The 102908-nt window shown below is 38.9% G+C and overlaps 6 protein-coding genes across 9 annotated transcripts; 1 reads left to right on the top strand and 5 right to left on the bottom strand.

Annotated features, from left to right (window-relative positions):
• Positions 1-22423: 22423 nt before the first annotated feature.
• Positions 22424-42256, bottom strand: tgfb1a (transforming growth factor, beta 1a). Of its 2 annotated transcripts, XM_059331020.1 has the most exons (7): positions 41882-42256; positions 40167-40844; positions 29888-30166; positions 28665-28896; positions 27151-27301; positions 23826-23936; positions 22424-23709 (listed from the first exon to the last, which is right to left on the bottom strand). In XM_059331020.1, exons 2-7 carry the CDS (start codon positions 40495-40497, stop codon positions 23662-23664), a joined length of 1152 nt encoding a protein of 383 aa, XP_059187003.1. In that variant the 5' UTR covers positions 40498-40844; positions 41882-42256; the 3' UTR covers positions 22424-23661. The 2 variants fall into 2 exon arrangements, with proteins under 2 accessions (XP_059187003.1, XP_059187002.1); XM_059331019.1 differs by having other exon boundaries at positions 40167-42256.
• A 3996-nt stretch (positions 42257-46252) lies between these two features.
• LOC131969596 (cyclin-dependent kinase-like 1) lies at positions 46253-65377 on the top strand. Of its 3 annotated transcripts, XM_059330670.1 has the most exons (11): positions 46253-46677; positions 49019-49207; positions 49651-49772; positions 54374-54446; positions 56933-57023; positions 57389-57589; positions 59167-59249; positions 59347-59403; positions 60522-60542; positions 60599-60671; positions 61987-65377. In XM_059330670.1, the coding sequence occupies exons 1-10, from the start codon at positions 46651-46653 to the stop codon at positions 60641-60643; spliced, it is 909 nt and encodes a 302-aa protein (XP_059186653.1). In that variant the 5' UTR covers positions 46253-46650; the 3' UTR covers positions 60644-60671; positions 61987-65377. The 3 variants fall into 3 exon arrangements, with proteins under 3 accessions (XP_059186653.1, XP_059186652.1, XP_059186651.1); XM_059330669.1 differs by having other exon boundaries at positions 57392-57589; positions 60522-60671; XM_059330668.1 differs by having other exon boundaries at positions 60522-60671.
• A 1287-nt stretch (positions 65378-66664) lies between these two features.
• Positions 66665-76501, bottom strand: LOC131969595 (cytochrome P450 2G1-like). The gene is made up of 9 exons (XM_059330667.1): positions 76259-76501; positions 75280-75442; positions 73978-74127; positions 72102-72262; positions 71097-71273; positions 70069-70210; positions 69023-69210; positions 68787-68928; positions 66665-68038 (listed from the first exon to the last, which is right to left on the bottom strand). The coding sequence occupies exons 1-9, from the start codon at positions 76418-76420 to the stop codon at positions 67857-67859; spliced, it is 1467 nt and encodes a 488-aa protein (XP_059186650.1). The 5' UTR covers positions 76421-76501; the 3' UTR covers positions 66665-67856.
• A 1633-nt stretch (positions 76502-78134) lies between these two features.
• LOC131969614 (cytochrome P450 2G1-like) lies at positions 78135-83661 on the bottom strand. The gene is made up of 9 exons (XM_059330706.1): positions 83440-83661; positions 83103-83265; positions 82863-83012; positions 81833-81993; positions 81506-81682; positions 81129-81270; positions 79625-79812; positions 79386-79527; positions 78135-78751 (listed from the first exon to the last, which is right to left on the bottom strand). The coding sequence occupies exons 1-9, from the start codon at positions 83608-83610 to the stop codon at positions 78570-78572; spliced, it is 1476 nt and encodes a 491-aa protein (XP_059186689.1). The 5' UTR covers positions 83611-83661; the 3' UTR covers positions 78135-78569.
• A 3059-nt stretch (positions 83662-86720) lies between these two features.
• On the bottom strand, positions 86721-92161 carry LOC131969613 (cytochrome P450 2C23-like). The gene is made up of 9 exons (XM_059330705.1): positions 91946-92161; positions 91602-91764; positions 91360-91509; positions 90921-91081; positions 90594-90770; positions 90242-90383; positions 88304-88491; positions 88067-88208; positions 86721-87370 (listed from the first exon to the last, which is right to left on the bottom strand). The coding sequence occupies exons 1-9, from the start codon at positions 92114-92116 to the stop codon at positions 87189-87191; spliced, it is 1476 nt and encodes a 491-aa protein (XP_059186688.1). The 5' UTR covers positions 92117-92161; the 3' UTR covers positions 86721-87188.
• A 4614-nt stretch (positions 92162-96775) lies between these two features.
• si:ch1073-83n3.2 (uncharacterized) lies at positions 96776-102599 on the bottom strand. The gene is made up of 4 exons (XM_059330708.1): positions 102592-102599; positions 101272-101305; positions 100268-100454; positions 96776-98594 (listed from the first exon to the last, which is right to left on the bottom strand). Exons 3-4 carry the CDS (start codon positions 100446-100448, stop codon positions 98239-98241), a joined length of 537 nt encoding a protein of 178 aa, XP_059186691.1. The 5' UTR covers positions 100449-100454; positions 101272-101305; positions 102592-102599; the 3' UTR covers positions 96776-98238.
• Between the last annotated feature and the right edge of the window lie 309 nt (positions 102600-102908).

Genomic DNA, 102908 nt, shown 5'->3' with positions numbered 1-102908 from the left:
TGTAGAAAATATCAAGTAAGACTGTATGTCCATTTGAGGACTTTTAGTTGATTAACCAGCAGGGGTCAGTATAGATCTTCTCTGATATAACCATGAAATTAGGCAGCATAGGTTTGTAGGAAACCATACTGCTGATTGAGGGAATTATGTTCAAGTGAGGTTAACCAGAAAAATGTTCAGTTGGTGAGTAATGTGTTACAAAGGAATCATTAGTGAAAGATTAGGTAAATGATTCACGCGGGAGCCAGTTTTCCCTGCCTTATCAGGAAGTATGACTTTAATTTTGAGGGATAGTCCGTCCTCATATCTCTTCCTCTATGACTGCTGCAAAAATATTCCAGCTAAAATTTGTGTTTATGTAACACAAAAGTACAGCCTCAGTCAGAGTCCTTTTGGCCGTAATCCAGATCCCTTAAGGCTCGAGGATGTTGGAGTGGAAGTTTACTGTCATCTGAATGCAGCAATGTAGGCCTCCGGGCAAACCACAGATATGGCAATAAGGGGACAAATGTGGCACAGGTGCACGTCGCCACAACTTTACTCACTTGCACAAGGCTTGACGCACCCCAGCCTCAAATGACTGGCTTGCAAAAACATCACGCAACCTTAAGCAGAAACACAGCCAAGCTAAAACACCTTTCCTTGGCCAAAAACTCAGTGGAGTTAGGAGGGGTGTCTGTGTTGTGTACCCAAGTGGCAACCTCCGGGCCTGTAAAACTGAAGCTAATCTGAAAGCACCTTAAATCTGCATTCTTCTGAATAAGCAGCAGGTGGCGATACCACTGTTTGCATAAAGACGTTTACATGCACAGTTTAATCGAGCTATGCTTAAAAATCGACATTGGCGTCTAATAGGACTTCTGTCCTTGTCCCAGTTTACATGCAACTGAGAAAATCAAATAACTGACGGGATCATGTCCTCCTCCTCAACACTAGGTGGAGATATGCATCGTTTCAGCGGGTTAATATGGCGCCCTTTATGGTTGACCTCAGTTCGACACTTTGTGCCGTCGCTTCTGACAGGTGACCGGCTAATGCGACTGGCTACTGGCGACTGACTAATGTGCGACTGGCATGCGACTGGCTAATGTGCGACTGGCTAATGTGACTGGCTAATGTGCGACTGGCTAATGCAACCGGCTAACGCGACTGGCTAATGCGCGCCTGGCTAATGCGACTGGCTAATGTGCGACCGGCTAATGTGCGACCGGCTAACGCGACTGGCTAATGCGAGACTGGCTAATGCACGCCCGGCTAATGCGACCGGCTAATGTGCGACTGGCTAATGCGACCGGCTAATGTGCGACTGGCTAATGTGACTGGCTAATGTGCGACTGGCTAATGTGACTGGCTAATGTGCGACTGGCTAATGCAACCGGCTAACACGACTGGCTAATGCGCGTCCGGCTAATGCGACCGGCTAATGCGACTGGCTAATGTGCGACCGGCTAACGCGACTGGCTAATGTGCGACCGGCTAATGTGCGACCGGCTAACGCGACTGGCTAATGCGCGACTGGCTAATGCACGCCCGGCTAATGCGACCGGCTAATGTGCGACCACTTAATGCACAACCGGCAAATGCGACGAGCTTTCTTGGATGTTTTTGTTCCGGGGTCATACTCCAGCGTGGGGGGTGGACATGCGTTGTCTTGTCATACATGCCAGCGAAAACCCTAACCCTATTCCAATCGCATTATCTGGGTGTCCTAATCAGTCGGACTAACACATTTACATGCACTTTAGTTGTCCAGTTATAGTCAGATTAAGGAATTAATTTGTTTTTTCAAGTGTCATGTAAACGTACTGTATAAGAAAATAAACCCGACTTCTCAATTGCGTTATTGCCTTTAATACAACATGATAATTTTGTAAACTATGGTCCACTTTAGAACAAAGCAGAAGATAAAGCAGACTATATCATCCTTTGGCAACCTTTAAGTCGCTACTACTGCAATGTGTCAATAAGGATTAATTCAGTTGTACTAAAATTAAAACTATTTATTTCTAGCAAGAACATTTTGTTTAAAGCTTGTTTTAAAAAAAACTAAATTAGAATCCCAATTCATATCATAGTTAATGTAAAGTAAGGTAGTTAGCTAGCTAGCTTGTGCTAACTTGGCCTTTGCAACCCTGCCAGGCTGATTACGTCTGTAACCTCCCACTCTTCATCCTCATGTTCAAATATGACACTTTTGGCTCTGAAAAAACCAAGATGGCAACTGCCAAAATGCCAAATTCAAGGCTTCAAAACAGGAATCCACAAACCGATGGCTGACGTCTCAGTGGCTTCACCCACGTCTTTTATACAGCACCAGAAAGGAAAAGTCAACCCTTTGACATATTATTCTGAATGAGCAGCAGGTGGCGATACTATTGTTTGCATAAAGAAGTCCAATTGCAGAAAAGTCAATGAGAAAATAAACCCGGCTTCTCAATTGCTTTATTGCCTCCGTAAACATTTTCTTAAATAGTTTACGGTCACAATCAATAACTTCAAGTGCTCTTTAATACAATATTATGTTAATTTAGTAAATTATGGTCCACTTTAGAACAAAGCAGAAGATAAAGCAGACTATATCATGCTTTGGCAACATTTAAGTCGCTACTACTGCAATGTGTCAATAAGGATTAATTCATCTGTACTAAAATTACAACTGTATATTACAACTGTTTTTTTACCTAAATTAGAATCCCAATTCATATCAGAGTTAATGTAAAGTAAGGTAGTTAGCTAGCTTGTGCTAACTTGGCCTTTGCAGTGCTAACTGTGTCTGGCTCTGCCAGGCTGATTACGTCTGTAACCTCCCACTCTTCATCCTCATGTTCAAATATAGACACTTTTGGCTCCGAAAAAACCAAGATGGCGACTGCCAAAATGCCAAATTCAAGGCTTCAAAACAGGAATCCACAAACCGATGGCTGACGTCTCAGTGGCTTCGCCCACGTCTTTTATACAGCACCAGAAAGGAAAAGTCAACCCTTTGACATATAGGCTTGTGGTTTGGTGTGTTTGGGTTTAAGATGGTTCGGGTTAGAAGTTCAACAGAGTGAGAGGCGTTCAAGAGAAGCATGTGACACAGAGGATACAGCCCAGTCCAGTCTACCGCTCTGACTCACAAGCGACATCCCGCAGTGAAGAGTAAGAGGCCTGGCAGTCGGGTGACTCACTGTGACCCCTGTCGAACACTTATAACATCAGAGTGAATTCACTTTCTCTTAGCAGGAGCACCTATGAGTCGTCTTTTTCTCTGAGCAATAGCACGTCTAGCTCTGTGATGGTTTTACTAGTAGCGCTGGAGGGAGGGAAAAAAAAATAAAACACCACGATGAGATTGAGTGAGAACCAGCTGACGTTTCAGCCTCAGCCCCACATGAGAGTAAACGCAGACAGTGAGTGGGAGAGACAGTGTGGGAGGGAGAGAGGTAGAGAAAAGCTGGCTTGAGGAGGGAAATTGCTGTCCTCTTGGGTGTACGATGCATGAGCGTGGGCCTTGGAGGGGTCCTGAGAAAGTTAAAACAAACACGAATAGAAGAGCTCAGAGATATACGAGCAACCAGAGAAAGAGACACATGAAGGCCAGGGGGAATGTGAGTGACATTCCAGGGTCGCGAGCCAATGAATGATGGGGCCTCGGAGCAGCCGAGTGTATGTTACACAGGCCTCATCCAGACCTTCCTACTAGTTATTATCCTGTACAGCATGGGTCTCAAACTCGCGGCCTGCGGGCCAATTGCGGCCCTCGTGACGATGTTTTGTGGCCCCCACCTTGATATGAAAGTTGAATGTGAGTTTTATATGAATGGAACTTTACCGTGTTGTGTGTGGAAGGTCCCTATAATTATTTGTCTTTTTTTGGTAATTTTGTGTCCTTTTTTAGTAATTTTGTGTCTTTTTTCAAATAATTTTGTCTTTTTTTGGTAATTTTGTGTCTTTTTAAAGTCATTTTGTGTCTTTTTGGGGTCATTTTGTTTCTTCTTTAAGTAATTTAGTTTTTTTCTGTCATTTTCTGTCATTTTTGGTCATTTTGTGTCTTTTTGGGGTCATTTCGTGTCCTTTTTAAATAATTTTGTGTCTTTTTTGGTCATTTTGTGTCTTTTTTAAATTATGTTGTTTCTTTTTTGGGTCATTTTGTTTCTTCTTTAAGTAGTTTAGTTTTTTTCTGTCATTTTGTGTCTTTTTTTGGTAATTTTATGTCTTTTTGTGGTAATTTTGTGTCTTTTTTTAAATGTTTTTGTCTTCTTTGGTCATTTTAGGGTTTTCTTTGGTCATTTTGTGTATTTTTTTTTGTTTGAGACCCCTGCTGTAGCATGTTAGACCATTGTGTAGAAACAGTTTTTAACACCCCATTCTAGATTCCACCTCTTTAACCATCATGTCAGACCTTGCCAGCATTTTGTAGAAGCTGAAATAGCAACAGTTTCGTTTCCCCTCCTCTGCTCCACTCGGTCCAAATAATTCACTAATGAGAGCTGGACTCCAGGGGGTCTGTGGGGGGTCGCACTTATTTGAACCATATGTTTTTCTAGCGGGCAGGGCAAAGGACTTCAAGCGAAATTGAAGATAAATTGGGGGAAAAAAAACTCATCCTCTTGAGCTCCACCCTTCCTCCTTTTTTCTTATTTCCCTCTATCTTGCCTGTGCTTGGTTTAGACGTTTAGTTCCTCTGTAAGCTGGCATTTTTAGCCGATTTAGTCTCTTGAGTCAGCCACAAATCGCAGGGATTGCTCACATTATACGACAGCATTACACAGACTTTTCCTCCATGTACCAGTGGAATAACCTCCTGTTGATCGTGTGTAAATTAACATCCTGCAATGACACATTCCATGTTCACTCAAGTTATTTGCGCTACAGGGGAGTGAGGAGTTGGAAATTTTTATGCAATTGGAAAAAGAAACATGATGCATACCTGCCTGAAAAGTCTGCTGCTGTCTTTACCTTTCCACATTAAATCCCCGTCTGTTCCCCCCTGTGTTTCTTGGACTTGTAACCAGGCTGGTTTGAGGTGGGACTGGAGGAGGGTATAGAAAGCAATTATGTTTATATTTTCCTGAGCGTCTGTTTATATTTCTTGTAGGGCTGTATAAAGTATAAAGTAATGTTGTTATCTTCAGTGCCTGCAATGAAATCAGCTGCAGTGGAAGTCCTGGTGGGAAAATATTTCAAGAATGTGAATCCACACTAACTAAATATGTGGTAATATTAATAATACATTTTAGACAACTATGAAGTTATTCAATATATCTTTAGTTTAAAAGTAGATGAACTTGAAGTTGGGTTGAACAACCCTAAATTAGAGAGTTGGGCTACGCTGCCATGCTGGCTGAAGGAGTTGAAGTAGCAGCAATAGAATATAAAAGCAAGAAGTGTGTGTGTGTGTGTGTGTGTGTGTGTGTGTGTGTGTGTGTGTGTTTGTGTGTGTGTGTGTATGTGTGTATGTGTGTGTGTTCTTGTACTTCCTACATAGTAAGGACCAGAACACGTTTTTAACCAACAGAGTGGGGCATTTTTGCAAAGTGAGGACATTTCGGCCGGTCCTCACTTCTTTAAAGGCTTTTTTGAGATTTCAGACTTTGTTTTAAGGGTTAAAGGTTACATGATAATAATCATTACCTGACACTGTATTGTGTGTCTACAAAACTAACTTATATTATAGTGAAGATGTCCTTCGTTTTCGTCTTTGTCAACTTATATAATGAAGATGGATAAAACAAAGGAAATAAAGGGAGAATTTACTGTGACCTCTTTTAATCTCCCACCCAACAAATACCCCATTACAAAAAACACTAAGACTAATAAAAACTAAACTAAAACTAGCAAACTCACTCTAAAATCTCATTAAAACTAAATGAATTTGAAAACAAAAATTCACAACAAAATTAAAACTAAAACTAATGAAAAATCCAAACCTATTATAACCTTGTAAGGGAATTTACTATTACAATGAGGGCCCTCACAAAGATAGAAGTACAAGAATGTGTGTGTATGTGTGTGTGTGTGTGTGTGAGTGTGTGTGTGTGTCTAGTTCATATCTCTCTGACCGTTAGTCAGACTGACCTTAGATTTTGTATGTGTCTTGCGCATGCGTGCATCCTCGATTTTGAAGATTTTTGAATTCATTTTTTAAAATATCATTATTGACGTAGGACGTGTTGCAGCATATCACTGTTTCCGATCGGACGCCTTTTAGGGGAGCTCCGCCCCATTGTGTGATAGACCTACACCTGGTCAGTAACACAATTCACTCTGGATTTCCACCCTGACTCATCTCATCTGGAAGTCTATTTAGCCTACCTATCTTTAGGAGTTTTAAAGTGGCTGCAAGGTTCGATTTTCCAATAATATTCAAATAGTTTCCAGCGAATATCAATGTTCAATGTGTATGTGCTGGATGGTGTGGTACCTTATGAAAAGTAAGTGTTTTATGGAGTTGCAGACGAATACATACTTTCTATGGGCACTGCACTAGTCTGATAAACACGAATGTTGTAAAAGGGACCAAAAAAGACACAAATTACCAAAAAAAGACACAAAATGACTAAGAAAAGACACAAAATGACCATAAAAAGATACAAAATGCCAAAAAAATACACAAAATTACACAAAAGGACCAAAAAAAAGACACAAAATGACAAAAAATAACACAAAATGACAAAAAAGACACACAAAAGGACCAAAAAGAGACACAAAATGACAAAAAAAGACACAAAGTGACTAAAAAAAGACAAAATGACAAAAAAATGTCACAAAATGACCAAAAAAAGACACAAAATGACTAAAAAAAGACACAAAATGAAAATGAAATAACTATTTCTGTGTCTTTTTATATCTCAATGTACATCCATGTATTACCCAATATACACTGTATATTAACACTACGCAAGAGTATCACACCTCATTGTACAGCCAGAATTGAAAAATCTACTTAATCTCCCACTATACGAATACATACTTTCTACGGGCACTGCACTAGTTAATATGAATGTTAGTTTAAAGTTGACTATTACCAACAATGTAAACAAAATGTGGAATATATTAATAGGGAACATTTAAGGTTTGAATGGAGTTTCTTGCTGAAAACATGAGTAAGTAATCAATGCATGAAAAAGGGCCAAAAGAGTAAAATGTTTGTGTGTTTATTTCGGAAATCATGAAAGATATGAATGGAAAAAAATACACCAGCACATGTCCTAGTTGAGCTGCATATTTTGATGTTAGAATGAAGTTTCTATGATGAAAAAAAAAGTGGAAGTAGAAAATAATCAAAAATGCTGCAGAAAAAAACACATGAAATAATATTTTTTAGGAGTAGAATAACAAGATGTTCAGCTGATTCTTCACCATTAACTCTCTTTTCAATTGAGGAGTAACAAAATGTTGAAAGGTTTTATATCATTTTTGCGGGAAATAAATGTTTCCAGTCGTGCTGGCTGTTTTCGAGCAAATACATGGTCGAAACAAGTCAAATTATCTGCCAGTGCAGTAAGTAATTTTTTCTTTGTAAGAATTCTTTAAATAAGTAAAATATCTAGGCACTGGAAAAACCAATGATGTCTTAAAATAAAAACAAATACACTTATTTTGAGCAATTGTGGCTTGAAAAGCCCGACTGTGGTAACATTAAAATAAGCAGCAATACTTGAAACGAGCACATTTTGGTGGATAGAAAATGCTTTTGAAGTAGCATTCAAACTACATGCAACTAAAACTCTCAACTGCACTGCAGAAAAGGTGTGTCTAAAAACAAGACAAAAACACTAAATCTGAGGGAAATGATCTTGCTGCATGGACAGATAATTTACCTTGACAAGATTTCTTAAATTAATATTATTAAATATAGAAATAAGCATGTTGAATGCTTAAAATTGGAAATTAACTCTTAAAACCAGATAAATTAAAGCTGCAAGCAGCAATGAACTGGCCCGAGCAGAGTGACCTGACAATCATTTGTTTCTTACCAAGATTTTAAAAAAACTTTAGATTTCAAAGTGTTAGATAATTTATCTTGTTTTAAGAGTTAATTTCTTATTTTAAGCGTTCAACATGCTTATTTATAGATTTAATCATCTTCATTTAAGAAATCTTGTCAAGTGAAATTATTTGTCCATACAGCAAGATCATTTCCCTCAGATTTAGTGTTTTTATCTTGTTTTTAGACACACCTTTTTTCCCGTGTGGAACCAATATTTTAGGTAAAAACTCACCATATTTAACAGTTGAATAGCTTGAAAAGCATGAAAAAGCTCACAATGTCAATCCTAAAAACAAGTCTTTCAACAATAAAATAATTAAATAAGCACATAAAGCTATAGTCAGTAGGTAAATTATACTCAAACCAATATAATTAAGATACCATTGCTAGATATAAGAAGAACATACTTGGTAAGCTTCATGTTTTTTACAATAAGGAGTTGCATTAGCGTCTGAAACCACGGCTCCATACCCATGTGGGTGTCAGCCCACACACAGCCTGACTGGAATCACTCCTTTACGGTGGGAGGGTGGTTGGTTTTTTTTTAATGGCTCCTACCCAGCAGCCACCCCCAGGATCGACTGGCACCACAGCCTTGTTAAAGGAAATTTAGAAAATGACCGACTAAACAGATAATTAGAATAAATAAAAACAAATTGCTATGGGGAGTGAAAGCAGCCCAGAATCCTTGAAAATTAGATTAGGATGAGAAACGATTTTGCAGTAGAAACTCAGCATTTGGACTTTTGAGTCAGGCCTTATTTGGCCATATCTGTGGGTATCATGATAATTACCCACTTTGTGTCCTTACTCCCTTTTTCATTTTCCTTTGTGTCATCAGTAAGAATTTTTCCACTTTTTTTCACTGTGCTCACACCCTGATTATCTCCACACACACACACACACACACAAATCCTTGGCCCATTGACATATTTTACCATAATTCCTTCATTTATATGCCTTTTGTGTGTCCTCCTTTTTGTCTCTTTCTCTCATCTGAGCAGCACAAGTGTTTGATGTGTGCTGGGCACGAGAACAAGGGATCGGATACACACCCCAAACAGGAAATGAGAAATTCAAGCAGAGAGACCCATGTCTGTCTGTGTGCCTCGAAGAGAAAGACAGAAGAATGTAGATAGATAGAGCAGAGGGCAGACGGTGGAGGAAGTGAAATAGACACACTGAATCAAGAGTCTGCAAATGTTGGAGGTGAAAAGGTTGTTACTTTACGTGGGTGTGAGGAAAGAGAGAGGAGGAACACCCCGAGTATAATATTTATAGACAGTGACCACCCCAGATGCTGCTCTACATCGCCCTGTGACATCAGCCCTCCTACTGAACTCTCCATGCTTCAAAAACTTTCATCTCATGTTATTTTGATGTTCTGCAATGCAAAAACTGAAATCTAAGTAAGATTAAATATCTTAGATTAAGGGGATGTGTGCTTATTTTTTGTCCAATAAGATAGTTCTTAGTCAGCAGTTTTTATTTTAGACTGTTTCACTTGTTTGATATAAAGATTCCACAGCTTTTGCCTTATTTCAAGAATTTTAAGAAAAATATTCTACATACAAATAAAAATCTTTGTAGCTGTATCAAGAAAAGTCACCATGGTCTCTAGAAATATAATGCCTATGCATATCATTATGTCAAGATGATGGCTCTAGAATTTACTTATTATTAATTCAAGAATATTTTTCAACATATTGAGAAAATAGGTCACGTGTATTTCATTAGAATCAAGAAAAATGCACTTGTTATTAGTTAGAATACACTAATTCTAATGTTTTTGTGGGTTCATTGAGATTAGATATTTTTACTTGTTTTGGAAAGTCAAATTTTCTTGTTTCATTGGCAGATAATTTTGCTATTTTAAAGCAAAATACACCTAATTCTTGTATTTTTCCCCTTGTTTTTTAGAGCTGACTTTTTGCAGTGTGGGTCCCCGTTTATAAGCTACTGATAGCTTTTGGGGTTACCCTTCTTACAAGACCATGTTTTGCTGTATATTATGATTTGAAATTTTCATTTTGGATTTTAAAATGATTTGTAAATAAATAAATGAAATTTTTATTTAAAACTATGATAACCAAGAACTCTGCCTTTCACTGTTGCTGTTTTTAATGTTTTTGCATGTGTTTTGTCTGTTCTGTTTCGTGTTTTCTCTGTACTCTCGGCATCATTGTAAATGAGGGGTTGCCCTCAATGATTCCTCAAGAAAATAAATAAAAGATAAATGAAATGAAATGAAATCTAGCTGTCCATGTGATCTCGCCCCGGTTCAAAGTACACCTTATTTGTCTGAAAAACACATTTTCAGTGCTCATTTCAGACTGTGGAGGACACCAGCAGCTCTCTTGGAGTCAGACAGAGCAGTGTTTGTTTGCTCATTTCACCTGGAGCTTTGTGACAGGTTCTGCATCACACCCACATCCCACAGTGGTACTAATGTGCTAGACAGCAACCTTTTAGCAGTTGAGCTCATAAAAACAAGAAAGAGCTCTGGAATTATCTATCAAAGCGACAAGCAGAGCCGTTCTGTGCGACCCGCTGCAGCCCTTTCATCTGCCACTGTGGTTGTTGTTTTCACGCTAGTTAACGGTAGCAACGACATGTTGTGGCAGCCAGTTTATTTTACATCGCAGGCTCTGCTCCTACTGTTTATGAGCAATGAACGATCGAGCACAGCACACATGGTCAAGCTTTCCCACACAAGGGAACCCGCATCATAAGTGACTCAGGATGTCTGGGTGCTCACACTCTGACCATTGGATGACTGTGGGACTTAAAAGGGAAGGAAGACTTCCATTGGGCTCTGCAAACAAGGTGGAAAACCAACCCAGCCTCTCAAAGCACGGCTAAATTGTCACAAGTGGCGTGAATAGCTGGGATCTGATGTGGCGAGACAGCAATAACAAACAAGCAAGGCAGCAGACAGACAACCGTGTCACAAGTGTTGGAGGCAAAGTGTAAATATCATCAACATTACTTCCTAACCGCTGCATAATAGTGGGCACACACAAAGTGGAACACAGATGTTTTTAAGGTTGCTAATGAGACACGCTAATAAAACTTTGCCATGTCAATACCAGCTGTGAAGCACAAATACAGACTCAAAAACCTTGCTCAGTGTCTGAAAATATCCAGTCACACATACGCAAGCCATCCAGGATGTGAAGGGGGAGAGTTTCCTCTTCCTGTTGCTCTTTCTGTTGGACTTTCCTGTCAGTTAGCATTAACTACTGACAGACCTTTGGGTGCCTTCCAGACTCATCCCTGAGCCTTTTTTTTTTATCTCTAGGGAGTACGATTCCTCACTGTAAGTATTAGTTCACATCCTGTACACTTGGGTGGCCGAGCAGGAGAGGCAGCATCAATTTTAGATGCTCTTTGGAGCAGCTTGGCACCTATTTGAGACCAGCGGGTATATGTAAAATAAAAGGAGGACCAGACTGAGGCTCAGTCACAGGAGGTCGCCAGGTGGTTTGAACCAAACATCAACCAAAGATATCATCTGCTCAACTCTCACTGGACCCCACTGGAATGTAGCCGACTTTATGACCTCCCTCTTTATCATCACTGTGGTCAAAAAGATGATCACACTAAATTAATTTTGTCAAAGATTGCTCAGATGCCACTAGGGAAGGCGTGCTGTGTTCAGAGTATTGAGCCTTTATGACTCAGCGTGCCAGAGGGCCGGACTGAAGCGCCGAGGCTAAGATACTGTAGAATGGCTTGAATTAGTGCCGTTTTGAAGTCTGGGTTTGGTTATACCTGCCCACCCATACCTCTTTTTTGTTAGTGTTTTGTGCATATGTGTTTATATGTACACTGTAGGTGTGTGCCATTCGTTGTCAAGTCTAATTTATCTGTTTGGAAATGTAAAATGGAGGCAGGAGCGGGAGTCAACTGAGAAAGAAGACCAACATGAAAATTAGCCGTGTTTCCTTTAGGGGGAAGGGTGGCCACCGGGAAAGTCTCAGGCCACACCCTCTCAAATGTCCTCTTACTCTGCGTGTCTCCATTGCAAAAAGGCCTCCAGAGGGATTTAGAGACTCTGGAGGTGACGTATGGTTTTCGATCGCCGCAACAGATTAATCACGGGGAGACGCAACTGTGGCCGCCGTTGCTAACTGTGCACAACGTCAGCAGCTGATCATAAAGAAAGCAGCATGGCTAATTATGCACAGCGTCTCCGCTGATCATAAACATAGTGATCGTGAATTAACCGGCATCTTTAACTGTGCACAGTTAGTGTGTCCGGTGCTTGTTGTAAACAAACAGAGATCGCTAAGTGAACACCTCCTGCAGCAGCAGCACATACACACTGTACTGCTACAGAGCTAACTGTTAGCCTGTTAGCAATTTGCAGACTGGACGCTAAGGGGTTAAGATCCCCTCCAGCTCTGCAGCTGGGAGAGACTGCTGCAGGAGGACTGTGCCAATTCTACTCGTTCTTACTCTTCTTAACGAGCAGCCGGCCCCCGCTGCGAGTACCACATCACATCCTGCTTAGCGTTCTATCCAATCAGTCACCGGACGAAAAAAGTCCTGTCAAAAGTCCTGTCAAAAGTCTGCTCCGGACGGCTTGTATTAAAATTAGGGGCATTACTGTGAGTGAGACCCGCCTCATTCTGGGTATTGGCCGGTAGTGGAAACAGCCCTCATCACTTACAGTAAATAAAAATTAGCTATATAACAATTTCAAAATATTCCATGGCAATTACAAGTCCTGTGTTCAAAATATTAAAGGAATACTATACATGACTTGTTGAATACCTTTCAACATGGTGTCGGCTTTTTTTGTAACTTCATTCCCAAAGACAAACAAAAAAAATAAAAAAGTGCAAAAACAGCATATCAGATGTAGCTGTAGTAAAGCTTGTATCTCACTGACTGCATAGGTATAACTTCATGTATATGCAAGAGCACGTGTGCATTTATAAATACTTCACATGTGTGCACCAGTGTGTTTGAACATGTTCTCATGGGTGCACATGCATAATGTGATTGCATGTGAGAGTGCATGGAATGGGAGGAGAAATGAGGAGAGATTGCATAAACCAAACACATCATTTCACCCTGCTGTCCGCTCCCAAAGTGCCCGATCACAGGAAATGGGTGTAAAGGAATGATTCAGCTCGCTTTGACCTCCACGACCCCCAACTCCCTGACACCCCCACCCTCTCCTCCAGGGCTGCTTTAATTAGAAAAGCAACTCGTTTGTTTTTCTTCGTCTCAACACCCGGTCTGCCCCTCAGTCTCTGCCTCTTAAAAACCAGCGCATCCCAAGTTTGGTGATGACTCATAGCTTTCTCCTCCACCCATCACTCTCATGCACTCTCCGTCTCTCTGTGTAATTCAATTGGCCCAGATTCCACCTCTGATGTATGAAAACAGCTGTCACACAGATGTATGCCCTCATCGTACCTGCTCAGGTGTGTCCCATCCACTGAACACTCACAACTCGCTCAAAACACACATTGCAGCTTTGATAGTGTCATGCTGAAACGTTTATGTTTTCACCGAGGCTCAGTTGCTCAGGGCTAACACACACACACACACACGCACGCACGCACGCACGCACGCACACACACACACACACACACACAAACACACACACATTCGTGCACCCGTGCTCATGCACGTACACAAACACTTACATGCTGCTTCAAAGGATGGCGTGTCATAAACAGAGGGACTGGGAAGGAGGAATGTGTTGTTCATTGGGGAATTCAGAGCCAGTGGGGAGAGGAAGGAGGGGTGGGGGCACGCTGACCTAATGTCCCTCTGAGTGGAGGCAGTGGAGCAACAGGCTGCCGAGCCGTTCTCTCCGCTGTCATAACCCTTGTACGCCCATCAATACAGCTGAGAGCCCCACTGACACAGGAGGCCGCGGATCACGACTGACTAATCTAAAACAGACCCTGTACCAAGCCAACACCTCCCTAACCTCCCATTTATCCAATAAGAAGAGTCGGGTTACCATGTGATGCAGACAATATGTGTTTTTATATGTGTGTGTATGAGCTTTCACAGTGCGGGTGGATGATATTTCTTCCTGTCCACTCTGTCGCTATAACGTCAGTGTGTGTGATTTGTGACTTTAGTCACACCTCTCTTGATTGGAGTCAGCAGCGTTGCCCCTGCTTTACTATGTGTGTGTGTGTGTGTGTGTGTGTGTGCGTAAGTGTGTGTGAGTGGACGTAGGAGGCAGTGGGATGAGTAATAGAGTGTGATTGAACTGAAGTTTACTCCCACTGGTGAGGGTCACAGCCTCAGGTCAGCCAAGCTCACTGAGGGGTTAATGGATAGCTGAAGCCCCGCCCACATCCCAGCATGTCTCTTTTCCACTTGTTTCTGTAACTACATGGTTGTGTCCAAAATCTCTCACTATTTGCCATAAAGTGCACTACATTGTGTGCCATTATGGAGTGCACTTTATGGCAAATAGTGTAAAGTTAGCATTATTATATTCTATACTGGCAATAACAATGATCTTCTTATATCTAGCAATAGTATCTTAATTTTCTTCTTATATCTAGCAATAGTAATCTTAATTATATTGTTTTGAGTATAATTTACCTACTGACCATAGCTTTATGTGCTTATTTAATTATCTTATTGTTTAAAGACTTCTTTTTAGGATTGACATTGTGAGCTTTTTTTATGCTTTTCAAGCTATTCAACTGTTGAATATGGTAAGTTTTTACCTAAAATATTGGTTCCAATTGAGAGTTTTAGTTACATGTAGTTCGAATGTTATTTCAAAAGCATTTTAAAGGAAGTTTAGCAGTTTGGTCTCATAACTTTGACCCTTTCACTGTATTTTCACTTACACATTTTACTCACACTTGTTCATAAAAAATGTCTTGTTCAGCGTTTGGTTGGACTAACGCCTGGATTCCACTGGATGCGTAACGGCTGCAGATCCGTCGTCGGAGCCGTTACGCACCCATTATAATCAATGTGTGAGATTCCACCGACTGCAGATCCGCTGCGTAATGAGTCCGACAACGCATGGCCCATCCGACTGCCCTCGCAACAGTTGCGCAGAGCTTCTATTTTTGTCGGACGACGGAGCACTACGCATAAATTCAGCACAGAGCAGATCGTTCGGGACAGGAAGTCTTGCACAGACACAAAATAAAACACCGGTATATTTTCAAAATAAAATACCTCGGGTTCGCTAACGAGGTCGGCCGGCTCGTTAACAAGCCGGCCGACCTCGTTAGCGCTCGTTAAGACGGAGTCGCTGGATTTGTCTCCAGTCATTAACGAGGAGATGTTGATTATCTTCCAGTTATATCAATTGATTAGGCGTGAATTCGCGAGATCTCGTGCGTCCTCGGGACTCTGCTGTCCGCAACAGCTCCGACACAGACGGATCCGGTGGGTGCTGACGGACTGCGTAGATACGCAGCCGTTGCGGACAGACCCCTGTCGGAGTCGTTACGCATCCAGTGGAATCCAGGCGTAACAGACACTCCAAGGAGTTGCTGCTCAGTTTTCTGAGGTCAGTAACATACTTTTTTTTTTTTTGCCAAAACTAACATTTAACACTGGATTATGCTCCAGTTAATGCTAACATGAGTCAGTCAGGTTGAGGTGTAGAGAGGCTGTAGTCAGTGATCAGATCCCTCTCCTCCTCCATAGTCCAGATATGGTCTGCTCCCCGTATCGGAAACAAGATGGAGACGAGTGTAACTCTGAACTGATGCTTTCAACGGGCCACAAACCAACGGGTGACGTCACGGTGACTACATCCATTATTTATATACAGTCTATGATCTAAAGCTACAGCTCAAAATTCCTGTAAGCATTCAAAAAAAGTTCCTGGAGTGGATGCTCCTGGATGGTGGAGAACAAAACAGAGGTAAAAGGAGAATGTTTAGCTTACTGAAGACTATAAGGCGATCACATATCAAGGCCATCTGTTTTTCAGCTTGTTTTAAAATCAAGGTTCGTACACTTTTTGAGTGGTGAAATTCAAGCAATTTTCAAGGACTTTCAAGGTCCATTTTCAAGCTTTTCCAGGACCTTACAACAGTTGTAAGTTGCATGTTTTAGATGAGTACTTACATGCTAAAAGGGGTAATTTCACTCAACCATACCGACAGTGGTAACAACCAAAAGTACAGTTCGCTAATCTTAATATTCAATTTAATATTTTTTTCATTGAACATGTGATTATCTATAGACAGATTGCATGAAAAATACAGTAAGAATTTCAAGCATTTTCAAACACGTTATCCAAAATCCAAGCACTTTTCAAACATTAAAAATACAAAATTAAAATTTAAGCATTTTCAAGGATTTCAAGCACCCGTACGAACCCTGTAGAATGATTCTGTACCCATGTTACATGTGTATTTAACATTCTTGTCACGTTCAAAGTTTACAAGCCAGTACTGTAAGCATTTCGTTTTTTAATGTAGAGAGGAATCCCAATAATATCTTTTTAGAAAATAATGCTGAAAGAAACCCTTTCTTAAACAGTATGAGTGAGTTACAGATGCTAGTGTAGCGGCTTAGTACTTTCTCTTTGCGTTGTGTTATTAAGTCGACCAGGACATCGAGTTGGCATCCAGCCATTTATTCTGACGAAATAAAACAAGTGCATCCCACGTTTATCCCACAAGGTCTGAATGCCTTGAAATACAATAACATGAAATACAACAAACATGAAATACAAAAATCATACCTGACGAAATAAAACAAGTGCATCCCACTGAAAGATATAAAATTAAAAGACACGTTAAGTTTCTACTAAAATAAAATAAAATAAAATGAATATATTAAAGAAAAAAGACGGAGCTCCTAGCCCGTAACCTTACCGTTTATCCCACAAGGTCTGAATGCAGCTGCCCCCGGGGTGCACGACACTAAACCCCAGGGGTGCTGCGTTCAATACCTGTGGGCTTTTTTAAAGATGGCAAGTGGAATCCTAATACCTGATTAACTATGTTACACTAGTGCAATAGAGGCTATCAAGGGGTTTCTTTCAGTTTTTTATGGGACCCTCAAACGTCACCAGTTCAGTCCCTCACAGTCACCATCCTCCACTGGGAATATGTTCTCTCTGTGAAATTAAACTGTTATTTAGAGGCTGTCTCTCCTCTGGGTGTAGAGTCTACATGGCCAATGTTGTCTTTTCAGACCCCAGAGTCAGATCATCTCCTCTGTTTATTATCCTGGGAGATGGTAACTGTTTATAGGGCCGATATGTCCCTCTGTGTCCAGGGACAGAGAGACAGAGAGAGAAAGAGGGAGAGAGAGAGAGAAACTCTGAGAAGGAAGGAAGCGGAGGGGCGGTACCGTGAGAAGGAGCCAGTCCAGCGATGTAATTGGTACCTTTCCTTTTTTAGAAAACGTTTCTTACTTACTGAGGTCCAGCAAATGAGTCAGGGCGCCGCATGCTTCATAACCACACTCAGACACTCTCACATGGTTTATCATACTTTCCCTTTGTAGTTTTCACTTTGAAGAGGCTTTTAGTTATTCTCTGTCTTTGATCCTCCGTGTTTTAAGCTATGATGTTAGCTACTGGTTATGTGCGTGACAAAAGAGTGCAGCCACCATCTGGTGAAAAGGAAATGGGAAATTCTCATTTGTGAATATGTTGGGATTTTTTACCCTGTTTAATTATCATTTTCTCGGCATTAGTGCTAAAACATTTCAGCTATAAAAGGCAAGAGGGCAGAGGTGTGTGGTCTTTTATTCTGTCTTTTCTCATTCATTCACTCACCTACATCTGTTTTCTTCCCCTATCACTCGCCTTGTTTAGTTCAGGTGATAACTCCAAATGGCAAAGGGAGACTTCAAAGAGCCAGAAGGGGTTAACATAAAGATGAGAGAGGCAAAGAAGAGAAAAGAAGAAGAGACGGGGCAAGAGATATGGTCGGCTGACTCAGACTGTGATAAACATCTTTGCTTAAACTGCAGGTGTGAAGTGAGAGGGATGGCGGTAAAGGCAAGACAGGTGGAGAGGGGGAAACCTGTAAACTCACCACTAACCTTTCGCATATTCAGCAGTTCTGCCTTCACACAATCCATCTCCATACTCAAAAAGTGTGTGTGAGAGTTCCTGTACTTCTATCTGTGTGGGGACCATCTTACGAGTGACATTTTCTGAGGTCCTCAGTTTGTCAAAGGGGTTTTTGAGGATTAACTTTTTTAATTAAGAGGTTTAAGTTCATGGTTCTTTACAAACATAGAAGTATTTAAATGTGTGTGTGTGCTTTTGTATGATTACTTTAATGCTAATAAGGGTGTTTCCACTACAGCCCAATACCTCTCTCTCGCCAAAACGCCCCTAATTTGAATATGAGCCATCCAGATCGGCTTTTTGACAGGACTTTTTTAGTCCCTGTAGAAGAGCAGGGACGTTTTTCTCCCCTGAAAAAAGCCTGGTTACTGATTGGATAGAACGCTAAGCACTGTTGCCAACTTAGCGACTTTGTTGCTATATTTAGCGAATTTTCAGACCCCCTTAGCGACTACTTTTCCAAAAAGTGACTGACGACAAATCCAGCGACTTTTTGTGGTGTTATTGGAGACTTTTGGAGACTTGTTCTTACTCTTTTTAATGAGCTGCCGGGGCCGGCGGCTCGTTAAGAAGAGTAAGAACGAGTCGAAGTGGCACAGTCCTCCTGCAGCAGTCTCTCCCAGCTGCAGAGCCGGAGGGGATGTTAACCCCTTAGCGTCTGGTCTGCAAATTGCTAATAGACTAACAGTTAGCTCTGTAGCAGTACAGTGTGTATGTGCTGCTGCAGGAGGTGTTCACTTAGCGATCTCTGTTTGTTTACAACAAGCACCAGACACTCTGTGTACAGTTAGCGAAGCCGGTTAATTCACCATCACTATGTTTATGATCGGCGGAGACGCTGTGCATAATTAGCCATGCTGCTTTGTTTATAATCAGCTGCTGACGTTGTGCACAGTTAGCGACGGTGGCCACAGTTGCGTCGTACGTGTTTAATCCGTTGCGATGGTCGAAAACCATACGTCACCTCCAGAGTCTCTAAATCCCTCTGGGGGCCTTTTTGTAGTGGAAACACTCAGAGTGAGCGGACATTTGAGAGGCCGTGGTCTGAGACTTTCCCGGTGGCCACTTTTCCCCCTAGTGGAAACACGACTAGTCAAGCATATGATAGTACGTATGCAATTAAGTAATCTTAATAACTAAAATCTTCTTTAAAATAAACTTAGAGACTATAATTGATTTGGTCACTATAGAAAATTTAAATTTGATTAAATAAAATATGGTACACCTAAATAAAGCACATAAATAAAATTACAGTGAAAAAAAAACATGAATATTCCTCAAATTTAAGTCATCGCTTACTATTCCACCAGAACCCTTCTATTAATATACTGTCAAACAATAAAATCTTTACAATGAAAATAAAGTACAGCAATGTAAAATAGTTGTATTATCATTTTAAAGAAATTGACTTCATTAATAAAGAATGCTGTAAAGTAATCACACAACATTACTTTTTAATAGCAATGAAATGGCAGCCGCAATCAAAATTAAAATAATAAAAAAGCAGTTATAAGTGGGAGAAGGAAGGCCTGTTTGTTGATGTCTGTGTATTTGTGTGTATATGCACAGATTCAGCACCTGGAGCAACAATGGCTTTGAGCAGCTGTGTGTTTGTGAAGCAGAGCTGAGCAGCAGCAGGACACCAGAGTGTGTTATTAAGGTCAGAGTCTGCTCCGTCTGAGTCCACAAGAATTACACCAGGCCGCCTTACTGCTCCACTTTTAATGACCAGTTGTGGCAAAAGATCAGTGGACATATAATTGGAAATGTCATAGATGTTGTAATAAGACAAAACCCAAAATAGCATTTCAGGACCAGCGGCGCGGATCAGCTTACATGTTGCACGATCAGTTTTCATTCTGAACTTGTAAAAGTGCCACAAAGACAAAACGTTTCGGGCAGCGTTACATAAAACAGAGCTTTTCATTTTTGCAGATTAAAGAAGACACATGGATCGCAGCACATGGATGCAATTAAGGAGCCAATTATGTCAAATTTACTTATTCGCTGTGATGAAGTGCAACAACAGAACAATTTTCCGGTTACTCATGCAGTCGTATAAACTCGGCACGTGGATTGCGTTAGTGGTAAAAGAACACCTGCTTGACCCTGAAATGCTGCAGGCATCGAACTTCAACCTTTTCTCTTGCGTAACACTCGTACATAGTACGATGGATTCAAGTGGCCCATTTTTTTTTTCTTTTTGGATGCAACATTTTCTGGGATGTGTTTCAGTATGTGGCAGGAGGTGTCAGCACTTTGTTTCAGTCTCATAAAAAGCCCGAGGGCTCAGGAGGAAGCAGCTGCTGAGAAATGAACATTGGTTAGAAGGACAAGCCTACTTGAGTTTGACTTCCCTCTGGGACTGTTCCATTAACACCGCGATAGATTTACGAGCCTCTCGACATTCAGACCCTTTGTTTGGACATTACAGGGAAAGTAAAGCAGGTGGAAGTGCATGCGTGCATTTCGGGAAACTATATTTTAATGATCTTGTCTCCTCCACTAAAAACTCATGTTTGGCTTGTTTGGCTTTGGTAATGATCTTGTTTTCTTGGAGGAAAAAACCCTTTCAACATTTCAATTACATTTGCCCTGCCAAGATAAAACAGCACATTTTGTGCCTTGGCACCATTAAAAATGAAGACCTGGCAACGGATCTGTCCAACTCACTTTGAGAGGTGAGGAAAAAGGGGATTTAATTATGCTGATCATGTTTCATTTTACTTTGTTTATCTGCCTTCGGAGAACACTTTCCAAACAAGTGCTCTCTGTGTTGGCTCGCAGGAGGAAAATTCCTGTGCTTCGCGGAGGAACCCTGGGTAACATGACCAGCTTTGGAACAAGATAGCACAGATCACTGTCACCTTGTTAGAAGCACAAGCATCCCCCACTCCACTCACTAGCACAAAGCTTATGCAAGGTATTTGACGTTGATGTGCTTGAGCCGCGGCTGTGTGTCAGTGGGTTCAGTGTTTTCATGTGCATGTGTACAGTATGTGTGTTTAATTTTCCATGTAGTCACTGCCCTCAAGTCTGGGACTTACCAACGGGTCTGGACCTGCTCTCCTCACTCCCAATTCAGCCTCGTGGGCTGCCAGTAATCCCTTGAGTGCTGAGGGAGAGGGGTGGGGCTGGGAGGGTGGGGGTGGACGAGGTGCTGGGAGATAGTAAAAAAAATGTTGGTATGGCGTGCATCCCTACAGGTAAAGGCAGTGCCAGCAACGGGGCAGCGCGTACGGGAATTCTAGCGCTAGGTGTAGCCCAGCAGGGCTTCCTGCTCTTCTCCAGTCAGCTCACAGTCGTCCAGAGTAAACAGGCATCCACTGCTTGCCCAGAAATAGACCACACGCACCTGGCGTATGCACGCTTTTCCACTAGTAGATCTCTCTCCTGACATTCTCGATACCTGCAGTTATTGCTATGCACAACCTGCACTGTAAACAATTGTCTTGTATATTAACAGTAAAATACTGGCAGCAGGGTTGCCAGTATTCTAAAATATCATATATATATATATATATATCATATATTTTATGGGAAACGGCAAGCTACCTACCTACAAATATTGCTATAACACAGTATAGTGCTGAAGCTAGTTGCAATATTGTTGCAGTATACAATGCAGTCATTTTTGTAAATAGAGCATATTACTGTCCGAAAGCCAATTACTATGAATTAAGTCTTCACTGTAACCTCAGTAAATTTAATATACCATATACTGAATGAGTTAGTTAAGTAAAATACAGCATACAGCAGCTATTAATAGCTACAGCTATTAATAGAAAATATCATATATACATATATATATATATATATACATATATATATCATATATTTTATGGGAAACGGCAAGCTACCTACAAATATTGCCCAGAATGCATTGTTTTCGACAGTATAATACCTTTTTAATGGAAAACAGTATGTTACTGTCACAATTTGGCTGTTTTCTTACAGCAATTTGTTAAAGTGATAACATTTGTTGAAAGTAACATGATGTGTGTCCTGTGCATGCTGAACAAGTTCTATGGTCGTCGCCAAAAGGATTACATGAGAGATGTTTGAGTACGTGAGTAGTCTTACTCTGAAAAAGTGTTGTAGTTAGATAAACATGCCTCAGACTGGCAAGATAAACGATTTCATTCATGTTTACTTGTGACGAACAAGACAAAACTGTGTGTCTGAATGGTGATGGCACGCACGCTAGGTGTGTTTCAGTTTTTGCTCATTTCGGAAAATCTCCTCTCCCCTTGCCGTAATTAAAACATGCATGCATGCACTGACAAGCGCAACACACACACACACACACACACACCACACACAACCACACACCTTCACAACACAACACAGCTCTCTGACAAGTGGAAACATTGCACGTGGTTTTTATTTTTTCTCGCAAAAACCTTCCACTCTGATGTGATAATTTAACATCAATGTTTATTTCAAATTGGTAAAATATTTACAAGTACAAATTCAAATGGTAAGTGCACTATAAAAAATATGGTAAACTGAAAAAAAAGTGTTGGTTTTATTCCTAAAAACAAATCATATAAGCTGAATTAATTCTAAAGTTGTGCAAAAAGTATCACACTTCAGAGTAAAAAGTATGTCCTGTCATAAAAGGCAATAAATCGCTCCTAATTTACTATGTCAATGAAAAACAAACAGCAAATGTGTGTATTGAGTCTGAATGGTTTGCCTAAAACCAACACCACAACCACATCCCCTGACCCTCACCATCTAAAGACAACACGTAGGCTGTAAATCCTGAGAGGGAGGAAAAACGTGGTGTCATCACTCTAACAAGCGGTGATATAACTCATGGCTTTGACAGCACGGGAGGCTTCATAAGGAACAAACAAACTGACATTCAACTATGAACACAAAACAAGCATTGTATAAATCACATGGGTTGAAACCAAACAAACAAAGCAAGTAGAAACTGAAGGACGGTTCGTGTGAAACGCTGCTCAGTTGGCTGACGGCTTCAGCTCCTCAGTCAGAGGGAGTTTCCAGGTCGGACTGTCCCTGCGGTTGTCTGCTGTCCTTTAAAGGTGCCTCTCTCTCCAAAAACACCTGTGACATTTTCGTCCAGGAAAACCCCAACAACCCCTGTTTTCCATACCTGGGATTTAGCACCTTTAACTATGACCTCTTTAGGAAGATGATATGGAAATAACAGAAATGTCTCAGACAATCATCTGTGAAAACAAAAGTGTTCTTCCATTAAGGTCATTTTGGTCCTCAAGTCCTTTGGCATCCACCTTTTTTTGTTGTTTTACATATTTTTTCCATGTCAAGCTGACACACATGTATATCACTTCTTTACAGATCTGTCCCTCCAACAAATAAATTAATTCATTTCAAGACAGACATTTTTACTACTGCAAGGAAAAGTATATACACATAGAAAATGATATCTTTTAATATCTATATAAAGAAGTCCATGGCTTGGTGTGTGTTCAACATGGTAATTGTAGAGCTTGCAGGAGGAAAGGTGGACCACAAAGATCCTGATGATTTTAAATATTTTGTTCTCCTTGTCCCCTTTTTCTCCATCACATGCTCCTCTCTGTGGTCTCAAACACATCTCTGTATATGTTTGAGGGGAGGCAGAGCCGTGTGCCATGTTGTATTTTTAGCTACACTTGCAGGACTTCACGATCATATTAGACAGCTGCTCCACCTGAAAGTGAAAATCAGCAGTAATGTGATAAATCAGTTGCAAGAGTTGCTTTCATATAAACTGTTCTGTAAACATTTCACCTCAGAATGGAGGTGACTTGGCTGTGGCATAGATACCTTGTGTTGCCTGCCCACGTAGTAGAGGATTGGCAGTGGCTCCAGTGCCTGGGGAACACAGCAGGGCTGGGCAGAGGCTCCTGGGTTGTGATGCTTGTACAGAGCCAAAATCTGGAAACAATTATATGAAGGAAAGACATGTGAACAGAGAACTCACCTCAGAATTTCATCACCAACATGACGAGCAAAGAAATCATAACAGACAATAGGGCTGTTTCCACTACCACCCAATACCCAGAATGAGGCGGGTCTCACTCGCAGAAACGCCCCTAATTTGAATACGAGCCGTCCGGAGCGGACTTTTTTTGTCCCTGTAGAAGAGCAGGGTCTTTTTTCTCCCCTGAAAAAAGCCTGGTTACTGATTGGATAGAACACTAAGCAGGATGTGACGTAGTACTCGATGCCACAACAACACGCGACATTTGTAAAAGCCGGCGAAGCAGTGTTGCTAACTTAGCATCTTTGTTGCTATATTAAGCGACTTTTCAGACCCCCTTAGCAACTATTTTTCAAGAAAGCGACTGGAGACAAATCCAGCGACTTTTTTCTGGTGTTATTGGAGACTTTTGGAGACTCGTTCTTACTCTTCTTAACGAGCAGCGGGGGCTGGAGGCGAAGCGGAACAGTCCTCCTGCAGCAGTCTTTCTCAGCTGCAGAGCCGAAGGGGTTGTTAACCCCTTAGCGTCCAGTCTGCAAATTGCTAATAGGCTAACAGTTAGCTCTGTAGCAGTACAGTGTGTATGTGCTGCTGCTGCAGGAGGTGTTCACTTAGCGATCTCTGTTTGTTTACAACAAGCACCGGACACTCTGTGCACAGTTAATGATGCCGGTTAATTCACCATCACTATGTTTATGATCAGCGGAGACTCTGTGCATAATTAGCCATGCTGCTTTGTTTATGATCAGCTGCTGACGTTGTGCACAGTTAGCGACGGCGGCCACAGTTGAGTCTTCCATGTTTAATCCATCACGTATGTGACATCACGGTCGAAACGGTCGCTAAGCAATTACGCGACGGTCGAAAACCATACGTCACCTCCAGAGTCTCTAAATCCCTCTGGGGGCCTTTTTGTAATGGAGACACGCAGAGTGAGAGGACATTAGAGAAGGGGTGGCCTGAGACTTTTCCTGGTGGCTACTTTTCCCCCTAAAGGAAACACGACTATTGATATGTAAAGTAAAGAGAGTGCTTTTTTTCAAATTCAGGTAGTGTTGCAAAGTGTTTCCTTTATGACTCAACCAATGAAGACACAGGCAAAGTTTACGTGAACGCCTCTTAGATTGAACTTTGAAAGTCAGTGAAAACTTTGGTACACGACTTCATACTACACAGAAACACGGAGGATAAAAGTAAATGTTGGGATAACAGATAGAAACCTTTTATTCATTCACATATTTCATTGCAATATTTTGTCACATGTAATTTGCAATATGGTTTTAGGTTGTAAGCATTAGTTGCTGGCCACTTAGAGTGACTTATGTTAGTTGGAAAAGTATTTATTAGAATCAACCCTGATAACAAGTCAGGTAATGTAATATTTTCGTGGTTTTAGGGACCAAACATATAATGCAATTAAATACAACACATCCATCTGAGCAGCATGTGAATACACTATTGGTGGAGTGCCATTTTAAAAGATATTTCATTCGGAATAAAGCTAGTTCCAGCTAATTTTGAGAATAACTGCAGATTTTTTTAGGCATACATTACTGACACTAAATTTTACCCGTGACATACAGTCACACTATCAGCTCTGTGAGGTTTTTATCAATTAGCTCATTGTGTTAGCATGCCAATATTTGCTAATTATCACAATTGAAGCTAATGGGAATGTCATGATGAGTTCTGCGTGTATCTCGACAAAGTAAAAGTTTGACCTGATTGTGCTGCTACAACTATGTATAATGTAAGAAGATTTCTGAGCCCAATATGTCAACTTTTAAATAGGTTTTTAAAACTAAAATGTAATATATTAATTTAAACATCAATCTGTTGTAGTTGGTCCACAGTGGACTTCTTTAGCACGTGTTGTCTTTAAGCTTTTTGGAGGCTGTTTATTTATTATCTGCTCTAGCTTTTCCAAATTTGTGTACACATATACGGTAATAATGGTCCAAAATGATCTGAAACTGTATGATTATCCAACAAAAATAGATATACACATATGAATGACCAGCTGGATCTGTGTGCATAGTCATGTATTTGGTTTATAATACAAGATTGCACTTATGAGACTTACTTATGAGAATCTGTATGAGCTTTGTATTCAGTTGATAGTATATGTGGATTGTTTAGTTTAAATGTGAGTGCATCCATATATTTTGAGTGTACATATATAGCAATATACAATTTTTGTTTGTCTCTCTTTCATGGTATAAGTGCTCCTATATTTGTGAGTATGCATCTACATATACTTTATTTTTATTATTATTATTATTATTTTTTAGACGCATTTCTTTGGCCTTGTGAGGGGTGGGTGGGTAGGGTTGTTCACTGTTCTGTAACCTGGAAAATGAATATAAATAAAGTTATCAAAAATAAAATAGATATACAAAATGCTTTTTTTAATCTTCAAACTTCAGAAAAACCCTGAATGTAAATGATCTCTGTGATTCAGTGTGTGAATCTAAACAGTCCTTTAGTAATCTGAGGTCAGGAAAATCAAGTTTTGAGAAAGCTTTCAGTCTGAGCCAGGCGGCAACCTCCGGGTCTGAGCAGGGAGGCAAACCAGGAAGTACCTTAAGCTGCATTCTACAGAAAATTCCAGCAGGGGGCGCTAAGTTTGGCTGGAGAAAACTTCTCACTTGATTTATTACCTCAGAAATTTTTTTAGGACAACAATATGGTCTCAATCACTAGTAAAAAATCTTCTTCAAGACAATCTGATGTTATTAGTTCAAATATTAGCCCCATTTAGAAGAAAATAGAAGATAAAGAATCGTATGATTTGGGGCGGGGCTACCTTTGATTGACAGGTCACTAACAAGGCGAGCCATCATCAAGAGAGAAGCAGAACAATGCGTATCCACGGCAACGTGTCAATAAAGTTACATATAACGTTACATAGATATAAAAAAGGACGTTTAGCGGTTTGGTCTCATAACTTTGAGCCTTTCACTGTATTTTCACTTAATGACAGTTTATTTGAACGTTTTGTTCATTAAATGTCTTGTTCAGCATTTGGTTGGACTAACAGACACTCCAAGGAGTCGCTGCTCAGTTTTCTGAGGTCACTAACAAACTTTTTTTTTTCTTTTTTTTTGCTGTATCTTCGTTCAGTGATCAGATGCAGATTGCACACTACAGTGAGGTGTCACACTATACCTGAGAATATTTGTTTTCAGCATTCCAGATGTAGGTGCAGGACCCCATGCAGTAGTTAGCATTGTAGCCGGTTGGCTTATGTATCCACTTCCAGCCCAGATCTTTCCTGAAGTCAATGTACAAACTCCGCACACAGCAAGTCTCTGACGTGCTGCATAAGGGAAGAAAGGAAACGATTTTTGTGAAGTGTGTCATGAGATGGTTTAGAGATTCTTAGAGCATAGTTGCAGTAGAAGGTATATTTTAGTTTAACAAGCTACTTAGCTTAATACTTAGCCAATACGTTAGCTAAGTAGTTAGCTTAGCAAGCTACTTAACTAAAAAATGATATGGGTCATATTTCACCCATGTTGTTCATTAGAAGGGTAGTGTGACACAAAAAGGGATTTTATTCCAAAAATAATAAAAGAAAACATAAAAATTAGGATGTATGATGATCAAAAAACAAACTAATTGAGGAAAACCTGGAATACTGAATGATGAAAATAATTTATTGCAAAGATATAGAACATAAAAACTCTGTCGGGTCACTTTAAAGGGTCCAAGTCAGTTTTAAAGCTGCACTAAGGATAGTTTTAATTTTCTTTCCCAAATAAAGTGACAAATCAAGAGTTTGGTGCAAAATACCAAAAGTCCCCTTCCAGCACTGAGCCATAGCTCTAGTGCAGCTGTGGCTCCGACAGAAGAGTAGGTTGGTGGTATAAACCGCAGCCCCCACAGCACCAAAATATCCATGAGCAAGACACTGAGCCACAGTTGGTGCTGATGACCAGGCCTTCTGCCTGGCGTGGCTCCTTGTGTCCGTGAGTATGAATAAGAGGCACATTGTAAAGTGTCTCACCCTACTGAGGTTGAGTATTCCTATGCAAATGTCGTCCCTTTACCAAACAGCTATAAGTTGTCAAGCGGTTACTCAGGAGTAGTTAAACCTCTGAAGTCCAGGAGATTTTGGTTCAAATTTGTCAACTTCCTATGCATTAATTTCTGTCTGTGTTTAGCATCTTTCAGTCTGTCCTTACATCACATGCATGGCTCCTTTTTCTCCACACAATCTTGGCTATCAGTCAGAATTTTCATTTTATTTTAATTAACAAAGAATAAAGCTGCTTTTTTTTTATTTATTTTTTTTTTTTTTTACAATTTATACACACAAAAACAGCAGAAAAAATAATAAAACTACAAAACAGTCTATTTGCACGTAAATTAAAAATAGTAATAGTTTTCGTTGTAGAAAGAAAATTCCCATCGAGAAACATAAATGTCACACTGTGAAAGCTCCTATGATTGCACTTTCAACTGGCTTCCTCAGCTTGTCTACATATCATATAGATAAAGTTATTACTGTAAATAAAAAATGTATTTTCAATAAATAGATGGACTCCAGAGGGTTAAAGTGTTTTTACCTGTCACTGCGTTCTGAAGCTTCCGGTAGATTAGGTTGCTTAGTGCAGCTTTATAATTGTCAATTAAAATAAAAAACACCAGAACAATGTGACGTGTGCAGGATTGCTTACGCTGTGCAGGTATCCTTTGTCTCTGTGGAGCGTTTTTTGCGTGAGGTGAGGTGGCTGCTGACGTTCTGAGGGATGGACATGGTCAGGATGTAGGGCGGTTGCTGTGTTAACATTTCTAACCTTCCTTTGTCTCCCCGACCATTAATGAGCCCAGAGATGGTAAAAGTAAAGTCACTTTCACCAGTCTTGCCACATTCACAGAACAGCCGAAGTTGGAAACCCTGTTCATCATCTGGCAAGACAAAAAATGTACAACGTCAAGCAATTTAAACAATGAACAGAGGTCAGAGTAGTGGCAGATCAATAAATAAACACTGTAAAAAAACAAAAAAAACTGTTGTTTTTACAGTAAAAAACCAGCAGCTGTGGTTGCCAGAAGTTTACCGTAATAAATACGGTGCAACTTTTTCTAACATTACGGTAAAATGATATTAGCACTGTTGATTTCACGTTTAAGATTGCCATTTTATTCCATATTTTACCATAAAAAATAAAAAGTTTTTCCATCAAAAGAAATGCTGTTCTGCCATATAATTGACAAGAAAATACTTAATAAATGCCACATAAATTAAAGATTTTACCATTAAATATTACAGTATATTTTTGTTAGAGATATGGTGTTTAGTACATTTAAGGTATTTTTAAAAAAATAAATGCAAAAATTACAGTGATGCTTATATATATAATACAGTATATTGTTGTTACAAACAAGGTGCCAGTGTATTTTACAGTGGAGTAATGTATTTTTCAAAAATAATTCACAGTGTTTCATTGTTACTGAAACTGAATTAACCCATTTATCATTTTATGGTCTTTTTCTGTCATGGTTTAGCAGTAGGGTTGTCAAAAGTATTGATACTCAAAAAAGTATCGATACTAAAACGTTGTATCCGTATACGATACGCATTTTCAAAAGTATTGAGTATCTGAAGCTTGTTATCATAGTTGCAGTTTCTTTTTGCACAACTGTTTTTTATTATAAATATTTAAACTGTGGTTCTGTTAATTTTTACATGTTGCATTTTTCTTGTTAATAAAAATATTTCTGTTAAATTTTGGGTCTTTGTTTTTATCCTGGTGGTATCGAAAATGGTATCGAGTATCGAATATTTTCCTGAGTATCGGTATCAAGTTGAAAATTTTAGTATCGTGACAACCCTATTTAGCAGTTTTTCACAGTAAAATCTACAGATATTTTTTACAGTGCAGCTTGTTTATCTCACCGGTCCCTTTGAGCCAGGTCTGTAACGTCTCAGTGACATCGAAAGTCAGCCACTTGTCTTTAAATTCGTTGGTGATGAAGCGGGAAGCGACGTAGCGGGCTGGTGTCCCCAAACCCTGGTACAGCTCCACCCGCTGCTCATCTTTTATTCTTGTGTTCTTGATGAGCATCCGTAGCTCGGCACTGGTCAGCAGGCGGTAATCCCCCACGCTTTCTCGTATTGCTGACAAATTGAAGTACATGGGAATGCTTTTGGTGGTCTTGTCGGAGTCATTTCTTGCTGTGGGATTTAAAAAAAAAAAACTAATTAGGAGATTTCGCAAAATCGTTCTGGACAAGACTTAATCTTAAGATCTTGCTTTGAGCATTTAAAAGGCACAATATGACATATGTAAAAGCATGTTAAAGAGACAAATAGAAAACGGATGCGTTACTGGCCTCTCATATAATCGATTACCTTATTAATAAGAGAAAAAACAGTCCTTATTTTTAGCCTTAGAATGGACATTAAACAGTCTACTAAGTCTAAATTAACATTAATAATAGGTCATAATGAGCATTTATTTATATGATTTTGTCAGAATGCAGCGAGTACCCAAGTGCAAATCAGAGGAAACCAAAGAAATATTTCAGGAGATTTGGAATTGAAAGCTCGGGAAACTCAAAACTAGACTTGAATTTGGCCAAATTTAGAGGTAACTGGGCCGGCCTGTAGACTTTAATTAGCTATGAAGCACATTTTAGTTAACTAAAATGTTTTTTAAACATTTTTGTAGGCCCAAAGCAATGAAAACTGTTTAAAGACTTCTTTTTCATGCTTTTCAAGCTATTCAACTGTTGAATATGGTGAGTTTTTATCTAAAATATTGGTTCCAATTGAGAGTTTTAGTTGCATGTTGAAGGTTGAATGCTATTTCAAAAGCATTTTCTACCCACCAAAACATGCTCATTTAATAAAATAAAATCTTTTTTTAAACATTTTAACTGCAGTCTTTCATCTACACATTTTTACAGTTGAAGAATACAGATTGCTTTGGGCCTACACCAATGATAAATTAGTTAAAAATGTAAAGAAAATAAACATTTTGTATAGTTTTTTTTTTGTCACAGCCACAGAGAGCCACTGCAGATGACCTGAACCTTATCCATAAACAAGGGGATTTGCTTTGAATGGGAACTGTAATTAAAATGTAGTTTAAAGTTGCAGTTTGTAAGTCTGGAGAAACATCAAGTCTCATTCTTGGGTTGTCAAATACCAACACACACAGCTGGTAACAAGGCCAGACCACAAGCATTTAACGATCCAGGAATGAATCAAGAGTTGCATATTATTTGGTCTGTGTTTTGTTTTTAAAAGCTGTTTATGATTTATTTTGGAAATTACTGCTGAAATGCCTCGCTATATTATGCAGGAGAAATAAATATTTGATCAGCAGACACATTATCATTAATTAACATTCAAATGTGGAACAGAGGCACACACAAGGACACCTGTTGTTGTTTCTTTCCTGTCCTCAACCTGCTTTACATATTTTCCTCCAGGTTGCTGATCAAAGAGCAACATTATGCCGCTTTTTCACTGCGTGGTACAGCACGGCTCTACGGCATGGCACTTATTTGGATTTCAGTTGGCAAAAGTTGGGAATAGTAGCTGGTATCTGGTACTTTTCTGGTACTAATACCTCGGTTAAGTCATGGTCACCTAATATATATATAAAAAATGCTCTTCTTCTTTTCTCTTCTTCTCTTATTTTCTTTAACGAACGTGGTCTCACAGGAATCCGTGAAATAGCCACGGATTCGCTTAACTCAAAATCCGTGGAATAGCCACGGAATCACTCAAATTTCCATGTAACTGACTCGGATTTCGCTACAATGCAAGTTAATGACAGTCATATCCCGTGGCTATTCGATGGATATTTTTTCCTATTGGTTTGTTCCAAGTCACGTGACTTTCAAGGTCCCGGCGGTCAGAACAAAAAACATGGCGGACAGTTCTCTCATTTTTTGTGAAAAAATCAATATTTTGACTTTTCTGCATAAAAATGGATTTTGATCACATTTCTAGCGAGAAATATATGTTTTACTTTCTAAATATTCACTCAGTGAATGTACATAATCACTTTGTATGTTGGAATAGCCACGGGATATGACTGTCATTAACTTGCATTGTAGTGAAATCCGTGTCAGTTTCACGGAAATTTGAGTGATTCCGTGGCTATTCCACGGATTTTGAGTTAAGCGAATCCGTGGCTATTTCACGGATTCCTGTGAGACCATGTTGTCTTTAACATATAGCACTCCTGTAGCGATTACAGTTGGCTCTTAAAGTTACGTACTTACTTGATTCCTTACTTGGTTCCTGTGGTTAAATGCACTGATTGTAAGTCACTTTGGACAAAAGTGTCAGCTAAATGACATGTAATGTGATGTAATGTACTTTTTTGGTGTCACCTCAGTCGAGGTTCCAAATGAACTGAGCCGATACGAAAAGGTAAAGTTACAAACAGAGGAGTGACACGGGACATCTTGCACAAACGCAACATTTTAAAATAACCGAGCTGGAGTCAAATTGGCACAATTCTTTACCCTGATATTTTAAAAATGGCAGCCTGCAAAACTACACTTTACACTACACTAGTGGATACAGTCTTCTGGGTAAAATGTTATTGAGAAAAGGATCAGGTACTAAAAGTGAGAACACTGCAAAAAACATGAAGCCTACCAAGTTTTTTTTTCTCATATCTAGCAATAGTATCTTAATTATCTTGTTTTGAGTATAATTTACCTGACCAAAGCTTTATGTGCTTATTTTAAGAACATGTGTCTTTTTGTAACAAAAATGAGTGAATAACCTCTTTACAGGGATTTCAGTCTTGTATACTTCTTTTTAAGATTGACATTGTTAACTTTTTCATGCTTTCCAATCTATTCAACTGTTGAATATGGTGAGTTTTTACCTAAAATATTGTTTCCAATTGAGAGTTTTAGTTGCATGTAGTTTAAATGCTATTCCAAAAGCATTTTCTACCACCAGTATCTACCCACAGATACTGAAATGAGAAAAAAAACATGCTAGTTTCAAGTATTTTTGGCTTATTTTAATGTTACTACAGTTTTTCAAGCCACAATTGCTCGAAATAAGTATTTTTGGACTTATTTTAAGTCATCATTGGTTTTTCCAGTGCCTAGATTTTTACTTATTTAAAGAATTCTTACAAAGAAATGTTTTCTTGTTTACTACTTGTTTACTTGTTTCAAGCATGTATTTGCTCAATTCTAGTTATTTAATTCTCTTTTTTTTTTTTTTACTTTTTTTTTAAGACCATTTTGTGGTTACTGAAGGCAGTGGAGCTCTGGTTTGTTTTTTTTATATTTGTTAGACCACATGGTTGATACAGTAAATTCACTTTTCTGGAATATCTCTTACCACAACAACATATGATTTTTAACTAATGCAACATGACAATGGGACGAACCTGGGATACAATTAATGAACATGAGGTTTAAAGAATTAGGTTGTTAAACTTACAGGTTCCGATTCTTGTTTATCTGCATTACACTATATTCATGATTCTTTTTTAGAAGTATTTACTTCATTATTTCTGCACACTCAATGTATAACACTGCAGTTTTCTACATAATGTAACCCCAGGATATTTATTACTCTGTTTTTCATAAACAAACTTCAGAATTCTGAGCACACACTAATAAAATGGGATAGCCAAATTCTCAGTGTTACTCAATAATCTTAACTGCAGCCAAACATTCATCTTTTCCAGCTGTTGTAAAGTTGACCATAGAGAGGGTTTTGTTTTCTTACAGTACTCCTGCCCATATTTGTAATTTTTATCCCTGAGCCTGCCCATATCACGACAGCAGAACATTCCCCCTGCAGAGGCTGATAGAAAACAGAGCCAAGCTACCGAAGGCTTTAACACCATAAATCTATCAGCGTTACATTACAAAGGATTAAGTCGGACGGAGACGTGCAAAGATAAGTAGAAGATGGAAGGAAGATGATTGAGGGTGAAACACAGAGTAAAAAAGAGAGAGTGAGAAGAGGAGGAGGAGGATACGGTTGTAAGAAAGCAACAAAGTGAAGAATGCACTCACATGAATATAAGTCACAGTTGTGAGGTGGAAGGGCGTGAGTGGGGGTGCAGAGAAATTGCAACGTTATTTTGTTTTGGAAGGTTATATTGCTAATAGGAAAAGGTGGGAAAGGTTTATTGAAGTGGAAGGCTGGCATTTAACTTAACCCTTTATTTAAAATTTTAATTTTTTTAAGTCCAATGTAATTTCTTCTTGTTGTTTTCTTTTGCTGTTGTCAGTAAATTTTATTTGATATGTTTTATTTCTGTTGTACAGCACCTTGTAAGTTGTTTTTGAAAGGTGCTATATAAATAAAGTTATTATTATTGTTATTATTATTGTTGTTATTATTATTATTATTATTATTATTATTAATAATAATAATAATAATTTCTCTTAGGTTATTAAGTTTACTGATATAGTGTGTGTTTTATGTGGTAATTATGTTTGATGTTTGTTTGTGTCTAGTTTAGTTTTAATGTTATTTAATGTGTAAAAGTTCTGATTTATTTATTTATTTAGGTTGGTTTTGTGATTTTGTTGTTGTTATTCTTTTCTTTTTTTTTCTTTTTTTTTTTTTTTTACTGTGTTTGTCCATTGGTGATTTATGTTGTGTTTTCTTTAAATTAATGAAAAAAAACACAAAAAAACCCACAATAAATCTATCAGCGTTACATTACAAAGTCGGATGGAGACGTGCAAAGATAAGAAGAAGATGGAAGGAAGATGATTGAGGGTGAAACAGGGCGTAAAAGAGAGAGAGAGAGAAGAGGTTGTAGGAGGAGACGGTTGTAAGAAAACAGCAAAGTGAAGAATGCACTCACATGAATATAAGTCACAGTTGTGAGGGGTGGAGTGGGGGTGAGTGGGGGTGCAGAGAAATTGGAGATGTGTATCAATGGAGCCCGGCTCTGGCACCGGCCCAAACCTTCTACTCTGCCTCAGCCTGCCAAAGCCTGGATTCTCTGCTCTCAAGTCCAGGAATTACTCTTTGACAGCAGCTACAACCCAGCCCCACATACTTGTGATCCAGGCGGTACCAGGAGCCGCTGTGTCAAAGCTGCTTGTGTATCATTTACCAGTATCGCCATCTGTGTTGCTGCTTAGGTAGTGTTTCAGCCCTTGTAGTGAAGCCAAACTGAAACTGAAAAGAGCTGGGTAGGAGTGTAAAGGGAAATAGGATGACATTTTACTGGTCCCACCCAGAGCACACTCAAATGTTTGGTTGTAAGCGCTTGAATGGAAACACACAGTGTCACGACAGTGTGCATACAGTACTGAAGGGTTTTTTTGGAGAAAAAAAAATATTTAGTGCACTGGCAGATCATTTTACTTGTTTCAAGCATGTATTTGCTTAATTCTAGTTATTTATTTCTCATTTTTGTCAGTTTGTTTTTGCAGTTAACAGGGCCAGAAGTTTTTTTTGTGGTTTCTGAAGGCAGTGGGGCTCTGGTTTGTTTTTTTATATTTGTTAGACCACATGGTTGATACAGTAAATTCACCTTTTCTGCAATATCTCTCAGCACAACAACATATGATTTTTAACTAATGCAACATGAGAATGGGACGAATGCGGGATACAATTAATGAACATGAGGTTTAAAGAATTAGGTTGTTAAAGTTACAAGTTCAGATTCTTGTTTATCTGCATTACACTACATTCATAATTATTATTTAGAAGTATTTACTTCATTATTTCTGCACACGCAATGTATAACACTGCAGTTTTCTACATAATGTAACCCCAGGATGTTTATCACTCTGTTTTTCAAAAACAAACTTCAGAATTCTGAACACACACTTATAAAATGGGATAGCCAAATTATGTATAATACTGCAGTTTTCTAACCCTAATCCTACATACAGAACATGAAGAACAGTGAACTGGCAACGCTGCACCAAGCAACACCAAGCACGGAAAGTCATCGTCTCAGGCTAGTTTGAGTTAACTGAGATAAATGTGTGAAGGGTTAGAGAAGTGTTTACGAAACAGGAAATTAAGTCACTTCCCCTAAGAAGGGTATTGGCTTCAGTACTGTAATTACAGTGAAGCTTTATCCTCACTTCTACTTTCCAATTAACACAGCTTGCAGGGTCTCCCTATCACTGAACTGTGCAAACTGATCAAAAATACCAGTGGAAGTGTAAAATCTTTTGCATGCACGGCAAAGAAAAGGCCTCGTTCTTCCAGATGGGGGTGAAGATAGCAGTCTTGCCTGCGTACTGAAATGGGTGTGGGGGGGATTTGTGTGTTGAATCAGGGCCTATCTACAGGTAAGCCGGGGACAGCTGTTGTGACAGGTAGGGAGACAGCTCTATAATTATCAGTGGGAGGAACCAGATTCCAGCAACAGGCTAAATACCTGCCTCCTTCATATGCTGGGCTCCACCCTCCCACAGCCCACTCGTCAATGTCGAGTTTCCCCACTTCACCCTGTGTACACAATCTGTCCGACCCCCGTTATGACTCTTATTCTGCAGCAGAATAATTTCTGAACAGTGACCTCATTTCACTCACACACTGAATGGGGCAAAGTGGCTGGTTTCCAAACAGGGGGAAAGAGTTCTCTCAGTAATAAACAAGCTGAATTATATCTGGACCAATACCATGTTGAATGGGAGAGGTGAAATTTGTGTGGGCTTTAAGGGAGGGAAGTGACTCCTAATTTACTGAAGGAATCCAGTCTAATCCACCACACAATTACCATGATAGAGGCTAAAACTATTAAGCTCTAAAATGCACAGAAATATGCATAGCTGTAGGCGGTTTTCGTGTATCAGGAAAGTGTGAGTGGTTCATAAAAAGAACCACAAATTGAAGTGACGAATAGGATTAGTTAATGGATGGTAAAAAGCTTGTTCTCCACTTGGCTTCTATTTTAACTCTGTGGAGTCTTGGGCTATTTTGTCCATTTTTGAACCCTTTTCATGTCTTTTCGTGTCTTTGTAAGTAATTTTGTGTCTTTATTGGTCATTTGTGTCTTTTTGTGTCTTTTTTGTGTCTTCTTTCTTCTCATTTTATGTCTTTTTTGTCATTTTGTGTCTTTTTTTGGTCATTTTGTCTTTTTGTGTCATTTTGTGTCTTCTGTGGGGGGGTTTTGGTCATTCTGTCTTCTCATTTGGTGTCTTTTTTGTGTCATTTTGTGTCTTTTTGTGTCATTTTGTGTCATTCTATGTCTTCTGTGGGTTTTTTTGGTCATTCTGTATTCTCAGTTGGTGTCTTTTTTGTCATTTTCTGTCTTTTTGTGTCTTTTTTGGTCATTTTGTGTCTTTTTTTAGTCATTTTGTGTCTTTTTGTGTCTTTGTTTAGTCATTTTGTGTCTTTCTGTGTCTTTTTTAAGTCATTTTGTGTCTGGGTTACATCCAGTTCTATCATTTTATACTACATATATTGGAGCTTGTCTCCAGTTTTACTTGGTATATCATCATCAAACTGAAATAAAAATTTACAGTAGGGCTCCACACTGCTTTGTTTTCTAGTCTGGATGTCATGAAGAAGACTCCAGAGGGTTAGTTACTTTGCTCTGTCTTTAACTCACAGAAGAGCACAAGTTGAGTTGTCTCCCACACCCTCTTGTGTGTGTGTGTGTGTGTGTGTGTGTGTGTATTTATTAATAATTGCAAAACACTTCTTGCTAGGCCTGCACATGTACACTCATACACTTGGTTTTCTCGGTACGTAGAGGTTGAGTGTGTTTTAAGGAGGGTTAAGACAGTGGATGGGTGTTCTCTGGCATTCCACAGAGGTAGGAAACACATGCTCCCCATGGGCACCGCTTGCACCGGACCTGAGTCACTCAAGATCTCAGTGGCCATCAGCCTGCCTTCCTTCCTGCCAAGCTGCCCTGTCACAAACACACTGCAAACACACTGATAATAAGCTCAGGAAACCCAGCAGAGAGAGAGAGAGAGAGAGAGAGAGAGAGCGATAGAGAGAGAGAGAGAGAGAGAGAGAGAGAGAGAAAGAGAGAGAGAGAGAGAGTCAGAGAGAAAGAGATATGATGGAGAACAAGTGACAGGATAAACAAGGGAGAACCCAATGCTCAAGTTACAGGAAACCCCCAATCCCTGAGGGATGGAGAGAAAAAAAGAGAAAACGAAAGAGAGAGAGAGAGACAGGGTGAGGGTAAAGGAGTGCATTTCATGTCCTCTTCCATTTCATTTTTCTATAATTCGCCACTGTTCTTTAAGCAGAAACAAAACCATGCCCCTCCATTTTGAAAGTTCCTTTGTTCTCCCTTTGGTCTGCACACTCCTGAGCACAGTCCATCCACTCTCTTTTGAAGTGGTGGATAAAAGAGGGATAGTGTGGATGCCTGCCTGATAGGGTGAGGAGTATAGGCATGTAGAGAACAATGGAGCAAAGAAACCATACAAAAAAAAAAAATCTGTTTATCATAATAGTTTGGGAGTCATTTCACAATTACAGCCAAAAACCATTTGGCTGAACAAACAGCGTACGCATGTTGGCCAAACAAACAACGCTAATAAAGCAGTAAAAATGCCAAAGATACCACGAAAGCAACACGAAGCATGAGACCAGATGCAACTCACAGTCCTGCTAACTTGTAACGCCTGTGATCTCTGAACTCCTCAAGCTGCCTGAAGATGTTGGGTGGAGATCAGAAGGGGTACACATGTTGAGGGAGTTTATGGACTAGATTGGAATTGACACCAGCCATCGGGCACATACTGATTAATCTGGGCTGTAGCCAATAGGTTTTATATCCCAACGACTGTTTTAAGGCTTATTGATGCTTAATTGTATTGTGAAACATCTATCTCCATGATCTTTGCTTGTCGTGTGTGTGTGTGTGTGTGTGTGTGTGTGTGTGTGTGTGTGTGTAGCAAGGTTATTATAGTTAACGAAAACTAGAAATAAAATTGAAACCAAGAGTTTTTATAAAAAACGATAACTTACTGAAACTGTATTGTGTGGTTACAAAACTAACTAAAACTAACTAAAATTATAGTGAAAATGCCCTTCGTTTTCGTCTTTGTTGACTTTTTTCATATATAAACCTTTATGGTTGATATAAAATCTATTTCATCTATCTGGCTTTATGACTTAATAAATATAATATATTGGGGCTCAGATGGATAATATAAGGAAATAAAGGCAACATTTATTGGTAATTTTTTTAATCTTGCATCCAACAAATACCCCGTATAAAAACTAAAACTAAGCGTTTTCCAAAAAAATAGAAACTAATTAAAACTAGCAAACTCACTCTAAAAGCTAATTAAAACTAACTGAATTTGAAAACAAAAAATCACAACGAAATTAAAACTAAAACTAATGAAAAATCCAAAACTATTATAACCTTGGTGTGTAGGTGTGTGTAAAGCAGTGCCTGTAAATGTAAGACCATAAATCAGCAGCTCGTCCTATAACTTGACATTCTTAGTGCTGTAGTTAGGCAATATTCTTAACGATGTGCAACACATGACTGATGTATTGCTGCTCTGAGTTAACTCTATGGAGTTTTGGGCTATTTTGTCCAATTTTTGAATCCTTTTCATCCTGCCTGTATACACCACTTAAAAATGTTTAAATGCCATGTTGGTATATTTTTTTCAGCACAACCTCACCTATATGACCTGATAATTGTTTTTTCATCCTGACTTACTGGATCAACAGTTTGAACCCAAAAGAAACAAAGAAAAAACAACATAAAATGTGATTTTTGTTGTTTTATTTACTTCCAAAACACTATCATGCTCAATAAAGAATTTGAAATGTTGCAAATGTGAACAAAGGTTGCAAATATAACATATAAGAGGGTTACATCCAGTTCATTTTGTGTCTTTTTTTGGTCATTTTGTGTCTTTATTTAGTAATTTTCTGTCTTTTTGGTCATTTTCTGTCTTTTTTTTTTGTCATTTTGTATGTTTTGGTATCTTTGTGTAGTCATTTTCTGTCTTTCTGTGTCTTTTTTAGTCATTTTGTGTCTAGGTTACATCCAGTTCTATCATTTTATACTAAATATATTTGAGCTTGTCTCCAGTTTTACTTGGTATATCATCATCAAACTGAAACTGGCCTCATGGAGTTTACAGCCAGAACTTTAGAGGTAAATTTACAGTAGGGCTCCACGCTGCTTTGTTTTCTAGTCTGGATGTCATGAAGAAGTCTGGATTTGGAGCTTCTGGAGACTCCAGAGGGTTAATGAACTGGTACTCACCGGTCATGTTGAACTTGTGCAGCACCTTGGCGAAGTACTCCTCCTCCTCCTGCTCTGTGGAGATGTCCGTCTGGACCTCCACCTGCTGCTCGTCCAGCAGCTCCTTGGTGCTGTTGTAGAGGGACAGCAGGGTGCTGGGGATGTCCTTCTCGTCTCCTGCCTGGTCCGGCTCAGGCTCTTTTGGCAGACGCAGTTTGCTGAGGATCTGGCTCCTGATGGCTTCAATTCGCTTTTTCTTCACCATCTCCAGGTCCAAAGTCTTACACGTAGACATGCTGCTTACATTGCCCACCGTGTACACAGCCACGAGCATCAGGAACGCCAGCTTCATGGTGCCAACCTGACTGTTTGCAACCACTTCTCAGCAAAAATCCTCCCTTACCTTTCCTTTTACTGCCTGCTTTGAGCGGGGATGCTAAGGCAACAGTGAATCACCCGGTGGAGAGGTGTGAGTGACGCAAGGTGTTTACACACACAGAACAATTAAAGCAGTGTGGAGAGTCCTCAAAGTTCAGGTCTACTGGTGCCACTGCTGTCACCGCTGCTGCAGAAACCACCTAACACTTGTGTCTTCTTTGCATAGGGGTAGATGAAGAGAATCCCAGCGGGCAGACAGACGTGGAGTGATGAGCCAGCCTCTGACTCAGCCACACAGGTAACACTATGACGTCCCAGATGCTGAAATGAGTCCAGAGCGGAGCTGTCAAATGCTAACAGAGCCCAACCTAACATGTACAGCGTCCCCAAGACTCAGAAGACCCTCAGTGAGTCTAAAACAATCTAACAATGCTCAAATATGCAACAGAGCTGTTTCTGTACTCACACACCAACTTGTGATTCGTACGATTTCAAGCCTCCAACCGCAATATTAAAGTTAATCCTGTCTTACTTTAGGCAAGTATATAAACCTCCACGTGTCAGCTCAGGGCTGTGTTGCTTAGCAGGCAGTCTCTCTTTACATGTCCCGAGAGATCCGCTCAGCTAAAATGAAGGTAGTTTCATAGCACTCAGCAGAATGAAAAGTGGTTCTGGCAGAGCCGGACGTACTTAATATCTGAGTCTAAGGGTTTTCAGCTGACACTGTTTCCTGTCCTCTTTGACCCACAAGGTCTCTGCACATTCAGAAGTCCCCTGTACCTGGATGTGATGTCAAGTAAACCCTCTTTAAATGTCACTATGGAAGAGAAAATAGCAACGAAACGGCTTGTGTCTAAAGTGAAAAAATGTTCTTCCTAGTTCTCTGTTTCTAAATTTGATCAGATGACCCCAAGAGCTTCAAGTCAACCCAGAGCTAATCAAATAATCCACGGTTCACAGAAAGAAAAGAATAATGTAGTATTTCCAAAATCTAACTTATTCTACACCATTTAAACACCATCAAGATACTTCACCACAGAAGAAAAACATCTGATAAACTTGTATCGCTCTCCAGTCTGACTACCTCTTTTTTAGCAATAACAGCATGTGATCTGTGTACAGCTGCAGTTCACCAAAAAATGCTTTCAACGCCTCCGATTCATGCCCATTTACACACACAGCAGCTGTCTCTGTGACTGTGTCTTCATTCTCAAACACAACAATAATGTGATCTCTGTGTTTCAATGATCTCTGAGATTAAAAACAGCGGAAACAGAGATGTTATCAGAGGATTAAAAACACAGCTTCTGTCAATCAAACACTGTCCTCTAAGTAACAGAATATGAAGTTTGACACACCTTCTCTTTAAATGAGTGCAGCATCCAGAAACAGCAGTAGTAACGACAGCAGTAGCAGGAGTCAAAGTCCCTCTGAGCTCACAGTGTTTTGAGAATCGGATTGTAGTTTCTGTCCTCTGTTCCTTCTATCCATCTGTCCATCTGTATCACCTCATTTATGCCCTGTGGAGCTCCCTCCTTCACACCTTCCCTCTTATGTCTCGTCTGACACAACTCCCTATTCGCACCTCTATTTAACTCCCTCTCTCTCTGCCTTTCTCCCTGTGCGCTCCCTCTCTCCTGGTGCTTGTCAGAGCTTGCTGGTGACAAAGTGATTTGTGGGAGCGTGTGAGCTCAGCTAACTTCTCTCTCTCTCTCTCTCTCTCTTTCTCTCTCTCCCCCTCTAACTCTTCTACTTTTTCTGGTTCCTGTTACTCGTCTAATAGAGCGAGGAGCTCTCCGCCCAGGAAATGAGGGTAACGGCCGCAGTGTAAAACATCTGCTGTTGAACAGAGCTCTGCTGCTTGCCTTCTGTCCACATCAGGAAGCCAGGAGCTGAACATGCTGAATGACTGACTTTGGAGCCACCAGCTCTCTCTCTCACACTCTCACATTGGCCTTGTCAACAAACCCTGCATGGCACTAGTGTCCCGCCAGCTGACCGCTACATTTACCTGGTGGCTGTGAAGGTGGATGCCTGCCAGACTAAAGAAGTGAGCCTCTTGGGAGCAGCATGTCTAAAAGTAGAGCGGTGAACTTGAAGGGATGGGGAGCCAACAGGGCTGGACTGTGTGGTGCACTGACCTATGTCTGGGTGCTTTTTAGAGGTTGGATTGTGTATTTTCAAAAGGAAGGCGAGACTTAAACAAACCGGTGATGGTTTCAATCATTTGGTCTCTGTCTCAAGGATGAATCAACAGGGAAGTAAAGATAGTAAATTGCCATAGTACAGTCTTTTGTCTTGGATTCTTTTAGGTTTTGCCCACATGTGTTTCCCATGGTTGTTTATTGTCTTCTGTGACAGTAATAAAGAATACGCTATTCATCATTCATCACTGGCAATAAACAGTGACATTTAATATAGGGAAATTCAAGGCAAAAATCCCCTGAAATACCAGCAATAATTACAGAAAACAATGATCACTCACACAGGGACTCTATAAATAGTTAGTCCCACGGTGTTACCAGCTCTACATATCTGATCACAATTAATTTTAAGAGGGTGAGAACAATACAAGCACAGCTATCAACTGTCAACAACTATTACTGTAACTTGTTCTGTTGTGACATTCTGTATAGGCGCTTTAATGGGTACATGCTGCTGCCTGGTGGACAAAGATGGAAATCATTTATAGGAGTTCTGATGATTTTCCTTTTGGGGAAATCCCTGTCAAGACTTGTGCTTATATATATATATATATATATATATATATATTATATATATATATATAAACACAAAACATCAAGAAAACATGCTGATATTTCTCAGGTGGAAAAGGCAGGAACTAGTCTGCTGCTTAACATGGGTGTCAAACGACGCTTATATATTAAATATTACCCCTAAGTTACGCAAGTGGGGGGTGGATGGTAGAGGAAAGGGGCCCAATACATTGTAGGATTGTGGGCACAACCTTCTCTGGAGCAACAACCAGAACCTCTGTCTTCTCAGCGTTGAGCTGCAAGAAGTTTTCTGCCAACCATTCCCTGATAGCAGAGTTGGATGTCTCTTGTCACGCAAATAAATAACTTGAAAGACCACACTATATACTTTTCACCGGGCTTAATCCTAGATAGGTTTCTTCCGTTTTGGTTGCACATACACTAAACAGGTACCAAATCGACTGGCTCAGCCATGACAAATGTGCTATGACTTTTCTAAGAGTTTCAGCAAATGGTTTTCAAATTATTTGGCAAAAACACGCCAAAAAATCCCCCCAATATTACTCTATGGAGAGGCTAGAGTAGATGACATCATAGCTAGAGTGGAGAGGGAGAGAAAAAATTGTCAAAAAACAAATTTGGAAACTGCACTCAAGGCTGCAAATGCCACTCTACAGAAATAATTTATACATAGAAACGTAGGAAAATTAGTCTTCTTATTCACATTGGTCTGCTAAAGCTGTCAGAGTTATAGTTAGGGCGTAGGACGCACAGATGATCCACCAACACCACCCACAGCCTCATAGACCACCACTGTAAAAAGGCGGGAACGTTTCTGGAGGAAAGCAGAGGTACCATTTTCTTCTGACCGCTCTAAAAAAAAAATTTCCTCATTTTTCCTTCACAAAACACATATGTAGACGTTCAGGAAGAACTCAGGATACTCAGAGTGAAGTTGGATCAATGATAGGAATTATTGTGTTTATAAGTGCTTTCTGTTCAAGGGGTAATTGTCAGCTGTTTCTTCCTCTCACTTGGCGTCAAATTCCACAGCAGTTGATTTCAGCTGATTGCTCTGCTCTGATTGGTGGCCCTGGTTGCTTGGCTATCAAACATTTCAAATTGTAATCTAAAAATGTATGGGTGCGAGTCACGGGCCAGAGTCAAGCACACTCACACTTCTTTAGAATTTTTCTAGTTTTATCTGCTCTCCATTGGTCTTCTAACATACTGCACAGGCCTCTGAAACACAACAACCTACATTACTGACCCGGTTCAACCGACACATCTTAGCAGCCTGCCATGGGACATTTCATAGCCTCCACCACAAGGCCTCGCTGCCAGCACCTCAAGGTGTCTGTGTGTCTCTGAGCACAAGAGTGCATGGTCTGCTTTCCCATCATTCACTGTGAGGTGAAGTGTGGGGGCACTCACAGTCAACAGAGAGAACAGAACAGCCGATAAATCTTTTGCCACATCAGACTTGGTCCTGCATCCATTGAATATCTGTGGCAGAGTGATACGCTGCTGCAACTTCTTTCAACAGTCTTTGTACCTGTTGGCTAGTGCAATGAGTTTATACTGCATTTTAACAAAGTACAAGTATTTGTACACTATGGTGGAATGTAACATTTACTCAAGTACTGTACTTAGGTACATTTCGAGGTACTTGTGCTTCACTTGAGTATTTCCATTTTAAGTAACTTTATACTTTGACTTCACTACATTTTGAGGCAAATATTGTACTTTTTACTCCACTACATTTAGTTTTTTTAGGTCAAGATTCAACACAAATTTAGTTAGGTCAACTAAAGCTACTTAAAAAAAGTAGTTCACATTACATTGACAATGTCAAGTTTATTTATAGAGCACATTTAAAAACAATCTCAGTTGACCAAAGTGCTGAACAGTTACAATAAATAAATAAATATAATAAAAATCATACACAAAGATAGTTGTAGATAAAAACTATGAAAACGAACTGGTTTAAACCGGCTGTTACATGATCAGGAGGTCATACTGGGGGCTTTTAGTAAAGCAGAGGACTTAACAGAAAATATACCACATGGATACACATACTAATTATGAAATTGTTATTAATAAATGAACTCCATTAAAGATATAGAATAATATGGTTCAGTAAAGAATACTAACTACTACGTAATAAACACAGCTATATAGTATTAAATTATATATAACATCTAGCTTTAAGTAATGGATATTAAATGTAAAGATGAAATAACATCTCCTAAATGGATAAATATGGAAATTATTATTATTAATTTACTATTAATAATGACTAAAAAGAGACACAAAATGACAAAAAAAGACACGAAAAGACACAAAATGACCAAAAAGACACAAAAAGATACAAAATGACCAGAAAAAGACACAAAATGACTAAAAAAAGACACAAAATGAAACAAAATGACTAAAAAAAGACACAAAATGACCAAAAAAGACACAAAATGAGAAGACAGAATGACCAAAAAAAAACCCACAGAAGACACAAACTGACTAAAAAAGACACAAAATGGCCAACAAAAGACACAAAAATGACCAAAAAAGACACAAAGAAGACACAAAATGACCAAAAAATACACAAAATAACCAAAATTGTTACGCTAAACACACAAGACCCAAATAAAATCGAATCCCACTAGAATAAAAACCAGAGTTGGATGACAGGATCACACACAATCACAAGATCACATTTATGTTGGTTTTTCTTTGTTTCTTTTTGGTTCAAAATGTTGATCCAGTAAGTCAGAATAAAAAATCAATTAGCCTATTATTAGGTCATATAGCTGAAATATATATAAACCAACATGGCATTTTTAAAAAAATTAAGTGGTGTATACAGGCAGGATTAAAAGGATTAAAAAATTGACAAAATAGCGCAAAACTCCATAGAGTTAATCAGGAGAATTGATTATGAAATCCAACGGCCGCCTACGTCACCTGTCAGCCACCTGTCTCCATGGCAACAACGACCATGGGGCCAAACATGCGTGTTTTAAGTTACGCAAACAGCTTCGTGAATGGACGTCTCATATGTTTTAATGTTGATCTTTTCTGCGCCGTTTCTAAGGGGGAAGTTAGACGTCGCGTTGAGTATTTAATATTTCTGTGTTTATGAGAAGACGAGGCGTCGTTTCAATTAAAAATGGAATAAAAACGAAGACTTTTATCAGTGTGGACTGCACTGAAGGGGAATAAAAACAGTTACCAAGGCGGTGACGACGCACAGGACGAGGAGACAGCAGAGGGAGAGAGACAGAGACAGAGACAGACAGAGAGACACTCACTGCAGAAACCTGGTGAATTTAAGCCCAAAGAGGCACACAGGGAGCTGCTTTGTGGACTTTTCATGGACTTAAATTATCCGCAGACTCGCTGCTGACTTGTGCATGAAGACCATTTCTGATTGTGGACAGGTGAGCGCCTTGTTACTCTTAAAACTGTTGCTTTTCTGTTTAGACTTAGACTTAAACTTCACTTATTGATCCCTTTGGGGTGACTCCCTCAAGGAAATTGAAGTTCCAGTAGCATACAAATACAAATGCAATAAAAATAAACAATTGACAGTAAACAAAACAGTTAAATAAATGTAGAGAACTGTATGGAGGATGGATATAGATAAATAAATATGGAGGAATGTATGGTATTGTATTTTGTACAGTGGATAAATGACCAAATAAGAAGAAGACTTAAATTAGCAGTTAAATAAAATATTGCACGGTTATTGCACAAGAAAGGGAAGAAGATGAGTGTCCAGCTTATTATTCTAGAGTGAGTGACTCTCTCCTCCTCCTCCTCCAAGTGAGGAGTTGTACAGCCTGATGGCATGAGGGACAAAGGAGTTCTTTAGTCTGTTTGTCCTCCTTCTGGACTGTGGAATTCACTTCATTTCAGTTTAATTAAAATGGCATTATTGGCATAGCAGATTCGAGAGCAATAATACAACAAATCTGTTGATTTGTTGTCCCAGAAATTATTGGGATAAACAATATTATTTTATTGATTTATTGTCCCCAAGGGGAAATTCATTTTCACATGTGGAAAGACTGTATTAAAAGCAATTTTGCAACCTGTACATATTTCATAAAACCACTTATATACATTATTTTAGCAGCTAACAAACTGAAGTTTATAATATAACAAATTGGTTATGCCAGTGTAAATGGTTTTTGATGTTTTGCTAAAAAGTGTCCCAGGTCTCCCCATTCAACGGATAACATGACGCTCAACATTAACATCTCACAGCTCTTCTAAAAAAGCAAGTAATTACACCCTTTCAAAAAGCAAAGAAATTTTAATTCATTTAAATGTGATTTTTTTTTAAATTTATATTCTCAATAAGTAAAATAACATAGAAGAAATTACAGTGAAACGTGTCTGAATATTTTTTAAATATTTGTTCTTTGGGCTGAGGCACTGCACCCAGGTCTTATAAAGCTCTGCTGTTTGTCAACAAACATCATGTTGACGACATTATTAAGGAAACAGACCCACATTTAAACACAATGGGCGATACCGAGGTCAGCCAAAATTATCTTAGTCATGTCCATATATTAGTAAGTCTATATTGTAATTGTGACAGGTCTACCAAAGCAAAATGTAGTTAGAGGGTAGTTAGACGGCAGACAATAACAATGATATGAACATTAAGACAATATTATGACCTATATATATATATACAGAAATTGGAAACATTGGAAAAAGTATTCAGATCCCTCACTAAAGTGAAAAGTAAAACTACTAATACCACACTGTGAAATTACTCCACTACAAGGAAAAGTACACTGTAAAAAAAAAATCTGTTTAATTTACAGTGAAATACGGGCAGCTGTGGTTGCCAGAACTTCACCGTAAAACATACAGTGAGCGTATGTAAATGTAAATATCAGCAAAAACTGTAATTTATACTGAATGATCCCATTACTTTTAGGATAATTGTGTCATCATGGTATTTCTCCATTAATTTTACATGAAAATGTTATATTTTTACAGCAAAACTGTGTGTTTTCTACAGTTTATGACAGTAGAATTTAAAGTTTATGCTGTTCTTTGATTAACAGTAATTAAAAGTTTCTATTACGGTGATGTACAATGTTTAATTTCTAACTATTTCTGATGCAATTTGACAGTGTTTTACTGTAATTTCTACAAACATTTTTTACAGTGTAATAAAGTATCACCATCCAAATGTACTTAAGTATCAAAAGTTATTATTTGTATTGATGCATTTATGTAAGCGGTGTTTGATTTTGTAAAGATAGGGCTCATTTTAACTACTTAATATACTGTTATGAGGTCCAATGTAACTAGTTACATTCCACCACTGCATATACACACACACACGCACACACAGACAGACACACACACACACACACACACACAATGTATGTATACACACAGGTATATAAACACTTTACTTTTTCACTCTTTTATTTTCTTTTTTAATTCTAACTCTGTTTTTTAGATTGAGTTTTTATTACTAATTTATTGTTTTACTGTTTTTAGTATTTTATTGTTTTGTATTTATAACTATATTTGTGTATGATTTTAATTGTATTTTAATAACTGTTCAGTACTTCAGTAAGCATGTAATTCATTGTAAATCTCTCTACAAAAAACCATCAACCATTCTTTAATCATTTTTTAATACCATGTGGTCTAATACGCATACATTTGCATTATTGTTTCATTCTTGGAATCTATTAGTATTCTATTAAATGAAGTGGTGAGTTTGTATAAAGGTTTGTCTTTTGACAGGTGACAGCTACTAACTGCCCGATGGAGAAATATGAAAAGCTGGCCAAAATTGGCGAGGGCTCCTACGGCGTGGTGTTCAAATGCAGACACCGAGATAACGGGCAGATAGTGGCTATCAAGAAGTTTGTGGAATCTGAAGATGATCCCGTCATTAAGAAGATTGCATTGCGAGAAATACGTATGCTGAAGGTGAGAAGAGATGAGTATCACCCAATAGTATCAAGTGTGCTTGCATCTAAAACCGCAGGTGGACACGTGCACACGCACGCACACACACACACACAGGTACACATGCACTCGATAAGTTATGTGATCTGTTACTTTGTTAGGTTATGCCTTGGTATTATTACTAGTCACACATCATACACAAGACAGCTTCAAAGAGTTAAAAAAATATTAAAATTTAAAAGGTCTTGAAAATAAACTCAATAACAGAAGTATTTCTAAAAGAAATGGAATGAAAATAAAGACATACAAGTTAAACAAAAGCCATAAAGACAACATTAGAGTGTTTTAAGTCAGTCAGAAGCGAGCAGAGCTTAGATCCTCTGTTTGCTTAATTAAACATTTTGTTAAGCCTTTTGGTCTGTAGAGCACTAACAAAGTGTTTTTATTCTCTGTTGGGTTTGCAGCAACTGAAGCATGTGAATCTGGTCAACCTGCTGGAGGTCTTTAGGAGGAAAAGACGGTTGCACTTGGTGTTTGAATTCTGCGAGCAGACCGTCCTCAACGAACTGGAAAAACACCCTCGAGGGTAGGTCAGGGGAAACAGCTATGCCATTTATCAGTGGCGGGCGGTGCATTTCACACTTAGGCCTTCAGTGATGTCCAACTTAGTCAATAAATACCTTTCGTTATGCCAGCATTTATAACACCAAGACTGGAGAGTAGTTAGAAACACACTTAAGCACTACTAGGCATTGCATCACCTCAGTTGTGTACAAAATGGGCTATTATCAACAATACCGCATTAGCAATTAAAACATATCTGATACGCTACTGTCAAAACTTAAAAATAAAAGGGTCTTTAAAATGATCTTTCCAAAAAGTTTTATTAAATGAGTCCACAAAGAATATGCAAGCTTTAACAAGATTGTACAATAAATTGCAAAATCGCAGTTTAATATCAGAAAGACACTAACAAGACGGCCATACTTTGGCGACAGCGACACAATAAACAAGTCTCTTTGTGAAAAAACTTTTTCATGTCAAAACGTGACGGATCACGACTTTCTGTGACCTGTTGCTTTGAGTACAACCACACAGCTGCGCCAATGCGCCAGATTATTTACATACCGTTAACAGTCCCGGGTGTGACTCTGTTGATCTGCATAGCACTGCCGTGGCTCAAACTAGTAAGTATCCATATCCAATCACAGGACGCGTAAATGTCACATTCAACGTGAGGCCAGCTAGAGGGCCTTACTGACACAACTCGTGATCTGATTGGATATCGCAACTATCTATCAACTGTATTTGCCCGTTCACTTACAGTGCACAGACACCCGCATTGTTGATTCTGAAGGCCCGGGCAGATTTCATACAGCCTGGCAACATAAGATAGCTGAATTCTGATTGGATAAAAACTCTAACCTAAAAACAACAGCACTGGAAGGAGCATAATATGACATGAGGAGAATATGAATACTTTTAGATATTTAGGGAAAGTAAATGAAAAATTAAATTAACCTTTATCATAATCATGATCATGATTTCTGGTTATGTTAGGCCAGCAGAGAAGGCCTTGCTGGCCCTGACGGCCCACCACTGCCATTTATATAGCCCAGAATCTCAAATTTGCCTCGAAAACCTTAACAGTCTGTTTCCACTACAGCCCCAGTCCCCGGAATGAGGCGGGTCTCACTCGCCGAAACGCCCCTAATTTGAATACGAGCCGTCCGGAGCTGACTTTTGTCGGGACTTTTTTGTCCCTGTAGAAGAGCAGGGCCTTTTTTCTCCCCTGAAAAAAAGCCTGGTTACTGATTGGATAGATCGCTAAGCAGGATGTGACGTAGTACTCTACACGACAACAACAAACTCCATTTGTAAAAGCCAGCGAAGAAGTGTTGCCAACTTAGCGACTTTGTTGCTATATTTAGACTATTTTTCAAGAAAGCAACTGACAAATCCAGCGACTTTTTCTGGTGTTATTGGAGACTTTTGGAGACTCGTTCTTACTCTTCTTAACGAGCTGCGGGGGCCGGAGGCCCGTTTAGAAAAGTAAGAACGAGTCAAAGCGGCACATTCCTCCTGCAGCAGTCTCTCCCAGCTGCAGAGCCGGAGGGGATGTTAACCCCTTAGCGTCCAGTCTGCAAATTGCTAACAGGCTAACAGTTAGCTCTGTAGCAGTACAGTGTGTATGTGCTGCTGCTGCAGGAGGTGTTAGCTTAGCGATCTCTGTTTGTTTACAACAAGCACCGGACACTCTGTGCACAGTTAGCGATACCGGTTAATTCACCATCACGATGTTTATGATCAGCGGAGACGCTGTGCGTAATTAGCCATGCTGCTTTCTTTATGATCAGCTGCTGACGTTGTGCACAGTTAGCGGCGGCAGCCACAGTTGCGTCTTCCGTGCCTAATCCATCGCGTATGTGATCACCATGTATGTGAAAACCACACATCACCTCCAGAGTCTCTAAATCCCTCTGGGGGCTAACTTGTAATGGAGACACGGCTAATACGACACCCTCTGTCCTCTGGCCCTCACACAGAACAAAGAAAAAGTCCTCAAAAACAAAAAAAAACCTTTGACGTAGGGGGAAAAAAGAAGAAGAAGAAGTTCCCCCTCCTAGGACGGACAGACACACAGTAGATTTGCAACCTAAATTAGGGTTAACTTCCTCGTTCTCAACTACAACGTTATATATAATGCTGCTTACATGCTACATCAGTTATTTTCACTGACTATACAATAATGCACAGCTACTTTTACTTTTGTCTTGTACTTCTTTTTCTTTATATACAATGGGCCTCATTCATGAAACGTGAGCAGAACGAATTTGTGTGTAAACCGTTCGCAGACGGAAATTTACGTGCATCTCCGCATTCATCAATATTTTAGTAGCTCCGATCTTTTCGTAGCTACTAACAAAATCTACACATGCTGCTGACCACACGTAGTGCTTGTGTAAATTTAAGAACGCATATAAATAATGCTCGTCACTGTTGGAAATTACAATTTTAATTCATAATGCGTTCTGTTATGTACACAATACGCAGATGCCTTTGAAACATGTGATATAAACATGACAAACGATTAAAAATATAACATATTTAGTTAAATTAGTTGGCAATTGGCGGGATTAAGATTCAGATTAAACTCATAATTGTGAATTATCTATGTAAATTGACTCAATAGATTACGCGTTATTTTCTACATGTTAAATGATGATAATAAAAATATAGGCTAATAATAAAATCACAAAAAGGATGTAAACCATTACCATATCTGGATCAATTCTAATTAAACCTCCCACAGTATAAAAGGCCCTCAGTCCTAGTTAATGGTAACCATGGCTGAACTTGCACTTCTACATGATTTGGCGCAAGGCGCTATTTGGAGAGAGCGGTACTTCAGGGATCGGGCAGATCTGTTGGCTGAGAAAGATGAATGGTTGATTAGTCGTTTCAGACTACCGAGACCAATTCTGTTGCATTTATGCAACATTATGGAGCCTAATCTGACGAGGCCAACAAAACGCAGCCATGCCATCCCTGCACACCTACAAGTGCTATCTGTGCTTGGCTTCCTAGCCACAGGGACGTTCCAGCGGGAGATAGGTGACAGGTCCGGCATTTCGCAACCATCCATGAGCCGCATCCTGCCTGCAGTTCTCAGAGGTATCATTAAATTAATGCCAGAGTATATCCAATTTCCATATGGCGCACAACGGCAGACAGAAGTAATGCAGGGGTTCAGTGCAGTTGCAAACATGCCAGGTGTTATCGGTGCCATAGACTGCACACACGTACGCATCAAGGCTCCATCCGGTGATGCATTTGCTAACATTAACCGGAAAAACTTTCATTCCGTGAATGTGCAACTGATCTGTGACGCAAAGTGTGTGTTGTTAAACGTTGTGGCACGGTGGCCCGGTGGGACGCATGACGCATTCATCCTGCGTAATTGCGCAGTTGGCACGCGTTTGGAGGATGGACCTGTGAGAGACGGCTGGCTCATTGGTAAGAATATAGCCTGCATAATCACATGTGTGTGTTATATATGGACTTACCCTTCTATATCCATAGGGGATAGGGGTTACCCACTGACGCCGTGGCTTATGACCCCACTGGCCAGCCCGCAGACACCACAGGAGCTGTCACACCACTACTAACAGATGAAAATAAAATTTTTTTTTGGACTCCACTTCTCCCAAAATAATTTCAATCTCCGCTTCGGAAAAATTCTTTTTTCTTTCTCGTTCTTTTTTTCTTTGTGCCATGACTGACAGGTCGACAGGATGCCGCTACACACCTCCTTATATGGTGGTCATCAGCAATTCATGGGCGGGGTTCATGCTAATTGCTGATTACCGGGAGCGCGCTGCCACCTTACGATGGATTGGCATTCATGATCATACACACGTGTTTATGATCAGATCTGAGTTTCCCGCGGCGTTCATGAATCCGGAGTAGGTTTTTAGTAGCGTAGGCTTTTATGTGCAAATCTACGCACAAATCTACTAACGTTTCATGAATGAGGCCCAATGTGTTTAGTTGTAATGTTGTATTTTAAAATTGTGGTATTTTCACACTTACTAAAGTAAAGGATCTGAATATTTCTTCTACCACTGAAAAAGTGGGCCTCTCTTTTTAAGGAGCTATCTGTTTGGAGTATTTGTCAAGTGTTTTGCAGCAACAAGAGAAGGGCAGCAGAAAGAATTACAATTAAGAGGGAGTCACGATTCTTGCCAAGAGATTTGAAGAAGTAGAGAGTTGGCAGCAGAGTGAGGGAGGAGCAGCCAAGGCTGAAAATATCACTTAAGTACTGAAGGAAGAGTTCTCCTTTTTTACTCCGTGCTTTGAGCACTTCTCATGCAGTTTATAGTCACAAGATAAGATTGTCTTTGTCATGTGAAGTCACACAGCAAGCCCAGGCCACAATGGCAAGTTGCTATCAGACCGTCGTGGCCTTTTCCCACAATGCCGTGCAGCAGAAACTCTAGCTGCTCCTGAAAACAAAGGCGCCGTCGCTGTTAGAGACCAGCCTAAGGTTACCCGGGTGACAAGAGGGCTGTGTAAAGCACCACTTCTTTTTTTTTAAATAATAGACAAGTAAAACATGACTGGTAAATAGGTTTTGTTTGTTCCTCTTACAATGATCGATATCCCTTTGTTTGTCCTCCTCCACAGCGTCCCAGAGGCTCAGCTGAAGAGCATAGTGTGGCAGACTCTGCAGGCTGTCAACTTCTGCCACAAGCACAATGTCAGTATATTTTGATTACATATTCATGAATTTTATAAAATATATTTAATGTATTTTTTATTTCTTCTCTGTATCTTAAAGGATATGTGTGGGGCTTTTCAAGAATGCCTTAAAGCAGTACCTTAACTGGAACATAATCCACTCACTGCAAAAAAAGTGTCTAAAAACAATATAAAAACACTAAATCTGAGGGAAATTATCTTGAGTTAATTTCTTATTTTAAGCGTACAACATGCTTATTTCTAGATTTAATAATCTTAATTTAATAAATCTTTTGAAATTATCTGTCCTTGCAGCAAGATAATTTCCCTCAGATTTAGTGTTTTTATCTTGTTTTTAGACACACCTTTTTTGCAGTGCAGCCTCATGTAAGATCCAGCTTCTTAACCATGTGTTATTATACAGAGTGTAGACTGCATATTTTTTAACAGTGTCATTAGAACAACAAATTGTTACCACAACAAATAACCGAACATACAGCATCTAATTTTTAAAAGTCTGGGCATCCTTTACATTCAATGTTTTACTCTGGACTATTTTATTGTTGTTATTTATTGCTTTAATATTCTGCTTAACTTTGTATCAGGTAAGCACTTATATTTTAGTCATGGTTAATCTGTTGACTGTGGCTAGCTCAGCAGGAATCAGTTTGGATCATGAGCAGGACTGTCTATTAGACAAATGCACCATCAAAAACTATAAAGCTTAGGGCTGTTTCCACTACCACCCAATACCCAGAATGAGGCGGGTCTCACTCGCCGAAACGCCCCTGATCTGAACACGAGCCATCCAGAGCAGACTTTTGTCGGGACTTTTTTCGTCCCTGTCGAAGAGCAGGGCTGTTTTTCTCCCCTGAAAAAAGCCTGGTTGCTGATTGGACAGAACGCTAAGCAGGATGTGACGTAGTACTCGACGCCACAACAACACGCAACATTTGTAAAAGCCGGAGAAGTAGTGTTGCCAACTTAGCGACTTTTTTGCTATATTTAGCGACTTTTCAGACCCCCTTAGTGACTAATTTTTAAAGAAAGCAACTGGAGACAAATCCAGCGACTTTTTCTGTTGTTATTGGAGACTTTTGCAGACTCGTTTTTACTCTTCTTAACGAGCCGCCCTCCCCCGCAGCTCGTTAAGAAGAAAGAGTGAGTCGGCACAGTCCTCCTGCAGCAGTCTTTCCCAGCTGCAGAGCCGGAGGGGATGTTCACCCCTAGCGTCCAGTCTGCAAATTGCTAATAGGCTAACAGTTAGCTCTGTAGCAGTACAGTGTGTATGTGCTGCTGCTACAGGAGGTGTTCACTTAAGCTAAGTGATTACGCAGCAATCTAAAACCATACGTCACCTCCGGAGTCTCGTAAATCCCTCTGGGGGCCTTTTTGTAATGGAGACACGCAGAGTGAGCGGACTTTTGAGAGGGCGTGGCCTGAGACTTTCCCGGTGGCCACTTTTCCCCCTAAAGGAAACACGGCTCTTGTGAACAATTACTCTCACTTGTTCCCATCCACAATGAGCAAACTGAATTTGTTTAGGCTTCAATTCCTGCATTAGGAGTCATTGAAGTCTCAGTGTCTGCATTGCAGTATTCAGTTTCAACATTTGGTTTCTGATCTCTTGCTATTGTTCCTCTACACCTGTGCCCATTCCTAATTTGCCAGCCTGACTACAATGCCGATTACAAGAAGTTGGGTCAATGTATAAAACCTCAATTAAAGCTGAACACTTCAGATTGTGAATTGACCAACACAGATGTGTATCAGTTTGAACACTAACGTCGTAAAACCCCGGTGAGGTTCAGAGGAAGAGTTAGGATGAGACCAAAAGAAATGTTCAGCCAAAAGCTTATAACAGAGGAACTGTAAGTCCAAATTAATGTATAAGGGTTCATTTTAAAGCTAACATCTTCTGGTTTGATTTAGCTTCATTCATGTGGCTAAAACACAGCTGAAACAATCAGTTAAAAAACAACTAAAAAAAACTTACCCCACTCTTATCCTGCTGATGGGCAGGTGGGTTTTAAGAGGTTCAATTTATTGTTTTTGTACCGTTTCATATTGATTATCAGTCACAAAGGGTTAGCAAATTATCAGATTCTGCTTTATTAATGTTTTTAATGAATTTCCGTTTTCTTTTGTAAGAAACCCAGTTGCCACTAGCCTGAGGTGCTAATTGGCCGAAGAGGCGCTCTGTGTATCTTCGTCGCAGAAAATTTAAATGTAATTTTGCGAACTGAATGTTCAGTTCCAAACTAATAAATTCAATTTCAAATTACAATTCAGATTCAGTTTTTCAATGCAATGATTCAAATTGAACAATACAAATTCAAATTATGTGATTCAAATTCAGTTTTTAATGCAATTATTCAAGTTAAGCAATTCAAATTCAAATATAAATAATTCAAATAATTCAAAAGTTTCTGGTGGCACATATTTCAGCCCATATCTTTCTCTGTATCACATGGCCATTCTTGATGCTGAGTGTTTGTGTTGCAGTGCATCCATCGTGATGTGAAGCCAGAGAACATCCTCCTCACCAAAACCGGAGTCGTCAAGCTCTGTGACTTCGGCTTCGCCCGCATTCTGAGTAGGTCATCCAGAGAGCGAGTGCATTTATGTGCTTTTAGTGTTAATTTGCCTCTAATGACTTATTCAACACAGAAGCTGAATCAGCTCCTGCTGAAGGCCTCCTCACTTTCAATGTAACAGTGAATGCATTGCACAGGTGGAGCATTCAGCCAGTTAGTGCGTCTCTGTGTAGTGTGTCTCTGTTTACCCTTCCTGCCTTAGGTTTCGGTGTTAAGTTACCATACATTAACATGTAGTCAATCACCATGCCTTGTAATCCCTTCCTCTACAATGTACGTGTTATTTAGTATTCATTATTTAGCCTCTAAGTGCATGTGTGTCCGTACAACGTCTCTCCATCTGTCTGTGTGTGGGTATACTCAGCAGGACCGGAGGACGACTACACAGACTACGTAGCGACCCGCTGGTACCGGGCCCCCGAGCTGCTGGTTGGGGACACTCAGTACGGGCCCCCTGTGGACGTGTGGGCTCTGGGCTGTGTCTTCGCTGAGCTGCTCCACGGAAATCCACTGTGGCCCGGGAAGTCTGACGTTGACCAGCTCTACCTCATCCGAAAAACTCTAGGTACACTAAGGCCCCGTTCACACGAGGACGGTCTGAACAGAAGACGCAAAAGTGGCGACGCGTCTTCACTTTTTATTCCTCGTTTAGACGAGCATTTTCGGGAGGAAATCTGCGTACACACGGTGACGCAAAAGTGTGTGAAATTCGATTGTATGCAGCCAGGCGGCATCACTTAAAGCGATAAGAGCATCTTTGGGCATGCAGAAGTTTTCACGCCACACATTTTCATCAGATACTCCTTCCACAAAGTTATCCACCATCCACTAGATCTCCCAGGTCTCGTTCACAGCCGTCTGGCTCGCCTCCGACGAATTGCTGCATCCAAAATGTGATGGAGGTAATTACAGATCCTTCTCTGTTCAGTAATACTATCTGTACATATCCTGTACATTTGGTGGAAAGACTCCTGTAAGTTTATTAGAGCTGCCAGAGCAGCTTGAAGGTCCGACGCATGGAAATAATCCCACATTTGTTTATTTTCCTGTACTGGAGCATGTATGTGACGTAAACACATACGTGACGTGAGCAGATCTGAGCAGAGTTTTGCGTCTTGGCAGTGTAGACGGACACGATACGGCGGAGCGTATTTAACTTTTCCACTTTAGAGGGTGGTTTCAGTTTTTTGCGTCTTTAAGCCCCCAAAACGCCGTCACCGTCCAAACGAAAGGCACTTCCGATAAAATATTTTGTCGTTTTCACCCGCGAGCGTTCATGTGAACGGGGCCTAAGAGACCACATCAGTGGGTGCTTAAAGGGACACTTGACTTAGTGACTAAAGGGGACAACAAATTTTGCAAGTCAAGTCAAGTCAAATTTATTTCTATAGCGCATTTACAGATGGCTGAGCCGCACCAAAGTGCATAAAGTGCAATATAATACAGAATTGACAAAGGTGAAAGAAACAAAAACAAAAACAAAAACAAACACAAAAAGGGTTAAAGACATTGCCTGCAAGAGTTAAAATAAATTAAAAGAAGAAGGGATCATTTTAAAGGCACTGAGGGATTACTAGGGGACACTGTTCCCTATCACCTGCTGGAGGAAAACTTTAATTGAAGGCAAGAGAAAAGAGGTGATTTTTTAAAGTGTGACTTAAAAACATTTAGGGACTGCGCTGCACAGATGTGGATGGAGGCAGGTCCAGAGTCTGGGGGCTGCTACTGAAAAGGCCCTGTCGCCCCTTGTTTTTAATCTGGACCTGGGCTCCTCCAACATGTGCAAATCAAGGACTATTTGTAGATCACCCTCTGTGCGTTTACAGGTATTAATGAGACAAATTTAAGCCCATAGATAAAGAACTTCAGAAACTTACTGAATAGGAAACTTGGCCATTCTACATTCGCACAAGTATAGAATGCAAGCCCTGCTCTTTTATTTTTAAGGAGATGGATCTCAGTGAAACATGCAACAACAGTCAGATTCCTTGTACGTGTATAAAAATACAGGTAAAGCTGATTTTGACAGGTTCATTAAAGACCTTAAGGTTTGCAAACCTTTCACTAAAACGTCCACTATCACACACACAGATTAAAATTCTACTTCTGTAAAGATTTAAAAGATGTCATTTGTGACCTCAGGTGACCTGATCCCTCGTCACCAGCAGGTCTTCCGCTCCAACGTTTTCTTCAGCGGAGTCAGTATTCCTGAACCTGACACGACGGTATGAATCCTGTTACCATTAAGAATGCATATATTCTTTATAACGAGGCCATGTGGTGTCGTTGATGTTACTATTTCTCATTTATTTTTGATCTTAGGAGCCCTTGGAAAAGCGCTTCTATGGCGTGCCTCTTCATGCCCTCCAGGTTATGAAGGTACGTTCAGTGTGAAGCAGCCTGACAGATATACAGGCATGGGAAATATTATCGGCCGATTGTAGCTTAGCACAGATATATCTGTGTCTGTTGACTGTAAATGTTACAAGTCACAAGAATTATTAGAGAAAGTAGAGCCTGACAGATATATCGGTTGACAGATATTAACGGCTGAAATTATCCTATCAAAGGCAGTATCGATATATATGCTGTCCGATATGTGCTGTTATAAAAACTTTTTTTACACAATATATAATGCAGAAAATGTTGCTTGCCATGGATTAGAAATGGTGTTCTTTTTCTTAAATACACTGCAAAAAGGTGTGTCTAAAAACAAGATAAACATAATAATTTATCTTACATACATAATTTATCTTGTTTTAAGAATTAATTTCTTATTTTAAGCGTTCAACATGCTTATTTCTAGATTTAACAATCTTAATTTAAGAAATCTTGTCAAGTGAAATTATCTGTCCATGCAGCAAGATCATTTCCCTCAGATTTAGTGTTTTTATCTTGTTTTTAGACACACCTTTTTTGCAGTATAGTCCGCCATTGCCTGAAACTGAAAAGTAATGATGTTTATTTAGCTTTTTATTCCTATTTGTTCTTTATTTTCTCAGTTATCATTTATAGAATTGGCTGACAATTGAATTCATTGTATAATGTACAATATATATATATATATATATATATATATATATGTGTGTGTGTGTTTGTGTGTGTGTGTGTGTGTTTGTGTGTGTGTGTGTGTGTGTGTAACAATGTTAAATATTATTTAATAAGAGAAAGTAGCTCTTTGGGTACGTTTGCAGAGTGGTGAAAAGTTGGTGCACAATCCACATAAAATTCATTTCAGCTCAAAACATTTCCTTTATCTGCCACCATATCAGTTATTGATGATTTCCCCCCCTCCAAAATCAGTATCAGCATCGGCCTCAAAAATATCATATTGGTCGGGCTCCAGTCAATTTGTTCTACACCTACTATATGTTTGAAGTCATTTATAAAACGTGTTGCCATTACATACTGCAGTGATAAGCTCAAGGCAAAGTCAGTGCTCTGAAATGATAAATATTTCTAAATGCCAATGCTCCATGTTAACTTTGTGTGAGTAGTCGTGCCTGGTGATGGACCCCTCCCTCCGGCTGTCCTGTGAGGAGCTGCTGGAGCTGCCTTACTTCCAGGAGGAAGGAGTCAACTGGGGCCGGGAGGGAGAACGCCCGGGAAGACGACATGACAAAGCCTCCCGACGTAGACAACCAGGCGTAAGTAACAAGACAACAGCTTAGTGGTGTAAGAAATGATCCCATGATCCCAAACCTGCAAACTGGGCACACATCTCCTTTAGTTAGTCACTGTACCTCAACATGTCTCTGCTTGGTTACTGGCAGTGGTGAAAATGAACTAAAGGACTTTTATTTTGGTACTTGAAGCAGATTTTGATGCTAATAGTTTGTGTAGTTTTACTTAAGAAATGTTTTTAGACTAACAGTAATTTTGGATTAATGTATTGAGCAGGGCTGGGCGACATGGACCAAAAGTCATATCCCGATATATTTAGGCTGAATATCGATATGTATCCCGATATTTTTATCACAAAGTGAGAGCAAATGTTCAGTCAAAGCCAAATATGACATGTCACAAGTAGTTTTATTGAAACCATTTAAGTGAACATAAGTACTGTATAACAACAGGAGTATCTTTAAAAAAATAAAAAAAAACGGTTCCATAAAGTGCATATTTAAATTAAAAAATATATCTTAAATAAAAATAGCCTATGAAATAAAATAGGCCAATCTCTTTCTGAAAAAAATATATTTACAGTTGCAAGATGAGCATGTGAACCCTCTGGAATTACAAGGTTTTCTGCATTCATTTGTCATAAAATGTGATCTGATCTGCATCACTTTGAATGTGTAATGGATGTGTTCAATAAGGACATGAAACATTATAATTGTTTGTGTGGTATTAGGTTAAGCATGTTGTGTTTGTCTATACTTGCGACTTAGATGCAAATAAGATCACATTTTATGACAAATGAATGCAGAAAACTAGGTAATTTCAAAGGGTTCACATACTTGTTTCTTGCAACTGTATATGAGAAAAGAATAATGAACATTAAAAAATAACTAAATATGACAAACCCTAATGAGGGCAGCATTTATATAGAAAGAAAGAAAAAAATGAACTATATCATGTGATATGGTCGAATTCCATATCACATTTAAAAATATATCAATTTATCTTTTATATTAATATATCGCCCAGCCCTAGTATTGATACTTCTACCTCAGTTCAGGATCTTGATACTTCTTCCAACATACTTCTCATATCTGTACATAGATGTTTAGTATGTTGCAAACACCAAAAATACAATACACAGGCTTAATTTGCTAGACAAAAGAGCTGCCATTCAATCTAACTTGCATTAATTCAAACTGACCACTCAAAGAAGAAACTACCTACTTATAACAGCCACCGTTTCGCTCGAGAATCATTTTAAATGATGGTCTCATCCTTACAAAGCATAATTTCAACCCTTTTTCTCTCTCTGTCTTCTTCTTACCTGTCTGTCTCTAGGCTCAGTACCTGCCTCAGTTACCAAACAGCAACATCTCACCAGCACCGGATGTAAAGAAACAGGTGAAGCATAAATATCACCTGCCCAACATTTAATAAAGCAACCAGTTTGTGGCTGAGCTGAGAAAGATGGACTTGTGCTAAGCTTTGTGCAATCAAAATGTTTGTCTGAAGATGCATATATGCTTGGTGTGAGAGTCAAAAAGTGTATTTTAATTCTACAATCACTTTCACCTGTCATTTTTGACAACATTATTCCTTAATACTCTTTACACAACTAACAATAGTTTGGTATTTACAGTTTAAGGTTAGGCAACACACACGTTTCTGTTAGTGTCTTACAGTTCTATTACCAAAGAAAGCAGCAAGTATTAGTGAGAGTATCAAGTCTTCACATCTCTATGAAATTATATTACAGTTTTTCTCAGTCGCTTTGGTGCATTTCTCACATCACTATATACATTTGTACAACAGTTAATGCATTTCTCAAAACAATTAGTACAAACTGCAAAACCTACTTGATAATCTTCAAAAGTGTGTCACTTGCTCAAAATAAATAGCTCATTCCTCAAAAGCAAGTATTCATATCAATAAAAGTGTCATCAAGATGAAAAGTCCTGACACCATGTTGATGAACAAGATAGTCAAATGTCTCTGTCATGTTTTTATTATGACAGTTAACTCTATAAATGTTTTCTAGTGCAAAAAAGTCAGATCTTGGTGACGCTACCTGAAAATGCTCCAGACAGACTTTATACTATTTACAGCCATTAGAAAACTACAGTAAAGTTACATATTACTGTATTTAGTGAGGTAACTGAGTACAACACACTGAATATGTATGTTTCACAATTTTACTGCATGTGCTCTTTTCAATTCTAATTTGTTTACAGCATTGTGCAAAAGGAGAAAATCAGCCTTATTTACAACAAACATAAAGTCCCTTTGGGTCGAGCTGTGACAGTGTCACGGTGTTGTAGAAATGGTCCACACTATGTCCTGCTTGGTTCATATATGTTGTAAAGTGTTTATGGGTTTATGGATCGAGCTCTGAGTGATTGTAGAGAAGTGGCTTATCATTGGTTCAACTAATGCATCACACAGCCCTTCTCATCAGTGGAAGCTGAGGTTCACCTGAGAGAAATTGTTCAATTTAGGAGACATTTTCAGTAAAAAAATAAAGATTTAACATTTTTGTATGTAATGACTCAAGCAATGAAATGAGGACTATTAGTTTTATATGGAATGACTATCCAGCATTCACAAGTATAGTTAATTTTGACTGACATGACATAAGCAAATGATAATGTTATAAAACAGCAGAGTTGTATGAAAGCACTTGATGACTGTCCAAAGCATTTGTAATTTGTTGTAAGGAATGAGAAACTGCTACTATGATGAGCACAAATGACTAAATGTTGTGGAGGTTGAACTAACTGCTGTGCAAATGTTAATATTGATGTGAGAAATGCACCAAAGCGACTGAGAAAAACTGTAAATAGCTCAGAAAAGTTGCCAGTGTGCCATCATCACTTGTATGACGTAGTTTTATTGTTTTCTAGTCAATGACAAGAACTGATTTCCATTCAACTTTATGCTATTGCAAAATATGTACTACTGTTAGAATTAATCCATTTAACACATTAAAAAAACACATTTTTTGATACATTCTGATACATTTTATTCTGAAAATACATAGAATGAATATATAGCAATGATTTCGGGAGAATACACATTGTATGTTTTTTTGTATTATAAAACAAAATTAAATACTCAATATATACGAATCAGTACAACATACAATGATGCAATGTTGTGGAACTTACTGGGTCTAATCAAGGTTTTTTTAGTTGACACTCCACGTAATTTGATGGGTTTTGAAGATATTGCAGCTTCAATCTGACAGCGATCCCTAAAGACGTTCACTCTGTTGCTGGGACACCAGACAGTGATACAGTGGAAGCTGCATCACTGACACTGACAGCCTGACATGCAGCTTGACTGATAACCTGTCCTTGAACTCATCAAATTACAGATGTAGCTCCTTGTTAAACATCAGTGAACTCAAAAAATTTCCAACCTCCTACAAGAAGAAATACATCATTCAAAGTCGAAGTTCCTTATTTATAAACTGGGTGAAAATCCATCTACTTCAACTTCATGAAGAAGGAATTATCTGATGTCATACGATGGTAAACTGTCAGCTAAAAGGCACTCTTATACCTGGTTGAGTCTCATAAGGAAGGAGTAATGTATCCTATATTGGGTTGTATTTAATTAAAATACTTCAAATTTTACAGTAAAACCTGTTCAGCTTATGTTTCCAAGTACAAAAGTGCAACAAAATAACATGTATAATAGCACCTGTTTGCACATGCATCGTTTTTCCTCCACTTCTTTGTGTTTATATGCATGAAGGCTACACTGCTGAGAGGTCAATTGTGCCCTACAAAGTCTAACTGCAGTAACTACATTTTTGGTCAAAATTGAGTTCTAACTAAAAATGAACTCCTTGATATCTGTTTTATCTTGTGACAAAGTTTTAGATTTCAATTTTGCTTTATTTCAGAGAAATAGTTTATAAAAAACACAAAATCCAACTCAAAACCAAGTAGTAAATGCACTTACCACAGTCTACTTTGGATATATATACTAATTTAAACATAAAAATAATAGGAATTATAAGTTTATTTGAAACGGAAATTATTATGTAGTTAGTGATGAAGTAAAAAAGTGAGATAAAATTATATTAAAACTAAAATATAACATTACTTTAGAATATTAAGTCTAAAATACAAAAATATTTAAATAGAGTTGTTAAACACTTTTAAACACACTGATAACAAAATCAATTTGAAAATGTTTATTCACTGAAAACAAAATATAAAAGCTGAAAGAAGACAACAACATTATAGTTACTGCTCTGTTTATCATCACTATTAGAACCTTTTACAGCAAAACCAGAGTGCAGTAACTACGTTTTTGGGTCAAAGGTCAAATCATGATTTCTGAGCATAAAAATTACATCATCAATATATGTAGAAATAAGTGTCATATCACTTATCTACATATAACCAATTTTGCTGGCCAGTTAAAACATGTTAAAAAACTTTAAAGCAGTTTTTCTCAGTTTTACCTTTTGCGTAGTTACTGCAGTTAGACTTTGTAGGGCACAATAGTGTATAAATGTTTTTAAAAAAAACACAGTCAGCCATGTTTTCTTGTTTAGATTTGCCGTTGTGCAGCTGGAAGGCTTTGAGGTCAGAAGTTTAAAATTTCAACTGGGAAATTCCAACCCCTAATATTCACTGGCATGTAATCTGAGGATAAAGACCCCACAGTCAATTTGGAAAAATCACTCAGTTTGTCTTTAACAATAAAATACAATTGTTTTAAATTTTGTTTGTGTTTTATTGATGTGAAAAAAAACATTGTTAAATAAACATACAAGTGAGAAAACAAAAGAGCAACAATTACCCAAAATTACCATTTAAATCAGTACAAAAAGACAATGTTTGGAAGATCTCAAGACAAACAAAGACAAGAAGATAACAAAATTGAATTGCAGTTGATCATTTTTGGTTAGGCTGTTAACTGTTGTACCAGTGCCCCCTTGTGACGAAATGCACCGCTGCTCTGATGAAGAGGCACAGCACTTATAAGTGCAAAGTGGACTTTACTTCATGCAAACGGTGTGTGTTGTGTTCGTCTCTTAACACAATGTGAAACACACCTAATTACAGTATGATACTGCAGCTGGTTCCTGCTTTAAAGATACAGTTTCAACTTTTACATAAATATGTGGTAACACTTTATATCAGGGAACACATATTCAACATTAATTAGTTGCTTATTAGCATGCAAATAAGTAACATATTGGCTCTTAACCCTTTACTGGGTGAAGAACTATATTTGGTAACTTCAGTGGATATCAAAATGGGGTCCCCGTGTCTCTCTGTTTGGTCGTAGAACCACATGTACTTGTACGAGGAGGACTTGACTATGACGGCATATTAAGGCCAAGTATGAATAAAAATAAGAATACAAACCGGGGGGAGTTGCAAATTTACTAGATTAAAGTGCCAAATCTACAAGAAAAAAATGTGCGGATTTAAGAGATTTAAAGTGGCAAATCTGCTCAAAAAAGTCGCATTTGCGAGACAAAAGTGGGCAAAAAAACACAAAAAAAGTATTTTTTTCCCCACTTTTGTCTCGTATATCTGCAACTTTTTTCTCGCAGATTCACCACTTTAAATCTCATAAATCTGCAGGTTTTTTCTCATAGATTTGACACCTTAATCATGTAAACTATTTTTCTCAAAATATTACTAACATACCCTGGGTCCGTATGTTTTTTTACACATTCTGGCCGTATGTAATATCCTCCAATATTCTCTAGGGTTGAAATTTGGAATTTGCAAGTATTTCAATGACTGCCCTATTAAGGGTTAATTAGTCATTATTAAGTAGTTATTAATGCCTTATTCAGCATGGCCTTATTATACAACCAGTAAGCCATTAACTAAGAGTTTTCCCTCAATAACCTCAGAATTATTGCTTATTAATAGTAAGTAAGGAAGTTGTTGTAAATATTAAGATCGTAACTCATATACAATTTCCTAACTTACAACTAATAAGCAATAATTCTGAGGTTATTGAGGGAAAACTCTTAGTTAATGTCTTACTGGTTGTATAATAAGACCATGCAGAATAAGGCATTAATAACTACTTAATAATGACTAATTAAGAGCCAATATGTTACTATTCACATGCTAATAAGCAACTAATTAAAGTTGAATATGTGTTCCTCAAACTTTCACTGTACCCTGAATAAGTAATACATGGGAACAGATAATCTGTGAAAAAAATTACTGTGTCTCTTCCAAGTGCTCCTAATAGCATTGGCAAGATTTCACCACCTGAACGAAAACAAATAACCAATCAGAGCGGAGTTAGTCTAAAACGCAGCTGTCAATCATGTCAATGACTGCATGTGAGTTATATGTCAATATATGAATATGAAGAGCTGCAGGACTCAACTTTATATTCTTGCAGGGTTGTTTTTATTATTATAACATATATGTATATATATATATATATATATATATATATATATATATTTATTTATTTATATATATTCATTTATTTATTTTTTTTTATTTTTTTATTTTTTTTGCCATTTCCAGTTTTCATATCAGTTATACACAAATAAGACAATCAGAGCCTTTATCTGCTTTCTGGGAACATTTTGGATTATTACTGATATAGGAAATTTAGGTTGTATTCACTGTGTGTTCTGGGTTGTTGTTGTAGCTTAACTCAACAAGTCAAGAAAAAGAGAAAATACCATTGTGACATTAAAGGCAGGTAACATTTTTTTAGTCTTTGGCACGTTAGCATTTGGTAAAAGCTTTAACTGTCAACTAAACAGAGAACATTTGACATTAGTTACTGAGAATCTCATTGAAAATATGTTCAAAATTTTACATTTGAAGTTTAAATATAACAATTGTATGCCAAGCCGTTCAGGAAATGATTATATATATGGATTCAAAACCTGATATAGATATATATATATATATATATATTCTCAGGTTTTGAATCCATATTTTTCATAATTTCCTGAACGGCTTGCAATAGAATTGTATTTTTGATATTTCACTCAGTAGACTGAGGTGTAATACACTGTAGCAGCATTAATGTAATCATGATGGGAATACTTGTAACATTGTTTTAAAGCAATGATGAGCATGTTCTTATGGATTACCATAGTAGATAACATGGATTTTGTTTTAATTTTCTACATCTTGACATTATGTGCCAGAAGAAAGTTTGAAAACACAGAACAGTGCTGTAAAGTATCACTACCTCTACCGGGGGTTTGCAATGATCTTGTACTTGCGAGGCACACTGAGGAAGCTGCTGAACTCGGGGCTGAGATCCACACTGTCCGGTCCTCCAGGGCAGGAAAAGGTGAAACGCTGCAGAAGTGATATCAGGAAGAGGAAAATCTCCATGCGAGCGAGGGACTCTCCGACACAAGACCTCTTTCCTGAGAGTTAACCAAAAACAAATGACAGGATGAGGCTTTGTTTGCCGGTAAAGTCATTATTTTGTTAAATCAGAAAAATAGGAAGACAAACATTTTTCAATGCAAGCATGGTTACTCATTTCTGTATCTAATTGGTATGAAACAATTAGCTAATAATAATAATAATAATAATAATAATAATAATAATGATAATACCTGTATTTATTTATTATTTATTGTTATTATTTGTATTACTTTTAAAACAGCGTTCACAAAGTGCTTTGATAGAACAAGCATGAATAAAACTCATGAAAAAATAAGAAACTAACAATGAAGAAGAAATTCAATTAAATAATTTTTAAATATTAAAAATTATTTATATATATATTTACTCCACTGTAAAATACACTGGCACCTTGTTTGTAACAAAAATATGTTATAATATAAATACAAGCCATCACTGTAATTTTTGCATTTATTTTTTGTAAAAATACTTTTTCTCACTGTTAAATGTACTAAACTCCATATCTCTAACAAAATATACTGTAAAATTTAAGTAAGTATTTTCTTGTCAATCACATGGCAGAACAGCGTTTCTTTTGATGTAAAAACGTTTTACTTTTTACGGTAAAATATAACCTTAGAAAAAAAATCTTGAATGTGAAATCAAAAGTGCTAATATCATCTTACTGTAATAGTAGAAAAAGTTGCACCGGCAAAGTTTTGGCAACCACAGTACCGTAAAAACAACAGGTTTTTGATAATTTACCTGCAGAGAATGGCAGGAACGCAGGATTTTTCTTAAAGTTTCCATTCTGGTCCAGGAAGTGTTGTGGGTTGAAGGACCAAGGCGTCTCCCACTGTTTCTCCTCTCTCAGCACCGAATGCAGCAAGGGAAGAATGATTGTACCCTGTGGAGACGAGACATTGTACCGGATGGGATCATTTTAAATGATCTGGAAATATTCTGCACCTTTATCTTTTTATGAGATGAAACCAGAATACCTTGGGGATTGTGTACCCTCTGAAGGAGATGTCCTGCAGGGCGTAGTGAGGGACGTTCAAGGGGGCGATATCCATAAAACGCTGAATTTCATGGATGACTGCATCTGTGAAGGGGAGGGACTTCCTGTCCTCCATATAAGGACAACGCTCCTTTCCAATCACAGTATCAATCTCCTGCTGCATGTTCTCTGTAGAACGAGGAGAACATAGCTATTTAGCTAGCGCTCAGTCAATTACTCAACTCAATAATTAGTCAATAAACAGAAAAAAAACGTTATTTTATATGGCAAAAAAACAAAACATTTAGCTTCTCAATTCTGCAAATTTGCTCCATGACATTCATCTGCAGAATGAATGCAACGGTAGAGGAAGTTAAAATGCTCAGTATTCAATGCAACCAATGAGACTTGAGCTATAGTGACAATAAAGATTCATAGAATAAATCAATCTATTTGATGTAAAACTCATTACACTGAATATGTTATGGGCTGGAATATGTGCCACCAGAAACTGAATTTATTTATATTTGACTTTGAATTGCTTAACTTGAATAATTGCATTGAAAAACTGAATCTGAATTGTAATTTGAAATTGAATTTATTAGTTTGGAACTGAACATTCAGTTCTCACAATTCAAATTCAGTTCGCAAAATTCAATTTCAATTTTCTGTGACGAAGATACACAGAGCGCCTCTTCGGCCAATCAGCACCTCCGTTCCATTCCAGCCTCATCCATGGTCAAGCCAGTCTAACTTCTTCCTCCGTGAGTGGCAACAAATGTTACAAAAAAAAAAGGTAGCTGCTGATTGGCCCAAGAGGCGCTCTGTGTATCTGCGCTCGATTGCTCTGCCTCAACTACCTGCAGAAAATTGAAATTGAATTTTGCAAACTGAATTTGAATTGTGAGAACTGAATGTTTAGTTCCAAACTAATAAATTAAATTTCAAACTACAGTTTTCCAATGCAATGATTCAAACTGAACAATTCAAATTCATTCAAATTCACAGATTTTTTTTTTTTTTTTTTTACAGGTTTCTGTGACCTACCCTGTGTTTGAGGGTACTTGATCAGCACACCGAGTGCATATCTGATAGTTGAGCTCGTCGTTTCAGTTCCTGCCAGGTACAGATTCAACACTGTTGACACCAAGTTTTCATGGTGGAATTCGGTTGTAGAAATGTGCTTTTCCTAAAGAAACAAGACAAGAGCCGCTTTACTGAAATGACAATACAACCTGCAGGACAATACAAGGTGCTAAATACCTCAGTATTGACCGAGTATGATAGGGAATATTGTCGTTTGCTTTCCTGAATTAATAAATAAATGTATTTAGTAAGCTTAACCCAGAAGAACCCATACCCAGATATCCTCAAAGGAAAATTATGGGGGGTATACCACAGACCAAGTGGACCGCATAGAACACATTTATGATGTTTTTTTAAATGCTACCCCAAAATGTCAAAGATCTGTGATGTGACATATATGTTACATTGGGTGTTGATGGTATTTATGTTTATTTTCTGCTTACAAAAACACAATTTTGCCTTTTTCTTTGCATCTCCACAACATTTATCAAAATTGGGACATTGATAGTGCTGTTTAACAACTAATTATTTTTCAGATTTGTTTATAATTAACAAATTAAGAATAAATCAAAACAAATAACTATTTGCCTTTTTGTTTGCATTTCCATAACATATATCAAAATTGTGACTTTAATTTATTCAGGAAATATGGTCAGAACAAGTTAAATGCAATACAGGACACCCTATTAACGGATTAGAATTGTTAAATGGGTTTAAATTTAGCCTAGTAACAAAAAATAAGCTTTTTTTAAAATTAGCTACTTTTTCACATTTCTGTTACCAGTCACACACATATTTTGGAGAAGTCACTGCATGACCACCATACCAGGGTGTTGAGTATACGTCGCTTAGGGATTTAATGAGTTAATGTGAAGCATAAAGCTGAATATGGGAGATTCTAGAAGATTTAAAGTGTTTGTTACACGGGTGTCACCATGGGTTCTTATGGGTTCTAATGACTTTCAGCTCACAGAGGATTCTTCTGTTACCTGATTGAGTCTCATAAGGAAGCAGTCGATGTAATCTCTGGGTGAGCTCGGGTCCAGTGTGTCCTCGTGTTCCCGGATCTTTTTCATGGTAAACTCTCTCAGCTTCAAGATTTTGGCATAAACTGTGTGATGTTTCCCTGGCAACCGTTCTATCAGCCAAGGGAAGATATTATACAGCTGTGACAGAAAAAGACTCGTCAATAAGGAGCTCCAACTGTTGATAGGTGAGGAAAATGAACCTGCCAAGTTTTGGTATGGAAGTGCTGCCCAGATTTTAAAAAAACAACAAAAAAAAAACACAGACTGTGGCTGTATCCCAATGTCAAGGATCCTTCCTTGGTAGGATCCTTCCTTCAGTCGGGTCCTTCAGAGTCAAGGCCAGAGTCCTTAATAACAATAACGGATTATAGAGGACTGTCGGTCTGTTAACACAATAAACAAATGTATAACCTTCTGAATGGCATAGCAACGTATTAACTTTGCACATAGTACATCATCATCTGATGCATATATATGAATTAACAATAACTTTAGCGACTGAAGCGGCATCAATTAACTTAACCAGCAATGTATCAAGATGATGTTTTAGCTAAAAATACTGTCATTTGTTTATGGATATGATTTGCTCAACTTTGAACACAAGTTTTGTAAGTTATGTGATAACAAATACTTATATATTTAAATTCATATTGCGTCTTTGTTTCTTCGCTCGCCATTTTTAAATCTCCCAGTAGACCGGTGACAGCAAGGCATTATGGGTACTCGGGGCTCACGGAGGATACACACATGCAACCTTGGAATTTGGTCAAAAGAAGGACTCTGTCCTCTGGAGGATCCTGGACGTTGGGACAGTACTTCGGAGGCTGTCTGACGTAGTTTCCTTCAGATTCAGCCGTTTGAGGATCCTTCCTTGACTTTGGGATACAGCCTGTATCTGCATACTACATGTCTAAGTGCTAACGCAGCCAACATGCCACTTCAATTTGTCTGCACCTCTTCTCTTACCTGACCCAAGGGACTGCTGATAAATAACAGGACTTCGTTGATCATCTGCAGAAGGGACAGGAATCGGTCGTCATCGTAGCTGAAGCGCTGACCAAACACCAGACAACAGATCACGTTGGACACGGTGCAGCTCAAGAAGTAGTAGGGATCAAAAGGTGCAGCTGGAGAAAAATGAATAAGTGCACAGTGAATTTTTAGTGCATGAAGTCAGTCCTGTTCCCCGTCCCCATCTGAAATTTTGACTTTAAACATGATAAAAGTCACAAATTATGATTAAAAAAGAAGAAATATTGCACAGTAATAAAGTCCATATGAAAATCAGTGCATATGAGAGTTCAGGGTAGTTATTGCTTTTGGGAAGAAACTGTTGTCCGATATTAAAGAAAACGAAAAGGAACATCAACGTGCTCTTTGATTCATTTTCTCACTCAAGAGAGGTAGTAATTCCACTACAGCATAAAGCATTTCACACCGTATTCAAGAAACAAACTTTTGTCCAAAGCGACTTACAATAAGTGCATTCAACCTGATGGTACTAGACATAGACCATAGGAATCGAGTAAGTACATAACTTTAAGAGCTAACTGCCATTGCTAAGGAGTGCTATATGTTAAAGAAGAAAAGAAGAGAAAAGAATAAGAGTTTTTTTTTTTTTTTTTTTTTTTTTTTTTTTAAACCAAGGTATTGTTGGAAGAGATAGGTCTTCAGCCTGCGGCGGAAGATGTACAGGCTGTCTGAGGTCCTGATGTCGGTAGGGAGCTCGTTCCACCATTTGGGAGCCAAGACAGAGAAAAGTCTGGATGAGGTTTTGAGGCGAGTTGACCCACGCAGGGTGGGAGTCGCCAGCTGTTTGGCTGATGCAGAGCGGAGAGGACGGGCAGGGGTGTAGAGTTTGACAAGGTCCTGGATGTAAGTAGGACCTGAACCGTTAGTAGCAGAGTACGCCAGAGCCTTGAAGCGTATCCGCGCAGCCACTGGTAGCCAGTGGAGGGAGCGGAGGAGGGGTGTTGTGCAGCTTTGTGCATTAGTCTTAAAAATACAAGCCAAGCGTAAATCTCCCATGCCTTATTGAGAGTTTATTCAACCCAGAAGAACCCAGACCCAGTTATCCTTAAAGGAAAATGATGGGGGATCTACCACAGACCAAGTGAACCACATAGAACACATTTATGATGTTTAAAAAATAAATTAAAAAAATGTCAAAGATCTGTGATGTGACTTAAACGTTACAATGGACATTTATGGTATTTATGATATTTCTTATTTTAAAATTAAAAAAAAAATTCTGCTTACAGAAACACAAATTCGCCTTTTTATTTGCATCTCCACAACATTTATCAAAATTGTGACATTAATAGTGCTGTTAAACAACAAATCATTTTTCAGATTTGTTTTTAAGTAACCAAGTAGGAAAAATAATAATACATCAATAATAAATAAAAACAAATAACCATTTGCCTTTTTGTTTGCATTTCCATAACATATATATCAAAATTGTGACTTTAATTTATTCAGGAAATATGTTCAGAACAAGTTAAATGCAATAAAGGACACCCTGTTAACGGATTAGAATTGTTAAATGGGTTTAAACTTAGCCTAGTAACAAAAAATACGATTTTTGAAATTAGCTACTTTTTCACATTTCTGTTTCCAGTCACACACATATTTTAGAGAAGTCACTGCATGACCACCATACCAGGGTGTTGAGTATACGTTGCTTAGGGATTTAATGAGTTAATGTGAAGCATAAAGCTGAATATGTGAGATTCTAGAAGATTTAAAGTGTTTGTTACACGGGTGTCACCATGGGTTCTTATGGGTTAAGTATAAGAATATTGAATAAACACAGCAAATATACAAGGCAGTACATACACACCTTTGGTATCATTTATGCGGGCCACCAGATGTTTGCTCTCCTCCTGGATCCACTCCTCCATCCCCTTGCGTCCCATCCCGAAATCTCTTAACGTTGTCAGGGTGAAACGCCGCAACTGCCGCCAGCGCTCTCCATTACTGATAGCCAAACCTTTTAAAAATGTATACATATTAGTCGAAACAAAGTCATAATAAATAAGAAGCTATAATCCTAGATTTAACATATAAAAGAAAAACAACACTGCAAAAAAAGGTGTGTCTAAAAACAAGATAAAACACTAAATCTGAGGGAAATGATCTTGCTGCATGGACAGATCATTTCACTTGACAAGATTTCTTAAATTAAGATTATTAAATCTAGAAATAAGCATGTTGAACGCTTAAAATAAGAAATTAACTCTTAAAACAAGATAAATTAAAGCTGCAAGCAGCGATGAACTGGCCCGAGCAGAGTGACCTGACAATTATTTGTTTCTTAACAAGATTAAAAAAAACTTTAGATTTAGAAGTGTTAGAAAATTCATCTTGCATGTGTCCAGTAAATAGTAGCAAATAAATAAATAAATAAATAAAAGAGAAGATGGTGTAACACTAAGATGCATGAACAGAAAAATCTCTAAAAATGGTTCAAGTAAAAGACAAATTAAAAAGAGATTTTGGTTCAAATTTGTCAACTTCCATTACATCACATGCATGGCTCCTTTTTTTCCACACAAACTTGGTTATCAGTCAGATTTAGTATAAAGTACTAAGTATAAAGCTGCCAGGAACCGAAAATACAAACAAAAGACACAGGGGTCTATGGAAATGTACCATTTTTTTTTTTTTTTACCATTTATACACACAAAAACAGCAGAAAAATAAATAAATTACAAAACAGTCAATTTGCATGTTAATTAAATATAGTAATAGTTTTCATTGTAGAAAGAAAATTCCCATTTAAAAATGGTCTAGAAACATAAATGGCACACTGTGAAAGCTATGAATGGACTTTCAACTGACTTTCTCAGCTTGTCTACATATCATATATAAATAAAGTTATTACTGTAAATAAAACGTGTATTTTCAAGAAATAGATGGACTCCAGAGGGTTAAGTTTGCTCTTAAAAATATGAAGCGTCTCTGTTCCACCAACGTGGACCACAGAGACAAAACGACGCCTCACTGTGGGTTTTAGTTCTAACTTTTGGTTTTATCAAAAGGCCAGAAGACCTGAGGGTCCTCCAGGGTTCACAGGATAAAAGTAAATCAGATAAATGATGTTGTATTCCACACATACATCATCACAACATTTCAGTATTACCATAGCCCTTAGTAGCTTTATACAGAAAAGGAACAGGTCCTCTGCCAACAAAGTCATCTGCTCGGTCCACCAGAGCCTCCTTCACAGCATCGTAGCCCACCAGGACCACCACACGCTGCCAGCCCAGGTACACAGTCACCACCGGGCCGTAGCTTTCACTGAGCTGCAGGTTAAACAACATGCATGTGACTCTTGTACAGACATGTGAGCTGCAAAGCAAACACACCCAGTTCACTGCAGATAACAAATCACATTACTGGTACAGTGACAAAAACAAAAAATGACTTAAAGCTTTTAGTATCTGCTGGGCCTCTATTTCTTTTAAGTTGTTTTCAGAATTATAATGACAATCTGCTAAGTTAGGCATTAAAAAAAAAGACACAAATTACCAAAAAAGGATACAGAATTATCAAAAAAAGACACAGTATTATTTAAAAAAGACAGAGTTACCAAAAAAAGACACAAAAGTATTAAAAAAAAGACACAAAATTACCAAAAAAGGAAAAAAAATTACCAAAAAAAGGACAAAATTACCAAAAAAGGCACAAAATTCCCATAAAAGAATTACCAAAAAAAATACATAAAATTACTTTAAAAAGACACAAAATTATTGAAAAAAAGCCACAGAATTCCCCAAAAAGACACAAAAGTATATATTAAAAAAAAAGCCACAAAATTACAAAAAAGACAAAATTGCCACAAAAAAAGACGCAAAATTACCAAAAAAAGGACACAGAATTATCAAAAAAAAGACAAAATTACTAAAAAAAAACCTTCAGGTTTTAGGGGGTTGTTTTAAAAATCGCCCATAGGTTTTCCAGGCATTTTAGGCCTAAATGGGTTAATGTTAGCTATAAGAAGAAAAACAGACCATTTCAAACAACTGCCAAAAGGGACAACAAACTAAACTGATTAATTATTATGCAACTTAAAAGGCAAGTAGGGGAAATAAATGTGCAAATTAACTACAAGTTCTCACCTGTCGCATGGTTTTAAACGGAGCTTTCTTGTCCATCTGCAGCAGGTTCCCTATGACAGGCAGAGCAGACGGTCCTGGAGGTAAACATGCGTGTTTTCGCTTCTTCAGCCACAGCAAAGCAAGAAGAAGAGCCGCTAAAATCAACGTGACAGACAACTCCATGATGTTGCGAAAACATTAAATGTTGTCCTCTGCAGTGCACAAAATGTCTAAATATGCACAGGGAGGGGTCAATCACAACTGGCTGTGCAACTGCAGGAGAGTCAAATTTCATGTGGATCGGCGTAAGCAGAATGGGGACAGAGGTTACCTTCGGTTACCTGGAAGGTTTTTTTGTTGTTCTTGGTTTTTTTAATTTTTTTTATTGACAATGTACAAAATGTCATGGCATATTAACAACAAGTAACACCTCTCAGCAGGGCACATAAATAAATTATATATATATAAAATAATATAGAGAAGAGGAAAAAATACAAAAGTTTTATAAAATAGAGATTTAAAAAAGAAGAAGAAGAAGAAGAATATAAATAGGTCAATACATCATATATCACACAAACCAATTAGGGGTCTTTGAATATTTTAAGATCGTCATAGGCTGCAATTAGTTTCATAAGAATCTTTTTTAAAAACATAAAAAAAAGTGGTTTTGTTTTTCCCCATTTGGATGTGTGGATGAAGAATTTTGCCAGAATAATCAAGTTGTTTACAATTAAATCACATTTGGTGTCTCAACTCTTCGAGGCTCAGGTACATCGCAAACTTAGTACATATCTCCATACAGAAATACAGAAACAGGTAGTTATTATTATTATTATTATTATTATTATTATTAAGAGTTTACAGTGACAGTCTCTCAAAAGGCAGAAAATACAAAAGAAACTCAGTACATAATAATATGAAATAATATAAACTAAACATGTATCATACCTGTACACGTACACACACACACACACACACACACACACACACACACACACATCATAAAGACATGTTTCTGGGGTATACAGTATTATCAGATCCCCCCTGGGGGAAATATACACATGTGTATATGTATATATATATATATATATATATATATACATGTATATATATATATATGCTAAGCTACTAGCTAACACAAGCGCTAGCTAGCTCAGTTAGCAAGTGCATCTGTAATGCACATAAATTGGGATGCTAACTGAGATGCTAATTTTAGACCTCTATACATTCTGACTAATTTAGGCAACAAATGGATGCACCCTGCTGACAGAGTGTGTATGGTTAATATTGTTAGTATTTGCTACAAAAACACATTGAAATTCACTGCTAGCAGCAAACTGAGAGTTGTCCTGTAGCTTTGGGCCTTTTTCCCACACATCCATGCAAATATTTAAAAAAAACTAATTCGCAAAAAAAAAAAGCTTCTAGGTGTGTGGGAGTGTGAGGAAGAAAGGCATTCAGTGACCGTGATGTGCACAGAAACTGAACTATGATTTAATATAAACAGATAAATCACAGAATTACTATAAACACAATTATGTTTAAGAGGGCTAATAGGTGATACAGTCAAATATTGCAGGCACATATGCCCACATAACTTGGTTTATAATGGACCTCATATGAAACCTAATGTTTTCTTTGTGTATCAAGTAATGGAGGATGAAATACAGCGTATGACAACTCTTCTCACTGCTAAGTAGAAGTCACACACTGCACATATTTACATCCCAGAGAGATAGTAATATATTACCAACACTTAATATAATCACAATAATGGTTATTTGGAATTTGTCAGCAGCTAACTTGTGACCAACACAGCTCACAAATATGTAATGTGCAGGGCATTTATAATAACATATCATTTTTTTAAAGACCAGTGATGAGTTGAAACAACACATTTGATGTCTCTCAGACCTTGGTATTTTTATTGTGAAATAATAGAGAAATAAATAAAACAAAACAGGAAAGGAAAGGAAAGGAAACAGGTTATTATTCCATCTCTATAATAAGTGGGTAAATGTCCTTGTTCAATAACTCTTTTTCTAATCAAAAGCCATGTAGAATCACAATATAAAGAAAATAAAAATTTGTGTGAATAAAAGGTCTAACTTCTTTTATAGCAGTTATGTAGCAATACATTTCTTTTTTTTAATGTACATTTATTTTTGTGCAGGAAAGCACATTGACAATTTATAAAGGAATTAAGAATCAGTTAAAATATACACAAAAGCTTGGAATCAGCAAACATCAACAACATTGCTGCATAATGAAGTGTATGTTGTACATCTAAGCTGTAGAGCTGTCCTTGACTGTGTGAGTGAAGCTCCTCTTTTCACCGTGGCGTGGCAATGATATTGTAACTGCGAGGCACATTTGCAAAGCCACTGTACTCTGGAATGACGTTCATACTATCGGGGCCATCGGTGCAGGTAAAGGTGAAATTCTGCAGCATTGAAACCAGGAAGATAAAAAGCTCCATACGAGCCAGAGACTCGCCGACACAGGCTCTCTTCCCTGTGGAGAGACACAAACACAAACAAGAAAACAAATGACAAAAAAGAATGAGTAAGATAAATAAAATGAGACCCATTAGTCAGTGAGTAACCACAATCACAAACAGGTTGATATGAGGCAGTTCAGGTGCAGTTTAAACGATGATTAATGATTTAAGTGAGGACCAGTGGAAGAAGAAGTATTCAGAACCTTTACTAATGTAAAAGTACTATACCACTCTGTGAAATAACTCCACTACAAGTAAAAGTCCTTCAAAACTTACTTAATTAAAAGTACAAAAGCATCAGCACCAAAATATAATTAAAGTATCAAAAGTAAAAGTACTTCTTATGCCAATTAGACACACTGTTGTTTTATATATTGCAAATATATATTGTTTGGATTATTTGTATTGATGCATTTATGTTAGCAGTGTTTGTATTTCGTCAAGGTAGGGCTCATTTTAACTATTTAATATATTGGTATGATTTTTAAAAACATTTTTTAATCTAATCGCTTTTAATTTATCGTGTTTTTTATGTTAAATCTTAACCTGAAAAGTAAAAGTTGGCTTTATGTAGTGGAGTAAAAAGTACAATATTTGCCTCAAAATGTAGTGGAGTAGAAATCTAAAGTTGGCAAGGACTGTGTTTACCTGCAGCAAATGGCAGAAATGCAGGATTTTTCTTAAAGTTGCCATTCTGGTCCAGGAAGTGTTTGGGGTTGAAGGACCAGGGAGTTTCCCATTGCTTTTCCTCTTTCAGCACAGAGTGCAACAACGGAATAATCACAGTGTCCTGTTGAGATTTTAGATAGGATATTAGTATAGAAATTAATAGAATAAAAAAATTCATTATTTTCACTAATGAATATGTTGTCATAGGAAAGACAAACCTTGGGGATTGTGTAACCCCTGAAGGAGATGTCGTGGAGTGCGTAGTGAGGGAGGCTGAAGGGGACGATGTCCAGGAAGCGCTGAATCTCATGGATGACTGCATCTGTGAAGGGGAGAGACTTCCTGTTCTCCATGCTGGGAGGACGACCCATTTCAATCACAGTGTCAATCTCCTGCTGCATTTTCTCTGTACAGGACAAAGTAAAACATATTGACCAACCATTGACACCATTTTCTTGACGACAACCCTGGGTTCGGGGGAGTCCACCTGCCCTGCCGGGACGTTTGCAGCTGGCTACATGATGGATGCGTGGGAGAGGTGTGCCTAGCAGCTCTTTCTGTTGAGGATATTGAAGATCTCTATCTATTCGGAACCTTGATAACAGGTATTTTGCTGATTGGATAAGGCATTGCTCTGGTTTATCGAGATACACAGGAAATGGTGACAGCTGTCCAAAGCCCCATAAGGCTGCCCGAAATGATTGATGCGATGGGCAGAGCTGTCGGCACTCAGACTGTGGTCACAAACCGCACTTTGGATAAAATCATGGAGAGACTGACGGCCCTGGAAAAGCGACTGGATCGATCCGGAGACCAGTATGGACTAGATGGCTTGCGGGAAATTGCATGCTGCCACTTTCGCCTAAGCCCAAATTCCAATCTTATTTGGCCTCCCCTAAACAGCCCTGGCTCAAGGCTGTTACTGGATAATAAATTCCCCTGGATGAGCACTGCAGCAAGACTCTACTTCGCCTGCCCCCTCAACCTCCTACAGACACCTGTTATTGTTGTTGTCTGCTGCTGTCTGGGGCCTAAGCAAGGTTGTCTCCATAGCAACCGCTATATTATCGCTTTTTGACTTTCCAGCGAGCTGAGACGGGGACTGATTAGGTACAGGGCAAAGCCGTATCTCAGGCTTACACACTCGAACTCCCACACATACACAGATATGCATACACCCGACACTCCACCCCCCCAACCCACGCCTTCGACGAATCGCACCCCCAGCGAGAGAAGCGGGTCTGTGACCAGCGATGTGATAGCTGCGGGACCGGATGGCTGCTTGACTATGCTGGCTCTCCCCTCCCCTGTGGCATTTCATAAGTCTGTTCATGTTGTGAAGTGTATTGAGTATGTGCTTATGTTGCTGAGTTTTTCTTCATTGTTTTTTCCTCCTTTCCTTTCCTCTCCTCACGTTGTTCTGTATTTCTTTTCTTTCATCTCTGTCTCCCTGTCCTATCCACCTCTGTCATATTGTGTGTGTTTTAATTATATGTTTGGACGGGTTGATGGCTAATTTTGTTGTACTAGTACTTGTTACTCTGTGCAATGACAATAAAGGAAAATCTGACTCTGACTCTGATCTGAATCTTTACCATGATGTATGTGGAACTGGCAAATTTAAGATGGTTCTTTTTTTAAGCCAAGGACCCCCTCATGTGTGTTTCTTGGAATATTATTTTTTTATAATAATTTTAAAAAACACTTTGTTAGTGAACCTACCCTGTATGTCAGGGTGTTTAACTAACACACTGAGGCCATATCTGATGGTGGAGCTGGTGGTTTCTGTTCCTGCCAGGAATAGATTCATCACAGTAGAGACCAAGTTGTCATGGTGGAACTCAGATGCTGGATTGTCCTTTTCCTGTGAGGACGAATTGGTAAAAGTGCTGTTAGATGCAACAGAACCAACATTTTAAATTTTAAAACCAAGCATTCAAAACAATTAGATCTGTTCAAAATGAGTACTGCACAAAGGCCCCGTGAAAGATTATTTTAATGGATACAGAGAAGTTTTAAGATGAAACTCCAGAGAATAAAAGTTATATCTCTCAGTATGGTTTTCATTTCCCTCAACAAAACAAATTGTATTTTCAAACCTGATTGATTCGGATGAGAAAGCAGTCGATAAAGTCCCTCGGGGAGCTGGGGTCCAGTGTGTCTTTGTGCTCCTTGATTTTCACGTTGATAAAATCTCTAACATCCTCGAACAGGGAAAAAACTTTGTGCTGATGGCCGGGAATATGCTCCATGATCCAGGGAAAGATGTTGAACATCTGTGGGAGGGAAGCACACAGCACACTGCAGCTTTGTTTCTCAGGGGATAATCATAAAGATATTGTATATGAGGACACTGTATGAAAGCCAGACTAAAAATAAATCATGCACTGTCAGCCTCTGACTCTCTGGCTCCTATCTCCGCTTACCTGACCCCGAAAACTGCTCAAAAACTTTAGAATCTCATTCATGACATTGAGGAGGTGCAGGAACTTCTTGTCTTCATATGTGAAGCGTTCACCAAACACCAGGCAGCAGATTATGTTGGACACTGTGCAGCTCAGCAAGAACGTTGGGTCAAAAGGCGTGCCTGGAGGAGAAGAGGAAAACAGGTTGGATTTAAATATTAAAGGTACTGACCATAAGAAAGGGAACAATGTTGGTGAGAGCAGAGCAAAAATGTTCTTTAAATGTCCCAGCTTGGAACATTTTGCAGCTCACTTTCGACATTTTAAAGATCAGCTGTTGCCCTGATGCACCTCCAACAATCATGTCAGTTGATTACAACTTGGGTCCTGCTGTCTGTCTTTAAAGTCTTTAAATCTTTAATGTCTTTAAATGTCTGACCATTTGGTTAGAGAGCACAATCCTAGGCTGTGTGGGCACAAAGTTATCTAGGTGTTTGGCAACCTTTTGAATTTTAGACTCTATATTGAATCACTAACTTTTATTGCTCAATATAATGTGTAAAAACATTCATGAAAGTACTTTTGTATTTCCACTGATCACCTCCAGTGGTGCGCGATGTTCAAAACATGATATTTATTCACATTTAAATGCAGTTTAAAATGCTCTATTTCTATTATTTCTAAGTAAATCAAGGCTGCGAGTGACGCTTAAATGGTTTAGTGGGTTATGTAATGTATTCTGTTTACTTTGCACAAACTGCCATCAGATAGAGATAAGGATTAAAGAGTCCAGCTGAAACAAAAGAGATAAACACACTGCACAATCTAACAAAGCATCCACACTGTCTCTGCAGTAATCGACTGTTACTTTACCAAATATCTGTTTAGTGTATTTAGCTCAATTTGCTGGTTCTGATTGATGAGGTGGTTAATTTGTTCTGTGATTAAAGGCTGTACAATGTAAATTTAATTTGACAGATTATGCAATAATGCTCTTTCACATCAACCCTGTGTTAAATATTTGCTCCTACAACAGCAGCTGAAAACACACCTTTGTAAGTTTCTATGCAGGCTTTCAAGTGTTGGCTCTCCTCTTTGATCCACTCTTCCATCCCCTTACGACCCATCCCAAAGTCTCTCAGTGTCGTCAGTGTGAAACGTCGCAGCTGGCGCCAACGATCTCCATTACTGATCCCCAAACCTGAGAAAAGTTAATACTTGTTGATCAAGTAGAGATACAGAAACATAAAACCATTGAAGAAGATGACAGATTTGAAGTGTCTTGTGTTACCATAGCCCCTGGTAGCTTTAATCAGAAATGGCAGTGGCCCTCTGCCCACAAAGTCATCTGCCTGGTCCACCAGAGCCTCCTTCACTGCATCGTATCCTACCAGAATAACCGTCCGCTGCCAGCCCAGGTACAGTGTAATCACAGGACCATAGCTTTCACTGAACTGCAAAAAGATATGCTTTGTCAGGACGATAAACAATCTGAAGCAGATTTATCTATTTTTGTGCGAAAGTCAACATGCAATGACATATCTAATTCAGTATGAATGAAGTCTGCACCCAGGATACATTAGTATATACAATTAAATCAATGTGAATTGTGCAAAATAAATTCTAACCTTGATAAAGCTTTTATAAGGTGTTCTTTTGTCGAGTTGTGGCAGATTCCCTATGAGAGGAAGTGCCGTAGGTCCTGGAGGCAAACGATACTTCTTGCTGTTTTTGATGGTAAACAGCCACAGCAGAGCTAAAATTAGCCCTCCCAAGATCACTGTTGTAGAGAAGTCCATTATGCTCTCAACACTCAGTCTTCTTAACTCTTCTCTGCTCAACTGATCTCTTTTATATTCACTTTCAACCTCTGACTGGTACTTATATCTGTGTGTTTACATAACCGTTTGTTGGCAGGAGCACTGCATTAGGCCACAGGTGAACCATGTGAATATGCCGTTTACCTTAGTACACCTTCACCTGATTATTGCTTTTCATTGACTTAAAGCCAGGATGATAAAGCAATACAACTTTTAATATAGGGACAAACACATTAGTCACTTTCTCTCTCTTTCCCAAGGTTGATATCGAAGAAATAATCTGGAATGAATAAACATGTATGTGTTTCAAAGTTCATATGAAAACCCAGTAGCAATAACTTTTGAGAATACTTGTCATGCGGAAAGTGTTTGAACATAAAGGGACTAAAGATACACCAGTCCAGGACCAAATGTGGAAGAGAAGAAGAACTGATGCAGCGCACAGTGGCAACATTGAGTGAGATGTCTGAGGACTCCAGTCAGGAGATACCCTGTACAACAGGAGACCTCTTAGCAGCTGTCCCACCCCAAAAATCACAGGAGGGACTCTCCCAATTCCATCCAAGGCAGTCAACCTGGGAGAGAGAAGGTAAAGTGGCCACCAGCGAGTGACAAAGGAAAGTGGAACCAGCTTGACCAGGACCTTAACAGGGTTCTGGAGGCCACACTGGTAGAAACGGCTGAGAGGGAAATAAACTATATGACAATGATTGTCTTTAATATGGCCAGAGAATGATTTGGCATAGAGGAGGGAAAATACAGCAGAACACCCATAAGAAAGCCAAACAGGAGGGAAGCAGAGATCTTAGACTCTCAACAGGCAATTCAGTAGAGCTACTGCCGAAGAAAAGGTTTGCTTCAGATCAGACCAGTAGTCTCCCTGGGAAACACTGCAGACTGAGAAGGGCTGAAAGGTCCCGAAGACTGATGAAGGAGAAAGAGGCAAAGCGTGCTCAGTTCAGCTTCAGGTTCAGAAATAAGTAGAGGTCTGACTCCTGGAAGAGGAGAAGCGAAAGACAAGGCCGGCTGAACTAGGGTCACGTGAGTCTGGACCAAGAGGGACCTACCACAAAGAAAAATCACATGAACTGAACTCTGGAGACTGGAGCCTTTCCTGTATTTCTTTCCTGCTCCCGTCAGTGTATGACACTCTACCAACTCCAACAAACCTGTACAGATGGGGAATGAGAAAGGACCCAGTGTCCAAGTTATGTGGAGAGAGAGGAACGCCGGCGCATATACTAGCGGGGTGCAAGACGTCCTTCACCAAGGAAGATACAGATGGCGCCATGACAAGGTCCTCAGAACGGTGGCTGAAATCTTTGAGCAGGAAAGACGGAAACGGCGCCCGGTCCACTCAAAGTCAACCCCATCTGTCCAGTGCATCAAGGAGGGGGAAAAACCACAAACCTCCAAGAGGAAAAAACAAAAGCCTCCTGCAGACAGCCCAGGCATGGGAGATGAGGGTGGACCTGGGATGAAACTGCACTTTCCACTAGTTATGTGCCAGTGAAGCCTCATGAAATGTTTTCATTATTTTCTGAGCCCACTAGATGGTGCTCTCTGTTCAACAAAGAGCTGAAAGCACACTTAATTACCATAGCTTCAGCCTTTTTCTTAAATCAATAGCACCTAGTGGGCTCAGAAAATTAAGAAAATGGTTCATGAGGCTTCATTGGCACATCACTACTTCCCACAGGTGTCATGTCATGCAAAGTCTGTTAATTCTGTTGAGCAATTTCATGTCAGGTTAGAATCCCTCATGTCTAGTCCTGTCATTCACTTCTTGTTTTATTTTGTACTCACCTTTTCCCTCTCGTTTCAGGCTCTTGACTTCCTTCCATTGTGTGATTTTCCGTCCACTGTGATTGTCTCCCCGGTCCCTGATTCGTCTCACCTGTGTTCCCTTCCCTCATGTATAATAGTCCTTGTCTCCCTTTGTCTTGTGTCAGTTCGTCTTGTATCCCATGTGTTTTGCCAGGCTCCAGGAATTACAAGGTTATGTGTGTATTTTGTAACCTCCTTAGAGTGTTTTTTGTTATTTTTTGCAACCTCCTTAGTGAGCGACTTTTGTTATATTTTGTATCCTCCATGTGAACGTCTTTTGTTTGTTTTTTGCAAGTAAAGCATTTTGGTTGACCTTACTACCGACTTTTGAATTTTTGCTTCTGAGTCCCTGTCCCTGAGTCAAGTCTCAACAACAGGTCGTCCAAACATCCCTGAGGCCTGACCTTGTCATGTGGTCCAAGAAGGGAAGAAAGATCATCCTGGTGGAACTGACTGTCCCATTGGAAGAAGGTTGCAATGAGGCCCAGGTGAGGAAAGCTGCCAAGTACCAGAACCTGGCCCACCAGTGCAGGGACGTAGAGTGGCAGGCTCGGATATTCCCTGTAGTCGGATGCATGTGGCAGCTATTCAGCATCCAACATTCCCTCAGTTTCTTTAGAAATTGCATTCTTTAGTTATATATCGTATAGTTATGGACACACATTCTTCTAGACTGTAATTTAACTTTGCCAGATATTGTGTCCCCTCTCCACACAGGTAATATCGATGAAATGTTATTTTTGCCAGTATTTCAAAACAAACAACTACGATGGATATGGAGACAATTCTTTGATTCCTAGCAATAGTGAGAGGGGCGTACAAATTCTATTTCTTTCAGTTTATCTCTCAACAGCTTATATCAGCCCGTCCAAGAGTACTGATGCAGAGACACCATCAAATCTCACATTGTCTCTTTACTGTCTACTGGCTGCTCAAGGATCTCTCTTAAACTGCAGTATTCCAGAAGCACACAAAGAAACTATTAGTGCAGATTCAGTTGTAACAATCTTGCAGCTCTTGATTTTTCAAAACAAGCCACATTATTTAAATAAATGTGTATATATATATATATAATTACCCACACAAAAAAGATATAGATTTTGTATTCATGTTTGTCAGGCTGAAAATATATGACTTTGTGATTGTGTAACCTTTTCTTGCTCAAATTCCAATATTCTGACTTTTCTTTAAGACCAGTGATGAGTTGAAACAACACATTCGATGTCTTTCAGACCTTGGTATTTTTTATTGTGAAATTATAGAGAAATTGTAACAGTGCAAAGATACAAAAGTAAATTTGTCAAATAAAACAGGTTATTATTACATCTCTATAATAAGTGGATAAATGTCCTTGTTCAATAACTTTTTTTCCAATCAAAAGTCATGTAGAATCACAATATAAAGAAAATAATTGGTATGTACACAATTCTTGCACAGCAGGAAGTCTTTTTTTTGTTTTGTTTTTTACATTTGTGTGAATAAAAGGTCTAACTACTTTTATAGCAGTTATGTAGCAATACATTTCTTTTTTTAATGTAGATTTATTTTTGTGCAGGAAAGCACATTAACAGTTTATAAAGGAGTCAAGAATCGATTAAATATATATAAAAAAAACTTGCTATATCAGGCAGGAATCAGCAAACATCAACAAACATTGCTGCATAATGAAGTGTATGTTGTACATCTAAGCTGTAGAGCTGTCCTTGACTGTGTGAGTGAAGCTCCTCTTTTCACCGTGGCGTGGCGATGATATTGTAACTGCGAGGCACATTTGCAAAGCCGCTGTACTCTGGATTGAGGTTCATACTATCGGGGCCATCGGTGCAGGTAAAGGTGAAATTCTGCAGCATTGAAACCAGGAAGATAAAAAGCTCCATACGAGCCAGAGACTCGCCGACACAGGCTCTCTTCCCTGTGGAGAGACACAAACACAAACAAGAAAACAAATGACAAAAAAGAATGAGTAAGATAAATAAAATGAGACCCATTAGTCAGTGAGTAGTCACACTCACAAACAGGTTGATATGAGGCTGTTTAGGTGCAGTTTAAATGATTATTTATAAACTGAGGACCAGATGTGGAAGAAGTATTCAGATCCTTTACTCATGTAAAAGTAAAATACCATACAGTGAAATAACTTGAGTAAAAGTCCTTCAAAACCTACTTAAAATCATTCAATACTTACTTAATTAAAAGTACAAAAGCATCAGCACCAAAATATAATTAAAGTATCAAAAGAGAAGTACTTATTATGCCAAATGGACACTCTTTTTTATATATATTGCAAATATATATTGTTTGGATTATTTGTATTGCTGCATTTATGTTGGCAGTGTTTGAATTTTGTCAAGGTAGGGCTCATTTTAACTATTTAATATATTGGTATGAGTTTTAATTTTTTTTAAAATATATCTAATCACTTTTCATTTATCATGTTTTTTTTTTATATTAAATCTTACCTGAAAAGTAAAAGTTCGCTAAATGTAGTGGAGTAAAAAGTACAATATTTGGCTCAAAATGTAATGGAGTAGATATATAAAGTTACATAAAATGGAAATATCCAAATAAAGTACATGTAATTTCTGCCCATGGTGAGGACTGAGTTTACCTGCAGCAAATGGCAGAAATGCAGGGTTTTTCTTAAAGTTGCCATTCTGGTCCAGGAAGTGTTTGGGGTTGAAGGACCAGGGAGTTTCCCATTGCTTTTCCTCTTTCAGCACAGAGTGCAACAACGGAATAATCACAGTGTCCTGTTGAGATTTTATATAGGATATTAGTATAGAAATTAATAGTATAAAAATTCATTATTTTCACTAATGAATATGTTGTCATAGGAAAGACAAACCTTGGGGATTGTGTAACCCCTGAAGGAGATGTCGTGGAGTGCGTAGTGAGGGAGGCTGAAGGGGACGATGTCCAGGAAGCGCTGAATCTCATGGATGACTGCATCTGTGAAGGGGAGAGACTTCCTGTTCTCCATGCTGGGAGGACGACCCATTTCAATCACAGTGTCAATCTCCTGCTGCATTTTCTCTGTACAGGACAAAGTAAAACATATTTCCCTCTGTTATTAGGCAGGTGTAACAGGGTAGACTGTATCAGCACTAGATTTGGTGCATTTTGTGTGACACTGGTGGTGAATTGTGTGTTGCATGTGTGGGTGTGGCTTCACAGAGTGAGTGTGCAGTGATTTCCTGGTGATGGGCTAACCTGAAACAGGTGTGCTGGCATGGCTTCAGCCAGCTTAACTACCCCCACTCTCCCTTCAGTCTCCCTCTGCTCTTTGCTGTGACAGGTACTGTGTGCATGTGCTCTAAGGTCTCTCCACCTAACAAATTGTGAATTGATTGTTTTATTTTGTATTGAGTCTCCCTCTGCTCTTTGCTGTGACAGTGGTGTGGCGTGTGACGTGGGCTGGAGTAGCGCAAGGACGGCAGGTCAGACTGAAAGCAACTGCAACGGCTGAACAGCAGCAGCAGCGCCTTGCAGCCACACAGTGGAGGTGCAGCAGTCCACAGCAGCACAGCATGCGGCGTCCGCAGCAGTAGACCAGCCAGCTCCAGCCTGCCAGCCTGGTGACAGTGAAGCCCGGCCACTCAACAGGCCACACGGATCCCACCCCTTCAGCTATCCCCCTCTAGTCTTTTTAAATTAATTCCCTTTTGGACTCCAACTAACTTTTAACTATTTATGCATAGGAATAATAAAGGACTCATTTAAATTATACTTCTGTCTTGTTGTGTCTTGTCCACTAACCACTGGCTGGTCAATCACACGAACTAAAGGAACACTTTACAACGGTACAGGATTAGTAAGTTCTTCTTCTCTGGCTCTCAACGGAGGGGGTCGTACTTTTCTTTCCCTCTCCCTCCCCTATTTTTCCTGCTTGTCCTCCAAACTAAAAAAATCATGGATTTGATCAAGTGGTCTCTCAACGCAATTGACACCATTTTCTCGACCAGAAGCCTGGGTTCGGGGGAGCCCACCTGTCCTGTCGGGACGTTTGCAGCTGGCTACACGATGGACACATGGGAGAGGTGGCGTGTCGTGTGCCTGGTGGCTCTTTCCGTTGAGGATATAGAAGATTTCTATCTATTCGGAACCTTGATGACAGGTATTTTGCTGATTGGATTAGGCATTGCTCTGGTTTATCGAGATACACAGAAAACGGTGACAGCTGTCCAACGCCCCATAAGGCTGATTGATGCGATGTGCAGAGCTGTCGGCACTCAGACTGTGGTCACAAACCGCACTTTGGATAAAATCATGGAGACTGACGGCCCTGGAAAAATGACTTGATCGATCCGGAGACCAGTATGGACAAGATGGACAAGATGGCTAGCAGGAAATTGCATGCTGCCACTTTCCCTAAGCCCAAATTCCAATCATATCTGGCCTCCCCTAAACAGCCCTGGCTCAAGACTGTTACTGGATAATAAATTCCCCTGGATGAGCACTGCAGCGAGACTCTACTTCCCCTGCCCCCTCAACCTCCTACAGTCACCTGTTGACTGTCTGCAGCTGTCTGGGGCCTAAGCAAGGTTGTCTCCATAGCAACCGCTATGTTATCGATTTTTGTCATTCCAGCGAGCTGAGACGGGGACTGATTAGGTACTGGGCAAAGGCGAGTCTCAGGATTACACACTCAAACTCCCACACATACACAGATATGCATACACCCCACCCCACCCACCCAACCCACGCCTTTGACGGTTCGTACCCCCAGCGAGAAAAGCATTAATTTAAAAAAACACTTTGAAAATCAATGTGTTAGGGAACCTACCCTGTATGTCAGGGTGTTTAACTAACACACTGAGGCCATATCTGATGGTGGAGCTGGTGGTTTCTGTTCCTGCCAGGAATAGATTCATCACAGTAGAGACCAAGTTGTCATGGTTGAACTCAGATGCTGGATTGTCCTTTTCCTGTGAGGACCAAAATATTAAATTTTAAAACCACATTAAGCATTTAAAACAATTTGATCTGTTTAAAATGAGTAACAACTGCACAAAGGCCCCGTAAGAGGTTATTTTAATGGATACAGAGAAGTTTAAAGATGAAACTCCAGAGAATAAAAGTTATATCTCTCAGTATGGTTTCTGTTTCCCTCAACAAAACAAATGATATTTTCAAACCTGATTGATTCGGATGAGAAAGCAGTCGATAAAGTCCCTCGGGGAGCTGGGGTCCAGTGTGTCTTTGTGCTCCTTGATTTTCACGTTGATAAAATCTCTAACATCCTCGACCTGGGAAAAAACTTTGTGCTGCTCGCCGGGAATATGCTCCATGATCCAGGGAAAGATGTTGAACATCTGTGGGAGGGAAGCACACAGCACACTGCAGCTTTGTTTCTCAGGGGATAATCATAAAGATATTGTATATGAGGACACTGTATGAAAGCCAGACTAAAAATAAACCATGCACTGTCAGCCTCTGATTCTCTGGCTCCTATCTCCGCTTACCTGACCCCGAAAGCTGCTATTAAACTTGAAAATCCCATTCATGACATTGAGGAGGTGCAGGAACTTCTTGTCTTCATATGTGAAGCGTTCGCCAAACACAAGGCAGCAGATTATGTTGGACACAGTGCAGCCCAGCAAGAACGTTGGGTCAAAAGGCGTGCCTGGAGGAGAAGAGGAAAACAGGTTGGATTTATATATTAGGTATTAGGTATATATAGGTATTGACCATAAGAAAGGGAACAATGTTGGTGAGAGCAGAGCAAAAATGTTCTTTAAATGTCCCAGCTTGGAACATTTTGCAGCTCACTTTGGACGTTTTAAAGATCAGCTGCTCAAAGGCTATTCAATTTAAACTTAATTTGACAGATTATGCAATAAGGCTCTTTCACATCAACCCTGTGTTAAATATTTGCTCCTACAACAGCAGCTGAAAACACACCTTTGTAAGTTTCTATGCGGGCTTTCAAGTGTTGGCTCTCCTCTTTGATCCACTCTTCCATCCCCTTGCGACCCATACCAAAGTCTCTCAGTGTCGTCAGTGTGAAACGTCGCAGCTGGCGCCAACGATCTCCATTACTGATCCCCAAACCTGAGAAAAGTTAATACTTGTTGACCAAGTAAAGATTAAAAAAAAAACATAAAACTTGAAGAAGATGACAGATTTGAAGTGTCTTGTGTTACCATAACCCCTGGTAGCTTTAATCAGAAATGGCAGTGGCCCTCTGCCCACAAAGTCATCTGCCTGGTCCACCAGAGCCTCCTTCACTGCATCGTATCCTACCAGAATAACCGTCCGCTGCCAGCCAAGGTACAGCGTAATCACAGGACCATAGCTTTTACTGAACTGCAAAAAGATATGCTTTGTCAGGACGATAAACAATCTGAAGCAGATGTACTTATTTTTATGTCAAAGTCAACATGCAATGACATATCTAATTCAGTATGAATGAGGTCTGCTCTCAGGATACATGACTATACTTAAATGTTAAAATAATCAATGTGAATTGTGCAAAATAAATTCTCACCTTGATAAAGCTTTTAAAAGGTTTTCTTTTGTCGAGTTGTGGCAGATTTCCTATGAGAGGAAGTGCCGTAGGTCCTGGAGGCAAACGATACTTCTTGCTGTTTTTGATGGTAAACAGCCACAGCAGAGCCAAAATTAGCCCTCCCAAGATCACTGTTGTAGAGAAGTCCATTATGCTCTCAACACTCAGTCTTCTTAACTCTTCTCTGCTCAACAGATCTCTTTTATATTCACTTTCAACCTCTGACTGGCACTTATATCTGCGTGATTACATAAACGTTTGTTGGCAGAAGCACTGCATTAGGCCACAGGTGAACCATGTGAATATCTCGTTTACCTTAGTACACCTTCACCTGATTATTGCTTTTCATTGACTAAAAGACAGGATGACAAAGCAGCACAACTTTAATTATAGGGACAAACATATTAATCATGTTCTCTCACTCTCCCAAGGTTGATGTTGACGAAATTGTCTGGAATGAAAAAAACGTGTATGTGTTTCAAAGTTCATATGAAAACCCAGTAGCATTAACTTTGGATAATATTTATCATGCAGAAAGTGTTTGGAAAATGAAAAACCCGTATGTCAACAGGCAGAAAGCAATCATGGCTTGATAAACATGCTTAAGGGGGCAAAAATGAGCTGATCTGCTGATTTTTTTAAATTTCACTAAAAGATTCAGTGAATTAATTGTATTATTCAAAATATGGTGGCTGGTGGCTTATTGCCATATACAATAAACAATGTAACACAAAATCAAGAAATGTGGCTAATCATTATCATTGAGAACGTTTTCCGAGCACACTGCAGTCAAATAGAAATGCAGTTTAATACAACACACTGCATGTTGTGTCTTGGCAAATCAAGTCTATGAGTTTCAGCATGTCCAGCAGTTATGTAACATATTCTATGCTTATTTTGCACACCATCAGAAGGAGATGAGGATTAAAGGATGTGGCTTAAGAGAGAGGAATAAATGCACTGAGCAATTCAACAAAGCGTTCACACCATAATCCATCTTCTTTATTGATCAGTATTCGGATACACAATTTGTTTGGCTTCTTCGCTGAGCATCAATTGTGTGTGTATAACTCATGGGCATCGTTCTACAAAAGATGTTTCAGTTTTTGCCTGTTCCTAATTAGAGTGATAAGTTTGACTAGAATTGGTCCTGTCACATCAAGTCTGTGTAAAATACATGGATTTACAGCCACAGCTGACAACACATGCTCTGATGTGTTTTATCTTCTCCTAAATCCACTCTTCCACTCCGTTGCATCCATCTCATAATCTCTTTGTGCCATTAGTGTGCAACATTGTATCCACTGCAATGTTGTCCATTACTGATCCCCAAACATGACAATGGGAACTGTGGAGAAAAAAATGATGTTATACAAACTGAGATAACATAACTTCCACGTTAGTTGAAGCAAGTGGCGGCCTGTGCAAGCGAGAGCTGGTTTATGTGTTTAAATAGTAAGGTTCTAGGATCAAATAGCATGTTTTTTGGGAAAATGCATGTGTTTTGGAAATCAATGAGAATATGGCAGATAAATGAGACTTATATTCCATGCAGTAACCATGATTTCAATAAAGTCGAAGCTACGTCGGAAGTGTTGGGACAGCGTATGCCAAAAATGGACTTTGTTCCTTTGTATATACTGGACAGGTTTGAATGTAAAAGCAAAGTAAGAGTAAATAAAGTCCTATAATTATTCTAAGCACACTTTTAAACCATGAAATGCACACAAGTGTTGCTCAGGTTCGAGGCATATGAAGACCCCAACATAAATGGTACCCCGTGTGAGGCATGGTACAGCTGGCAATCATTCAAAATTGTGCAATATTAATATCAGCATATTTATTTTTTGTCATTTGACACATTTTATAATTCTAGACTTGCTAGAAATCAGAAGTAGACATCCATCTGTACCCACAAAAGTGCATTGTGGTGTAAATGAATGATGATTCATTCACAAATTTAGCAAAAGCAATTTGAGAGATCCAACTGGTAGGAGGCCCCGGGGAAGACCCAGAACATGGTGGAGGGATTATATCTCTCTCCTGGCCTGGGAACGCCTCGGGGTCCCCCAGGAGGAGCTGGACCTTGTGGCTGGGGAGAGGGACGTCTGGAATGCCCTGCTTAGCCTGCTGCCCCCGCGACCCGGCCCTGGATAAGCGGAGGAAAATGGATGGACGGATGGAATTTGAGAGATTTGTGTACTGGTACCTACCACTTTTAAACCATTCATTGTGCTTAGTTAACCACTTGCTATTGCTTGCTATCCAGGTTAAAACTACTCTGTAGAAGTTTTGTTTAGCATTTGAAAAGTGTATTGTCAGACATTTGCTGTTAATTAAGCGCTCTCCTTTTTCCTTTTTTGAATAAGAAACAGCATTCCTACAGCTCTGTGCACAGAGAGCTTGTGTTTGGCTCACATTTCAGGGTGAGAAGAGATAGACACTGAGAGAGCCACAGCGTGCTACCAGCCCTGTGAAATAACTGTTTTGTACCAAGCAGTTACTTACTTACAAGTGTTTCAGCTTGATTTCAAATTCTAAAGAAACAATCCTCTAACTGCCACTGCTGTCAGTTAGTGTGCAAGTATAAAACTTAAGAAGCAAACAGACATCGAGACAGCAGTGAAAAAGCCTTTTTAAGATCAAAAACTGGAGCTGGACAGGGGTGACCTCACACAGAAATGTATTCTAATCTAGACATGCAAAAGATTGTAAAGAAATCACTGTTTTCATTGACTAGAGATCTGAGTGCACCTTTCGTTAGTGCTTGGTTACTCTGAGTTACTCTGTGCTTGCACTGAAGTTGTCTGCCTGGTTCACCAGAATGCCTTTACATAATAACATCCCACTGTGAGCCTAATGTCATTACAGGCCTGGGGGTTTCACTGAACTGTACTAAGATTTGATTTGACAGACCCATTATTTTACAAACTTAAGCCCCGGTTAAGAATGCAATTAATAACAGCCAAACTCTAATAGATGCTGTATACGAGTCCACTGCACTGCAAAAAAGGGGTTTCTAAAAACAAGATCTTGTTTTAAGAGTTAATTTCTTATTTCAAGCGTACAACATGCTCATTTCTAGTTTTATCAATCTTAATTTAAGAAATCTTGTCAAGTGAAATTATCTGTCCATGCAGCAAGATCATTTCCCTCAGATTCAGTGTTTTTATCTTGTTTTTACCCCTTTTTTGCAGTGTGGGTACTTTCTCTGGCTTTTCGGACAGCCCTGCCAACATCACTTCTAATTTCATTCTTTCTATTTCTATTCTATTTCAGACCCCTCGTTAGTATGCTGAATTACTTTTGCCACTCTCTAGCATTGTATTGGAATTATTATAATTTAGAAATGTGAGTAGTAACTGTTTATCATGGTTTAGGGTCATTTGTGTTCGTTAAAGTTAAGTTAAAATCTATAAGAATAGAAACAGATTGTTAACTTAATGAAAGCTTTAAAGATAGAGCTATAACCTATGACATGTTTAAGCCTGCATGGAACTGAATTACAAAGCCACACAACTTGTTCCGTTTTTAGGGGAGGGCAATAGGGTAGTTGGCAGTTTGGCCTTATTGGCAAACATGCAAACATATTGAGCAACAAGGCTTTGAAGTATTGCTTAACATTCATAATATGAGAACCATAAGTGAATTTCTGAACCAAAGATGATCAAAAATGACTTCTAAGCAGCCATATTCATATTGGTAAGGGAAATTTCTCCAAATTTCTTTCTCCATTTACTTTTATCTGTGTAAAAAATAACAGTCCCTGTTGTGTGTGACAAAGGAGGACAGCCAGAAAACATGTGCAGTTGGACCTATCGGCCAATTCTTTTTCTTTCAGAGGTTGTTGTAGGCTCAATTTTATGATTTTTATGATATTGATATCATATAGAACTAGTTCTCAGCCAAGTTAGGCTATTTTTTTAGCAAGGGCATGGCCATTTTTAAAGCTGCCTTCTGATGTCTGACCTCAAGATATCCGAATGAAATGGACTTAGTACACTGCAAAAAAAGTGGTTTCTAAAAACAAGATAAAAACTCTGAATCTGAGGGAAATTATCTTGCTGCATGGATAATTTCACTTGACAAAATTTCTTTGAAAATTAAGATTGTTAAATCAAGAAATAAGCATGTTGAACGCTTAAAATAAGAAATTAACTCTTAAAACATGACACATTATCTAACACTTCTAAATCTAAAGTTTTTTCTTTTATCTTGGTAAGAAACAAATGATTGTCAGGTCACTCTGCTCAGGCCAGTTCATCGCTGCTTGCAGCTTTAATTTATCTTGTTTTAAAAGTCAATTTCTTATTTTAACCGTTCAACATGCTTATTTCTAGATTTAACAATCTCAATTTAAGAAATCTTGTCAAGTGAAATCATCTGTCCATGCAGCAAGATAATTTCCCTCATATGTATTGTTTTTATCTTGTTTTTAGACACCTTTTTTTTTTGCCACAAGTCTTCTTTTTACACACATCCCTACTTTATGCTGATAGCATGTCGTTTTAGGCAAAAACCACGTCGTTTTTCTCATTCATTCACTTGTAAGCAGCATTGACCCACTCTGGTGTAAAACTGAGAGCACACACACAAACATACACAAGTCCACATGCAGCACATGAGCTATAAACCCCAAAGATTATCTTTCGATGTGCGGCAAAATCTCAGATAAGCACAAACAAGCATTCAGCCTCCTGGTTAAATCTGCTGCATCATCCCTCCTCTCCAAACCTCGGCCTGCTGACTGCTCTGCCGCTCCAAACCAGCCAGCAAACAGCAGATAGATGTAGAGAGAAAGATGCACGGTCATAGTGACAACAGGATTTATTTAGAGTTCACCTTTCGACTGCATTTCATGTGAGATACTGGTTTATGCAGATGGTTGATGATGGCTGTGATTTTGGAAAGCGGGGCAAAAGGAAATGGCGCAAAGTGCCAATGAAATGGAGAGAATGTGGATGAGGACAGAATATTCAGGTCACATTTATAAAAAAAAAGTATAAAATGAACACTGATAACAAACATTGGAGAAAAACACCTGTTAAAAGACTAAAATGTCCTCATAAACGTCCGTGACTGTCTGGAATCATTGCACTGCTCACTGAGTGAACCTCAAGCCGTCCTGTGGCATGGAAAGACTGATACGACACAGACAGACAGTGTTCAGAGGAGTCAAGATCATGAATGTTTTACCTGAGGAGCATGGGCACAAAGCCAGGAAGAACACCTTCATTAATTTATAAATTAGACGCATAGATAACAAACGACTGATTAATTAATAATAATGCCCTTATATTAAAAAGGAACAGCAACACGAGGATTTAGATCAGGGATGGGCAACTGGAGGCCCGGGGGCCGCATATGGCCCGCACCCTCACTTGAAGTGGCCCTCAGTACAACTACATGCATTTCAGCATGAAATCTTAAAAGTGAAGTGAAAAATGCACAAAATTACTTCTTACAATTAATGTTGGTCTGCTGTTCTTGCACTGAAAAAAAAAAAGAAATCCCAGTACCGTATTTCCTCAATTTAAAGCCGGGCCCCTATTAATGACCGGCTTCATTTAGTAACCGGGTGTAAAAACAATTTTTAGTAAATAAAAGCCGGCCTCTTTTATAAGCCGGGTGTCTTACCGGTGTTATGTCAAAGTTTCCTGCTGTCCTAGTCATTCTCTGTAAAGTCGAGCCGTTTATGCATGTTCTTCTGGGGTTTTTGGTAGTTTAGACATTTTAAATCCTGCTTAAAATGAACATTCAGCGTGCTGTTCATTGTTTGTTTACATCCGAGTACTTACAATATGGCCGACATCCGGGTAACTGGCTACAATGCGCTGTGTAAAACACTCTAAAAAGTGCCGATCAGAGCTGCTCTGATTTTCTTTTTTTCAATAAAAGCCTCCTTCAAATAATAGCCTGCCCCTATTATTAGCCGGGTCCCAAACTGTTTTTTTATTGATAGAAGTCCCGGCTACTATTTGACGAAATACGGTAAGTAGTTATTTTTTATTTGCTTCAAACCTTTTGTATTCCTATTTATACTGTTATTCATGCATTTGAGCATGAAATATGTTAAGTTACTGCACTGTAAACATATTTAAAATTACAGTTTCATCATATCTGGTGAAGTGCACGGTCCTATATGTGGCCCTGTGGTAGTGTCCATGAAAAATTGTGGCCCCCTCCCGCATTTAAGTTGCCCATCCCTGATTTAGATGATGAGAAGAAAATATCTTTCAAGCAGTTTCTCCCCTTTGTCTTTCTAGTCAAAACTAAAAAGCAAATCCTCCACAGTCAAATGCATCAAAGTCAGAGTCTCCTTCGAAGTCAAAGCTGTTGAAGTGAGGGGAGTCGACATCCTGGCTGCAGGCGTGGAAGGAGCCTCCTGCAGAGAGGTCGGAGAAGCCCCCCGCCCCGTGGGCCATCTCTGGGGCTCTGCTAGCTAGAGGAGAGGAGGGGGAGCAGGAGTTGAGGTAGCCCAGAGCAGAGGAGGCCGCTGCCCCTCCCATCAGCAGGCACACCGCCCTCACTGCCCGGGCATCGCTGCTGTTGCCATGGCGAAGACAGTCTGACACACGGTGAGGGGGGGCCACGGAGACGCTGCGCAGAGAGCGCCGTGATATACTGGCTGTAGGAGTGATTTAAAAAAAGAATATCAACAACATATTATTTACAGTCGTTTCACTTTAACTCTATGGAGTCTTGGGCTATTCTGTCCGTTTTTTAATCCTTTTCATGTCTTTTTGTGTCTTTTTTGGTCATTTTGTGTCTGTTGTGTCTTTTTTAGTTATTTTGTGTGTTGTTTTGGTCATTTTGTGCCTTTTCTTTTAAAAGTAATTTTTTTAGTCATTTGGTGTCTTTTTTTTAGTCCTTTAGTCCAACATAAAATGTGATTTTAAATCTTTTTTTTACTTTCAAAACACTATCATGCTCAATAAAAAAATGTAAATGTTGCAAATGTGAACAAAGGTTGCATATAAGAGGGTTACATCCAGTTCTATCATTTTATACTAAATATATTTGAGCTTGTCTTCAGTTTTACTTGGTATATCATCATCAAACTGAAACTGGCCTCATGGAGTTTACAGCCAGAACTTTAGAGGTAAATTTACAGTAGGGCTCCACGCTGCTTTGTTTTCTAGTCTGGATGTGATGAAGAAGTCTGGATTTGGAGCTTTTGGAGACTCCAGAGGGTTAACCTGAGCTGCAAACTATCTTTATTAGATGGGACTGGACCAAGTATAAACACCAATATTAACCATAATATGTTTGCTGAACATGTTTCATAATTTACTTGTTATATTAAATGCTTGTTTTGGATGTGTTGTTTAAAGTACCAATCTGGAGGATTTCTGTTCTGGCAGGATTTATGGTCATAAGCGACCATCGTTGCAGGTGTGTTTTTGGATCTCACTTTAATTATTTTTGCAGTTTAATTGCCATTAGTCATCGCTCTTTTCTTTGTTTGTTTTGCCCTAGCAACCGTCAACTCACGGTGCTGGCAGAGACCAAAAAAATACAGCACACCACTTCACACACAAATTAGTTGAAGAGCAAGTCTGTTGTGTTCTCTCTGCCCTCTGCCTACACTTTCCACTATCGCTACTTGTGATTTTTTTTTCTGGAAAGTCAGCACACTGCAAAAAAGGTGTGTCTAAAGACAAGATCAAAACACTAAATCTGAGGGAAATGATCTTGCTGCATGGACAGATAATTTCACTTGACAATATTTCTTTAATTTACGATTATTAAATCTAGAAATAAGTATGTTGAACGCTTAAAATTAGGAATTAACTCTTAAAACAAGATAAATTATCTAACACTTCTAAATCTAAAGTTGTTGTTTTTTATCTTGGTAAGAAACAAATAATTGTCAGTGCACTCTGCTCGGGCCAGTTCATCGCTGCTTGCAGCTTTAATTAATCTTGTTTAAAGAGTTAATTTCTTATTCTTTCTTAAGTGTTCAACATGCTTATTTCTAGATTTAACAATCTTAATTTAAGAAATCTTGTCAAGTGAAATTATCTGGCCATGCAGCAAGATCATTTCCCTCAGATTTAGTGTTTTTATCTTGTCTTTTGACACACCTTTTTTTGCAGTGCAGAAATCCAGTTCGTAATACTGCAAACTTTGACATCATTGCTTTAATTGGTGAAGATGTTTTGATAAAGTTACTGTGCATCTCTCAGCCACCAGACAATATATAATGATAAATATTATATAATTTATATTAAATATATAATCCCCCCTAATGCAGCTTTGAGTGGGGAGTTATTACATGTGGATGAGCTGATAGCTGACCTTGGTTTGGGCCTCTCTCTCTGAAGGAGCCTCCCCGTTCAGTGACTCGAGACAGAGGAGGGGTTCCCTCACAGATCCTGGGAGAGCCAGGGTCTTTGTCACTGGAGGAGTCGGGCAGGGGGTCTCTGTCCGTGATGCAGGGAGTGATACTGCGCTGTCTCTGAAGGGTCAGGGGAGACATGACACCCTAGAAAATGAGACAAACACACCGTTATAATATCAAAAATATACTGTGTAACGGTCAAGGCTATTATAGTTAAGGAAAAAATGAAAACTAGAATTGAAAAAACATTTTCGTTAACTGAAATAAAAAAATTTAAAAAACGATGAACAGAAACTGTATTGTGTGGTTACAAAACTAACTAAAATTAAAGTGAAAATGTCCTTATTTTTCATCTTTTTTCAACGTTTTTTATACAGGAAGCATTGCTAAATATGTTTATTGAGACTGGGATGTTACACGACTATGTGAATCGATTTTCTTCAAAAAGGTCAGCACTTCACTCGAACCAAAAGTAAAAACACCCGGAGCTGCAAGAGTTAATAACCTTAAACCTTAATAAACAAAGTTTTAAAAAAAAGTTAATAACCTTATTGGGGTTGAGATGGATAAACCAAAGGAAATAAAGGCAAAATTTATTGTGACATTTTGAATCTCGCAACCAACAAATACAGCATTACAAAACAACTAAAACTGACACTAAAAATAATAAAAAACTAAACAAAAACTAAGTATTTTCAAAAAAGAAAAACTAGCAAACTCACTCTAAAAACTAATTAAAACTAACTGAATTTGTAAACAAAAAGTCACAACAAAATTAAAACTAAAACTAATGATAAATCCAAAACTATTAGAACCTTGGTAACGGTAACACAAAAGCCTGACATATTATGGATGTTTGTGGATATTCTTAAATTAGAGGCATTTAATAATATGCTAAAATGAAAACACGTCCGAATGAGTAAACAGCCGGAATCGACTCAAGTCAGAACTGCTGACTCACCTCTCTCACTTTCCTGATCAAGTTCAGCCAAACACTGTGAAAGGTGAAAAGTAAAAGATGAGTCATTATATTTGAACCAGTTCCAAGCAGCCAGACTCTCATAGCAAAACAAGAGCACATGTAGCGATTGTCCCCAATCTGATAACCATCTGCTGTAAACATGTCAGATAGTAAGTGGGACAAGGGAGACCTACATTCCGTCTGTGTCAATATGTCACCATGAGCAGATAACATCTGATAATGACTGGGGCAAAAGACACTCTGTGTGTGTGCGCGTGTGCATGTGTGTGTGTTTGTGTGTTTTTGCGAAGTAAGGACATTTCGGACGGTCCTCACTTCTTTATAGGCTCGTTTGAGAGTTCAGACTTTGTTTTAGGGTTAAGGTTACAATCAGGTTTATGTTAGGGTTATGGTTGGGCATTTAGTTGTGATGCTGATTGTTAGGTTAAGGGTTAGGGTAAGGGGCTAAATCAGGGATGGGCAGCTTAAATGCTGCAGGGGGCCACAATTTTTCATATAAGGCCGTGCACTTCACCAGATATGATGAAACTGCAATTTTAAATACGTTTACAGTGCAGTAACTTAACATATTTCATGCTCAAATGCATGTATAACAGTATAAATAGGAATACAAAAGGTTTAAAGCAAATAAAAAATAACCACTTACTGTTTGTTTTTTTTTCAATGCAAGAACAGCAGACCAACATTAATTGCAAGAAGTAATTTTGTGCATTTTTTCACTGAACTTTTAAGATTTCATGCTCAAATACATGTAGTTGTACTGAGGGCCACTTCAAGTGAGGGTGCGAGCCGTATGCGGCCCCCGGGCCTCCAGTTGCCCATCCCTGGACTAAATAATTCACTATTCCGATGAGGGACCTCACAAACTTAGTACTTCCTACATAGTGAGGACCAGAACACGTTTTTAACCAACAGAGTGAGGACATTTTTGCAAAGTGAGGACATTTCTGCTGGTCCTCACTTCTTTAAAGCCTTTATATATTTATATATTTTTATACATAATGAAGAGGGATAAGACAGGAAATAAAGGCAAAATTTACTGTGACCTCTTTTAATCTCCCACCCAACAAATACCCCATTTCAAAAAACTAAATCTAATAAAAACTAAACTAAAACTAATAAAAACTAAACTAAAACTAATAAAAATTAAACTAAAACTAAAGCATTTCAAAAAAAGAAAAACTAAACTAAAACTAGCAAACTCACTCTAAAAACTCATTAAAACTAACTGAATTTGAAAACAAAAATTCACAACAAAATTAAAACTAAAACTAATGAAAAATTCAAAACTATAATAACCTTGCAAGGGAATTCACTATTCCAATGAGGGTCCACACAAAGATAGAAGTACAAGAATGTGTGTGTGTGTGTGTGTGTGTGTGTGAGAGAGCGAGAGAGACCTACTTGCACTCCTCTGGGTTGTCAGTGAGGAGCAGCAGGAACTTGTTCTGCGGCAGGATGAGGGCGAAGCAGCAGTCCCTCCGGCCCCCTGGAGGCAGCTTGGGCAGGTCGAGGATGTCTCGTCCCTCTGCGATCGACTCACAGTTGGTGTGTAGCGCCACCACCTGGTCTGGAGGGGACTCTGCATCACGGCACACCAGCAGGTTTCCCTCCAG

The sequence above is a fragment of the Centropristis striata genome, chromosome 4, assembly GCF_030273125.1.
Source record: "Centropristis striata isolate RG_2023a ecotype Rhode Island chromosome 4, C.striata_1.0, whole genome shotgun sequence".
In the NCBI taxonomy this organism is placed as follows: Eukaryota; Metazoa; Chordata; class Actinopteri; order Perciformes; family Serranidae; genus Centropristis; species Centropristis striata.
The sequence above is the reverse complement of the archived record's forward strand: the minus strand, read 5'-3'. Positions and strand labels throughout refer to the sequence as shown.

Bases quoted from the DNA above. Each gene is read 5' to 3' on its own strand.
- tgfb1a (XM_059331019.1), bottom strand. From the start codon at position 40,497: ATGAAGCTGGCGTTCCTGATGCTCGTGGCTGTGTACACGGTGGGCAAT. The intron at 27,302-28,664 runs GTAAGCAATCCT...TCCCTTATGCAG, and splicing joins ACAAAGGATACCTGCACAGC to CACGTCAGAGACTTGCTGTG. The intron at 23,710-23,825 runs GTATCTATGCCA...TTTCACTTTCAG, and splicing joins ACGTGGGCAGGCAACACAAG to GTGGAGCAGCTGTCTAATAT.
- LOC131969596 (XM_059330668.1), top strand. From the start codon at position 46,651: ATGAAGACCATTTCTGATTGTGGACAG. The intron at 49,208-49,650 runs GTGAGAAGAGAT...TTGGGTTTGCAG, and splicing joins GAGAAATACGTATGCTGAAG to CAACTGAAGCATGTGAATCT. The intron at 49,773-54,373 runs GTAGGTCAGGGG...CCTCCTCCACAG, and splicing joins CTGGAAAAACACCCTCGAGG to CGTCCCAGAGGCTCAGCTGA.
- LOC131969595 (XM_059330667.1), bottom strand. From the start codon at position 76,420: ATGGAGTTGTCTGTCACGTTGATTTTAGCGGCTCTTCTTCTTGCTTTG. The intron at 70,211-71,096 runs GTAACAGAAGAA...TTGTTTCTTTAG, and splicing joins TCCTTATGAGACTCAATCAG to GAAAAGCACATTTCTACAAC. The intron at 69,211-70,068 runs GTAGGTCACAGA...CTCGTTCTACAG, and splicing joins CAAGTACCCTCAAACACAGG to AGAACATGCAGCAGGAGATT.
- LOC131969614 (XM_059330706.1), bottom strand. From the start codon at position 83,610: ATGGACTTCTCTACAACAGTGATCTTGGGAGGGCTAATTTTAGCTCTG. The intron at 81,994-82,862 runs GTGTGTTTTCAG...CTTCTCCTCCAG, and splicing joins CTGCATAGAAACTTACAAAG to GCACGCCTTTTGACCCAACG. The intron at 78,752-79,385 runs GTAAACACAGTC...GTCTCTCCACAG, and splicing joins ATTTCTGCCATTTGCTGCAG to GGAAGAGAGCCTGTGTCGGC.
- LOC131969613 (XM_059330705.1), bottom strand. From the start codon at position 92,116: ATGGACTTCTCTACAACAGTGATCTTGGGAGGGCTAATTTTGGCTCTG. The intron at 91,765-91,945 runs GTGAGAATTTAT...ATCTTTTTGCAG, and splicing joins CTTTTAAAAGCTTTATCAAG to TTCAGTAAAAGCTATGGTCC. The intron at 91,510-91,601 runs GTAACACAAGAC...AACTTTTCTCAG, and splicing joins TAAAGCTACCAGGGGTTATG to GTTTGGGGATCAGTAATGGA.
- si:ch1073-83n3.2 (XM_059330708.1), bottom strand. From the start codon at position 100,448: ATGTCTCCCCTGACCCTTCAGAGACAGCGCAGTATCACTCCCTGCATC. The intron at 98,595-100,267 runs GTCAGCTATCAG...TCACTCCTACAG, and splicing joins AGAGAGAGGCCCAAACCAAG to CCAGTATATCACGGCGCTCT.